Source organism: Dermacentor silvarum, chromosome 7, assembly GCF_013339745.2.
Source record: "Dermacentor silvarum isolate Dsil-2018 chromosome 7, BIME_Dsil_1.4, whole genome shotgun sequence".
Taxonomy (NCBI): Eukaryota; Metazoa; Arthropoda; class Arachnida; order Ixodida; family Ixodidae; genus Dermacentor; species Dermacentor silvarum.
In genome coordinates, this window is record NC_051160.1 from 42,014,090 (window position 1) to 42,157,646 (window position 143,557).

The window sequence follows — 143,557 nt, forward strand, 5'->3', positions numbered from 1 at the left end:
CAAAAATATAATCGGAAATAAAAAAGAAGAAAGCAGCCAATTAACATCAACATATATCAACAATCAGTTGGAACGATGATGATGATGATGAGATGATACTCGGCTATGACACGTAGCCAAACAGCGAATAGGCCACGAATCAGGTGGCGGCAGGCAACGTTAGACAAATGATTACGCTAAGGAGAGACAAGAAAAATGCAAAAGGAAAGACAACCAGAAGGAACAAAAAACAAGAATAGTGCGTAATTGGGAAAGTTAGACTAAATGAGAGAATGTGGCATTCAAGAACGAAATATAAAACCCTGCATTATAAAAAATCATTTCGATATGTTAACTTTAGTGGAATGATCAGTAAACAGAAAAGAGAACGACTAGGAAAATAGCGATTAACACGGAATGTTGCTTTTTTTTTAACACCACATCTCATAGCACATGCCCACGATCGGCGATCGGACAAGAATCATGTGGATAAAGTGGACCATAAGCATTTGATTTCACTTAAAAATTGCGCGGAAAGGATAAATTCAATGTTGGAATGACGACGCATAGAAAACCGGTGCATGAAAGTCCTCCCCGAAGGTACTACTGATTATTTTTTCGATCCTTGAAAAGGCTGATAGATTCACTACATTGGTCATTGGCTACGTACGGCTCCCAAAAGAAACACTGTAGCTAATTGCTTTTGGATTTTAGGAATTATATTTCACAGAAAAAAATGAATGAGATTATAGACAAAAATATGTGATCACAATTATAGTCTTACTTTCAGATGCGTGCGGAATGCCTAACTGTTTCTTGCCTGTTTCAAGACATCTTTATCATGTTCTTTATCATCTACTTCCGCTCTGGACAATATACCTGCTCCTGGCTATGACGTCATCCACGTTGCCTGCCGATTGCCTACCGATACATAGCGCCGACCATTGCCTACCTCAAGCCTGATAATTCTGGCAGGCCCGTGGTTGTATTGTTCCTGAGCCTTTTATTGTCACACAGGTAAACTACCGAAGCCGCAAATTGTTGCCACAAATTGAAGTGGCCCGACGAAGAAATAGCAAGCAGTGTATATATCAGGGGCGTAGCCAGGGGGGAGGGCTGATGGGGCTTCAGCCCCCCCCTCCCCCGAATTTTTTTTCGTGCTGGCATGCACCGCCGACCAAAACAACCACCGGCGCCGGAAATCATTCTGGATTTTGTCTACAATGTATTTTTCACTCTCGAAAAGACATTTTGGCACGAACATTGCCAACTCGGGCTGGATTTCATCGCAACGCCCAAGCGCCTGGAGTCACATAACGCAAGGAGCCCCATCCGAGCAAACTTTCAAGGGCTTTTCGATAGCGAGCGGGCGCGTTGCGGCAACTCGCAGCGGCCGCGAAATCTACGGAGCGCATGGATTTCAATTCCGAAACTTTATGGGTATAAAGTTCTCATAAACTTTCGACGCGAAAGGTGCACTGACATTTCTAAAGACGAGCTTTAGACTTTCAATTCTGGAACTTTATGGGTTTAATGTTCTTATATAGTTCGGCCAACATGCGCGCACTGGCGCCCTCGTGTCCAAGCCGTTCGAAAAATGGAAGCACGCGCTCGCAATCTTCCACACATAGGAAAATACTAAATATCACCGTGACTGCCAGCTGGCAGCTGATAATTTTCTCAAAACATTTTCAGGAAGCGCGCCCAATGTGATCGATCAGCTGGACCAGGGCAGGCAAAGTAAAATAAGAGAAATCAAGAAAGTTAACGGCCTATTATTGAGGCAGTTCTTGCTTGCGGGCGACAAGGTCTGGCTCTCCGTGGCCATAGGGACAGTGGTCCTATGGATTTAAGCAAGGCCCCTGTTGAAAATGGTGGTATTTTAAGAGCACTTCTTTGCATGCGAGCTGATTGTGGAGATACATATCTGAAGGACCATTTGGAAAGTTGCCCCAGTAATGCCTCGTATTTAAGCCCAGATGTACAAAACCAACTTATAGAAATTTGTGGTGAAATTATAAAAAAAGCCTAGATGCAAAAGTAACCGCTGAAGGCTGCGTCTCCATACTTGCTGACGAAACGACGAATACTGCTGTAATCGAACAGCTTACTACTTTGTGCAAAGTACCTAAACAAGGATGCCAACGACATCAAAGGAGTGTTTTTAGTAGCAACGGAATAGATGCCCTCTCTCATTGCGAAGGCAGGTTCTATGTAAATGTGTACAAACTGCTGCAGACTCTAGTCACCCGTCCAGTGACCACCGCCAGCGCAGAGAGAATATTTTTTAACATGAGATTACTAAAAAAGTACTTGCGCTCTACAATGTCTGAGGAACGCATGCATGGTTAGGCTGGCACTTCTATACGCCCACAGAGACGTTGGTATCAACGTGTCCGAAGTCATTGACCGCTTCGCTAAACTTCCCCGCCAAGTGAAGTAATTGTCCTTTGGATAGCGAAGCAGCAAAAATCAATGCAAGTAAAAAGCTCTGTTCCTTCACGTCCATAAACTCGTAATTATGAAAACGTATGACTGTTCATTAGCTTTTAAAACTGCAGAAATTTTCGCCGTTTATTCTTACAGTTAGCATCATGATAAAAATTACGAGGACATCAATAACCAATATTGACCTACCTTGCTCATTGTAAGCCCGGCCCACGCGGTGTTTCCCAACAAACACACTCGGATGTTGGGTAGTTCAACTTGCCGCATCATCTGTGGCTTTCGTTTGGCCTTTTCTTTCCTTTATTGCTATATACCTGCTTTTACATTTTTTTTTAACCGAAGCAATTTCCTCCTTTAATTTTGGGTACAGAATATTTGTTGCCGCTCTGCAGGCACTTAAATTACACATTTTCGTACTGATTTCTGCATTATTCCTCTATTATCTACCCATATGATGCTGTCGCGACCGCCGCATGGCCCAAGTACACATCACGATTTCTGCGATCGCAGTTTTGTTCTTGCCTGGATCGTCTGTCTTTCTATGCGTAAAGTTTCCTATCTGTGACTGCGCAACATGTTTATTTGTCTTGTTTGACGCATTATATACAGTGACGTTTGCTTAAATACGTAGATTTATTGGAGACTTATACGTATACTTAAATATCTTGGTGCCAGGTTTTGAGTATATGTACAATCAGTGAACTTTGTTTCCAGCAGTTTTTTGCCCTTTATCAAGTTTTATCTTCGCATTTGGATATTCCATTCTATCTTCGCATTTCTAATGTCCCCAGCTGCTGGGGCCGCCAGGGACCTTCTCCGTCGGCGTCGCCGCCGATGGGAGGCGGCCCTGAAAAGTTGGGAGCTGGAAGACCACCTCTGGGCCGTCCGGAAAGCCGAAGATGCCGCCCGAGTCCAAGGACTTCGCGCCGACACCTGAGGCCACTAAAAGCAAAGTGCCCGCTCTTTAAATAAAGTTTATTTCTTCTTCTAATGTATATTTTGCAGAACTCCTGCTTTTTATATGTACTCACTGTTACGACTATAATCTCAGTGTAATTACAATACACGACCGGCAACAGCTGCTCCTGCGCAATCTATTGCAACGAAGGACCGCGTCATTGAGGTTTTTTTCCCTGGCACGTGTACAAAAATGTAAACAAGGTTCATGAATGACAAAGATTCATCAAAATAACTGTCCTCAACTTGAGCTTTTCATGGCCTTTACGTTTTTTCATATCACCTGCATGCACTGCTTTGCTGGTTTCGAACTGATATATTTCTGAAGTTCGTGTGATATTTTCTTTACTTGTTAAATAGACAAAAAAAACGCGGAAGCATTGATATCAATTATTTCTGCAACAATTTTTGGGACATAGGAACATATCCTTTTATGAAAAAATACATATTTTACTTGACAGTGCGTAGCGTTTAATAATTCGTTGGCAGCATCTAATATACACTGGCATTGGCAATGACAGTGCAGTTATTATTCATGTATTTGACCCCTCGACAAATACCCCCCCCCCCGAACAAAATTGCTGGCTACGCCACTGGTATATATATATATATATATATATATATATATATATATATATAATTACGAGTTTATGAACCTGAAGGAACAGAGCTTTTTACTTGCATTGATTTTTGCTGCATCGGCTTCTTGTTTCCAAAAAGGAACATTGTGTATTCTTCCTACGGCGAAAGTGAATGGGAAGTTGGATGTCGAGATGGTTTTACCCAGGTTGTAGATGGGGAGATATACCGTAGTTGCAAGTAAATAGTGTCACCACACATATAAGGCGACGGGAGACTTTTATTCTTTGCGAAAACGAAAAAAAAATATGTATTATGCTTACACGTGTCACGCACCCGAATGTAATGTGATGCACATTCTTAAACTGCAAATCTGAAGAAAATAGACAGAAAGAAGGAAAGAAAGAAACAAGGGAAGAAAGGAAGAAACAAAGACACGTTATATTCGTGCAAATACGGTATATTATTTAATGGCTCCTGAAAAAAATTCAGAGCCCTCCCACTACTGTGAAGATAGAAGCCAGCGAAGCTGTGACTGTGGTGGGTCTGCTATAGTGAATATTGCTATATTGAACTTATATAATATCATGATTGACTATATTGAGCGTCTTCGGCATGTTCGTCAAGCAGCAAGGATACCGGCGTCTTGTCTTCGCCCGGTGCGATGACCAAGTAGTACGTTTGCAGCACCAAGTCCGCCCCATCGTCATAGACTAGCGTATGAGCCACAGCGTTCATAGCCGTGGCACACTGCACGGCATCGTCAGGATCCTGGAAGATGTGTTTAAACGAGCGGCCGTCCCATAGCGAGTCCAAAGGGCAACTGCTGATAACAGCGCTAGCGTGATCTCTCTACGTCACGAGACAAAGGGGCACAACGATTGGTGGGACGTGCCGCCGCCGAGTATCGCGACACTTGTGAAAGAGGCATCGGCGGTGGCGAGGGGTATAAAAATGGGCCATCCATCATTTGTTATGACACCTGTGCAAAGGCACAACTGGCGGGGAACCGCCACGCACATGTAGCCAAACCACCACGCACATGGAACCAAGGAAATGCTGATGATCATAGTTTTTTTTTCTACACGCGGACACGATCCTGGGGAACCTAGTCCTTAACAGCTTCGCTGTAGTATGTTTACCTCGCTATAGGCTTGTTAGTCCAGGCGGCAAAGGCAATGCATGAAACAACCCAGTCATACATACTATACAGTATAGTTCACACGCACACAACGTACACGAGTAACACGCGCAAGCACGGAGGGCAACAGGTAACTATGTAGAGAGCCTGGTTCAGGCCTGTGCATCAGCAGAAGACTAGAAACGCTTCGGTGCGCACGGCGCACTAGCAACGCTACACGAAAGGTCCGAGCAAATACGTTGCAGCTCGAAGTTGTGCCAGGTAAATATATAGGAACACGTAAGAAAAAAATCCGGGTAGGTTGCACTAGTGGCGCAAGGTTAAAGACACAGCGGAGCTGATCGGTTCCTAGCTGGTCCTGGCTATACAAAGTGCTGCTAAGTTATACGAAGTAATGCCAAGTGATGCTAAGTTATACGAAGTATATAAGAATTTCCTCGTCGTCCGTGGCATCGGGGAACGCCTCGCGAAGCACTTGCAGTCCGAGCACACTAAGGGAAGTGGGCGGTGCGCAGCAGACGACACGCCGGGATGACGTTACGGCGCATGCGCAATAGCGCGCAGCTGGTAGGAGGTCGGCCCAGCCGCCGCCAGAGGCGCCTGCTGCAGTCACGGACACCGCGAGCGTTCGGCGCTAATGCGGGGAAAGGGAGAAGCGCGGATGCTGTCGGCAGCACCTTTGCGCGTTGCCTCGTTGGTGCTGCTACAATTTGTTTCTCTCTCTCGCTCTCATTTTCTCTTTCTTTCTCCCGAGCATAGCGCGCGACGCTCCGCGAGGTGGTTGCTAGGCAACGCAGTGGCAGGCGGCACACATTACGGCCGGCTTAAACAGCTCCGCTGTTAAAAATTATTCCTGCATAATAGTACTTTTACCATCTACGATACCCCAAAAATTCACTCTTTCCGGAACGAGATGGTTGGTATAAGCCTGAAAAGACGAAGCAGAACATTGTGCAGAAATATCGACCACGATTGTGAATGTCAGCTAATAGTCCGAACGAAGGAGCGAGCGAACGATCGAACGAATGAAGGAGCGTGCGAACGAATGAAGGAGCGTGCGAATGAATGAACAAACGAAGGTGCGAGCGAGCGACCGCTTTCTTTTTTTCTTTTTTTTTTCCCCGAATCCGACCGCCGACGTCCGACCGACCACCGACCAGCCACGAAAACGGCCGGACGAGCCAAAGAAGGCTATTCGCTTTAATACAAATGGCGACGCCGCTTTTAAGTTCCCGCACCAGCTCTCCGTTACTTCATAGATTTCGGCGACCTCTGCGTTTGGGCTTAGGTAATGTTCCACCGGTAAATATGGACTCCATTGTACAATAAAGACGTCAAAGACTGAAGTTAGCAAGTTTCGAGAACGCTTTCTGAGCGACAACGGCCCAAATACAAAACAAAACGAAATGACTTTAATATCCGTGACGTCAGGTTGGTGCACTATCGCTGGAGTTCCGGGATAAAATTTGAAAAGTGGAACTTTGATAGTCATTTTCACTTCAAATAACCTATTGCCGGAAAAATTTACGAAAACAAGACTTTGGAAAACATTATTTACCAGACACACTGATTTAGTGTGTCTCTCGAGTGTCCATCAACACGTTCACGTAGCCCGTATTGGGCGCCAGAAAGCTGTATCGGGAGTTTTTCATGTAACTCTACAATTTTTCTCACTGACACTTTTCACATAATTACAATATTTGATAAGTTGACTAATCAGCTAAGACTAATTATATAATTAGGCGGAATGCAAAAAATAATACCTCCAAGCGACGGCAAACAACATTACTTTGGTCCTGTCAAGCTACGTGGCATTTGCATATTTTTAAATCTTAATTGGTGCACGATAGTTGGGACACCCTGTATAGTGCAATTGACAGTGGTCTGCTCCGGACTACTGTCGGTTGCACTTCGCTCTTCCAAGTGGCAGGACGTGCGTCGAGTGAGCTCCTGAACATAACACTTTTCAATGTAGCGAACGCGGTTTAAATCGTGGATCTGGGACCACAAAGAGGTGCGATTTCCCGCTAAATCGCCACGGAACTGTTGTGTTTTGTGCAACTGTTGGCCGGCGCGCCGCCGCGACGAACGAAAGCTCACGGCGAACTCTCGGGCACAGCCGCGCTGGGACTCTAGCGCTGTGACGGCCTGTTCCACGAGAGAGTTATACCTAGCCCTGACATCCCGTCCCGCAGTTCTCGAGGTTGCCGCCAGTGGTACGGTACGCCGACTTCGTCCAGCCGACTGCTGCTACGGCGTCGCTGACCGATGCACTTGTGCATCGGTCAGAGGTAGTGGGTCCGCCTGTTTTTGCGAGCATTTCTGACTGAACGCGCTTTGTGCCCGATTTTTTTTTTAAGGCGAAAGCCTGAGATCTCAGTGTTCAAGGTCGTGTTGTGAGGTACAGAAAGTCACGTGACCCAAGGAAGGCTAGAAGCGAAGCAAAGCATGTCCAGCCGTGTATAAGAGAGGATTAATGATTAGCAAAGTTAATTAATGATTGATTAGTGATTGGATTAAGGCGGATTAAGGTCGATTAAGGTGTTTTGAGGAGTATTAAGGTGTGTTAGGGTGGATTAAGGTGGGTGAAGGAGGATTAAGGTGGATTAAGGAAGATTTGGGTGATTAAAGTGTATTAAGGAGGATTAGGGTGGATTAAGGTGAATTCAGGTCGATTAAGGTGGATTCGTGAGGATTAAGGTGAATTACAGTAGGCTTTAGAAGGCTTTCGCCTTTGCGTCTCTTATGCGATAGCTAAGTACACTCGGGATTTTTTTTTTCACTGCTGTTGTGTAGTGCGCGCAGTCACTATCTAAAACATACTCCTGCGCGCGGTTAGCGATCGCCTCCATCTACGCCTTGTTCCATGGCTTGCTCGACGTAAAACCAATGTCCTTCTTTTACCGTTCCCCGAAGCATCACAACAATCCCCTTATCCGTTTTACGGTCCAGATGTGGCACTCTCCGACATCTTTATGTACCTCGCGGTAAAAAGCGACATTACTCTAACATGAAACAAGGTGTAGTTAGCACATTGGAGGAGATTTTGAAGTAGGTGTCAAAAGATGGCTTGACTCACGTTGTCTAGGTTTGGTAGAAACGGCAGAACGCGTGCATTTCACTTACTGGGAAGCACTTAAAGGGATAAAAACTACCGATGAATAATTTTCAGAAATAAAGATTTCAGAGAATCTCAGAGATTTCAGAGTCTCAGCCTTCATTGAACATGCACCCCACGTACTTGGCTGGCATCTTCATGGGCAGCATTATCTGCAAATCGCATAAAAAAATGTTACAGTGCCCGTTTAAGCACACCGCACACGTCATTACCCACCGACTCAGCGTCACCACTGTAACATTGAATCAGGACTGAAAAAGATACATAACCTGTACAGCACAGCCACTTCTAAAATATGTCTTGCAGTATATGCGTCAAAAAACCCTGTGTTTTTATTACTAAACAGTATATGGAAGCATTCGTCTCTCAAAAAGCGCTTAAAGACATATCGACAGCTTGAAGATGTGTGAGACAGTAGACATCCGAGAAACTTATTACGCGTTTCTTTCTCCTGCTTCACTTGTCCAACATGGACAGGCCAAAGTCGCAAGAATGGCTACACTCTGTCGCGCGGTTGATCGAAACAGAGCCGCAACACAGAAGAGATCAACACTCTCACAATGCGTGGCTAAGCCTGTCGCTATAGTATAATATATACATGTATATAGAGTCAGTTATAAACGCCGTACGGTCCCTATGCGCGCCAGTACAAATAATCCCTCTCATTCCATGACTCGTTCAGCGGTGGACCGAATACGAGAATGTCCGTAAACGCTTTGTGCGAGGGGGCGTTGGTGTCGTGTTGTTGGGCGTTGGTGTCATGCTCGCTGCTGCTGCTGCTGTCATCGTCGCCGTCACCACCGGTCGCTTCATCGTCATAGACGTCTTTGCCTGGCGTCGTTTCCGCGAGACGAGAAGAGGTCGGGGATGTTTTCGGGGCGGAGGTCAGCGTTGAAATCGCTCCGCGATTCGCGGTTTCGCGAATGTTCCTCCGCGGAAATCGCGACCTCGTTCTGGCGGGTGGGCGACGCTGTTTCGACAGCGTCGGTTTCTTCGCGCTTCGTCGCCGAAGTGTGCGCTGCGCTCCACGACGCTTCGACGTCGCCCTGAGGGAGCGACGTTCACTCGTTGTCGCCGGCGTGGACGTCAGTCCCTCGTCGCCGTCGTCCCCGGTTACTTGCACGTCGCCCTCGACGTCAGTGTCGATTTGGAGCTTCGCAGACCTGTTCGCACGACAAAAGAAATAGTAATATATAGGCCACGTGTGTGTATACTATGTACGGGGTGATCATGGTTAAGCTTTGCGATGTTTTTTTTTTTTTTTTTTTATCGCCTGTGGCAGGAGCATACTTCTTATTCCTGAGCTGGATTATTCGAAGAGGTGGACATTACTATTAAGTAATTAGCAAAAATTCACGTTATTAACTTCATAATTACTTTACTGAACACATTGCAATTGGCGAATTGTAGCCGGTGAACTTGCAAGATGAGTCCAGGTGTCAACACCTGTTTTCTGTTAACAAAAAAATTTAACTAATTAGTACTAATTGCTCTATTTATAGGAATACATAATATAGTGGAGGCTGCTCCAGAAGGTTGCTAACAAAATACGGCTGGTTTTAACCGCACCGCATCCTTCGTCTTAAAAAAAAAAGCATGGTCCATGTAAGCTCGAGAATTAAGCCGGTATATGCTGCCGGCATTGAGGGAGTGCATGATTAAAGAAAGAAGTTTGCTCAAGGTCGCGTAGTTTGTGGCTTTCTCCACTTCTGCGAGTTTTTCCTATTGATAATACACTCATTCGAAATGAATAAAAGTCACCTCTCCTGGGACGCATAACGTGCGTCGTAACATTTCAGAAACAGAGACGATAAGTGTTCGGGGTTCGTGTCCAAACTGTCGTTCTCGTAAGCATCCGGAGCGAATTGCCCCTGGATAGGGTTATCCAAGCTGATACCACCACCTTTTCGTGAATGTCGGTCCCCCAGCTTTTGTGACCAGGGGCCATAAACTATTTCGTAACGACTGTTTCATTTGTCATAATTTCTGCCCTTCGCCACTGGCTCACCCAAAGCCGCCTACGCTTTGCAATGGTGAATGATGTATATAGCGAATATTAAGTCTATGATTAATATAAAAACGTGAATATGATCGGATAGACAATAGTTCTTAATAAATGCGACCCCTGGCCGCCGAGGCGACCGTGAATCGATCGTCGACTCGAAGCGCGGAAACGTTGGTCGAGACGTCCATTGTTCGGCAACTGTCGATCACTTCAAGTCTACACCTTGCGGTGATCGAACCCGTTGCCTTGACAGAACACTCAGCAATGGTGCTTTCTCCTGGCAGCACGTGACGCACTATACCCTTTCCCCGGACCCCCTTATCGTCTACAAGCACTGCCACTTACTCTAAAGCAAGACTGCATCGGCGTCAAGCAGCTACGACCAACTGCACAAACGGTCATCGGCGACACTGAAACCTGAAGCAACGTAGGCGGGGTGGCTGCTGAGTTGGCTTCCCTGCTGAGCAACGGAGTGTCGCGTGAAAGCGCTCATCGCATGTCCGCGGCTAACCCCATTCTTAGTATCGCAGTTTATATCCGATCCCTTTGGAAGCGGAGTTGTCATTCGCCTGACGCTTTCACTGCGACACTATAAATGTTCAGTAAAGAAGCCAACTGAACAGCCACGCCGCCTACGTATTTACGCGTAAATAAAGCGACCAGGAATATGACTACGCTGAGGAGCTTTCGGTCACTCGGAAATAAAGAAGAAAGACACATACATGTTACGATTATCCCGCGAAGTAATGCCGCAGATAAACAGAAAACGACGCATAAAGGCAGATAGGGCGTGCACTTTATCCGACGCCTAGGACGTGTACTTTATCCATCGTTACGGCGAACTACCATCTCAAAATACAGTGAAGGGACCAATGCATACACAATTTAGTCGTCACTATCGACGAGAACGGCGTCGTCCTCCATGCCAGTAAGGTTATTGGACAGGCTGAACTTCAGAAGTGCCCGTAAGTCAATCGAACACGGACTGTGCGTTTTCGAACAGGGCTCCGTACGCTGTAGTGATCGCGGTGGGGCCTAGTGGATTAACTCTCTGCAGTTTGAAGCGCAAGAAGTAATAAAGAAGAAAAAAAACGCGTTATATTCTTGTCATGAAACCGTATACAGCGCGAGGTGTTCTAAAGCCGGAAATATATAAAGAAAAAAAATAAGTCGGGTTAAATTCGTGCAAATGCAGTATGTCGTGCCGGTTTCAATGCGGCCAATGGCCGTTCGCTGTTCACTTATGCCAGAACAGTCTTGTCTTTAGAGTGCGCAGTTTATTAGATAAAATAGGGTCGGAAGAAAGGGGGTAGTGCGTCACCTGCTGAGAGGAGAAAAAATACCATTGCTGAGTGTCCAAACAAAACAGAGCTTCACAAGAAAGTTGACACTTGAAGTGATCAACAGCTGCGGAACAAGGAATGTCTATAGGCTATATAGAGCTAACATTTCAACATGGACTTGTCTTTGTCTGGGCCTTGAGGCCTTGTCAGGGTTGTCAGGGCATGTTTTCGTCGCCCAAACTTCGGCTCCAAACCTAGACATCCCTTATTAGAAAACTGCTGTTCACTGCTGAGTGTCACGCTTATCTGCGCATAGAAAACATGTTGCGCAGTTATATTTTGTCAAACGCTGCTTCCAGTGTGGTGCACTTCATGTGCAATCGAGAAGCGTTATTTGCGCCTCGTTATAACAGCAGCAGTTGACGATAAAAACGGAGGTATAATTTAGTATACGAAAGGCAGAGACGTTGGTCTGAGCTATGCTATGTTCCGCTACTCTACACGTGGGAAGAAGGAACGCAGACGTAGAATAATGATGAAGTTGTGATAATGAAGACAGTATGAAGGGATATAAAGCACCGTAGATTCATTTGGCACTTCGTTCGCCCGGCTTGCGCGCGTGCGAGGAATCGTCATTCCCACATAACGAACTTTATAGCTCCAGCGAGTTCTCGTTCTAGGAACGGCCGCACATATTGCCACTGAATTCTTATTTGAATTCTGACAAGGTGCGTCAAGGTAACAGCCATTGCAACGTGGATCTCATGTTTTCGGTTTTAAACAGCGGCAGGGCGATTTCCAGAACACATATCTGCGTACGCATTCCTTTACGTGGTGATTCCAGGATAAAAGTTGATTCTGGGGGTTACGTGCGTGCTAGAACCAGGATTTGATTATGAGGCACGCCTTAGGCAGGAGCTCCAGTATAATTTTGGCCATATATGGTTATTTAACGTGCACGACCGTTTTTGGATTCCGTCCCCCATGGGAATGCCGCTGCGCGGGCCGGAATGGAACCCACGGCCTCGAGCTCGGCACACCACTGGCCTACCGCGGTAAGCGATTCCAGGGTAAGAGGTCAAGGAATGACCACTAGGAACGAAGCCATTCTGGTTCACTTTCATTTCCGACTGAACTGAGCACATTTCCATTACCGCTCTATTCCATTCCATTCGTGCAGAATTGGCCACCATTTCATTTCCATTCGATCTCGACTAAAGTAAGCACATTTCCTCTGTCGTTCATTTTATGCTCACGCTTTGAACACCCTTCCCCTCTCCCCTTCCTATTCCACATAATAGGCCTTCGATCCATCCCCCAATAAATACATTTTATCATCATCATCATGCTCACGCGACTGTCATTCAATTACCATTAGATTCCGACTAAAATAAGCTACATTCGATTTCCATTTCGTTTATGCACAATTGGCCGCTATTTCATTTCAGGCTTCAAAAAAAAACTGATTTGCTTCCGGAGTCGTTCCCATTCCGGAATGGCAGCTCAGCAACCATGCTTTCGACCTCGAGCTGGGCTACTTATATAAAGTACATTCGATTCGCCTTGCGTTTCGTGAACTACAAAAAAAAAATAGTTCCAGTTCCAGCTCGCGCAGAACCGACCCAGCACCACCTGCACTGTCCCTGCAGTACCTCTCCGAGGAGTGCAAGGAACGCTGTGAACTTGTCCTGCACGAAGCCTGCACTGTGTGCAACGAATGGCATCGAAGTGCAGACGCCTCCATGTTTAACTCGCCAAACGAATAGCGAAATGGAACATGTGAGTGCAAGTGATATATGAGCAAAACCTATAACAGTAAAGTTATACCGCGATTTAACGAACTTGACGGGATCTCAGAAGTATTTCGTTCAATTTACAATTTCGGTAAATGAAAAAAATCGTTATAAACACTCACGCGAAAACATTACATTTATTCAAGAACACAGAAAAAAAGATTGTACTTTTCGCCTGGCTATGCAATTATCGCACTTATCGTTGGCATCACGTGAGCCCGTTAACCCTTCAATGACAGCGCAGAGAAATACCTGAACAAATGTTCATTTTGTAAGTAAATGTGCAAAACACATCGAGAATAAACCCAATCAACGAAAAGAAATAAATATTTTGCGGAAACATCTTTCACTAATCAGGGGTGGAAACACCAGGCAGAAAACATGGATGGGCTTCACCCCAAGACACCTATAGCTTCGTTTTGAGTTTGTACAGACAACGTTCATCATATGTGAACCATATATGTGTACATTTTATTCGCTTTCAAAAGAAAGCGAGTCATGTGTTGAACTTCTGCCTCGTCCTGTGTTCCCGCTCCAAACCAACAGCTGATGTTGGCTGCCGGTCATTCAGTGTTCGTACGGAGACACTTAGCAAGAAACTTCGTACTCAATACCGAAACTAAGCAATACAAAAGTATGGTATGTTGCCTGTAGGCATCATTCGCCAATAAAGGGCTAAGCTCGTGTTGTGTTCCATCATAGAAGCGGCAATGTTTCTCGGCCAGTGCCGCGTTCATCCCCTCAACTGAAATCCGGCACTTTTGCCCACATTTTAGCCCCATTTTCTCCACAAGAGTTCGTTATATTGGGTGAGACCTCGACCTCACTTATTTGTTCCGTGGTTCTCAACGCGTTAGGCTATTCGCGTAAGGCTCTATGAATATACGGCGGAGAATCGAAATCAGTTTCACTAAATCGAAAATTTCGTAAAATCAGGTTTCCTTAAATCGAGGTTTGATTGCAGTAGCCCACGGAGCGTATTGACGATTTTCTTTTGAATTCATGCACACCGCCATCTTGAACAGCCCAACATGTGCACAGTAACATCACATTTATTGCACAGTGACGTCGCATTAACATATTCACGAAACACTGAACGAATCGCTACAACCAGTACGACGCGAATGAATCGACTGCAGTGCCAGGCATTTGGTTGTTATACGGATGGAAAACGGCAGCGTGAACAGCGCAAAACGACCGCACCGAAATCCTTCCGTAAAAACTTGAGAGACGCTTAAGCTTCGTCTTTAAAAAGAGAATGCAATAGCATTCAGCGGTCCCTGACTGCTTCTCACGCTTCCCGGCAACTGCAGCTTATGCAAGCGTAATCTTTACCGGGAAACGCTTGCGGTGAACTCTACGCACAAAGACGACCTTTCAGGTTCTTTTTTTTATTTCCTCCGCACGGCCGGCGCCGACGCTGCCACGGATGCGAGCGCCACCTGGTGGTGCTGCAAGAAGCCGAGTGGAGTGCGCGCCGCGCTGTGATTGGTAAAACATTTTCGCTCACGGTCAATGCCGGCGACGCCCTGCCTTCTGCATAACGGGGCCCTCAAAGCTTTCGCTTTAATATGTTCCATACTCACGCCATGGTTTCGTTGGTACCGTTGGCGACCAGCGGAGGATCGTGGTTCTTGGAGTCGTCGTTCGCCGGCAGCAGAATGTGCACGACGACGGCGGCCGATAGTACGACCAGGAAGACGACCAGGGCGGCGGCAGCCATGGCGCCAAGTCTCTTGGCCGACTCCCAGCCTGCGGGTGGCGGACGAGGCAGGTCGCGCGTCTTGAAGTCCTCCAACACCAGGTAGCCGTTCTCAACGCCGTACCTGCAAGCACATTCGAACGTGCGCGGTGGAGCATACCATATGGAGTTTCCTACAAAGATTAATTACTATAGAGGAAACTATGGAGTTATAGTATCTACAGGAGCCCCCCCCCTACAGGTACGGAGCTTCATCCAGCGGGGGGGTGATGGGCAGCGCGTGGAATCTGCCTACACTTCGTCGAACCTGACATGAAACAGCTTGGTATAGCTTCGCAAATTGATCATTTTCAACAACATATATTGCGTTGGAAGTGCAAAAATTCACAATGATTACGCGTGTGCAAAGAGGCTAACGTTGTCTTTGTTGTGTTTAGGAAAGTGTGGGTTCGCAAAAAAAATTCTGAACGATAAAGTGTAATAAATGACGTTGCAGGTAATTTAGAAGCCTGGCGGGGACACGATCTTGTAACCACTTGTCAAGTAGATCGATCTTACGTGAAACCGACAGGTTCGAGTCGATTCGAAATGCTATAGGTTACCGAATCGACTCGGTCGTGTCGGTTTCAGTTAGGTAGACAAGAGAAACGTTGTAGTGCAACGCGACCTGCGAGGCTTCACATGCTCAAAGGTTAGGCCATGCTAAGCCCAGCGGCAACATGTAACGACCTGTCAAGAATGGAATGGGCGAGGTTTGACAACATTCTTATCTTTTTCCATTCTTTTTGCCATTCGTCCTTAGTTGGCAGACAGCACACGTACGTTATCGCTGTTATCGGCCACTCACTGCGACGAGTGATAAGGTATTACCAGAATCGAAGGAAAAGAATAATTAAATACTAAGGCCCTCTTTATAGGCGTTGGTTACCTCTATTACCATCAATAGCAGCAACGGCAGCCTAATTTAAATATACTCTGCAGGACGAAGGCCTCTCCCATCGATCTCCAAAGCATCCGAGGCGGAATTCATAAAGTTCTTCGGCCCGCATTAAAAAAATTATGTCATGCTAGATTTGCTCGTAAGAGTGAATTCCAGTCACCCCAGATGCTAGATAAATCACTACCAAAGGCGGCGGGCTCCCTTTGCTAGTAATTTATCCAGAATGACATGGCATGACATAGCATAACATGGCATGACATAGCATAGCATGGCATGGCATGGCCATGCCATGCTCTACCATGCCATAATATGTCATGCCTTTCTTTCGTAAGTGCTCCATGCACAGCATAGCATGGAGCACTTACGAAAGAAAAGCTTTGTGAATTCGGCCATTCTTTCCTTCTTACGTGCTCTTTTGCCATTGGCCTGAAGCCTTTCCTAATGATAAGTCCAGCACGAGGATTGGCTGGAATTGGTACTTACGAACAATTCTAACGTAATAGCAATTTTCGAGTACGGGTCCGCGTTAAAAAAAATTCTTACGTCAAAATTTTCACTTATGCAGATGCCAACCGATTATGGTGTCGGACATATTATTTATCGGAGGGTGCAGCCAATGGTAAACAGCACTTGCATACTAAAAACATTTAATTGGTCCCCTGGGCCAGTAACCACGAAAACTTATGCTAGAATTTTTCGTAAGAAAAAAAATTGAGTCAGTCCCGATGTTGGACATATTAAGAAAGGCGGTTGGTCATTGGCACAGAGCACTAACAGACGAAAAGCTTCTTGTGAATTCAACCCCTGGTTACCCACGTAGGAGGCATTCGAGCAGTAAAATTTTCGAACCAATTGCAAATATCAAAGGAATTAAGGAAACGCTTTGAACTCGATTACTGAATATTTTGTTTTTGATTTTGTCAATACGGTGGAACAATAGAATAATTTATTTTGGCCAAAAATGCAAGCAACGTGTAAAAGCGCGCTTTTTTTTTTCTTCATTACACTGCAAAATGACACACCTCCACAAGATTCGAGCGTAAGCGAGCCACTGATTTATCACGAAGCGCTATTTACGCCTGGATCTCAATGCAATTCAATTGAATTTCACTATATTTTAGGCCTTAACTTGACTTGTTGAGGCCTACAAGTTGACAAGTTAAGGACCGCACAAAGAGCGATGGAACGAAAAATGTTAGGCTTAACGTTAAGAGCCAGGAAGAGAGCGGTGTGGATCAGAGAACAAACGGGGATAGCCGATATTCTGGTTGACACGAAGCGGAAGAAATGGAGCTGGGCAGGCCATGTAATGCGTAGGATGGATAACCGGTGGACCGTTACGGTTACAGAATGGATACCAAGAGAAGGGAAGCGCAGCCGAGGACGACAGAAAACTAAGTGGGGTGAGGAAGTTAGGAAAATTTGCAAGCGCAAGTTGGAATCAGCTAACGCAAGAAAGGGGTAATTGGAGATCACAGGGAGAGGCCTTCGTCTTGCAGTGGACATAAATATACGCTGATTATGATGATGAATTCAAAGACCTCTAACATATCTGACGAAAGTAATGTTTTTCCTCTTCCTCTACTCCTCTCATCCTTTCCGATGCGCCAACTTTCACGTGATCATTTCTTTAAGCCGCCACACGAATGTGACGAATTAGCAATTGCGCACGTTGCGAGGTTTTCACCTATTCCGATGTCATTGACGTGAAAAAGCTAATGACACTTGTCGCCCGTTGTCACGAGCTTGTTTTTAAAAACAAGATGCAGCGAAGCGTGCATCCGCTGTCAGCGACGTTCTGAAATTTCGCTTCCAACTTTGACAACATGTATACAGTCGGGGACAAACGTTGGTGAACCGCGCGCGTGACGCGAAAGCGCTAGAATTTCGACGATATCAGCGGCCACAACGAGAAACTGAGCGATGCACTGAACGTCGATTAAAGGAACGTCTCAATTGACCATTATTTAATTAAGTTTTGCAGCAAACAAAGGCCCGCTGAGTGTATGACTCTATGACTTTGTGAATCTGTTGACTTTATGATATGCCCATCACCACGATTGGCTAGCACCTGCTCTTGCGAACTATTCTTGTGTAAGAACATTTTCGGGAATGAGGGACCAAGGCCCGTACTCACAAAAGGTTCGTACGCTAGAAGTGTTTGTCAAACGCTGCCAATGACAGAGAGAACTCACGAACGAATAAATTTGTGATTGACAAAGTTTTTCCGTTCGTAAGTACACTGACCGAGAGCCTTCGCTTTAGCAGGAGGTTCGGCATCAGGACTGGCTGGAGTTTTTCTCTTGCGAACTATTCTAAAGTGTTTCTTTTCAAATACGTGGCCAGGCCCGCATACACAAAAACACTCTTACGCAAGGATAGTTCGCACGAGAAATGTTCACTCAATCCAATCCGCATTTACAAATACATCCATAAGAGCATTTTGGCAAAGACCACTTACAAACTGAAAGCTTTCTTGATTCGAGCGACCGAATTCATAAAGCCTTTAGTTTCTTAGGTTTTGTTCTACATAAGCGCTGTAACAAAAAAATGGGCGCTTTTTTATATTATTTTTTTTTTCATTGTCCGCCACGGTGGCCAGTCGTACCCTCGGACACAATATCAACAGCAGGACGCCATAGCCACTGCAGCCACCGCGACGGATTAGGAGAAGAAAAAATAAATTGTACACGGTACCTGGGCAAGATGGTGCCTTCCTGAGGCTTCGGAGGCTCGAAGAACTCGTTGATGCGCTCGGGTACAACCGACATGCTCGATCGGATGTACCCTGATGAAGCCTGCTGCAAAGGAGAGAGGAGGATTGGGAAACTGGCGTTATACGAAGAGCCGAGGCAGTTTCCCAAATGCTGACAGAGTCTTAAATGAAGAATTCATTCATTTATTCCATTCGTGCATTAGTTCGTTCTTTTCTGAATAAAAGAAAGAATGGCCTGTGCCCGAGTTCGTCAGGTGCGCATTTGAAAATGAATTCCAACGGAGAGAGAGAGAGAAAAAAAAACAAGTTTATGTAATGACGCGGTGATATTTTCAGGGTATCTCAGTCCAGGTCCCCGCTGGCAAATTTTATCAAAGCCGACTCAATGAAGTCCGCCATGTACAAGTGGTCTTCCGATGTGGTGGCTTGAGTCAGTCTCCCGGTGATGATGATTTGTAGGGTTTATTGGCAAATCTGGGGAAAGGAGGGGGGGGGGGGGGGGTAGAGTGACTTATGGCAGTGGGAGAAGAAGACGCATGACACGCCGGGTGCACAAGCAGCAGATCGAGCGCGTAATGCACGCCGTTAATCCGTTTCTCAACATAATAAAGTACAACGGGAAATGCAACCTTCACACGGCTAGTGTATTATATTCAGAAGGAACTGTCGCCTTGACATTCGGAGGGAACAATTCTCCCTTTAATCCTTTAAACTGTGCGCTCTGCTCTATACAGGGCGTTTTTTTTTTTCTTTTTAGCTAACAGGACCCGTATTCTAAAAAAAAATGTCTTAGGTTAGAAGAATTATTCGTACGACGAAATGCCAACCAAACTTGATGCTTTACATATTGTCACAGTCTGTAATGTGGAAAGAAGAGGACATGGCTGGTGGCCTGGGAGACGACGAAGAAGATTTTGGGTTTCGCTTCTCTATACGCAGCCATTAAAACCCATCTGCAAATGCAAGTACGCTTCTTCCTTCCCGTAACAATATTATTATAGCGAAGGTGTCCGGCCAGTGGCACAGGGCACTCACGAACCAAAACATCTGTGAATTCGACCCATGAATTTTTCGAAAATCGCTGCGGCGTATAGATCAAATCTCCACAATGAAATGGATTACTCAAATAGGCGGACATTACTTGCACAAAGATCGAAACTACTTCATTGACAGACTGACTAAATTTCACTTATCAGCCTTTTAATGCAATTAGCATTGTTTGCCTACTTCAGGCGTTGTGAGCCTATCTATCTATCTATCTATCTATCTATCTATCTATCTATCTATCTATCTATCTATCTATCTATCTATCTGGCCTCTTGCGTTGACCCAGTGGCCTTGGTTGTCTACCACCCTGACCCACAATATGCATGTGCTCGTGATGCCATCGCGGTCGTCCGGTTGTCGTCATTCTAACTTTGTCATCCGACTCTCGTCATGCCATCGTTCGTCACACTGTCATCGTCATAGCCTGGTCCTCGTGCCGTCATCATCACGCTGTCACTTTACTGTCATCATCACTTCAGAAATGCTATCTATTTACTTCATGGCGTCGTCGTCATGATACCGCCTTGTCGTTCAATCGACGTTATTCCTTCTTAGTCATTTTATCGTAACGATGCAGTCGTCATTCAATCGCGATTATGCCGCCGTTCTGCATGTCATCGTAGTCATTGCATTGTCGTCAGGCAGTATGATCCATCCATGTTCATACCGTCGTGGTCACGGCATCGGGGTAATGCCATCGTTGTAGCAAAGTGGGCCGACACCAAGGGCAGTGTATGTCGCACGTAGCCATGCAAAGCAACGGAAGTTTCAGAAAGACTACACTGCAAATTTTAACTAAACGGGACGTCAGCAATACTTTGTGATTATAGCGAAATTGATTGAATGTTAATCCCACCACCTTCGACGGTCGTCGTAAGATGCGTTCTGCCGTAATTTTTTACCTTATTATCTTAAGGCACATATTGCATTTACATTGCGAACGTGCGGTAAAAAATGCACTGTTGTCCCATTAATTTTTTAAATAAAACGCGTCTTTAAGCGTTGAAGCAGAAATATAACTGGAACGGCAATGTATTCCGTCGCACATTCTCGGGGCGTGCATCTCTTGATGCGGATATGCCTTGAGAACTCACTGGCTACAGTTTGTAAATTGTAATACGTGCCGTAAAGCATTTGGTTCAGAAGTTAATTAGCTAAATTTTGGTAAATAATGATAACGCATTTCAACTTGTCGTGCAAATAATGTCCTCCACTTGGAGTATAATCCAGCGTAAGGAGTAGAATTGTACTGGATGCGACAAGCGATTTTTTTTTTTTTAAGTTAGGTGTAACTTGCTTTCGCAAGTAAAATTTTGCGAGATTACACACTTCGGAGGCACAAATGACACACAAGCGGATTCGGACAACTGGTTTCACGAACCACTGCACATACTAAGTATAAGAAGTGAAAATGAGCTCCCGACTTGCCCTTTAGCGGGAATGCGTCCAGAGGGACCCGTTGAGGAGCTCTTCAGCGACGGCGTCGCTTGAAACCGCGAGAAAATACCGCGACACGTTGGTAGCAGAGCCCACTGAAGGAACGATCATGTGAGAGCCAACTTCTTCTACTTCTTCTACTCAAACTTTTAAGGCTATTGCGCATACCCACGGCGGGGTCTTGATGGCGACGACGATGTCCGCAGACAATGGCACAAACTCGCCACGGGTACAGTGTACTAGAAAATACTTCTAGTACACTGTACCATGGGTGTGCTGGTACTAGGAGGGGGAAAATGTATCCTGTACAAAGAAAATGAATCATCAGTAAAAGAAAAGCAGCTCGTCCTGTTCTGACGAGCGTTAGTCAAGTCGCTGATGTCTGCTGCCATGCAAAAGCAAAGGAAAGTGGGGAAACAAATAGGGAATTTAAGAAAGGCAATCTCACACATACATGGGGCCTAACGCTAATTCTAGAAATCATGTTTTTTTTTAGATCTTGAATTTAACAATTTTAGAATGGAGAAATGATTTGTGAGGTATGTCGAAAAGCTTCATTAACGTAAGAAAATTTTGACAATGTATTTCGACAATATATTTTGTATTTTGACAATGTATTTTGACCATAGACAGCCCGGCAAGCGTTCCCATGACGTTAATACTGTACCGAATCTCCAAGAGAGAGTACAATACGACTACATAAAAACTCAACCCGGGGAATATACGAAACAGTCGTTTTCCTTGAGTGCAGAACCAGCAGCTAAATTTTACAAGAATGGGGATCAGTCGGTTCTGAGTCATTTCAAATATAGCAAGCAGGAGATAGCGCCATACCATACAAGCTTCCGATTGGTCAATATTTTTTCAATGTCACCTTCTTCGGCTCAGATGTTTCAGGTTCATCGAGCGGTCTTCTACTTATGATATTCTGTCACGCAGCTCGTTAGTGAGTAAGCCTTGCTCTGGCGAGTGGCTCTTCTAGTCTACTCCCGTCTTGTCTAGTCGCTGAAGTCTGCTGCTTATTTCAACAAGTTAATTAGTAATCGTAGGGGTGACGAACGGCTAATTCTGGCTTCCGCCACTGCTATAGGCAGCGCGATTGGCAAAAATATTTTGTCTAGAGTTTATTGATCCGCAATATGAAACAGTGGTCGGCAGAAATACCTAGTACAGAACGTTTCTCTGGTGAAACCACCGTAACTAATATGAGATTGTTCGGTCGCCCACGGGAATTTATGCACGCGTGTATGAAAGAGACGCGTGTTTTCGCGAAATACGCGAAGCCTGTAACAATAAACGCATGTCGAAGCACCGCATTCTATGCATACAATGGCTACCAAAATGGCGTGTTGCCGCACCGTCGCTGTATCTGCGAGCCAGCCGAGAGAATCCGCCATCTGTAACGCCCCAAAAACGGAACCAGATTCCATAGCGCTCGCATGCATCTACGCAGTCGTATGTCGCCGAGCGACCTGAGTCACAGCGTGCTTTAGTCACGACATAACGTGGCTGAAAAAGGACAAGCGGTAAATGAGTGACAACATCTAGTAAGAGGAACCGACGGTGGCGACACGTAGTGGAGGATCCTGTTCGCGTGGCTCCCAAAGTTGTTTTTTTTCTGCACTCTGTAGAGCCGCCCCGTAATGACGCCCACACACAAAGACCTTCACGCGTGGGTGAACAAAGTGAAAGCATCCAGGCGTCGAAAGCATATATACGCCGACGGGATCGTGCAGAATACGAAAGGGCGGAAACGTTCTCCCACAGCGTGCTTCCTGTGGTGCGTCACAGCACCGTGCCGAGTAAACCTTTTGCCGACCTGGTCCCAGAGCAGTGCAAAATACGGGAGCCGAGCGGTTTCGTGCCCAAAAACAACCGTGCCAGGCCATCTCTTTGTCGTTGTCGTCTGCATACACCTTCGGACCTTTCGTTGTCGTCCGCTGAATACGCCGTAGACCTAATACATTTGGTCTGCCATTTGAAGAATCGTTAGTTTTCTTGCCGACACGGCTCTTGGACATTTATAAGGTCGCAGACATGGCCATGATTGCGGCTGGTCTGGTGATCCTCCTAGGCTGCTTCGTTGCGGGAACGACCAGTGAGCAGACGGAAGGTACGTGAGTGCTTCTTCGAAGTTCTCTGCCATGATATACTCGCCGACGTTTTCTTTCTGTGGCTCTCATTACAACGTGTCATGAATTCACGGTCTGCAACATTCACGGTGTATAAAATTCCCGCTTTCACTCATCTGAACGTACTGCATCGCGAAGGGCGTACTACGAAATGCCTGTGTCGCATCTCCTTTATTTATTTATTTTTTTTATTGGAGGGGGGGGGGGGGGCTCTTCCTCTTTTGGTTTTGAGATAAGTGAATGAGATCACGTAGATAGGGACAAAACGACAGCTTTTCATATATATTCTAAAAGAAAGAAAAGCAGGAACAAGAAGTCTAAAATATATTGGAAACAAAATGGCTACGTGTAGCACTTAACTGGGCCGAAACCTTGTTTAAGGGGAGTTTTCAAGTAGTGAAGACTAAAAATATATTAAAGATTTCCCTGAAGTTCACATAATGGAAGTCACATTCATGTTAAATAATTTCGTGCTGAGGGATCCTTAGGCGAAGTCTGGGTAGGTGATTCTCACACGGGATCATTAGGAAGGGTTGTACATTAAGTTCACAGAACACAGAAAAGGTAGTGATCTATTTTCGTAATGGTCGTAGCAGGTGAAGCGAACGATCTTCGTGCGACCGGCTTCGATTTCGTTCGCAATGTGGCGTCACGTGCATATTGTTCTGACTGCAGACAGCAGGTCTCTTGAATTTGCCGTCCAGGAGGTATTCTGCAAGTGTCCACGTATAGTGGACATGTCCATGTCATGTCCATTTCGTCTGCGCTGATATGCTGATTGGCTGGAGGCGCCTGTCTCCCTCTGAGGCGTATGTTCTAGTTGCCGATATTCTAGTTGACATTAGGAAGGACCCGCCGTGGTGGCGTAGTGGCTTTGGTGTTGCGCTGCTAAGCCCGAGGTCGCGGGATCAAATGTTGCGCGGCGGCAGCATTTCGATGGGGGCGAAATGCAAAAACGCCCGCGTACCGTGCATTGGGTGCACGGTGAAGTACCCCAGGTGGTCAAAATTAATACGGAGTCCCCCACTACGGCGTGCCTCACAATTATATCGTGGTTTTGGCACGTAAAACCCCCAGGATTTAGTTTAATTAACATTAAGAGGGAAAAAATTGAGCTGAGCAGGTAATGTAATGCGGACTATTAGAGTTACAGAATATTATGGCGGACTATTAGAGTTACAGAATAAGTGCTAAGGTAAAGAAAGAGCAGTCGAGGACGCCAGACAATTAGGTAGTTCGATGAAATTAGGAAATTTGCAGGCACAAGTTGGAATCGACTAGCGCAAGACAGGGGTAATTGGAGATCGCTGGGAGACGCCTTCGTCCTGCAGTGGACATAAAAATATGCTGCTGATGGTGATGGTGTAACCAGACCAAAAAGCCGTTCTTTTCTTCTTTTTTTTTGCCTACTTGCTTGCTCGGTTAAATATAAATACCACATTTAGATGCGGAAGGCAGCCATCTTCATGTCTGGATATAGTAACCGTATCTTCGTGTTTCTTTAAAAAAAAAACGATTTTCTTTGCTTAAACACAGATACGAGGGCGTAACATCGTGTGGTAGGTGGCACCGGTAGAATGCAGTGATTGTACACTTTTCTTTTCAACGACACGGGTAAGCTCCCAGACAGAATTTGGTAGTTTCTGCCGTATGCACTCAAACAGATTTTTACTGTTTTTGTAAATTTCCATCTCATGGTCAGGGTCCCCGTGTGAGTAACTGACCCAGATAAACTCTACAGGCTGACTGGCGATCATGAATTCTTGTTTCCTTGCCATGCTGTTGAACATTACCTTTGTCTTCTGCATATTAATCTTCACCTACACGGGTGTTTTCGAAATACGAAAACACCCGTGTACTTAGATTTAGGTGCACGTTAAAGAACCCCAGGTGGTCCAAATTTCCGGAGTCCCCCACTACGGCGTGCCTCATAATCAGAACTGGTTTTGGCACGTAAAACCCCACAATTTAATTTAATCTTCACCTACACTCTTGCATTTTTAAGGTTATGGTACACAGGGGGTATACGGGAAGTTATTTCAACGTAACCGATGGTGCTCACGTACGTTCCAGAATGTACACCACTACTTGCGTCGTATGCACGCAATCTAAATAGATAAGATTCTTTCACTACGTAGAATCGGCGATAACATTCAGCGAAGTTCTAATACATGTAGGCGCGTGTCGCGCCTAGCGATAACTTCGTAACAGTTCTAAACAGTTCTAGCCTGTGAAGAACGGTCACCGGAAAAAGATAGACAATGCACCAATATGCAGCCACCTTGAGTACGTTCATAATATTTCATTTCATTTCCTTAAAAGCCCATTGCGGGGTATTACATAAAGGGTTTACACAAAATGCACATATGTAAATAAGAGAGAAAACATAATGATAAGAAGGGCAGAGACATCGGTCAGTACTGCATTCGCCTAGCTGCAAAATTGGTGACCACTTAAGAATGCTGTGACAAATACATCGCCGTTCGTTTCAAACATAATTTGAATAGGTGCGCCACCAAATTACGTACGGTCATTCCCATGACTTCACGGCGGAAGCGCACTTCTTTTCGGTGTTGGCGTCCCTAGGGAAATACGTTTTGAAGGGTGGAAGTGCAGTGGACAAGTGTTGCAGTGCGGTTTTGTGGGTGGACCTTGTACTCAATCAGCTTGTCATCGAGTATATATATTCTGCGCTAGAGAAAGGGTACATCTAGGGAAAGAAAGATGAACAAAATGGCCGACCACGAGTACAGAGGGAAGGGGCGAAGCTGTATATCGCTAGCCGATTCGTCCGTCTGTCGCCTGTACGCAGAAACTATCATCATCAGCAATGGCTCGAGCGTCGTCGTCGTCGTCTTCCACAGATGGCTCCGTTGCCGCTCATCATTCCAGCGCAGAATTTCACTTCTCTTCTGTCGTCGTTTACGGGGCCACGTTTACGGGGGTATTAGCCAAGGGGGATTAGCTTAAGGGGATATGATCGAGCCATGATGCGACAACGGGCATACCGTCAGTGACGTCGTTTTCTCCATCGCAGCCGAACGTGTATGTAACCTCATTAAGAAACACAAAGACGTACGTAACCAATAACTGAGAAAGACTTTAATGTACCGTTACACTGTAGTACCCTCGGGATTAACCCACTGATGAAGAGCGGGGCCGCGCGTTTCAGCTTCGCTGGTTAACCATCTGTACGGAGTGCTAGGGCGGTGATTTTAATGGAGAGGTCTGCTCAAAGTCGACAGACAGACAGACGGACAGATGAACTTTATTTGCGTCCTGGGAAGAGGGTTCCTAGGAACCCGCTGAGGGCATCGCCCGCGAAGGGGTCGGGAACGATCGCTTCACAGGCTCCCTGGACTGCCCGGAGTTGGTGCGCAAGGTCTGAGCTTGCGATGCACTGGAAAAAGTCCGTCTCGTTGACGTGATGCTTCCTTGTGGAGACGCGTAAGCGGGGGCACCGCCACATCAAATGAGGAAAGGTTGCGAGTTGATTACATGCCAAGCAGTTAGGTGAAGTTGTCCGTGTACATGGTCATGGTGGCCGGCGACGGGAAGGATTCAGTCTGGAGGAGTCGGAGAGCTATCTCCTGCCTCTATGCGGATCCGTGAAGGATTTAATGTCTAGTCTGCAATGCGAAGTTATGTCGTGAAAGGTGGTCAACGGGTCCCTGTCGGCGCCACCGCCACTTCCCTCCCCCGCAGTGGGCGGGGGGCTCGTTTGCCCGGAGCGGTGAATGAGTCTTCGCGCCCGAGCGTGAGCCAGTTCGTTGGGGTTGGCGATGCCGTCGACGGACGCACCCATGTGGGCGGGAAACCACGTCAACTCGCGAGAAAATACTTTGTTGTGAGTGAGAATGCTGTGAGCAGCCAAATAGATTTGATTGGCGTCGAACGACCTGACGGCCGTCATAGAATCAGAAAAGATGAGTAATGGATCTCAAGCCGTTAACGCCAGAGAGATGGCGACTTGTTCGGCTACCCCGATGGACTTGGTCCTTACCGAGGCGGCACTAACGGTGCGGCCGCTCATGTCTACCACGGCGGCCACGTAATGGATCTCAAGCCGTTAACGCCAGAGAGATGGCGACTTGTTCGGCTACCCCGATGGACTTGGTCCTTACCGAGGCGGCACTAACGGTGCGGCCGCTCATGTCTACCACGGCGGCCACGAAGCTATTTGGTCCCGAACGAGATGCGTCTACGAAAAGCGCGTTTTCTCTTCTGCTGTTTAGCTGAGAGAGGTAGGCTTTAGCCCGCGCTCTCCTTCTACCCTGATTATGTACTGGATTCGTGTTTCGTGGAAGTGGATGAACCGTGATCGTCGACCTTACGGTGTCTGGCAATGGAACTGCTCTCTCCTTAGTCAGGGGAGAGGTGATGCCTGCTCTTTGTTCAGAATCGCCTTGCCGGCTCCAGTGCTCGAAAGCCTGGAAATCTGGGCAGTGTGCTGCGCTTCCATTAATTCGTCGAGCTTATTGTGCACGCCCAACGCCTCGAGCTTTGTGGTACTCGTTCTAGAAGGGAGCCCTAAGACCTTTTTGACAGTCTGTCTAATAAGGACTTCGAGTTTGGCCTTTTCGGCAGCGCTCCAGACGTGCATGGAGGCGACGTAATTGACATCGCTTAGAAGGAAGGCATGGAATAGCCGGAGGAGGCTGTCCTCCTGTCTGTCTGAAAAACTTTAATGTACAGGGAGGAAGCTTGAGGTGGCCCGGAGGGGGCCACCTCTCACACTGACTAGGTGGGCTCCGCATTACAGGAGCCCATTGGCGGCCGCCGCGGCTTGTGTTCGGTCGACCAGGGCCTTCTGACTTGCCAGGTCGGAGCAGCCGAGCAGGGCTGCCTCCCAGTCCTCTCGGGTGGGGTTTGGTTTTGGGGTGATGTTCGGGGTTGATTGGCATGCCCACACCATGTGGAAGATGTCCGAAGACTTCTCCGCACAGTTCTGGCATTTTCCTGTACAGGCAGGATCAAAGTGCTTTAAAACTGCCTGGCACAGTCCTCCTTGATGCCTCCTCTTCTGCCCGAGATCCGTTGAATGAGCCGAACGGTGGCAGCGGTGTGCTGTTGCAGCTTCTGTATCGTAGCTGCATTCCTGCCGTTCTCCGAGATAAGCATGCCTAGCACGCGTATGGTGTCTTTGCGGGGGATTTCCGCGCCGTTCTTAGTGATCAAGTGTATCTCGATCTCCGCGGTCGGTCTCCACCCTTTAGGACGTCGCCCCATGCGGATGGGTTGGTAGACCAGGAGCTCGGACTTGTTGCCTGATAGTGTGAGTTCCATACGAGAAAGGTGTTTCTTGACCGTACGTACGGCTTCTTGGAGCGTACTCTCAGCGTGGCACACCGAGCCGCCCCGGGACCAAACGGTTATGTTGTCGGCATAGACGGCGGAGCCGATGTCGCTGTTGTTATCGAGCTCTCTAGCGACAGCGGTCATACCGATGTTAAAGAGAAGGGGCGAAATCACTGCCCCTTGCGGGGTACCAGTGTTGCCTAGTTGGAACTTGTCTGATTCCAACTCCCCTAGCCTGATGGTAGCCGTTCTGCCTGACAGGAACTGCCTAACGAAGTCAAAGAAACGCCTATACCGAGACCAAGCTCGGAGATGGCTTCCAGGATGAGATCGTGAAGTATGGTATCGAACGCCTTTTTTAGACCCAGAGCCAAAATGACTATTGGATCTCTGGTGGAGGCGTCGGTGACCTGCGATTTGATTAAAAGCATGGTGTCTTGTGTTGATAAGTGTGGGCGAAAGCCTACCATGTTGGGTGGGAAGAGTTCGTTGCGCTCTATGTGCTTAGAGACCCTATCGTTTATGACATGTTGGAAAATTTTGCCGACACACGATGTGAGTGAGATCGGTCTAAGATTCTCTGTCGTGCACTTCGTACCAGGTTTGGCTATCAGTATGACGGTGGCGTCTTTCCATTCTTGTGGATACGAGCCGTTCTTTCAATGTTTGTTAAAAAGATCGGTCAGGAAGGTGACCGACTTGTCGTCAAGGTTTCTGAGCATGCGGTTCGTGACGCGGTCAGCGCCCGGCGCCGAGGTGCTATTGAGTTTGTGAAGTGCAGACCTGACTTCCCATTCCGATATGTCGCAGTCCAGTTCGCCGGAATCACTTCCGGCGTAGCCGCGCGGCAGCGTGGATGAGATGGTGTCAGGCGGCAGATGAATTGCGGCGAGATCGTTCATGACCCAATCTTTGCTACGGTGAGCAAGTCTCTCGATGGCCGATCTCTGGGCGGCGCGGGTGTCGGTGGGTTTCAGAAGGTGTTTGAGCAAGTTCCACTTGCCGCCCACCCTCATCTGCCCGTCGACTTTGTCACACGTTTCGACCCAGTGTTTCTGTTCTAACACATTGGAGTACGAGGCAATTTCTGCATTGATCTTGGCGATGCGTTTCCTTAGTGACCTGTTGAGTTTGTCCTTTACCCACCGTTCTTTGAGAGCCATTTTAGCCTCAAACATGTGCGCTAAGTGACTGTCCATGGTTGGGAAATCTTCCGTCTCTGTCTCCTTAGTGGAGGCAGAGACATCGGAGAAGAGGGTTTCTATCCACTCGCCATAGTCGTTGGGAGGGGCTTTGTCTCTCCTGCTGGATCTAAAGAGATTCCAATCAACTATGCGCTGAATTCTGGTGGTTTTGCATTGAGCATGCAGTGTCATTTCAATGATAATATGATCGGACCCCAGATCTTCCCCCATCGGACCCCAGATCTTCGCCATGATGACTTGCCGTCATAGGCGACCAGAGAGAGGTCTGGGTTCGACGGTCTCGTTACCGAGTTGCTCACAGTCGACAGAGACAAAAAAAAAAAAAAAAATCGGGGTAGCGTGCACTAGTGGCGCAAGGCTTAAGACACAGCGGAGCTGATCAGTTCCTAGCTGGTCATGGCTATGCGAACCGATGTTAAGTTATACGAAGTAATGTCGAGTGATATGCTAAGTTATACGAAGTGTATAACCTCGTGGTCCGTGGCATCGGGAAACGCCTCGCGAATCCCGCCTCGCCAAGAAAGTTAACTTTGTTTTCCTTACTTCTCTCGCTCTCTGTCTGTCTCTCTCTGCACCTCCTCTCCTCCTATGCTCTGCTTTCACTCTCTCCCATCTGACGCTCTCCAAGCTTGACGATGTTGCGCACGACAACGAGACCGCTCCGTTGTAAAAATAACTGTGTTATTGACTCAGAAATCCGCGCTGGACCCGCGTCAGCCCGAGTCTCTTACAGGTTGTTTTGAACAAAGAGCACTGAAGCATGCATCCGCAGTGGTGTGCGTTTTCAAGCTTCTCTTCCAGCTTTGACGAAAACAAAGCGGCGCACAGCCTCTGTCAAAAGAAACAAAGTCACTAGTTGCATGAACGCGGCTTACTCCGGGAATTCTTGTTGGCCTCCCCGTCGCATATCCGTATCCTGCTCAAAAGCTCGCCAGAAGGACGGTGAACTCTCATTACGCACCCTCAGAAGCTGACGCGGCATGAAGAAACGACTATACTATTCAGCAACTCTTTTCATTTTTATTGCGATAGCAATTATATGGACACTCTAAAGCGGATTTCTGCCGTAGGCGTCGTCGTCGCCGTGAGGTTCTGTATGACGTTAACGGCGATGAAATCGTCGCCGCGCTCCGGACGCTGTATGTGCGAGTGAAAGGGAGCGAGGGACGCGCGCTTTCAGCGAACGTGCGTCGAGCGAACACACGTCGCAGAGCAAATGCGCGTTCTGCGCCGTGCTCCCTGAAGCTCCTGAAGGGCTGCAGAATTAAGCGCCTCTTTCCTACTTAACAATCACCATATATAGAGCGCAAACGCGACTTCTATCGCGCGAAAGGCCGTGGGGGGACGGGAGGGAGGGAGGGAGGGGGGGGGGGGGGCGACGTTTAGCTGCGGCACCAAATGCGTATTTATATAAAAACGCCGCGCGCGTTCGGTGCGAACGCGGGCAAAACGCCGACGGCGTCGACAACAGTTCTGCGCGTTGCTGGTGCTGCTGCATGTCCAAGTTAATACAGCTGATAAAAATACTATCCTTACTCCGTATAGCTATCTACTAATTTGCTATCGCAATTGATGCTCGGCCTTTCGGGTGAAACTGCGACAATCTTTTTTTTCTTACAAAAGATACTAATAAATTTTAATTCTGAGGATTTGCGCGCCAAAACCACGATCTGATTATAAGGCACGTCACCGTGGGAGACTCCGAATTAGCTTTGACCACCTGGGGTTCTTTAATGCGCACGTAAATCTACAATTGTTGCGTTTCGCCCCCATTGGAATGAGGTCACTACGGATGGGATTGAACCTGCGACCTCGACATCAGCAGTGCAACGCTGTAAACACTAGGCTACCACGACAGGTTTGATTTCCTCAGTGGCTTCGTTTAGGGCAGATACTGATTACCTGTATTTACTGCAACACTTTGTTTGCTTGGCTTGTTGTCTATTTTTGTTTGTTTGTTTGTTCGTTAAGGTTTTTTTTTTTCTTTATTTTTTTACAGCGATAGGCTGTTATGGGCTCACTCGCCTATTATATATTTGTTTTTTTCCTGTTATCCGGTGGCGCGCCAGTCCCCGTCGGTTATACAGTCGTAGGAATCCCAAAGTGATTTTAGAAAAAGATTTGAAAATAAAGCAGTAAAGGCAGAATAAAAAAAAAAAAAGCATTGCACCGCGAGGATTCTCTGCGCCCGGGGCTGCTTCGCATCAATTTCGCTTCTACTCAGCGGGTCAACTGGGACGCGTTACATATGGTTTTTACAGGAATAAGAGTATAATGCACACACGCGCGCGCACAATAAAACGCAAAAAAAAAAATTGTTTTTGAAGTGCTAACACGTCTACGCACTCACGCCACTGCACGCACGCCGCACTAATTTTCATATTGCCGTTGGTGGGTCACCACGTGCTCAGGCAATAAAGAATGGACGCGGTGCGTTCTGGAGAAAATTTGCAAAAATTTTGACGAGTTGCACATGTAGGTAAAGGGGCCAGGACACCGAACAGAAACACTTGATCACTTCACACTGATAATTAAAGTACTCCCTCTGCATTAAAATATTCGAGTTTTCTTTCTATCTTCCTTTCTGTCCCCTGTTCACAAGTGCTTCCTTAACACTGCACGTAGTACGTATACGTCGCACTGCGGTTTACGTCCTACCAAGACCCATCTTCCGCCCCCAAAAGTGGGACTCCAACTCTAGAGGGATATGGCTAAATGTGCTGCAGCCTCATAGCCCTAACACCAGAGGACACTGAGGAAAGTAAAGCTTTCTCGCATTATAAAGAAAGCTCAAACCCAGAGAAAGTTAAAACCACTTACACTTATCGGTGCCCATTCCAGCTTCCTCAACGTGCCCCCCGCCCGACCCAAAGTGCGACTGCGCGCCCACTAAAGACGACAACGGATGCCTGGTCTGCATGTGTCACGAACGCATACCACCGGCACAATGCCCAAAGGTGAGACTATCATGACGGAGTTTTGTAGACTGTATTACTATACAAGCTGCTTTTTTTTAGCTGCACCAATTTTTTAAAGTTGCCTGTGGCAGATAGCCCAATTCTATCCCTTTATCTAAATAACTCGATGAGGCGGCCTTTCATCATACGAGAAATAGAAATGCTTAATTGAATAAATACACAATTACGGTAATTAAATTTTAAATTAATTACTTTAGGGCCCATATTTCCATCTACGAATTGTAGCTAGTGAGTATGCAAAGCAAACTGACTTGAAACGACTTCTCAGGACAACACCAGTACGTTTCGGAATATTAATTGTCAGTGTCCGACGAAGTGCATTGGCGCTCCAGTTGGTTACTTTTGTGCTTCAATGCATGAACCAGCGTGGTATTGCTTTCTTTTTTTTTAGTTAGGGCCACAACAGGGCATTTTTACTGCAAGTTTGACGTCACATACCTCGAAACCCGTCAAAAAAGCCCCGTCAGGCAGAATGGCCTTTAGCTTGGCTTCGTTTTTCTTTATGTCTACAGAAATAAATAAACCGTTCATTCATTCAAACCAGCGACATCCTCAGAATTCGTCCCCAGTCGATATGCCATGCATATTCACTAGCTACAATTCGTAAAGTTTGATACATGTGACGTAAAGTAATTACATAGTTCATTAGCGTAATTATGTTAATTATTCAATTCAGCATTTCGATTTTTCGTAGAAGTAATGTCCGCCTCATCGAGTAATTTAGATCAAGGGGTAGAATTCTGGCTATCTGCCACAGGAGAGTTTTAAAAGTTTGGTGCAGCTAAAAACAAACAAAGGAACATCCTACATATTGCATATAGGCAGCATGCACCCGGCCGGAAGTCGCTGCGACGACATTATAATTTATCGCCCCGGTGTCACCGATACCATCGACTAGGGATGTGAAAACCATGATCGAAACGACATTCCAAACAACGACCCATGCTCATTCGAGTGTTAACGCACTGAACTTTGTCAAGCTGAAGCTCAGAATGTTTGCGCTTCGGATTTCGATCGCGAAACATACCAAGTTATGCGGAGCATGCGCGCTTCGGCAGCTTGAGATCTCGAACATTCTTGTCGGGCTTACAGTGTATGCGCATCGAGTTCCTCCCGTTTTGCCATCTGGCACTGCTGTAGCAGTGGAAAACTTTAACGCAAGGTACCTATATATATATATATACACCGTCAAGTGCACGTGCAATATCCACCACACAAGCATTGAAGTCGGATAAGTGAAGCACAAACTATATATAGGCTTGGCCGACATGAGGCCTCATCAATTGATCCCCAGCGTCATCTCACGTTCAGAAATGATAACGCAGCAGACATCTGGAACTGATTTGAAAATTTCATTTGAGCATTCATTAAAGCCGCTATATCGAGCGATGCAGTTTATAAATTATACCAGGTTTGACGTGCGCAGTCAACTTCGATCTGTGCCGCTGTAAGGTGAGACATTAAAGAGTTATTAATTTTAAATATCTTGTGACACATTTGGGCATGCGAATATTTGATTACTTGATCATGCTTTATATAAAGTATGAGGGCCGCCATATGGCGGGTGATTCGAGATTAATTGTAACCACCTGTTGTTCTTTAATGTGGCTCCATACAGAGAGCAAAGCAAGTCGGCTTCGACTGTTATAACAAATTATTTCAACACTCTATTTTCATTCATTTAGAGGAAAAAGTTGTTTCTTAACGAAGAAGCTGAAAGTGAATTTCGCACAGAAACATGGGTGCTGGCACAGCAATGCGTTTACATGAACAAGACAGTAGCGCCGGGATCGATCAGGTCAGAAGTCAGGCTCAGACAGCCCAATTCGACAGCGTTCATGAACTCGTAACTGACCGGTCGAGAACCTTGCGACACCGCTGACCCGATGCCACCGACCTCGCGAACCGTCCGAGTTTCGATCTCTATGTGCGCTTCAAATGGCTGGGTCAACTTGGCTCGTGCAATCGGGCTGGCTCAGCCGGACACGACGCTCGATCAGCCCGACCGCGGCCATACCGCTTACATGAGCACGACAGGCAAATCTAAACCCGCCAATGCAGAGGACTCGACCCGTTTTCGTCGGGTCCATGTAAACGCCCCGAGTGATACGTAACTCGACGTATTTCAATATATAATGTCTTCTACTTAGGTCATTATAGTGCAGGAAAAAAATGTCGAAATCGGTTGACTATTTGGTTCCTTTAGATGGCAATGTTGTCCTCATTTGCCATTAAATGATTACAACTATAGAGCAGTGATGTTCCATACCTTGCAGAAGAATTCCCATTCCTATGCACGAAAATTCCCTATTTGCAACAATTTTCCCTGCATTACTCTAAAAAAGATTCCCGTAAATTTCCCTGCACATACGCACGCACGCACACACACACAAACACACACACACACACATCAAACACACATCCATATATACATGTCTATGATCAAAAACACAACTTTTTTTTTTCAGGATCTCGGCCGGACAGCAATGTGAGAACTCGATTGCTAATGTGGCACTTTCTAATGTCCGTTCCCGACATATCTTCCGCGTAGACAGAGCTCTACAATGTGCTACTGCTGGCTCGCAGCTTTTTAGCGATTCTGAGTCAGTCACCTTAACTAATATTGACGCAACAAACTGTAGTTCACGTTTTGTACCAAAACAGCACACCAGTTTTTCAACAACAAAGCCTATTAGAACATGAAGCTGACCGATTCCAAATTTGGTTCGTGCACTGAAGAGGGTGTGTGCTGTGTTTGTCACAATGACGGCTTCCTCAAAGGCATAATTCTAATATTCACATCATCAATTTTAAAATTCCCTGCAATATCGCACAAAGATTCCCTCTTCCCTTTCGTCCAAAATTGTGGCCGAAAATTTCCTAAAAAAGGGAATACTTCTTGCACGGAACATCACTGCTATAGAGCCGCACTGAGGCGTACATTACGGCGAGCCTCTGAACTTCACGGAAGTTTTGCCCACTCATCATTCGTTTTAATGCTATAGCGTTAAGGGCCCCATGTCGCAGAAACTCTGTTACGCGGAAACTCAAACACAAACCCCTTTTTCAGAATGTCTACCATTCGTACAGCGGCGCACCCTGATCGGTATTCCTGGCAAAAACACTATCTAGATGGCGCTCACCTCCTCGGCAGCAGAGCGCCGAGGCGTAGGTGCAGAAAAAAGCTGCAGTTGCCGGGAAGCTTGACAAACAGTCGGGTATCTTTGAATGCTATCGCATTCCACTCTTAAAGGCGAAGCTTAAGCGTCCTGCAAATTTTGTGCATCTGTTCATGCTTATCAAGCTTCCTCTTGTGGTAACTGTGGCCATTTATGCTATCGCAGAAGTCTAATTTACTTACACTTATTAACTTACTATTATTCTTTAGCGTCCTTTTATATGCATCGAAATCTTAAAGAACCACTAAAGAGAAACGCTGAATCATTTTAGACTGAAAGAGTATATTCTCAGAGAATTTCATTTTCGTTCATTTCGAGGCAATATGTCGATTGCTAGAAATCAAAAATGAAAGCTAAAGTCCCATTTTTTTTATTTCGTGCCGAAACTCCAGTGCCGGTATACGTCAGCGTCACCTCACTGATATCACAATATCTACTCGCGTTCAGGCCGTTGTGTCGCAGTCGAATTTCTCGAAAGTTACGAAGTTCACTCGTTTGGCTCCTTTAGAATGAAGTATAGTCCCCCCAAAATTAATTAGGCCCAAGTAGATGCCGTCTAAATCTGTGATGTCACAGCGAGCTGGTGCACCTGTCTTTGGTTTTCGCGCCTTTTCTGACTTGCTAAGCCTTTCTCACGATAAGAGCGTTTTTTTTTTTTGTTGCTTTCCTTTTATTTTGTATTGTGGGAGTGTATAATTTACTACAAAAGCTCGAATAATTCTAATACATGGTAAGAGAGAAATCATTTTTCTCGGCAACCACTACACCGATGTTGATCAGATTTGTGGCATTTAAAAAAAAACATTAAACTCTAATGACTGTACGTAGCAGATTTTTCATTTAGGCGGTCCTTTCTTTTACAAAAATTGTTAAAAATTGCAAGAAAGAAGATCACGTAGCAAGTTTTCAATTCTGTAACTCAGTAATAAATAAAGATGTCACAGTTCCATAACCTGCACCTGTAAGACACCTAAAGCGAACTACATTGATGTATTATACAACGGCCGCACGATAAGAACGGGCGTTTTGATTGAGCGGCCACGATTATAACTTAAACACCGTTCTAAAATATACCACTAATTTATGAGTAGGGCTACTGCGAACCCTCATAAACATTGTAACAATTTCATGTAAGCTGTAAATTCATATCAATTCGCGTAAGCTGCAAATTCACTCATATGCGCCCAGAAGCATTGAAGGTCCCTGCTGGTGGCAAAAATCTAGTTCACTTGAACTGAAGATAATAATTCAGTGCGCATTTTTTCCTGTTCCAGGTAAAATGTCCAATCCAGGTTGATAACAAGGAATGTTCCGTGGAGATACAAGAAGGGTGCCGAGTCTGCAACTGTACTCCAGTCGATGCATCCGCCCAAAGTAGCCGGACCGAGCCAAGTTATGCAGCCATACACGTCTGACTTTGAAAACAAAGCATGCTGATGTTTTGAACAATGTCTACAGATATTCTGCCGATATTTTTGTACCAAGAAACGAGTGACACCTGCAGGTCTCCTTATTCTTTTTTTCTTCTGTTCTCCCTTCAAAGATAAATTGGAGCAGGATTACAGAGTTAAAGACACCCAATTCGGTATCAGTCAGCTTTCAGATAATCAGCTAGAAGAGTAAGGAGGAAACTCTCACCACCTGATTTAGCGCTGCTATTGTGCTTCACGTAAGCATATTTGCTATTTCTGCTTTGTAGGTTGTTTTGAAATAAGCCCACACCATAAGCAAAATAGAAAGGCAATAGCACCGAGGGGACCCGCACTATTAAGGACAAATAAAATGCGAATAGGAGAGTAGTAAATAGAACAAATTTTTTAGAAGTAAACGCTTGAATTTGTGATTTCACACTGCTATGTACCCAGTCACCAGGATACGCCCCAACCTATGTATATGATCCTGAATCACACTTAAATTACACGGATCAGCCATGAAAGGAATGAAAGTATGGAGGAAAAAAAATAGGAAGGAGCATCACGTGATAAAATTGAAGCCAGGAAATGTTGGCCCTGCACGTGATCTCATCAAGGTAGGTTTTAGTGCGTTTTACCGCCGCACTCGGCTCACACTGTTTAAGACAACGGGTGCAACAGCTATACGATGCAACACTAGCTCGTTCCAATAATGACAATAAACGTACAAGTTGCAATAAACAACCGAAGCTAGCACACTGGGAGGAAATGTGCACAGAGCTGTTGGCAAAGTACCCAAACAAGTATGCATCGATAAAAACCTACCAGGAGCCAAGCACAGTGGGCTGACTCTGTTGAGCAGAGGGTCATGTGTTAGGCCTACTTTTGTAGGCATGGATGAGAGAAAAAGTGAAGGGGAATGTTTATGCAGTGTCGGCTCGTGAACGCTGGTTGAATGAAATCATTCTCCCTCCAGGTTTCCTTCCTCCAAAAGTGAAAGAGTGCGCTCTAGTAACTCAACTTCGCAGGGTTCCTATGAAAATCCATTGGTGGAATTGGTGGCTTTTTAGGTGGCAGAGATAATAAAATGCTACCTGCACTATCACCCTCTTGCTGTGCTTTTGCTCTAGTTTTCTTATGTGGACCATATGTACTCATAAGTATTGTTACCATTGCATTCTTCACATTGATAGTGGCTTAAAATGAGCATAGTGTAAAAGTGTAGACGTTTGCAACCTTGGTGCTATCAAGACTTTGAATGTTGCTGTCTCTAGCTCAGAACAGCATTGGTATTATTCGAACACTGTGCAGAGAATAGTGAAAAGAAGTCATAGTGCTGTCATAATTTCATTACATTGCATTATGCATCGTGTCAATTAGGAGAACACATGCAAATAACTTCTTTGATGACAGAGACAGGTACTTTCCAAAATAATGCAGGTTATTATGCACTAATTTTACCTTCAGTTGCCATTCATTCTGCAAAGCCGCAAAGGAACACATGAAGAAAGGCAGACTTAGGCCTAGTTCCTACAAAGCGGAATATAGACAGTTGGTGGCATCAGCTAAAAAGCTTGCTTAAGAATACCTATGCCAGCTTAAATACCACATAACTATAAGGCTCATCATCCATTGAAAGCATTACAATGCCAATGGTGATTGGCGACAGTGCTTATAGGCACCAATCCAAATTTCTAACAATTTTATATGTGGTATGCAAGAACAAGTGACCCTAAGTACAATATTATATAAACCCACAACACAAGACCTCAGCATGAGCAACGAAGTACAAATGCAGCTTTACCTCAATTCAGTTTATTAGCACAACAGAAATCTGAGCCAGTGAGCAGCAAGCTACTACATATATATGCTTCCCTGTTTTGAGTAGCTCATATGTAAGGCACCCAACCTGTATAAATATATGCACTTACAAATACATCATACAAATGACTACCTGTTAAAAATGCTCTGGCCCTATGTGAGAAACGACATTCACAACACAAGTAGGACCACATTCTCTAAGACAAAACCTCTGAAGGTTGAGAAGAGAGCAAGAGTGTTGACTGACAATTATACTCACTAGTCTCAAAACACATCCATACTAACTCGCTCTGTTGTCTTTCCTTGTTAGCTCAAATTCTTATTGTAGTGTAGAAGAAATGTGGGGAGAGATGCAGCACAGTTAACTGTCTCCCACAAGAGGACACCTTAAAAGAACTGCACTAGGGAGAGGAAAACAAAAAGGGGGGCAAGATGTGTCATACCTAAATCTGACTGGAAGATGCCGGCAATATTGGGTGCACCCAGGAAGCACAGACTTGAGTCTTTCTTTCAGGAAGCAAAGCAAAAGTCAACGCACTCTGTTTCGTACACAGCACACAACGCTATTAAGGCTGGTCAGACTTCCCGCACTGTTTGCATCCACGAACAAAAAGTAGTGCGTCACATATGAAGATGCACCATGCAATTCGATGTAAAATTATGTCTCATACTTTTACACCTCTAAATATGACCTATTCATTATATGAGGGGCATTGGAGATTTAAATCTATGTACCGCCAAACAAGCAGAGTAACATGTTTCTGCAACCAGCCTTCACAGCGCATCGCTTGCGCCCGCGACCAAAACGTGGTACGTCGCTTACTAGAAGCACAAATAAGCGCAAGTAATATGTGATTTGACGTAAACTTGTGTCCACAAGTTGTAGTTGTAATACATGAAATAGTTACTTCGTAGGAAATGTTGCAGATCAAGAACAACTGCATTGCAAAATGCATAGAGTGAGACTTCTGTGGCTGCACTACTTGCATAGCTTCCATGCCGTTTCCTGCTATGTATGAAACAGAGTATAGCTTGTGCTTAGCTATGAACCCTGAGGGGTGAAGTATTTCCAGGAAGGACAAGCAAGGCAAGTGTTGGGTGCAATATACAGTTAAACCTCGACATAATGAACATCAATATAATGAAGTATTGAACCTTTCATAACTTCTCCATGTAGAACACCATGTATTTTGAACCTCAATACAATGAACTGCGTGTATGCATCAATTTCAATATAACGAAATTTCCCTGCCGACCCGATGTCATACCGAGGCTATGAACAGATGGCCACGCATGCAGGTGGGCAAATGGTTTAATTACATGCGGCTGCTTCCGAATGCACCTCTCAAATCGCGAGCGGCCACCAACGTGGACCTTTTCGTCATCATGTTCAGTATTGAGTCTAAATGCGATAACATCCTGTCGTGCCCCACACTGTATGCTGTGGGTTCAAGGGTGAGCAAGAGAGGGTGGCTTGATGCACGCCGTCTTCACGAATGAGCAAGGGGAGGGTAGGTGAGCCTGCGCCTCCACCTCTAGAACAGCCATGGCTGCGTATGGCTGAGCGCATATGCAACCCGCGCGCCCTATCTTGAAGGTAACCTGCGCCAGGTGCAAACGCTGGGTGACCCAAAATGGCCGTGCCTTCATGTGCGCCATCTTTCCACGCGCTTAGTGCTGGCGGTCGCGTAATCTCGAGTTTCGGAGATGTGTTGAAGCATTCGCTCCACTCTACCTGTCCTTTTCATGATAGTGTCGTCCCACTGCGAGCACCACTATCAGCTGCGGTGGAGCTTCACAAACTTAGTTTTGTACCACCGATCGACGCGGCATGAAATTGTATCTTTGGTCACCAACTCTCAAGTTCCAATAAATGATTTTTTTTCTCAATGAAATTTGTTGTTTTGTTCGGTTGCCCGATAATTCGGAAAATTTTATTTTACGGCCCCTTCTGTGTAAGAAAACTTTGCCGGCAACCACACTTATTAGCATAAAATGGCGAATTTCAGTAGAAACAAATTTTGATATAACAAAGTAAAGTGCCAATTTTACCAACTTCATTATATTGAGGTTTAAATACCTTGCTTATATTTTCTCTGGCACTGGAGAGGGCTGGACATTCACTTGATAAATAAATGTTCTAGCGTTTCACAAGCACCACAGTGAAAACAGCTTGGGCAGGGAGCTCCACAAAGCCTGCCGAGCTCAAGCACTTTGTTTGGCAGGCCAAGGGGTGAGGAGGAAGGCACGCTGCTTTCTGCTGCAACTGGCCTCAGCTAGAGGGCGCAGTAGACATCCAGCAGCTACAAGGTTGGTGCCGGGCAAGCCCATGCCAAATGTAATGAGCCACATCGAAGGTGTGCACATAGAATGTGAATGGGATAGACGGTTTAGTGAAAGACAGTGACTCAGATGAGATAAGAACATGAGCGTAGGTCAACAACTAAACTTTTGTCACTACGTAGTCTCAAGACAGATTCATACTGAACTGCCTTGCCTCTGCTATTTTGCTTAGATTAGTGTGAGATAACAGATAATGACACGGACAAGATGGGAACCAACAGCTAAAGTTGCTTGTCTCGAGAAGGATTCACACAAACTTGCCTAGCTATACCTTTGCATTAACTTAAATTACTCAACATTCCACCAGGATCTTTCACTACGTGAAAAGAAGCACTTGACCAGATAGCCCTTCGGCAACACCCCCTTCTGGGACCACGAACTCGGAGACATCATGCTTTGGCGTGAAATGCGCTAGGTTATCATTGCTTTTCAGAAGCAACTCCAGTTCCCACAAACCGACATGCCTGCTCTTTCCCTGACTGGCATAAACAAACACACTGGCCTCTGGGCTCTCAGCTAGCTGGGCGAGTTCCAATAAAGCTTCTTCGGGGATGATGTTACGGATATGGAAAATCTTCGAGCACTTCGAGTCCATGTCTGTAATGTCCTCCAGTGTGCCTTCAATACAAGATGATTGTAGAACCATGCAGATTCCTGCAATAGGAAATACAAACAAAACAAAAAGGCACTAGAATGTGCTCATCTTGAAGCTTGTGGCTATAAAAAAAATGTGGTATAGCAAGGGTACAAGGCCTTGCTACAAGGCAAGAGCAGGAAAAATAGGATGAAAAGAAAAGCCTAACTACAAAGAAACTTGTGCTAGCTGGCAGCTCACAGCGAAGCAGCAATGCCGCAAAAGATGCCAAAGTAGAAAAGACAAGCATGCACAAAAACAAAAAAAGGGGCAGCACCTGCTAAAAATCTATGTGGAGTCTTTATCAAAAGTATACGGGCTATGTTGCTTCCAACTGCGAGGCTGATTACAGGCTGTTCCTGAACAGAGTTCCTGTTTTATGCCTAAGGTTCCAACACTTGGAAAATGAAAACTTTCTTGCTCACAATCCAGGGGTCTGGAGTGTCAGGATCAAGTGGCACATGAACTGCACCATACAGCCGAACGACATGTACGGTGAAGGTGCAGAATAGCCCGTATACTTTTGACAAAGGCCACGGAAATACTTGTGATGAACATTGATCAATGTCGCAGCCAACAGGTAGCAAGTGTTTTTTTTTTTTTTTTAAGCGAGGCCTGCGCGGATGAAACTAGTTGTACGTTGTTCGTAACCTTCTAAAGAAGACAGTATTTCTTGTTTCTATTAACCGAGTTATTAGTAGTGATTACTAAGCTAACTTATTAATTAATAAAATGCCACAATATTAATAAAATGTTTGTAGAGAAGATTTTGAAAACGTCAGCTTCATCTTTTTGCGACATGCTAACTTTTGCATAGCTCTTCTTGCCCTATTGAAAAAAGCTTCTGTGATGAGTAAGCAGCAGGCCGTAGAAGCTTTTCAACCATTTTGCAAGCTTTCTTTTATGAACAGAAGAAGATACATGCAAACAGTAACACGCCATAACAACTGAAGGTGGTGTCTTCAAATGTGCTCTATAAACAATGTATCGACATTGTGGCCATAAGGCTAACGGTAAGAAGTACAATAAATCAGTAATAATTACTCAATTAATAAGAAGACAAAGAATACTAGAAGCTTCTTCAAAAGGTTATTGATATCACACAGTTAGTTTCATCCGAGCAAAAGGCCTAGCTTCCTTTATTTTTATTTTTTTCTTGTTAACTAGGACACCCAATGTACACACAGAAAAGTATCATCAACTGCAGAAGAAATAATACAGGCAATGTAAGAAAAAAATGTGAATGGCCGTCACTGCAATTTTCCAGTTCTGTCTACACTATGACTTGACTGCACTGTGTATAAAATCTTGCAACCACAACATTTAGCCGTTCAAATAATGCTCTTGTCTGTGTTCCTCACAGCAACGAACTGCTTGGAACAGAATGAGAAAAAAAATATTTGATTAATTATTAGATTGATAAATATTCAGTTATGTGGAATGTGTGGTTGCTGGCTGAAGTGTTACTATTAAGGAAGGAAAAGGATAAGCATAAACATTTTACTTGCATTTTTCAGCACCATACCATAAGAATCCCTAACCAGACGTATTTGCTTGCATCAGAGGCAAATCAATGTGCACAGGTTGCACATAAAAAAATAGTACTGTTACGCTAAAGCTACGGCAAGGACGGACGAAGAGGAAAACGAAGTGCGCTTGTCTTTGGAGTGGCTCGGTGTCGGCGCGGCAACCCTTTTCCCCTTTTCATCGATTCATCTTTAAATAAACGCACCCCATTGTGACAGTATCAATAACTAATATACAATAAATTACATTATTCATTACCATGAAGGACAGCCCAGTGTGCCGTGTGTCCATGTTTCAGGCAGGGTTCAAAATTGCCGTCAGAATCGTACCTGTAAGCTGTCGTTAAGAAACCCAAGTGTATGACACATTGACATAGCAGAAATGTTTCAAAATTTATACATTCACTGAACTCGCACATGACATACGAGTTCTCATCACAAAAAAAAAAAGTAAAAAGCGGGTAAATAATGCCTGCGAATAGACATGTGAAGCTCGGTACACTTTGTAGAACAGAGCATTTTGAATCTTTGTGCTCCATTTTTTGGCCCAAGAGCAGTTTAAACATTCTCGTTAACTGCACCTACAAGGTGTAAGAAGCGCACATATCATTCATGACCTCCCTAATTCATAAGCACAATTTGCTGCACCATGCTTTTGCAGAGGTTGCTGCCGTTGTAGTCATCATTTAAATGACAGGGTGAGAACTGCGCATGCCAGTCTTTGGTTGTCATATTCAACTTCATCGCGGAAACTGCGTCAACATTTCCCATCTCTCAAAATGCACTGACTGCTTTAGAACAGGTAATGAAGTAGGTAAATGAACAGTCATGGTGAAATGGCGGTGCTCACAATAACGAAACGGTAACTCTAAAAAATTAAGCATTCTATTAGAAAGGTACAAATATGCACTCCAGTAGCAACGAAAAAAAAGGGGGGGAACAAATTCGCTAGCAGCGAACATGTATGTCAGAAAAGCTAGACCCACTTTCTTTGCAAGTTCTGCCGAAATATATATATATTTTTTTTTTCTGAGTGAAATGAGCATGTCAATTATGCATCCATTTTCCTGAATACGAAATAAGTTTTGAATATCTTTCCACTGTGGACTGAGGTCAACTGGTCTATCCTTCTTGGTGTGCAGTCGCATTCCTGGTGTAACATGTTCCATGGTAATTTGTTTGCAACTTCTTGCGTTATTACCGGTGTGCCCATGAATGTGCATATAGGATAAAACACTTCGCTGCAAAAGGTGCACAACTTGGCTAGTTTATTGGATGTGATTTGTCCTTTCTGACAGCAAAGCGTAAATTTTCATTGTTAGAGAAACATGGAACTTGGGAGCTCCATAAGATAGGCATGGACATAGAGTTTTCTATTTCTACATGAATCGTATGAAAGCTTCAGTTCCGAAAGGAACACCCCCAGTTGGAAGTCAGCACCACGATCATTTCTTTCGATCTTTTGCCTAAGTTCATCTTCACATTACTAGTTTGAGTTTATTAGAGGTGGCAAATTTTCTCTGTTGCTCTTGCTTTCTGTCTTCACTAGAGTCAAGAAACAACAACAAAAAGTGGTTTCTGTTCCATCGCTCCCTAGAACAACCTTACCCTTGCTAAGAAACGTCACTTTATCAACTTCAATTGGAGACTGAAAGCACTTCGTAATGAGTTAAAGTAGTACTGACATGACATTTTCAGCAAGTCATTTTTTTTTTGCATTAAAGGAAGGTAAAGAAACCCTCTAAACTTAAGAAAAAATACTGGGATCCCTAAAAAATTTACTACAATTGAGCCTCATTATGATTAAGTCACATCTGACAACCAAAATTTTCTATGAGCCCGTATTTGTTACATGCCGACATCGAGAAACATTTTATATTTACTTTGAAATATCAAATAATTCGTTATATCCGATAATTCATTATATCCGTGTTCGTTATAGCGACCCGTTTAACTATATTACTGCAAACCAGTTTCGGCACCCAGGAGAAGGATGGGTCAAGACATTGTGACACACTGGCTTGCTCCTTTCTTACATTGCAGCTGCGAAATGCAAGTGCAGGCAGAAGAGATGCGGGCAACATTCTTGTTTATGTTTTTATGAGCAACATAATTACACCAGCTTTGCTGCTATGCGACGTAGCAAATTTGCTCCATGGCATGACAATGCGATAATGTTAAAGATACAAAGCCTTACATTTCGAGGCTAGCTTCAGTATCAAATTCAAATATCTTATAAGCGTTTCCCAATTTTTAAATCTTTTTACATCATCCTTTTACATGAAAAAAGTGTGTGGTATGCATTCTACAACTTTTAAACTATGTGTCAGTCCTTTTTTGAGCTCAGAAATGATGTACAAGCATTATTAGCAGCGACAACTTAGCAGAGTTGAGAAAAACAGGAAGAGCTTTACATAGACGCCATGTTGGAGAACACAAGAACTCATCGACTTGCAGTGTTTTGGCAATACAAATAATGTAGACGCATAAACTGAGGTTTAAGGTAGTGCACGTAAAGGATACGGTATTAGTGATGGCTTCCCCTCGAGCAAGTGTCTGACAAGTTCTCTTTGCCGATGCTCGCTGCGCACAATCTTAGAGGAAGGATTTTTCAGACACGTCTCGGCCAAAGTCTTCATGTTTTGAACTGCAAACAATACAGAGAGAAGGCAAGTGTGCTGAAACTCACAGTTACGATGGCATATGATAGTGCACTCACTGCCCAGGACATTTTACCTTTGCAAACAGAAGAGGTAAGCTTTATTGTTGCACAGCTGACATTCTCACTTATTTTAACAAAAAGAAGGAATGTTCAGCCAATGATGTAATCCATAGAACGGATAACCAATAGTCTATTTGAGCAATAGAATGGGTGAAGATTCAAGCATCCCCTGTGGGGGCTGGCTTAGTAACACTGTTCCCTGTCTCGTCTCCTCTCGGCACACTGCAATTTAGCATGCTACCTTCCTTGCAGTGGCAGCCCAGCTGTGCTCGCTTGTCAAATGAATTTTATGCTGAAAGCCCACAGATGATATGAATCGCTTTCACTGGTGCGATGCAATGAGCTTTCGCACATTGCCGTAACACCAGGACTTGAACCAGCTTGTTTGTGGGAGCATATGACGGCACGTGCTCGGAGCAAGCACTCGAGCATTGAAGCACGTGATGGCCAGAGTGTTGCACGAGCAATGGTGGAAGGGATTAGAAGCGGCCACGTCGGCAGAGGCAAATGGAGCTGAGAGGAAAAGCAGGGAAGACGCGTTGGCCTAGTTGGGCATCAACACCCAAAGGGACTTTCATGCATACACCGGTCTGTGAGACCCTCCTATCCAGTAGGCAAACACTGTCTCATTTGGCGCAGTGACGTCAGGTTCTGGGGCAATGCCACCAAGCCGCGAGAGCACAGTGCCATGCTAATGAACGCTTAGTAGAGACATTTTACATAATCCGTGTGTGCCCCAGTGCTGTGTACAACTTGTATTTTGTCCTCTTTATGCTTGATTATAAGTTTCTGCGCCATGTTTGTAGCCGTTTCTTTTTCTTGTTGCTCTCGGAGGCGCCTTTGACTCGTACTCCCCAAACCTCATCTGCCTGCTCCCCAAACCTAATCATAACAACTGGCACTGAAAAGACAGTCTCGTACGCTCAAGACTCGCCCAGCCTTCCCACAGAAGCTATATGGCAGGACAGCTTGCTGCAACTTCGAACAGAAGCATCTCGGTGTTGCCACATGATTAGCATCAGGGTCCACTCATCACACACGACAAAAACTTCAATTAGTTAATGTAGTGCATCTTCACTGTGATTCAACATCAGGCAAACATGTTAGCACGGCTAACAAGCAAGAAAGCTCACCAGATCAAGATGTAACACACGTTGTGTTAGCGCAGGAAGTTTAAGAGCTAGGTAGTTTTTGCCTACACAATGCAGCATCGGCAGAGCACTACTGTGCCAGTTACACTTTCTTTTCATATAAAACTGAACAGTGGCTAACACTTGAATCTTTCAAGTTGAACAACCTGAAAACATCTCTCCTTTTTTGGTGAACTGAAGCGACTTGGCCTTTTCGTAAAGATCGTCGACACTCACTGGATGATCCCGGAGTAGCTGTGAGGCCATGCTAAGTGCTACTAGTCCACATCTGAAAAAGTAGACAAAAATTGCGTCACAGTTAGCGTAGGTTAGATCCCACAAAGAAAAAGTAAAGATGTGAGTCGTCTGAAGTGATGTCGGAGATATTTTGCAAACATCACTACATGCAAAATGCCTGTTGGGTGTTACATTGCTCGAGCAGCATGAGTCGTGTCCAGCTTTGGCTTTATGTGTGGATGCGCTGTCTGAAAGCCAGGATCAAATTTGCAAACAGTTCAAACACCCGGCCATTATTGTCCTCCATCCCGCGGTTGTCCGCGGATTGCGCCTGGAAGAATTTCACTGAGCAGGTAACGGAAGCGCACCATCGAAGCTTCATGCACCGTGCCAGTTGACGACTCTGCCGTGTGACGACTCTATTATGACGATCCCGAAAAAAAGGTGTGGGGTTAAACCGTTCCCTTACTGTGGTCCGTCTTGAAGAACGGGTCTTAACGGTGACATCCTGGACACGACGATCGCCTCTTCAGAGCCGGCCGTTATGCGATGAAGTTGCCCTTCAAGCACGCCGAGGACGGCAGTATGTGGTTTGACATCACCGGCGTTGCCCTCACCGCTTCGCCTGTACACTGATAGCGAAGGCGGTGGCGGTGGTGGCGGAGGTGGAATAGTTATTTGAGGTGTTTGCATGGCGGTGGCCGTACAGCAATAACCGAAATAACGCAACGGAAACTTCAGGCTGCTTCAGAGGTTACCGAAAATGAGAACGCATGCTGAAACTGTTGAGTTTCGGTTTCTTGAGTGTGGAAATGTTTATGGCGATGGCAACTCCATAGTGCTATGGAGTTGCTCCATGCCAGAGCTTCTATCAGCTCATTACTAAACAAACGCAATCGCCTATATTTCGCTGTTTATTACTTTTGTAGTTTATTGCCTTTCTGCTTTTTTATTTTGATAGTAAAGGAGAGGTAAAATAACACATACACACGTTTCGTTGAATACACCAAAACTTCAGAAGTCAAGCCAAGCCAGTGCCATGCCGCGTAAACACGAATCGTGAACTTGAGCGCCGTCGTTACCGTCGTTACCAACGTGCGGTGCCAGCTTTAGCGAGTGTCAGATTTTGAAAAACCTCGGCTAAGAATGGATCGCTAAGTAGGTCCGCCCACTTTATAGCAAAGCGACAGCGTATTCCGCTTCACCGGCTCAAGTGATCCCGTGCTGTGTCACTTGCTTTCCTACGCGTTCAGGGACCGAGCTCCATGGCGAAAGCTGCGACGGTGACAAAACTTCGGCGCGTCACGAAAAAAGACCCCGATCCTAATCCGCTCTTCACGAAATGGCTTCAGGAGTGGAAGGAGGCCGCCGTTGTCAGCAACAGCAAACTCCAGCACGTCTACGGCAGGGTAAGGTTTGCTACAACTTCGGTTTTTAGCGAAACCCATCGGCATGCCATCCAGCCCACCACCTTTTTTTGGTCGCCCAAATGTAGTAGTTCCTGTTCGCAGATCACTCGTGCATGCGTATATTATTACAAAATGCAAGAAGCGTCTAACCAGAATTGACTGTCACGGTGCCCAGTAGATCTCTAATCGTTCGCTATAGCTACTGCAGCTATTGCCACTAACCGATGAGATCATTTCTACGATCGAATGAGTGGGGCTGCTGAACATTGATTAAGGTAAAAATCAGCCTGAATAAACAGTTGGCAGGTTGCTAGCGGTTTTGCGATAGCTTGCTCTGCTTCTCTAAATAGAATTCGCATAGCAAATGCCTGCGTGGAACGCGTGCGTGGTCCTCCCTACTTTCTAGTTGAGCGACCCACCTATTACAGTGGGCCCGCAACCATTGCGACATTTAAAACCCCCAGACCTTTCGCTAGCAACGCAGGTAAAAGGACATCTGTGCATTCTAGTCGTGCCCAACTAAACCGTTATCAGATTACAACTGATGGCGGATGTCTCTGCAAATCATGACCCTCTTGTTAAGTTGGTAGAAGGAGTCGTCCTCAAAACACGCAAACACCACATAGCCTTCACAGTGATTGGTGTGGTGACGTTGCACCACGGAAAGGAAATGTGCACGAATTACGACACTCATTGAGATATGTATATTGTTGAGAAATGTATATCGTAGAGGGTTGACGGTAAGAATTCGTCTAGGTGGCAATCCCCCACTGTCTCTCCGTGCGTCTCAGGGCCCTCTTGCTGGTTTCTCTGCATATAACAACATAACAATGCTTGCATTCCCTGAGAAACGGTGATGTCGTCTCCACACGCATGAATTTTACGTTGATTACACACAACACGCTGCTTCTTGATAGTCAGTGATGGTAAAAAATGCAGCGGAAAGTGCCCCTCACAAGGTGCATGTGTATGCAAGCCAGCCAGTCTCCTTATTTTTTGTATCCATGTCTCCCAATCTCGCCTGTTCTCAGGCTCTCTCCTGCTGTGAAACTCCCATACCCACCAACTCTTTCTACGATTTTAGGGAAAAGATGTGTCTGGAAAAAAAAGTCCAAGTGGGTTTGAAACATGAGGTGGTGCAAGATTGCAAAAAAAGTGCATACAAAAAAGAGAAAACTTAGACGGGACCTGCTTTGCCCTTTTGTGGCAGCAAATGACGCCAGGAATTGGAAGTTAAGGTTACTGTATATGCTCCCGCAGGAGCCATACAGTAACTCTTCAGACGTTGAGGACTGCACAAAGACAGCGGTGTGGATTGGAGAGCAAATTCCAGCACGTCTATGTCAGAGTAAGGTTTGCTACAACTTCTGTGTTTAGCGAAGCCCATTGGCATGCCATCAAGCCCACCACCTTTTTTTGGTCGCCCAAATGTTGTTATATGCAGAGAAACCAGCAAGAGGGCCCTCAGACGCACAGAGCCACAGTGGGGGTATTGCCACTTAGACGGATTTTTACTGTCAACCCTCTACGATATACATTTCTCAACGAGTTTCGTAATTCGTGCTTTGTGCAGATTTCCTTTCCATGGTAAACAGCTTTGCTGTTAAGAAATGTAGCTGGGCAGGCCATGTGATTCATAGGAATGATAACCAATGGACCATTAGAATTACAGAATGGGTACCAAGAGAAGGGAAGTGCAGTCGAGGACAGCAGAAAACTAGGTGGGGGTGATAGGAAATTTCAGCCGTAAAATGGTGTCAGCTGGTGCAAGACAGGGGTAATTGGAGATCGGTGGGAGAGGCCTTTGTCCTGCAGTGGGCATAAACATTTTGAGGATGATGATACAATAACTCTGCTGCAAGCATAGCCTTCCATACACTTTTCAATGCCTGTGCAATGGCCTTGGACCACCCATCCCAACATCCTTTCTTCTTCACCTCTCCCACGCTCCCACAAGGAGCACTAAAGGTAAATCATAAATCATTGTTAAAATTTTAATAAAGTGCACATGTATCTCACAAAAGGTATGTGCTCAGGGCAAACTAAAAAAAAACAAAAAAAAACAGAGCGTGCTGTGACATCTCCCCTTCCTCAGTGTTAAGTCAGCAGAACTTACAAGTATTACAGTTCAAAGGTTGCCAGGTGTGAACTCCTCACTTTCGAAAAAAAGTGTCATCCCAAGTTTCTCCTGCATTCTTGACTTGTCATTGACTATATTGCAACTAATTCACACTCAACTGGCCACAAGAGAGTATTCCCTTCCCCAACAGTGACAGAGCTGTGGGACTATGCTTGTATAGCACTCGTGTCATTCATGAAAGCAACACATTCAGGCTCCTAGTTGTGACGTTTTCAGACATTACTTTGCAAACTAACCTTGTTTCATTTTTTCTTGCAGCTTTCATGTCATTAATTCTTTTTTTAATGGCGTACCATTTACTCTTTTTCTCTCTCTTCTGGGCATGAGCGATTTGCCCAACATTGAAAATTGTGCTGCTATCATTCCTTATTTTAAAAAAGAAATAATAATTCTACGGTATATTGTGCAATGTATCATATTCCACAAAATTTATTCAGCTCATTTTACAGTAGTGTTTACAGTGCAGTGTTTTGCTCTCATTCTGAATTCTGGTTTTCTTGGCATAATTTCAAAAAGACGGGTGCCTTACATGCATATGCTTGTAGATTACTTGCAGTTTGCCAAGGATTACTTGTATTTGCAAAAAAAAATTAATGGTCATTCCACCTGCAGGCATTGAAATCGCTCAAGAAGTACCCCCTGGTGCTGAAGACCGGCAAAGAGGCGAAGATATTGGAGTACTTTGGTAAGCAGTGTATTTCACATCTAATAATTTTAACAAAATGTCTCGCCTCCGCTTCTGCTGCAGCAAGTTTCTGAAATTGTCACAGGAACTAAAAATTTTTTTTTCTTTACTTTTACAGTTTGAGTGGCTGTTTTACGGATTAACACAAGTTTTGCAAGAGTCAAGTGACTACTTCTGCGTCACTCTAGTTGCCACTATGAAGCTATTTAAATGTTAATGGCATGATCTCTTTTGACCTGTGACAAGAAACAGTGTTGTCCGAAGACCCCCAAATGCTTAATTCTGTCTAATTACTCCTAAATCTTTGTAGTGTTTCTGATATGAAGGAAACATTTTGCCTTGACCTTTCAATGTGTCAAAGTATTTCTCACCTGTGCACATTTCCCAGCACATACCACAATAATTATAGCATATGACACCTTCTTTTCAGTACAGCCACTTAGACCTCACCTTGCATCAAGCATCTTTTGAATGTCACTAGACCAAAGTGCTCAGCTAAGCAGCATTCTGGGTCTTTATGTGCCAAGAGCAAGTGAGAATTGGAAACATCTGCCAACCTCCATTATTTCCTTTACTTACCTTCCTGTGTTTAAATCAGTGTTGCTCAAGAATTTGTGTTCTATTGAATAATGTTAGCGCTATTTCTTACACTTATCCGCTCCTTACTGTATCACCGAACGGCACTGAGATAAAATAAAATGAAAGAAAAAAAGTACGAAAAAAAAGTAAGACAAAGTGCGAAATAGAGCAAATGCACACTCTACGTAGTTTCAACCGAATTAACAAAGGAATCCTGTGACAGCTAGCGGGCTACGTAACAAACTGAAGAAGACTGCATAGAAAGCAGGCAGTTCAAAACACACCAACAGAAATGTCTGCTTTGTGTAACGTGCTCTGCAACCATCTCTCTGTTAAGCCAGTCTAAAAGCTAGTCTGTTAGCATTGTCATGGTCAATGTGTCTTCCTTTCTGTGTGTGTCCCATTTGTGGCAAATATTTCCTTCAGCTAATACCAACTACGCCAAGAAGCAGTCCTCCTGAAGTTAGTGTAAGCTGAGAACAGCCTCATCCATTCTCCCCAGGCGACAAGCTGTGCAACATGCTCGACAAAAAGCTGGAAGAGCATCGGCGAGAGAACCCCGACTGGTGTCCGGCCTCTGACTCCGTGCCAATGGTGCTGGACCTGACGGACAACGATGACGACTCGCAGGCGTCGGTTAGCCAGGACGACGCGAGCGGCGCAACAACCTCCGGTGGTGGAGGACAGGTGCCTGTGGGCAAAGCAAAACGCAAGAAAGCCGGCGACGCTGGGCCGACCGCCAAGAAAAGGGGGCCGCGACGGTACATTCCGCTGCCGCGGAGTGGGGCACACGCAATACTCATGATTCTGGGCCAGAGAAGACTGCAGCTCAAGGTGAAATGGACACCTTCTGCATAATTAACAAGTTATACCTGTTCTATATCTTTACAGAGCAACTGCTTTTTCAGTGCAGCACAGACATTGCAGCAACTAAATTCATCATCTACACAAAATGTTGCAGTGATTGCATTGGCATAGCCCTAAGTACAAAAGCTTAAACAATAAGTGCATGGCTAGTGTTCTCGTACATTTCTAATTTTTGGCTATTGCAACATGATTCAGTAAAACGACAAATGATTCGTGTCATTGACATAAACATTTCTTCTTTCTTTGGTAGCAGCCACATTGAAATCGCAGTGGGGTTGCTGGCGATACCGGAAGAGGAAACTGAGTGCGTGCCGGCATTTTCACATACAGTGGAATCTTGTTGATATGATTCTGCATAATTTGTTTTTTGGGATAATACGTTTTTTTCTCATATACCATTTCTTTTATAACGATTATGTTCGGAGAATACGATTTTCGGATGATACGTTTTACTTTCCGGTTCCTGTGAAGATCGTATCAACGAGATTCCGCTTTATAATGGGAAGCTGCCTTTGTGGGTGCCTACTGTTCGATCGTGCATGCCTCGCGCCTTTTCTTGTTCACATGGGATCTAGCGGCCAGAAAACGTGTCACATTATCACAGTTTGGCGATTCACTGAACGTTGGTGCTGGAAGATATCATTCCGGGAACGTGTTAACTGGTAAAAGAGAAACGCAATTGTATTTGCTCATTTATTGTGTTCTCAGTCGCAACCGTTAGTGCCGATGAAATCATACGAAAGAGGATCGTACCAACAAGGTTCTACTGTAGTAGTAAAAACTTTATTGAAGGGATGGCCTCAAGGCCTGCAAGGAGATGGGGGAAAATAATGTCACACTCATCTATTCAAAGCGGGAAGATCAAACCGGCATCCCAGATGTAAGAGAGGAAAGTGTGATATAAGGTGCCTTTCAGCCATGTCTGTAGGCCGGGTTCATTTTGCACAAACTGTGCTGCATTTCCACCTGTGAACCAATTGAACATGTATAAACTTGCAAGAACCACCTGGCACCTGCTTTAGGGATGAACTAATAGATCATGATCTACTAAGATGCTCTCTATGATCTGCGGCACTTTTTCTCGTAGATTTGTCATAGTCATTAATTACAACGGTGTCATGGCGCACATGCTTTGCGCAGGCTACTTGGGCTGGGGCAAGCAGCCACGATTGGATGAGCAAATCCGACCTCATTGTCGCAGCACAGCCTCTCTGCGATGCATCCTTCACGCAGGTGAGCGCGCACAGGCTGCCGGCTGACGTTGTCAACGTGACCCTGCATGCATGCGGAACGCCACTCCCGAGTAATGCGTCACGTGACTTTTCAGAACAGTCGGGCACTGCCATGCCTGCCAACTCTCACGAATTTTCCATAAAGTTTACTCATTCGGGCTTGCTCTACAATTTTACTAATATTTTCATCAAGTATTATGAAAAGTAAATTTCGTCCGCGAGAAAGTTTTTTTTTTTTTTTTTTAGGTCCTTGACCATACCCTTAAAAGTTATCTGACTGTCAAAGGACACCAGAGGAGTACCGGCTTAGGCCGAGTTTATTCAGCCAAGTTCCTGAGGCAAGCGAAACTGACAACAGTAAAGTCACTGAAGAAGTACAACTGTGGTCGAAAATGTTGCTTGGCACTTCGTGCTGTTTCCAAGTTTTCTGCTCCTTGCGTGTAAAGGTAAAGCATTGTTCAAACATGCGTGTGTATCCTACAAAATGTGTTTTCTGAAATATTTGTTTAAATGCGGGCTATTCTCTGTCCACCATTCCGATGCTGTGTCTGCTAAATATTTTACGAATTTTAATGTTCACTGGTTGACAGGTCTGCTCTGATGCCTGGCTATTACTGCTTACTGTTGCATCACCTATGCATAACAAAACTATCTGTAGAACGACAATTTTGAGCTCAACAGCGAAATAAGATCTCGGCATGCACTGTATGCAAAGCAAACAGTGTTTTCAATCAGCACCCTTCCTTTTTTTTTCATTCAGGATAGCCACCTCAAGTATATTTTAGCAGGGGATGTGTGATCACAAGTTCCATGTTGTCGCTCAGTGATGGTGCGCTTATTCCCCCATCTCACAGAAAAGTAACCGGGCACGCCCAGAGTTTGAAGCCGAATTTTGGAACTGCTATAATATGCTGACAACTGTCGGGGGGACCTCCTAACAAGACATGAAAAGGGGGTTAGTAGGATCGTGGCAAACAGTGAGTCATGTCATATATTATACAATTTCTATATCATCGGAAATAAACGGTAAGAGAGAAAAAAATCTTTTAAAAATATCACAAGTATAATCACACAGTTAAAAAGAAAGAAAAAAATGAATAAATCATTAAAGATAACTCACAGAAATTCAAACGAGGATAAATTGCACAAAAAGCTAACAACGAGAAGTATCAATTTGTAGGCAAAATTCAGTGACTCGGTAATTTGAACAGTACATTGCATAATAGTAAATCAGAACAACATCTAATTATTTCTATGTTCGTTAAATTATACTATGCGTCAGATAAAGTGTTCATGAAGTGCACCTTCGTTCTACGCTTGAATGATAATAATGTAGATGACTTCATATCAGATGGTATTGAATTCCAAACAGAAATGCCTAAAAACGCGACGGTAAATTTCCCATAATTAGTTGACAATATGTGACTAGTATGGTAAGGTTGGTGGTAAGAGAGTGCGGATCTCAGAAGTGATATACTGAGAATGTGCCCCTGTTTTCGTAGATTGCGAACTTCCACCCCTCTTGACAGACAGTCCATTTACATTTCGCAGCCCCTGCCGGATACCCACTACACGGCTTGGAGCTGCATGGCAACCCTGATCAAGAAAGGGCTTGTAACCAAGCAAGGTTGTCCGGCAAGGTGAGGAGAATGTGCTCTTCGATGTTTGCTTGAGAGCATCTGGACACCCTTCGAGAATTCACAGACACCAGTGTTACAAGTATAAGTTCAGAATGCAGCTTCAGTTTCTCATGCTTGCTATTGCCATGAGATGTAATTTCGTTGTCTTTATCGCAAGATTTCTTGGGTTTTTTTTGTTTTTATTTTTTTGTTCATCGCATGTTATGTCACACAAATCTGAATGCCAGTAAAGCCAGAGAAACAAAACGAAAACTACTATACTATTTAGTATTCACTCATGGGAGGCCTGCACCTCCCTCCACTTTGGAGAACAAAAGTTTGCGGAAGGAAAAACATTTCACTGAGCGTGAAGTGCATACCCACTTGCTAGTTAATTTTTGCAGGTCGTTACTGTTGACGGGACTAGTTACTGTTTTGCCAACAATGCTTCATTATGACTATATCACAGTGTAGATCCAACATGCATCAGCAGTATCGGCTGTGCTGCGGCACATTGTTTAGCTGCATTGGGCTTTTCGTCACATTCCGTTGGTGATGACGGGGAAGCACCTGACGGCGGTTACCACCACCGCTGCTTTGCTGCTGCCCTTGACGAGGGACGCATCCACGTATAGGACTGCAGAGGCCAGTCATGTCTGCACACACAGTACCGAAATTTTGATTTTATGGATAATGACGATTCCGCATGCTGCAGCTTTCAATCTTCAGGTGGTTGCACCGTCATCGAGAGGTTTAAAGTTACAAGAATCTCAAACAGTATAGACGTCACGGAGGAAGACTAGTTTTGGGAGGGCACCATTGAGGCCAGCATTGAGTCCAGCTTGTTGAATTACGGGGGCAGGGGAAGCAACTAGGACGACTAAATAAAAATGTTCATAGTCGGCCGCCAGTCGTTGTGTTAGTACAGTTAAACCTCAATATAACAAGGTCGGTAAAATCGGCACTTCACTTCGTTACTGTATATCGAAATTTACTTATATTGAAATACGACCTTTTATACGAGCAGCAGCGGTCTGGTTATTTTTTGCTCCATGTAACCCAATGCAGCAAACAATTGATGTTGTGCGACCGCTTCCATTTCTGCTGAGCGAAAGTGCGTTGTGAAACTTCGCTCCATGTAGCCTGGCCTTAAACAGCACTTCTTTTAAAACACAAAGGCCCTAAAAAAGCCATTGTAAGGCAGGACACGCATGCCAATAATTTACTGAAACCAAACCACGCTTGATGGCGACGACATTACAGTCGTGAAATTGTGCTGTTGTCCATGAGCAGATTTCTCACCGGTCGGTTGTCACCATATGGTAGTCATCTCCGACGACCTGCTACCATGCAAGTGCTGTAGTTGCCTTCGCAGCACTCTTTGCATGTTCAGTTTGATTCAAAGACAAGCAAAGGGTCACCGTGCATGTTTGCACCAAGCAGACCTGTGCTGATTTCCCACTTTTCACATTGCAATAAGTGGAGTTCATTGCCACTCCAATTTGAATAATCTATCTAATACCCCACTAACACAGGCAAACTTAGTGCCACTTTGAGTAAGTGCACTTTGCTGCACTTAGTGACACTTTCTCGGCGTGCTGCTACACGACAACGGAAAGTGTCATTTAAAAATGATGGGCAGTGTCAATGGGCAAATTATATGTTTCTTATTTTGGGTAATATTTAGCAAAATAACACTGTGTTACAGTTCAGAAGGAGCAGTGCTTGGTGGGAATTTTGGCTTCAATAGGGTAATTTATTGCTACCACATTAGCATGACCTGGCCAGGACACGAGAGTCAAAGGTAAACATCTGGCAGATATCTGCCTGGTTGAGGAGAACTGAATTAAAGAGAAGGAAAACTCCAACCGAAATTTATTTTAAGACCCGGCATTTCGGAGGCCGACCAGGCTCCAAAATTTATTTTAAGACCCGACATTTTGGAGCCCGGTCGGCCTCCGAAATGCTGGGTTTTTAAATAAATTTTTACTGCAGTTTTTCTTCTCTTTAAGACAACAGAGCATTGCATCCAAGAGAAGCAGAGGAAAAATGGCACTCTTCATTGCAGATAAACATGGTTAGGCATAACATTTGAAATCACACAAGATTGAGTTTTAAATTTAGTTCCAACCTGCATTGGGTACTTTTTTTTTTTGTTACTCGCTTCGATGCAGCTAAGTTAGTTCAGCAGACACACTCACTTTCAAGTGCATTCCACAATGAGTGTCACTAAATCTTTCCGCATGGCAGTTTATAAATGACACTACAATGGCAAAGTTCACTTGCTCATTGTCACACTAAATTTACGTACCCGACAGAAGCATAAAATGCACACACTGCTGTCGAGACCACGGGAAACTTCGACTAAAGCGATGTTCTGAATAAAACAATATCATTATTAGTGAGTTAGTTATTTCATTATACAGTAGAACCCCGCTGTTACGTTTTTCACGGGACCGTAAAAAAAAAACGTAAGAGCCGGGAAACGCAAGAGCCAGGAAACAGGAAAAATTGAGAAATGGGAGTAGTGTTGAACTGCACACAATATTATTTTAATTCTTACGTGCGCCAAAAAGTAGTTTCGCCCGACAGCCGAAGTATCCATTGGGATGAGCTATACAAAGTAAGAATAGTAGTTTTATCGTCTGTATAAACTTGTAAACATTCGGTTATTAACTAATTAACAAACATGGTGTCATCGCCCACAGGCAAACATGAACACATCACACTCGATGAGCGCGGACACGCGCAGTTAAAGCGCCGCTGCAGAAGCGAGCGAAGTGACCTTCGTGCTGTTGTCTATCGCTTCAACCCAAACTGAGCGCCGAGAACACGCAGCACGCACAAAGCCACGAGCCGCCGACGCACCTACACTGCGTAGAATCTGCCCCCACGCAGATCGCTTTCAAGATACGGCCCGCGGGACCACGCGCGCGCCGCCGCGCAGTATGATATCAGAGCACAACGCTGCCCGCTACCCCCCCCCCCCCCCCCCCCTCGCTCGCTCCATCGCTGGTGCCTCGAGCGCAACGGAAGGAGGCGCACTTCGTCCCTGCTTTTCTTTCGCGCGCGAGACGCGGTCGTCGGCTCCCCTCGCACGATTTCACTCGCACATACAGCATGCGGCGCGCGGCGACGTATGCTGTATGTGCGAGTGAAAGCGCGCGCGCCGTATGCTGTATATGCGAGTGAAAGCGTGCGAGGGGAGCCGACGATTGCGTCTCGCGCGCGAAAGAAAGCATACGGCGTGCGGCGACGGCGTTATCGCCCTTGGACTTTATACGGAACATCTATGAGCCAAAACCAATTTTAGGGCCGCAACGCGTCATAGACATCATCTTTAGATAGCAAAAGCGGATATCAAAGGCCATACTTTTGCTGGCGGAAACCGAAAATACGTAATAAATGTCGCCCCCAGCACTTTGGGCGGCCAATGCCATCGTCAAGCAACCAAGCCAAGCGACGTGAAAAGTCAAAATGGCCGCTCGGGTCGGCGCGGTGTGGCAGTTCGCAACGTATGATGCGGGAACGGTCCCACAGTTGCGACGTAACAGCGGGGTTACCAATGCATTGGGTTCTATGGGAGCTGTGCCGGGACCGGCCGAAAACGACGTAACAGCCGGGAAAACGCAGCACCCGGGAACGTAACAGCGGGGTTCTACTGTACTAAACGTTAGTTGGAAGTATAGTGCTTGCATTTGTCTTGCGCCTTATGTGTTTATCTTCTTGCATGGGTGATGCTCACTAATGGAATACCAGCCAGCCTGGTCCTACACATTGCCTAAGCTACTAAGTATATATGGGAGTTGTTCCTTTTGTAGGTTCAGCCTCACAGACGAGGGCGAGGAGCTGGCCTGCCGCCTCATAGCCCCAGGTACACCTCCCGGATCGGCAGCTGTGCTGTCGGCATCGCAGGCCCTGAATGGCGAGGGAATGTTCACGTCGTCTTTGTCAGACGAGGAGGTGTCAAATGGCTTCCCTGTTGTGACGCTACCTCCCCCTCCGCCTCTGGATTCCCTACGCATCGTTCTGCTCGTCGACTCCAGCGAAACCACCGCTATGTGAGAATGGCAAACAATGTTATGGGTCGGTCTTGAAAGGAGTTTCCACTCCTTTGCGGCAACCGTTTCAGCAAAAACTTTAACCGTGTAGTGCCCAATGTATCGTCGCGTGCTACCTCGAGTTTGTTAGAACCAAACCTCGTTATAACGAAATAATGGATATAACGAAGTAGGTGAAATTTAGCTCGATATCTCCAAAGAGATTCATATTGCAGTATATGCAATAATAGATATAACGAAGTAATGGATATAACGATGTAAAACTGACTCTCCCCCTTCTACTTCGTTATAACGATGTTTCACTGTACCTCCAAATTCTAAGTTAAGCCTATTCTGATGGTGTAAACTGGTGTAAACTTGCAGTTGTGGATAGTTCAACAAACCAATTACAAATTAATTAAGTTTTTATACAATTATGTCATAATAATTTGGTCGTTCTAATAACAATTCATTATTTCTTTTACAGTTGTTCCTTTATGGCTAAAATTTTCTTAATGTGGAATATGGGCATCACAGAGTTAAAGGAATATTGGCATTACATTTTAAACTTGACATTGTTTTTACGTTAAATGAAGGCACAAATCCTCTAAACACTAGAAAAAAGTACTGACAGGCTTTAGAGTGCCCCAAATATTTCACCTTAAGAATTAATACAACTTTTTTTTATTAACCAGTTCTGATTTCGATATACAGGAGTGGAAGGTGTCATGACACCATGATACACTGGCTCGCTACATTCCTGCGACTGCTACAGCTGCCACATAAGAGCGCATGCGAAAAGAAAAGCACACAGCACTCCTGTTTATTTTTTTTTAATGAGCAACATCATTGTACCTAGCCTTATTGCTATACATGACATGGGCAAATTTCGTTCCTTGTTTGTACATCATGATAGTGTCTATGACGCCAGGTCTTGTGCTTTAAAAGACCCATCTTAACGTCAAGTTAAAATGCTTCATAACTGTTGCTCAACCTCCTTGGCTTGCTAAGTGTCATCCTTTTACATGTCATAAGTTTGTGGTAGAGTCTCTACAACTTTGAAAATATCTGTCAGTACTTTTCTAATTCTTTGTTGTCACATACAGTATATTATTTCTCTTAGGCCATTGGCTGAAGTTGTGGTTAGCCTGTACACCTCCTTGCCTTCAGGTTCTTGTTTTGATTGATGGTGATAGCGTTAATGTGGCCACACTATCTTCTGAGAACTTTTGTCTTAAACATTATCGTAACGTTAGCTTTCTTTGGGCTCAGGGACAGTGCAATGCTTGAATGGCTGGCTTTGTCCATCCAGAGGGCTTTCTCGAAGATTGCAGGGGCCAGGTTGTGTAACGATTCTTGCTCATCTTTCATTATTTCTGCCCCTTGCCATTGGCTGGCATGATGCCGTGCCTTCGTTATTGCCATTAGCGGCCACTTGCTGCGACGGGCAATAAGCAACGCATAGTAACGAAGGAAAAGAATCCACAGACTAAGGAGCTTTTTTTGTAGCTTGGAGTGTTTACCTTTAAGCAATGGTCGGGTGACTTGGCTTACATTGTCCATACAGATATTGTGAGTTTCATGTTGCTATTCACTGTAATTGAGTTTTAAGGGGATCAAAAAGCCACATAATTTTTCCCCATTGTTTTTGTGGTGACTGTGATTATGTGGGCACTCCAAACACACACGTGGTATCAGCATGTTGTTCTGGATGTGTGTTTGTGTGTGTGCACGTGTGTGTATGTAGTATATATGATGGCATAACTACAAGTACGGGAAAAAATTTGTATATCAATGAGAGTGGTTCTCTTGTCTCGGCACTTGGAGAGTGCACTCTGGTATGCCCATACGTGACAGCACTTGAACGCCTCAGCCATTAACCACTAGAGCTATTCAGTCAGTGTCCCAGCAGCATATCTCAGCAGATTAATCAGTCAATCACACAAATTTTATTTGCTCCATAAATAAGACCACAAAATGTTACTGCAAGAAGAAGTGGCCAGAGAAAAAAATATTTGCAAGAACCATCAGCGATATTTGTCATTGTAAGCAAATAGCCTGAACAAGCGAACGAGAGAGAGAGAACGAGCATTTTCTTCACCGAGTCCAATCACCGAGTCCAACCACGAAAACGGCCGAAGAGCCATATAAAGCTATTCGCTTTAAAAGTTACACCTGCACAGCTTGACTAAGCTCTATAGCCACCCGCACAACAGCAATGACATGACAGTTTGCATTATAGTCCAGTTATGCAAACGTATAAACACTTATGAAAACAATCATACTGTACCATTATTCATACATGTAGTTACAAAAACAGTTACACAGTATTGCATTGCATTGCATATGGCAATCTACAATTACACTTATGAGCAGTTGCAGAAACAGTTAAGCAAACATCAAATAAGCTTTTGTTACTATTGGCCAGAACGTCAACATCTTTCACGTCTAGCTCATTTAGTGTGGCTTCCAGTGCACATCTAAGTCTTTATTTCCCAAAGTAGGAAAGAAACACTTCAATACGCACTGGCACAGATCAATGGGGAAGCTATTGCTTCAGTTTCACGATCATCTGCTAATCGCTTCTGCTTAAGTAATTTTTTTTTTTTTTTTGCTGCAGTTCGCAGGAGCGGTTCTTGCGTGAATTGCGGGCACTGGACATCCCGCATGAAGTTCGAAGACTCAATGTGGGGGACTTTGCTTGGGTGTGCCGGTCGGAGGGCGGCGTACATGGACGGCGTGAGTGGGTAGTTGGCCCTCTAGTGGAAAGGAAGCGAACCGACGACCTGGCAAAGAGTATCATGGATGGCCGCTTCCACGAGCAGAAGGTGAAGGCAAAAAATAAGAAACGCAGCCGTGCCTGCCCTAGATCTATCAAGCCCTTAGTGTCAGCTCTCAGTGCAACATGCATATAGCAGGTTATTGAACCAGCGCTATACCGAAAAACAAGAAGAATTGGGTGAACCGTAACATTATGATATTTTTCGCTCTAGAATTAAATAAAAAATGCAGAATAATGGTTTTCAGTTCACATTAGCCAACTTCTCGTTGGCCAATGTGTGGAACGCGTGCATGATTCGTGGATGCATGATTCATACACGTCGTATCTTCGGTCAGTCGTTCGATTTGTCAGTGGTCCCCCTTTCTGTTTGGCGATGCTGATGAAGCTGGACTCTATTCATATGCCCTGCGGGGGAATGCAGCCAAAAGCATGCGTTCCTAACGTTTAGCACAGCAAAAGAGCAACTACAACAATGCAGCAGAGCATAGCCAATACCGTTGAAGTGTGCTGTATCCGCACTGCGCGATCCAGCAGGACATGGTGGTGATGATAATTTCATTGTCGGCAGGACAGTAACTAGGGCTATCTGGTGGGCTTGTTAACAAAAGTAGGTGTGTGCTTGTCACTTTGTGAAACTTTCTTTTCCCAAATTTTGCTCTCCAATGTGGGGTTGTCGGCCTTTCATAAGTAAATTTTGTATTTTTGTGTCAGATGTGACTTTGTTATAACAAGATTCTACTGTATTCTGTCTTTTGCCCCCTCCTGTTTGGGCCTTTAGGCCTAAGGTGTTCAATAAATGAATAGATATAAATCTGCTATGTCCAGGTGCGACTCGTGGCATCTGGCATCAAGCCTCTGGTCTACCTCATTGAGGAAACAGGCGGGAAGTCCACGTCCTGCATCTCCGACGCCGCCATGGAGCAAGGCATTCTTAACACACAGGTGCAGACTGCGTTCTGGGTTCTCTCATTTAAAAAGCCTCTCCACTTGTCAGTACTTCAGCCAAGTCACTCCGAGCATGAGCCATAACATGAAAATTTCTATTTAATTATTTATTTTTTTTACTTCCTTATTTCAAGTGCACTCAAGACCCAAAGGCATTGCAGAGAGGAGTGGTCATATGAAACAAAGTATATACTGTCACATATATTGATGGTTGAGAAGACGCCAGACGAAACTTCCGATACATGCAGGCGCGTCCTGCGCTGAGCGATAACATTTAATATTTGTTAGCCAGTGAATAGCGGTCACCCGAGAAACATAAACAAGTACACATGTCAATACATAGTCAGTAAAAGCGAGCAAAAGGCGTGTTCCACGGCAGTTTCGAAGTTTTTTAAGTCAGTGCTGTGAGCAATGAAGGCGGAAAAGTGGTTCTAGTCTATGCGTGTCCTAGGGATACGAGAGTGGCTGAACAGATTCATGCAGCAGGCTGATACTTCACCTTTTGAACTATGGTCTGACCTATGTGAAATATATGTTGGGCGAAAGAAAATTATGTCTTTCAAAACTGGCCTATACTAATTGTGTATTCTACGAAAAAAGGCAGAGGCGAGAACACTTATGACATGCCAAAAGTCGAGTAAACTTAAAGTTCTTTTATGTATTTGATGCTGGCATGATGTGAATAATTAGGTAGTAAGAATGAAACAAGCCACGCGATTTCGAATGCTTTCGTCTGCGTGGCCTAGTGTGATTTGACTGGAGTCCCAGATAGGGGAGGCATATTCTTAGAGCAAACCAGGGTTTTGGTACTGTGGTAGTTTATACTGAAGCAGGAGTAGTGCTGAAGTTTAAACACAAGTAACCAAGCATGTGGTTACAGCCGCATGCAGTACCTCGGATACCCCCATTGTTCTCACTCAGGCATGCGGTTAGTGTTTTTAACGGACATTATAAGAGACATAAATCAGTTTATAGCACTAGTGTTCTTTCAACGCATTTCTGTTGAGCTGCTTCCATGCTATAGAGGCTGTCATAGGCTCGAGCTGTTTCTCGCAGTTGTCAGTTTGCACTTGAACCTCCAAATACAAATTCACTGCCCAGTGAGTAGCATATGCTGTGCTTATAGCTACCGCGGATTCGCACTTCAAGTAACTCATCCAGATCAACACCTCATTATGCTACAAACACAAGCTCAGTAGATTTCTTCGGGTCTATTTATTTGCTTGAGATGAAGATGCATCCAAAAACGCCATGATTCCAGCATTGAAAAAAGGCGGCTGGCACCACTGCAGCCGCCTAACTCTGCACTGCCACTTTAAAACCTAGGGAAGCCATAATTGTGGTGTGTTTTCCCCAACCGTGTTCACAAAAAATTAGTTTTCTAGGAAGCTGGTGCCATCTAGTAGTAGCGCAGCATTCACTCCAAGATCATAAAGTGACTGCCATTTATCTGTGGCACTCAGTAGACAAATGCAATATCTCTGGACGAGTGAGACTCGTCACCAGCACAGAAAGGGTTAACCAACTTGACTTGCTGCATTTGGGAAAAACATCCGGCGCCTAAAGGGTTAAAGGGACACTTACGAGAAATACAGTCGAACCCGGATGTATCGAACCAACCCACATATGACGAATTATGGTGTATAACGAACAGCTGTAATATCCCCTCGAAAATTTTTAAATAAAATTTTTATTTTGGATATCGAATTACCTATATATCGAACTTTTTTGTGATCCCCTTCGGATTCGATATATCCGGGTTCGACTGTACTAAATAATTTTAGCCTCATAAGGTATTGTATCAAAACTTTATTTTTGCTAATCTCGCGGTAATGGGCTGGTGATATATATATAACCAAGAAAAAAGTTTAAAGATTCAGTTTCTGAATTTCACGCCTAATCCCCATGGGGGTATGTAAGTGTGTTGTGACGGATTTAAAAGCATTTTTTCGTACTTGGGTCGTTGCGACTCGGTAAATGTTCTCGAAAATTCAGTCTTTGCAGTCGATCTTTACTGATAAAAAAAACTAACCAGGCCCGAGCAGACGTTGCCAAAATCCATGATGTCACGCTGAGCTAGTGCGGGAATTTCCGTGTGGTGTCGCCACTGGTCTGGTTGTTGTGTCTTTTTTGACTTGCAAAGCCTCTTCTTACGTAAAAGTGTTTTTTATTATTATTATTATTGCGATAGCAATTATATGGACACTCCAAGCGGATTTCTGCCGTCGGCGTCGCCGTCGCTGGTGAGGTTCCATATAGAGTCCAACGGCGATGAAATCGTCGCTGCGCGCCGTATGCTGCATGTGCGTGAGGGACGCGCACTTTCACGGGGAGCGAACGCACGGCGGAGAGCAAACGCGACATCTTCCGTCGCCTAAAAGGCCGTGGGGGAAGGGAGGGGAGGCGGTATTAGCTGCGGCACCAAATGCGTATTTATATAAAAACGTTGCGAGGCGAGCGGGTGGTAAAGACTTCTGACGCTGCTCGACGAGTGTTCCGTTCTGATCTCGTCGAAAACCTCCGAGCCGCCCCCAGAGGCACCGGCAACAGTCACCAACGCCGCCATTCGGTGCGAAAGCGGGAAAACTTCTCGACAACAGCTCTGCGCATTGCTGGTGCTGCTGCATGTCCAAGTTTATACAGCTGATAAATCTACTATCCTTACTCCGTATAGCTCTCTACTAATTTGCTATCGCAATTGATGCTTCGCCATTCGGGTGAAACTGCGACGTATTTTTTTATTGTTATGGAACGGCTAGTTACTAATACAGCTGAAATATTTTTTCTCTTTAGTGTCCCTTTAATGCGAGACAGCCGTCACTAAAATGTCCTCTGCGTTACGTGCTTTCCTCAGGTGTCGGATGGTTTCCTGATCAAGTGGACGCGTGACCCCAGAGACACAGCTTGCTTCCTGGGCATCACCACTTGCCACCTGCAGACCAAGAAGGCCTCGGCTGCATCGTCAGCCGAATTCCTCGAAGGGAAGCCCACCTGGGAGGACTTCAATGCAGGGGGTGTAAAGAGCCGAGTAAGCGAAGTCCATTCGGGAGTGTTGAGCCCTGATTTGGGCAAACTCTTTGCACGTTTTGAAAGCTTCTTCATCTTATGCTGATCCCTTATTCCCTTCAGCTGCTCTGTCCACACGTCAATATAGCGCGTGAAAAGCGAAAGCACTGATGAAAATTATTAATTTTGAAAATGTGTCGCATACAGCTTAAAACTTCTGATTGGACGTGTGCTGCAAGTTTAAATAATAAGTGTACTAAAGTGATTTAGTAAAATGAATAGTCTAGGTCGATTTATATGCATGCTCGCCTGTCTCTCTAAGCCTCTCTTTCATTCACTTTTTTTTTTCTCTTGCTTTGCTTCTGCCTGCAGGGACTTCAAGTACGTGAGATGCTGGCCCTAAACCTCCTTCAAGTCAAGGGTTTGTCGCTCGACAAGGTGATGCCACTAGTGGAAAAGTACCCAACACCTATAAGGTCAGTTGCTGCATGTTTCCGAGTCTCATGCTGCACCCAACATAGTAATGACAGATGCTGCAGTAGTCATGCGCACCTCTTAGCACACCAAATGCACAAACACATAAACAGGGGAAAAAAAGATGTTGCCACACTTCCCTTGCTTTGTACGCAATGGGTTGCAGTTTCTTCTTCAGCTGTTGCAACCTAGCAGTTACTCCAGCTGAAGCAAAACTGAAGAAATCGTGTCGCACTGAGGGTGTTGACACCATCTGGTGGTAGAGAATGTCACCATTATGCCAGTATACTACTATGACCTCCGAGATCAAGTTCTGCGACAAGCCAATCTTAGAGGCCGTGCAGATACCAAAACTCAGCACAACGATGAGCAGAGCACAAGAGTCATCGTTCCATGTCGGCACAGCTTCGAGTGCAGTAGGGCCCACAAAAAAGAGGGGGAAGGCATTCGTGGTGTCGGTGATGGGGGAAGCAGCCGACTGGCAATAACTCCATTTATGCTATTTGCATTGTGAATTTTTTGTTAGAAAAGATTTGCAAAGAGATCTTCTTTAATAACTGATACATTCCACAAATTTCTTGAAATGTTGTCAAAGCACCTTTCAAAACATTTTTGGGTGTGTCTGTTAGCTGCCTGTGTGATGTTTGCCTGCCATGTTCTTACAAGCAGTGGCCTGACTGATCTTCCTAAAAGCTCGCATCTTGCCATAGCACCATCTTGTGGCAGCAACTTGTACCGCTCTTCTAATTGTGCCACTTTAGTAGTCGAACCCACTTATAATGATACCAGTTCTAACAATATATTGATATACGTATTGTTATACAGATATAACAATGAGCAGCCAATGCATCGCCAACTTTTGTGTTTTCTATGGTAAAGTAAACCACTTACTACAATGCTCCCATGCTGCACTATCGGTTATAGTCGAACCCAATTATAACGATCCCGTATATAACGATTTATCGGTTATAACAACCACATTTCAATGCACCCTACCTTTACCCTGCAACCCTGCCTATTGAAACTGCTTCCAAATATAACGGAACGTTTCTTAAATCGCCGTACTGTTACAACGGACGCTTCGAACCCGGTCACGGTAAAAAGAGGGTACACGTGAAGTACCAGAGCACGGAACAACGGCGCATGCCCCCTGCGTGCACAACGGCGCACACCCCGCTCTATTCCAATCACAACGATGATACGGCCTTCAAGATGAGCGAGCGATCGCCGCATTCAGATTTTGGAAGCCGCGAGGAAGGTCACTTACTTTCAAGGCACACATACATACATACATACATACATACAGTATAGCGCGCACTGGCGCGTGCGCTGGTGCGATGTCAGATGCCAGTACGGTAGCACTTGCCGCACCATGTGCATTATGCCTATTTCAACGATTTGGAACGACCATCTATGTCCTTTCGCCATGGGAAGAATGGCCACACAAGCATTCCTGTCGATATTCACGCGGCCAGAGTCGGCAAGAAGGCTGCACCACGCGCTGCCACCACGCACAATGTTGCAAAGGATCGACAGTTACTACGCCGTTGACAGGAGATGACGGTTCGGCACCGCTTCGCTTACGCGTTGTTGATTGCTGATGACGGTTCGCTGTGACATTCTACCTTTCGAACATCACATCTTTTTCACCCGAAGCAACATAGATAACGTAATTTTATGGCACTTGTGTGGCTGGCGCGCAGTCATAATGCCGAGATCGTGATGTCCGAAACCTTCACAGAATAGCGGCATGCCGCAGTAGTTTCTGAAGCTTACGCTTCTGGCCAATTAGAACACTTTGCTCTCTTTTGTGGATACAGTCATGTCCCACTGGTATGTAGTAAATATGTCATAAGCTCTGAAATAAAAAATGGTGGTTGTGCTTGTAGTTCTGATATGACAGGTGATCGGAACCGGGCACCATTTTTAAAGAGCTATACGACACCGCATTTCGTTCTTTAGTTGGATGTTCATAACAGAAGTTTGCAGCTAAGTGCAAGAACGCGCCGGCGACAATAATGACACTGAAAATCTTGTTTTCGGACATAAGTGCTGCTGAATTGTAACTGCTCACACCAGCTTCAGTGCGGTTAACTTTTGAGGATACTTAAGGGCAAATTCATATATAACCAACTATTTTCTTAAATTTTTGCGCGCACACAAACAGGGACGAAGAAAAGGAGACACAAGGACAAGCGCTCGTCCTTGTGTCTCCTTTTCTTCGTCCCTGTTTGTTTGCGCGCAAAAATTTAAGAAAATGAATCTGTTCCAACTAGGCCGACTCGCAGTTATGCTTAACCAACTATATACTGATATAACGACCGCTTTTAATGGAACTATCAAATTCGTTTTTCGAAAGGAAAAAGATAGCAAGATCCTCAAAAAAGAACATGCGAGCCACTTTGCCACACCCTCATTTGTGCCGTGCACCCCGCAAAGCAGTGCTTTGTCGCATTGCATCGCTGGCCTCACGCGCCTCTCTCCAGTCTCTTTTCCACCCTTTTGCCGACGTCGGAGGGGTAAGGGAAACTTGAGATTGAATTGTTATAGCCAATAATGTGGCATGGGAACATTGTAGTGCATAAATATTGCATAATGCCACTTAAATAATTGGGTAGTTGTGAGGGTTAGTGTCCTAGTGTCCGACTGTGTTGTGGTTTTTTACCTTTTTATCCAGGTTGTTTGAAGCATTCGAGAGAGCTGCCTCCGATCCTCGCGGCAAGACTGCATTCATGAAGGACTGTGGGTAAGGCAGTCACTCGTATTGTTGCTCTGCTGTAGCTTGACTTCGTTACTAGGGTACTTACACTTGCAAGTTTACTGTAGTCATTTGAAACACTAATTTAGTGACCTTAAAATTTGGTTCTGTTACTTTGTTTGCATCTTTGGCATCATTAAAAGTGTGTGACATCAGTATGGGCGAACAATATTGAATTTTTCGACGCATTTTATTGTTTCAGGGTTCGTACACCTCCTTAAAATCCTTGAAAGCCCATGAATTTGGAAAAAAAAATAGATTCAAGGGCCCTTAAAGCTCCTTAAAAATGAATGCGCTCCTTGATTTCTTTGAAAACTATGGTTGGGGGCGACTTCTAAACATTTAAAGTAACAAACTCGGCATCGGTACGATACCATGGGAAATGATCCTTTATATATTCTGCTTGTGAGAGTTTCACTAAGCAATTGCAGTCTGGCAGGTCCACACAGCCACTAGAGTAGACTAGTTCAAAAAATCGCCTTTGCCATCGTTGGGCTAGAAGAAGCCAGGTCAAGTGACCAAACCGTGCCACCTTTCTTTTTTTTTTTTTTCCTTGCTAGTTGGTTTACTTATTCTTTAGGCCTTGGCTCTACAAATGCCTGAAGGAAAGAAAGTAGGTTTCAGCCATTTGGCTTTAATGGCACGAGTATCTGTGAGTGCAGCCTGGCACTACTAACCCTCATTGAGCGAAGTGTGTGATGTTCCAAAAAAAGGCAATTAGCATTGTTACGATGAAAAAGTCGACTTGGAAAAGCCACTTGAACAGTTTGAAGCGTGTGTTCAATGCAGTGACTGCTTAGCTGTAAGGAATTGCAACTAAGGAGGAGATCTGAATATTTTTCATTTTATGTGTATGACTTAGTTTGTTTCAGGCTCCTTAATAGCCTTCAGGAACGTGGAAATTCTTGAATTGACCTTGAATTTTGCATCGGATGTTCTGTGCGAATCCTGTTGTTTCCACAAATGTCAACTCCATGCCTGAACTCTGAGCACCATCCCATTGAGAACTTCATCTGTATAAATCACTACCATCGAAATAATAATAGCTTAATAAGAACCCATTACACAGCAACATGCTAGCGCCTCCTGAAAGCACCCATACATCTGTCTTTCACCACTTCGTTCTTGGTTTGTAAACTTGGTTTGTAAACTTGTAGACACCGCCCTGCGAAAGGTTAGATGCACGACTGACCTGACGCACAAAAGAAAGTTCCCAGGACCTAACAGAATAGTCAAAGGGCCCAGCAAAACATTCTATGATGCAAGTGCATCGAATGACAACATGGAAATGGCAGAAAAGCACTAAGAAGTGAAGAACATGCTGGCAAACATTCTCAGGGCTAGCTCTAGCACATATGCACAAACGCCCAAGAAAGTGAATGAGAGGAAAGCTGCCAGTGTAGCTCATTTGGTAGAGCATCGCATCCGCCCTGAGGAGGTTGTGAGTTCAGCTCCCACCAAGTTCTCTTTTCTTCCACTTTCATTTTCCGTTCTTATTTCTGCCTTTAATTTGAAAAAAAAATACAGTTAATTTCCATTGTGCTTTCCTTGGATTCATGTGGCTGTCACAATAAAAATTTAAAAAATTGAGCCCCTTGGTTTCCCTACTTTTTCTTGCACAAATAGGCAGAGTAACACAAAACTTCTGTGGCACTTATAAGCTGATTGTAGGTAATCAATAAACACTTATCTGTTTTGAAAAATAATTAATCATTGTTATACCAATTTAATTCTCTCATTTAGGTTTAGTTTTAACACCAAGGAACTGTAGTGTATGACAACTGTAGTCTGGTCTTTTAGTGGGGGGAAACAAGAAGTCAGTGGCATAGTGAAGACTGAATTACTTTACTGATAATGATTAAGTACATCAAGGATTAACATAATTATAGAATACAACTAAACAAGTCTATAATTGGGTCACTCACACTAAATTTATTTCACTGCAAGTTCAGTACAATATAGCTTTAAACACTAGACCTGATGACTGGTTTGGGGCAGCGGAGGTTTAGATGAAACAGTGGAATTAAGAAATTTCCAGGGCGTAATGTGGAGTAGGCTGATAATGAAGGTGATCATGATAGCTTGTTTATTTTGGTCACGCGTTGTTGCTTGACTCGACTTTTCACTTGCTTGCTTGACTTGACTTTTCTACGCAGGATCACTGGCAAAGCCTTGCATGAGAAGCTGTTGGCGTTGTATGGAAGTGCTCTGCCATTGCAATGAAGGAAGGACTGTGCATCACAGTGGTCGCTGAAGAAAAATATAGAGAAGATTATATATTTATATATCATGAGACTAGGCAATGTCTCCTAACTGCCGCTCCTCCCATTGTCAGCAGAAGCACATCAGCATCAAATTGACAACTGAGCAGAATTCTCGTCTCAATTCTGACTCCTGCACTGTGTTGTCGTTTTCAGGAGAAATGCCCAAAATAAATCTTTTGGTTCGCTAAAGTTCGGATGACTGTCTGTCTGTCTGACTGTGTGTGTGTGTGTGTGTGTGTGTGTGTGTGTGTGTGTGTGTGTGTGTGTGTGTGTGTGTGTGTGTGTGTGTTCGCGTGTGTATGTGTGTACATGGGAGCCAAGTCATTAAGCACCTAAAAAGTATGGAGTAGTACTTGATTGTGAAGAAGACATCGTACTCGCTTGTTGTTTGGTTGTCCACTTCTAAGTATGGCACATATATACTTATGCAAATTGTCACCTACCTGTGAATGTTAATTTGGTTACAAAAGTGAAACCCAAACAACTGCAGTTCTCACTGTATGCATTCTTATATATAAAATAATAATTACAATGAAAGCACACACAGTTGTGTGTGTGCTTTCAAGAGATGGCCATGAATGCGCGGTATTTTTATTACTAAGGTATGTTTTATTGCTTTTCACCCATCTTGAGAAGGTAGGAAGCTTTAAAAGAATAAAATTCTAGTGCGAAAATTCGCGTTGTGCATTAGTGGGGACGGTTTGGACAAGTTTGTGTTTCAGAACGTTTATTTGAATTAACGTCCGCCTGTCTCCTGTTTGTCTTGTTTACTTCACTCACTCTGATTAGCGCTAATTGAAGAAAAATGTAATTAGTGGATCGTTGCTTGAGAAAAGAGAAAGATCGACTTCAGCCACTGATTGCAACTGTAATAATCATGCAAGCAAGTGGGTGAAACCGCTCGAACGCTCCGCCACACACAACACGCAATTTCTGCATGCTTTCCGAAACCGAAACCAAATAAACCTTAACAAAACAATATTTGACTAATTTTAGACATAATGACAGAGATTGCCTTAACTATCTCATTTACAAACACTCATTAAACTGTAATATGATTTTTTCAAGGCTGTCGCTTTCACAACAAAAGTATTTTCAAACAAGTTAGTACCGCTTATCCAACACGGGGTGGCGGGACGCTCGCTTCAGACAACTCCACGCAGCATTTCGGTGGATGCCGTGGACAGCTGTTTACTCGGTTTGTGAGCCGTTTATTTCGGAAGGCGGGCACAGGGCCTCGACACCGGCACCATGGTTTTAGCCGACTTGGGCCGCAAGATCACCAACGCGTTGCGGTCCTTAAGCAATGCGACCATCATCAACAAAGAGGTGGGTGACTTCCTCCGACCATCGTCGACGATGTCTCCGCTCCAAGGCCTACTTCGACGTCGTGCCGGCCTGTAAAAAGAAACGTCGCTCTTCGTGTGTCGATCTCGGATTCGTGTTGTGTAACCCACGTCGGGCTGTGTTTGAAGAACACCATGTAAACATGTGTACGCGTGTGTCTCGCGTAGCTGCAGCGCACATCAAAAGTTGGGCGACCGCTGATGTCTGGTCCATGCCGCTGATTCTCTTGCGTCTGCATCGCGCGTGTGACAGCTGGCCCGATCTAAAGAAGCAAAGGATCTTTGCCGGCCGGTGGTTAGATACAAAAGCGTAGGCACAGGCCAGGTTGCAGCGTTTGCTTCGGAAACAATGCCGCTAGTCAAAACAGAGAACGTTATCCCTGGGGCCTTGGACGTTAATAACGGCGCTGATCGTACGCGATAAAAGAGACAATTACAGCCCGGAAGTTGGTCAGGGAAAGTTAACCCGAGTATTAGAATGTGACTGTGAACGCAGTTCGCGTTTGCTCGGGAATGATTGACGTGTTTCAACCTGTGTGCGCCAAAAGGGGTCAAGTTTGCTAATTTGCATATGCTCGTCGCGTGTTTGCACTTCGCAATCACGGTCGCCGTGGCTGGTGGCGTTGTAATGTGTTGGTTTCGCTTTGCAGGTTCTAGATTCTATGCTAAAGGAGATATGCACGGCGCTTCTAGAAGCTGATATCAATATCAAGCTCGTTAAGCAGCTCAGAGAAAATGTCAGGTGAGTTCAGAAACATGCTCAGCGTCATACCCACACCGTATCTTGTTCTCGTTTTTCAATACTTTTTTCTTGCATCCATTCCAAGACACTCAAAATGGTATTTCAGGTTGATATTATGTCGCTGTTGTAATGTGTTTTGACATATTATTGCTAGGATCTCATAGGTGACCTCATTCTTCTTGCTTTCATCACAAAACACGTTGCCTGTGTCAAGTATCAGCATGTTTAACGTTGTGTAGCTCACAACATGTCCTTTGCTCTTATCACATCATGCCAGTGAACTACGATGTTGTGAAAATGCAATGCGTACTTTTAGAAACACATCAGTCAAAACTTGACATTGTCAAGAGCTGAAGCGCAATTATTAAAATGTTTCCTCAGACATTTCATCAAGTTTGGTGCAGGTGCTTGCTTTGCAAAAATTCTTCTGTTTTTCCTTGAAAAGGTTTCACGACTCCGGTTGTGAGCCTTCCGTTGCACATAAATTGAAAATTTCCATGTGCAGCGTTTATTACGTTGCATCTTTGAAACTTCACTTAATTGTTCCGCCCGAGGCTTTATTATTTAATATAAATGTACAGTGTGGCCCTCACTTAAAGGGAACACATAAGTGTATTTAAAGCAAATACGAATTTCTGGCAAGTGTACGATTGCCTAGGTTTGCAGCAGATAGATGCATTATGGCTGGTGGCACTGGCACCTTTCTATGCACTTGCACAATGTATTGACATAGCTTAACTGGCGCTTACAGCTGGCACACCAACTGTGTGGAAGATGCACATAAAAGTGCTGCCTTTATCATTTGACTGCACTGTACTTCAATTTTGCTGTCATTGCAGTCTTTCTAGTTATGCATTCCAGACTGTTCTTGCATTGCCTGTAATTACCTCTAGTATTCTGAATGCATTTTCTAGTGGCAAATTTTTAAGTAGAACTGAGTACGGGCATTCTGAAAAAGCTGGCTTTGTATTTGAATTCAATACCATTTATTGCTGTTGTTTCTAAAAAGAATGACATCCGTCTTTAAGAAATATTGCATGCAGATTGAAATTACACATCTGCAACCAGCCTGAAGAGGAAATGTCAATGGTTAGGCGGCTGCAAGACGTTCTAGGGGGGAAAAATATTAAACTCTGTTCTTTTATTCAGTCTACAAAGCCTGCAGTGCTTATCCTATGGAATCATGGCTGCTGGAATGACGTGTATTTGTGGCTGATCTGGATTGACAACGTTCAAAGTGGCCTTGCAGAATTTTTTTTTTCCGTGTATGATCTGATAACCATAATTGTCCTATATATATGTTTTGCCAGAGACGAATATTCAAGAAAGTTTTGAGGTTCAAGTTCTCGACAAACAAAAAAAAAAACATTCGACTTGTTCTTGAGATTTTCAAAAATTCCTGCCTCCTTAAAAGATCACTGATAAAGCTCCATTGGAGCTTTATTTGACGCTTTATTAGACGGCTTGGAGTAAGCTCTCTGAACCCCAGAAAATCTGGTACTGTCTCAGTGCCCAAAATGTTTTACTAAAGTACAGTATTTCCTGGTACCAATACCAGTTTCAGTATTGGTACCCAGGAGGTACCAATACTGATTATGACATCACCATGACTCCATTCCTGCGATTGATATTGCTTACACCTGCCATTGTAGGCAGAATAAATGCATACAGTGCTCTCGTTTATTTTTCACGAGCAACATATCATACTTAGCCTTATTGCTACAAAGCAAAATTTTACAGCAACGCTGTTGAGGGGAGTTTCGCAGCCGTTTTCGTGCGGTGTGGCGTACTTGGTATCAAATGTTAAGAAAAAAACAGCCAGAGTCCCGAATTATTGCTTTGTGACATAATTATCAGTGATTACAAAATAAAGGTTGCCATGCGTAAATACCTCATTCGAATAGACAACTTATTTGCATAAAAGTACAAAGGCTACACGAAGGTACCCACAAAGTGGCTCACATAAAACATGCACACATAATGTCTGCTCGCAGGCTTCTCTAAAGCGCAACAATCTGTTAACGGAATGGTAAAATATATTTAACGGATTCCTTGATTTACATCATTTTCCTCGATTTAACCACTCAGTATATGCCACTCGGTTCTTGGCCAATCCCCGAGAATGAGCATGCCCCGCTACATAGAATTCCTACATGCAACACGAAGCTACAATGTCTGCTCACGGATATCACTAAATTGCATCGTTCTATTAGACTGGTTAATTGTGTTTCAGAAATTCTTTGACTTTAATTTCTTTGATTTAGCCGTCAGTATGTGGCACCACTGGGGGGTGCGCCCGTTCATGGCCGATTCTGCAAAATGGGTACGACCCAACTGTGACACAAGAGGTACAGAATCCCTAAAGTGTACTTGACACGTGTTGTACTATTCTGCGCACGCACCTGTCATCATGAAATTGTACGCAGTGGTCAATAACTGAGACTCATTTCATTAACCGCCTTACTTAAGCTTTGCTTCGCATAGGTTCTAAAATGTGCGTTGGATCTGCATCAGTTTGAAGTGTTTCCCAACGTTCACACTTGCTAAGTGTCCTCCTTTTATGTGCAAGAAGCACGTGGTAGACCTTCTAGAACTTGAAAAATAGGTGTCACAGGCTCCTTGAATTCCATAGTACTACTCTGAGCCTCTTTCTATTTGCCCTTTGTCTTGCCCTGACATTTGCTAAAGAAAATGAAGGTGACTGCAGGTAATTATAGAAAGTTGCAGCAGATGTTTCCACGCTCCTGCAGATCTGTCATCGACATCGATGAGATGGCAGGCCGGGTTGAACAAGCGGCGGATGATCCAGTCTGCCGTGTTCAAGGAGCTCATCAGGGCAAGTTCGCTCAAAATAATTTGTTCTTGCAATAGTTGGTTGCTACTTGCGGGAAGCCATTTCAGTGCAGATAAAACAGACGCAATACTGCGGTGTTCGGTCTCGTGTTCTTTGTGCCTGTTTTATTTGCACTGAAATGGCTTCCCCAATTTCACTCAGCCTGTGTCTGCATTGTGCTATGATGAAGTCAATGCATGAGCATGGATAAGTAACTCATTCGGCACCCGCTGCACCGATTTTGATGAGGTTTCTAGTGACTGCAGCAAGTAGTCGTTTTGTTTAGATCACCCATATCTTTTTGCAAACTTTTTTTTTAATATTTCAAATGAAAAAAAAAAGGACAAAACCTCTAGTACCAAGTTGTCAATTTTAACTCGGCAATAAAAAATAGTATTGCAATTCCGTAAACAACACCATTGAGACATCTAAAGCAGACAAAGTTGATGTATTATGCACCGCTCTGAAACATACCACTAATTTGGGAGTACCACTGCTGCAAAACCCTCGTAAACATTGTAACAATGTCACTTGAGCTGTGGATTCGTATATAAAAATGTTCCGCTTATGATACATTCCAACAGATGCAATCGACAGAAATGCGGTTGTGCAGAGTTACAGATTTGTACACTTCGTGCAGTCAATTTCTTTTTAGACTGCATATTTTAGGCAATTATTTTTTTTAAAGCATGAAGTCCTAAATCAAACTCTGCTTTTCAACCCCTTCTTTTCTCAAAATCAATCCCTGCTCAAAATCAAGCCCTGCTTTTCTAAAATGGCATCAGATATCACGACTGTGTGTTGCCTAGAAAAGCAGCTTTGATGCACCCGGACGGCTCGCTAATAACATCTTTGGTATGTCTTTAGAAGTAGGGACAAATGAATTTAGGATAAAATAGGGGTGAGGCATTTCGTCTAGCCTAAGTCGCATGAGGAATTTCACCCGGGCAAGTTGCTGGCGATTTATGTCACTACATAAGTCACTAATATAGTCACGAGAACTCTAATAAGGAAAAGTTGTCACTAAGGTAACATTTAGTGACTTTCTCACTATGTTACCAACACTCTCTTGTGTGGTAGATGACAACTTTTATGGTGATCAGGTATCATACTTCATAATGATTCATTTCATTTCTTATTCTTTTTGTCCTTCATCAATGGCTCAGATGCCATCACGTCACTTATCTCAGAGTTAGCCTGGTGGCATGGCGAATGATACAAAGAGAAGAACAGTAACTAAAATGGATTTAGTAGAATATGTTCCACAGTCAATAGTGACGGGTATGTGGGATACATTTTATCTGTGTGATGCAAGCATTTCCTCACAAGCATTATTTAAGCGTGGCCATATCTTGTTGGCAGTTGGTGGACCCCAGTGTCAAGGCATGGCAGCCGACAAAAGGCAAAAACAACGTCATCATGTTCGTCGGCCTCCAAGGCAGTGGCAAGACCACGACGTGCACAAAGGTTTGTGTTTGTCGCCTCATTAATTCCACTCGCATGCGCCGTAGAACATCTCTTTTTACTTAGAGCATGTGCTGGTACACGTGAAGAAAATTAATGGAGGCACCAAAGAATGGGACATCAGCAGGCCACACACATATGAGCATGACTAGCAGCCATAATGTTAATTTGTAGTGAAGAACTAGATGTATGCAAGGACATCTGCATGTCTGTGCGGTTCACTTGCAATGGTACCTCATGTAGCGGGCCGATTGTTATGCAATAGGCTTTATCCTCTATATCGTATAATACGGACCACTTTTAAAGGGAACACTTAATTAGAACTGAACCGAAGATAACTTCTGCGTTCATTCCTACTTTTTGTGAAAATAAGTGGCTGATGGTAAAAGTAGCACAAGCATCCATTGATAGATTAGCATTCTGCAGGCAATCGTGCAAAATGTGCATATGTTATCAGCACTTTATGTTATCAATGTTTTACTTGCTATGGGAGTCTGCAGCAAGGAATTTCTTGCGGCCATTACGCTAATTAAGGGACACTAACTGTATTAGTAAATCACCCTTCTTCAATACCTAAAAGCCACTCTTATTGTAGACGAGGCTTCATAAGCCAGAAAAGACGGCAAAAACAAAAGACAGGGGGCGACACTGCCTTGAAGTTCTCATACCAGCTCACTGTGACATCATTGATGTTGGACCTCGGTAACATTTTGACTGGTAAAGATGGATTACATTGTATTCTAAAGTAGCCATAGACTCAACTTAGCAAGTTTTTAAAACTTCTGCTGTGACACAATAGCCGAAACACGAAAAAAAATCGTTTGAAATTTGCGACCTCACACTGACATGCCGTCGATGGAATTTTGGCGTGAAATTTTAAGGAACACAACTGGTGGCCTTCATTTTCTGTTCTGGTATCAACCTCTTACTTACAAAATTAACTAGAAAAGAGTTCTGAAAAAAAAAATTCGTGATCATTCGAAACTGATTTAGTGGTTCTCTTTAGCGTCCTTTAAAAGTGCGCCTCGTTACTTGCTTCAAGTTACTGCATTTTTGGTGGCACAAACGTTATTCAATGTTTCCAACACGCAGCAAGCTCGACGACTTCTTTCGTGTCTTCATTGGTCTGTAGACTCCTCGCCTCTAACGGTGCATCTCTTGTTCTCATTACCTGCCATGGTAGCTTAGTGGCTGCAGTGTTTCACTGCTGAGCTCGGGGTCATGGCTTCGATCCCAGCCATGGTGGCCGCATTCCTATCGAGACAAAATGCAAAAATGCTTGTGTACTTAAATTTAGGTGCATCTTAAAGAAACCCCAGGTGGCCAAAGTTGATACGGAGGCCCCACCACGGAGGGCCTCGTAATCGTATCAAGGTTTTGGCACATAATTTTTTTTAATCATTGTGGCAAGTAAGCCAAGACACTTAGGGGTCCCTTCTGTCCGCAGCTGGCCTATTACTACCTGAAGAAAGGCTGGAAGACGTGCTTGGTCTGTGCCGACACTTTCCGAGCCGGTGCGTTCGACCAGTTGAAACAGAATGCGACCAAGGCGAGGATACCCTTTTACGGAAGGTGAGCAGGTGTTTGTTTATAGTGCAGACGTATGCACTGTACACATTTATATGCAACTCATGCCATAACATATTGGAGTGGTCTTCTAGATAATGTTGCCAACATGCGCATTCCGGACTCCATCAAATAGAAACTGCGCATAATGTTTTCGGAGTTTTGCTTCACTTATTTAACGTTGAAATAATTCTGAATAGCCATTGTGTAACTGCAGCGGCACATTGATTCTTGTTTGTATAATGTAGTGTTTTGGTTTCATTACAGCATTGTAATTTATCCCTTATGGGCTACTGTCTCCATTTTTGTCTAAATCAAAATTATTTCTGCATAGCTAGTGTATGCTTCTTACATTTTGTTTTTGTTCATAATCGCTGTGGTTAACTGGTACTATTGTAAACTTATCAACGTATGCTCAGTTTTCTTAAATTCCCTTGTATATTAGCCCACTCACTAAATGTTCTATGTGGCAAGTGTGAGGTATCTGAATAAATAAAGAAATAAATGCATTCGTGCAGTGAGAATTTGTCAAAAAAAAAAAAGGCTTCCCAAGGTTGTCAGGAAAGGTGGCAAGCACGTCTTGTTTTTTTAAGCAGACATTCATTTATTTGCCGTATTTGCACGTTTCTAATGTGCCCCCAAATCTAACATGCACACAATGTTCGCTGGTTTAAAATAAGAAAATGAAAGTACACCTCATGTGTACTTCACAAGATTTTATGTGCCTCTGCATTGTACCTGCCGAAGTATGCGCCCGAGAGTGTTCCTGGCACTGTACACAGATACTGAGCTTAGCACAGTGCCAAAAACACTGGCGACTGTGTGCGCTGACGTATCTGTGCTGAGTCGCATGATATCTTGCGAAAGTGATAGTACCTCTGAATACCATTGACCGTCAATCGCAGCGTGAACCCATAGCTGCCTTCGCAAAAAAATGGTCTCTGTTGCCGTCATGGGCTGGCAATGTCGCTGCGTCTGACAGCTCTAACGGTATGCTGTTGCCAGCACCACGACCATAGTTTCAGTTTCGTATCTGATTGTAATGTGCATGACAATTTTTGGACCCATTTTCTCAGGAAAATATCTGTGCGTTAGATTCGTGTAAATATGATACTGTTTCATGTCTGGTCTGCACCCAAGAAATTTAGTTCCAAATTTAAGAAAACAAAGTGTCCCTTACGCAAGATTATGTGCTAATTTACAGCATCGCTTGTGTTTGTTTGTCTATGTGCAAAATTCATCCTCATCTTTGTCCATATTTGCCACAAGACATGGCATACTCCTCTTGGGCAGACACAGCAACTAGGCCTCATGCTACATCACCTTCTGAATGAATCATTGGGCCATTCAGCATCTCTATGACAAATTGACGTTCACGAGTGCGGTACCTTCCCTGTAAAAACAAAAAGGAAGGAGACACTGCTTGTTCTCCAAAGCTCCACGTCTTGTACTTTTAACTGAATAGTAACTCACACAAAATTTGTGACAAGCATTTTGTTCTGTCCTTGCAGTTACACAGAGGTCGATCCGGTGGTGATAGCTCAGGAAGGCGTGGAGAAGTTCAAGAACGAGGGTTTCGAAATCATCGTCGTCGACACGAGCGGGAGGCACAAGCAGGAAGACTCGCTATTCGAGGAGATGTTGCAAGTGTCCAACGCCACCGTGAGTGCTTTTCCCGTCTGTCATTCCAGCCCGTTCCCTTGCGCCCTTCTTTCTCCTTGCTTTCATTTTGGGCTGGACATGCTTACCCTCGGCTACCGGGGTTTTCTTATCAATGTGAAGGTTTGTACAGTAAAACCTCGTTAATTTGACCCTCGTTAATTCGGAAAATCGGTTAATTTGGACACGTCCTTTGGTCCAGGCTGGCGTATGCATTATTTAATGCAATGAAACTCTCATTAATTCGGACATATGTGAAAAATGATCGTTGTTGAAGAGCAAAACCATGTACGCAGTGCCAATATGACACATCTTTCACTTGCCGTACTTATGGTTTTTCTGATAAGTGGGGTGTGCACAGCAAGCCTTCATGACTGTGCATGCAGCATTTGTTCTGCGTCTGCCTGTCACATAAAAATATGCTGTTCCTCTCTCTCTGTTCTCGTAGAAACCCGACAACATCATCTTCGTAATGGACGCATCGATTGGTCAAGCCTGTGAGGCGCAGGTGAGCCCTCAACTGAGTTGAATTTTTCATTGTTGCTCAACTAGGGTGATGCGTCTTCATACTGTGCCTGCAGTCAAATAAGAAAAAAAAAGCAATGCATCAAAGCCGAAACCTAACCAGGGAGACCAGAAAACAACTGCAGGGGGAATCATCTGCGGTGACCCTGGAAGATGCATGCACCTTGTTCTAACAAGAGAACTACAGTGCACTTATAACACTTATAACGTAACCGCTTTTAGCGCGGGACCGGTTATAGCGTGGGTTTTTTTGACCACCGATATATCTCCCATAGAACTCAATGTATAGGTGGACCGTTTATTGCGTAGGTGCGCGAAGCAGAATACCGGTTATAGCGCGGTTCTTTAAGCGCGCGACCATGAAATCGGCACACGGAGCACGGCCTTTTCTAGAAGGCGTTGAGCACGACCCGCACGGTTGCCGGGTGCGCAAACGCGGAGGAGTGGGAGCGCGGGCGCACGCATGGAGACCAGCGACGAAAAGTGAAACAGAAAGTCGTAGTTTCCTCCGAAAGGCGAAGCAAATTTACTATTAGAGTATACGGAGTAAGGATAGTAGTTTTATCGCCTGCATAAACTTGGCCACATCTGCTTACTAACTGAATTAACTAGCATGGTGTCAACGCACACAAGCAAACATAAATAGATCGCACTCGACGACCGCAGACAAGCACTCTCAAAACGCAGGCGTGAGCAAACGCGGTAGGAGCAGCGACCGAAGGTTCGTGTGGTCTATCGCTTCGACGGAAACTGAGCGGCGAAAGCACAGCGCATACAAAGGTCAGAGCCGTGTGGAGATCAGTGGTGGAGATCGCTTTCAAGATACGATGCGCGTGACACCCCTCAGCCGCACAAAGTACGCAGTGGCTTGCAGAGAAAGCTGAGCACCCTCCCTCCCGCGCTGCCTTCGCGCTTTCCGCCTTTCGTGTGGGAGATGGAGTCGCCAGTTCCCCTTGCGCCCGGTCGCAAGATACTCATTGAGTGCCGCAGCTAAACGTCGCCTCGCTTCCCTCCCTCCCATCCCCCCACGGCCTTCTGCACGAACTCCCGGACTTACGTTATAAGCGGTCAATACTGTAGTAGAGACATACTGAGACAGTGTGTTCAACTACAATGCATTTTGAACACTCTGGTATCATAAGGCTCTTCTCGGCATTAAAAAAGCTTAAGGAGGGACACGGCTACGAAGCAAATTGTTGATTTCATTGACTTTATGTTAAGGTTTAACTGTACTACAACACGTAGAAATTGTTCGCTCGAAGGCAGGGATTGGGAGTTTAGATGTCTATCCTCATAATTTCATTTGTGGAGAAGCTACACGACTCTCGGTCATGCCGTATTGGTGCACATGACCATAGTGCCAGGCAGAACATACAATACCAATTTCGATCACCTCTGTACCATCCGAAAACATTGCCTCCTTCTAATGCCCCTTGCCTAACTCGTCTGCTTAGAATTCTGGGGCAGTATTCCTGAATGATCACTTGTGAGGATACTTCCACTTAGCGAGATTCCACGGTACTTGCATTGGAGGTGTCAGCGTCTACAGGCGACGGCATTCCTGACACTGTGCTAGGACAGCCTGCTTGCCTCATTGCCTAGAATACTGTCGCTCGTAAATGCCAATGTGCCTGGCGTTACAGTAAATGCGACACCTCTCAAAAGGGAAACTACCCCAGGATGGGATCATCCAAAAATACTGCCCCTGCAGGTTGGGACAGCTTGCATGCCTAAAAAAAAAAAAAAAAACTGAGAACACACTTTATCTCTCCTCTCTCTCTCTCTTTTTTGAGTTATTAAGCTAGTAGCAGCTTTCAGCCAATGTCCTGTGTCATTGCAGGCACGTGCCTTCAAAGAGAAAGTGGACGTTGGGGCTGTCATCGTCACAAAGCTTGATGGCCATGCGAAAGGTGGAGGAGCTCTCAGCGCGTGAGTCCATCGTCAGCAATACTACTTGCTTTCTTTCTAAGCTGTGAGCAGAAGACTGTTGATTGCAAGTAGTGCTGGATATATAGACCAGCCGTCCAGTTCATATACAAACCAGAGACCTGTAGATTAGCAATACTGTTCGACTTAAATAGAATATAATGTGGACTGTGCGCGAGCGGGCACAATTTTTTTTTTTTTTATTTATATCACTTGTGAATGTGTGCCTGATCTTGTTATAGTATACTATACTTAGCAGACTTGTGCCAATGCAGAATTTAGTGCACGAGGTAAGCTCAGCCACCAGACAACTAAGCTCTGCGGGAAAGACGGTCTCTCAGTGATAGGGGGCACTGGTTTGCAAATGGCAAAGGCGCGACTTAGCGCAGTGGCAGGGAATGAAGAAAATTGCCTCGAGTCCAAATGCAATAAGAATGCTATTTGAGGGTGTGTATAAGTCTAATAGGCTCAAGGTTGGCAGGTATGCAGGGGTGTGCATATGTAAGTTGCAGATGCTCATTGCATTTTGTGTGTGCACTGTTTGGAGTTGCTGTTTTGTAGTGTGAAAAAGGGTTTTGCATGCACCATGCACTAAAACTGTGTCACTTATTACTGCTCTCCAGGGTGGCAGCAACGCATAGTCCAATCATCTTCATAGGTACCGGGGAACACATAGACGACTTTGAGCCCTTCAAGGTCAAGCCTTTCATCAGCAAACTCTTAGGTGAGCTACAAATTGCAAGATTTGTTCCTGTGTTTTCAGTTTCCTCTAGTTACAGCAAAACAATGTGCTGCCGATCATACAGAACCTTTATCAACACTTCTTTTATGTGCCAGGTAAAAAAGAAAAAAGTTTTGCTTTCCTTAATCTGACATTTTACTTTTGTTTAGAGGGCCTTATGTTCAGGCGAGTGTAACAAAACTATATGGCAGTACTTTTGTCTCCTGCAGTCTCAACCATGTTCAGATTTGATGTCATCATGCGAGTGCAAGTTTTTGTAACATGTAACGCTTGGCATTGTATTCAATATGTCCCATCTGTTCAGTATGAAGTGTAGCACCATCTTAGCATTCAAGAGCATATGCTGACCTTACAATGTTGTCACGCTTTAACACATACAGAATGGCTCAGAATTGGAGCATTGAGCTGAACCAAGCTATTGAGCTAGTGACATAGCATACTTAGGGATAATTTTTCAATTTCACACTTCTTAAACAAGGTTTTCCTGCTTGATCTTAGTAGACGATACTCGGTGATTTGCCATCAATTTACAATAAACTTAACTGAACGATTCCTTCTAAAGAGAAAAGGTTGGCATTGTCTGGCTACTTTGACATTAGGCACATTGGTGATTGTATTTACAAAATATAGGTTACAAAAAGAAAATTGTGAATCCATTATGCACCTTTCAGCAATGAAACAAACTATCCAGTGCAGACTACTGTGTATTGTAAATTCATTGCTGACAAGAAACTATAGACACATAAATCAGATTGTTTAGATGACTGACAACTGTGCTTGCGGCTATCATTGTGCTTTGTGTGTATTGTTTCGTTGGTGCATGTTCATTGAAGGGTTGAATTTTTAACTAGTAGCACTTTTGGCAGTTCCGTTCTTCACCATCAGTACAACGTGGCAGTAATTTATGAAAGAGCCCATGTTGAGTATACCAACTTTCAGCATAACATCTATGCTGTGCTTTATCATAATTACGTAAAGTATTTGCAATTTTTGCAGCTTTCTGCTTATTAGGCATCAAGTTGGTTTCTGATTTTGATGTCCCAAGATTATGAAATCAAATAGGACCTCTTAAGGACTTGAATCGCAGCACCTAAACTTTTCTTTATGAGATTTAGCCACTCTATAATGCTGACGGCCACTCCTTTTCATATAATACAAAACAATAACAGAAAGATATTGTACGCGTGAGATAAGAATAAAAAATCTAGAGCAGAATTTGCTAAAAAGAGCCAAGGAAGTTCACATACAGTCCTAGACACACAAGAACATAGAGAAACTAAAGGTGAGAACAAGTTGCACCGCATGCAATGCTGGGTTCCGACATATACAGTAGACTTTTGTTCATTTAACTCTGGTTCATTTGACTGAATGTACTGACCCGCACCTGTGCATTTTTATGGGCTCAAAATTTTGTATTTCAATCCTAATATTTACATTCACCAGGTAATCCGAACTTGACCAGTGAACATGCACTTAAAGCGTCGATCAAAATGGCGTCCTCTTGCCTGTGCTTCAGTCGGCTGCCCAGCGGATTATGATGGCTACAATGATGTCATTTCATGGTGGTGCTAGCGTAGTCTCATTTTTTCATTTCAGCGGCTCCTAACAAAATCCTCGAATCTAAGCCGACTCTGGTGTTTCATGATGCATGATTCTAAAAAAAAAAAAAAAAAGACTATCGACTTAAATTCGAATATATACGGTATGCTGCGCTGAGTTTGATGCCTCAAAATTTTAATTTAAGCATGAGAAAGTAACGCATAGCCTATAGTAGCGTTTTTGGTGGGCTGGATTGAGTTTTCAGTTGTGGACAATTCTGCAAACAAATTTCTAATAACAATAATTGAACTCTAACTTAAACAACATTTCGTAATTTTTTTTGTACAAATGCACTCTCCATGGCCAGAAATAAAAGTGCACAAGTTGTACTAATATTCCTTGATGTTGAACCAATGTTGGGCATTGCAGGGTTAAAGAGCCTCAAGTGGTTGATGTTATTCCGAAGCCCACACTGTGGCATATCTCATAGCTGGTGTGTTGCTTTGGGACATTAAACTTTATGATTTGATTTGGCTAAGAACCAAGTCGGTTTTAGGTCTTGAGAATGTGAGCATCTGAAATCAAATAGTACCTGTCTCGACCTTGACTCAACAGCGCTGGACAAACGAGGAAGCTCGGTGGTTCTGTGAAGGCGAAGCAGGGTTGTGGGTGTGGTCGCGGATGTTCCACGATTCTCATCTCTCCGCGCAGGCATGGGTGACATTGAGGGCCTCATCGACAAGGTCAATGAGCTGAAGCTCGATGACAACGAGGAACTAATTGAGAAGCTCAAGCATGGCGAGTTCACACTGCGTGACATGTACGAGCAGTTCCAGAACATCATGAAGATGGGACCCTTCAGCCAGATCATGGTGAGCACTTCATTGTTCAGGCTTTTGTATTCTCCAGCCTTTTTTGTGTCCGTGAATGGCCTTTGAGACGGGATATCAACATTCTTTGTGTTTGTTTTGATGCTGTCTTGCTGTTATTGGCGGTGTTATAGATGGTGTCCAGATTGCAGCCCTTTAGCAATTACTCCCTCGTAGTGTGTGGGGGGGGGGGTAGGGGGTTGTAAAAAGGACACCGACAAGAAAGAGTGACACCGCAGCATTGTTTTCTTGCAGACTGCATCCCTGTGGTGTAGCTCGTTCTTGTCGGTGTCTTTATTTCACTGTTTTCATTCCAGGCATGTAAACCGACTCGCCCAAATATACACTTTAGTTCCTCGAAGTGATAAAAGCCGGAGCGATATTGGCGTAGGAATGGAAAAAAAAAAGTAAATATAGGAATGTGTCTGTGTTAAGCAATGGCTTGCTTGCAGTAGTGATACGCGTTGGGATGTGATATGCAAGCATTGCGTTTTCCGAGCACTGTCCACCCCCAGAACACCGAGACAAGGTCCTGCATGTACATCCGGTTTGCATGGCCTCCGAATTGCAACAATACGCTGCCGCCAAAGCGCAGTGCACCACAGTCTCAAAGGCCACGCTTACGGCATACTGCGATGTTGACAATCATCCTCAGGCATGCCACATGCACTGCACGTGAACTGAAATGTTATTCTGTTAAACTGAATTTAAAGTTCAAAGGTGGAGACAGTCAATTCTAGAAGAGCCAGCTCCTGGTACACCTGATAGGCTGATACCCATATACCCATTCTGCTGATACCCATTCGTATCAGCTTATCAGAGCTTCATTATGAGACACCAGGTGTCAAGAATCAATGGGCAACAAGGTGTGCAGTGTATTCTAAACACCACGGATTGTCGTTAGGGCTATAGTTCCACCATGATTTCTTCCTTTTGTGGAACCATTACTGGGGCAGGATGGCCAAGGCGTTTCTCAGTTCCTGTTTACAGAGAGCCAGTATAGTTGTGGCTTCTGTGCAGGGCATGATTCCAGGCTTCAGCAGCGACTTCATGACAAAAGGCAATGAGCAGGAGTCCATGGGAAGGCTAAAAAAGCTTATGACCATCATGGACAGCATGAACGACCAAGGTACAGACTGAGACTCTTCTTTCCGTAACCTCCCCGTGCCTTGGAGGCCTTATGAATTGCCATGAGTTACCGTATTGACTCGGTTTTAGCTAGCACATTTTTGTGGGAGGGGGGGGGGGGGGGCAATTAACAAACAAAAGCAGACTTGACTGAAAGTGAGCAATGAGATTCTGGGACGAGCTAAAATCAGATGAAAAATTGATGAAAAAAAGCATCATCACTTGATATGTGACATGGATGTATGGTTATGATGTGGAAACCAAGCGTCGGTCATCACAGTGGACGAGACACTTTTCACAGTGACCCAAGAAGGCATGACAAGTTCTGTCCAGTGTGAAGGTCTCGCTCATGTTTTTTTTTTTTTTTTTTTTGTGTGTGTGTGTGTATGCAGAAGGTGTCATTCATCATGAATTTCTTCTACAAGGAAAGGCTGTAAATAAGGGATACTATCTGGATGCTTTGACAAGTGTTCGTGAAACATTCAGAAGGGAAAGACCCAATGTTTAGGAGGAACAGCGCTGGATGTTCAATCATGATAATGCGCATGCCCACACACCACTGCGCATAATAGAGGTGTAGGCCAAGAACTTGACACCACTTGTTCCCCAGACTCTGCATTCATCTGACTACAGCGAAGGCGATAAACCTGAATAGCTGATGAATAAATGCAAGCAACTGATTTTTACAAAGCTTGAGAACGTTCCCGGTAAACCTCGTACATTGCATTAACTGGACATGTTAAACTATATTTAGCACACAAATCAGTTCAGTACAATGCGGTTTTAGTGTAATCAACCACTTAGCAACAGTATCTGCAAGGTTTCACCATTTTGCAACATACGGCGACCGTAATTTTGGATAGAAAATACTTTGGGTATAGGTACCTAATGGACCTTTTTGTTGCATTTGCAGGGTCTACTGTAACGAGCGGGAACTGTACAGGGTACTAAAACGAAACGAAATAATTTGCCTTTCCACGTGTTCCGGCCTTGCTCGTGCTTTGCAAGCTTCATGCGCAAGCATTTTGTTTGTGCCATTCTCTTCGTTCTGCCTCCAGAGCTGGATCACCGGGAAGGGGCCAAGCTGTTCTCACGGCAGACGGGTCGGGTCACAAGGGTCGCCCGGGGCGCCGGTGTCACCACTCGCGAGGTGCAGGAGCTCCTCGCGCAGTACACCAAGTTTGCCGCCATGGTGAAGAAGATGGGCGGCATCAAGGGCCTCTTCAAGGGTGAGCCACCGTTGCTACTGGTTTTTTGCAAATACAGTTTCCTAGAGAGTTACGTAAAACAGGGCTTCTCAAACTTCTGGCCTTTGGGAACCCCACCAGCTTTCTCGGAGTGTCGTGAAACCTTTCTCTCTGCTCATACACAGACTCTCTATTAGGGCTCATTAAAGCATACAGAGAATGAAGGGAGGGAGGGGGGGGTCGCATCTTTTCTTGATTTGCCAGTGCGTTGGTGAGACATAATTATGCCAACGCGGCACCGCTGCCGCGTTTGCGTGTGACCTCCGTTTTCGGCGTATTATCTTTAATCACGAAAGCCATCGCTCTTGGTAAGGAACTCGTGATGATACATAGAAAAGCAATTTTTTTTGCCTGTGCTGCTCTGTCCACCGTAATGCAGTGCGGTGCAACCATGCAGCTATCACTCAAGTACAGTAGAACCTCGCTGATATGTTCCCACTTAATACGATTTCCCGGCTCCTACGTTCGCAATCACGAAAAATAAACATAACCCCATAGAAGAATGTGTTAATACGTTCTGGTTAATACGTTCCCGGAAAATACGATTATTCGGCAGCAACATTCAGCATTGCGGCAAACTGCGGTCGTATGATACGTTCTGCAACAAAAAATTATCATTCAGGTGTGCAGAAAGGCCGCTCTCGTGTGCTTGTGAAGCGCCAAATGGCAGACAGCCGCCGCACGGCTTCTCTGCAGTGCTCAATCCCCCCCCTCCGCGACTTCTCTGCATTGCTCGTTCGTCCGAAGTGACAAAGCGCGGCAGCAGCGGCCAGCGAATTGACCTTTGCGCTACCTCGCACCTCGCTTCAACGCGAACTACTAAGCGGCGAAAACAGGCGGACGCCGCGTGCGCGGCGCTACAACTTGTCGAGATCGTAGCGGAGGTGGTGACGGACGAGGCGCCTGAAGACGGCGGCGAGAACGAAGGCTTGCGCCCACCGGCTACTTTCGCCGAAGCCCTTGCTGGCCTGGAAGCCTTACAAAGCTTCTTTCACACGAAAGACAATGAAAATGCGGACTAGGGTGTGACGCACCAGCAGAAAATACAGTCGAATCTCGATAATTCGAACTCGAAGGGGCCGAAAAATTTGTTTGAATTAAAAGGACTTATTTTTGACGTATTTGTGCACCATAGCGCTACGTACGAACGGTGCGAGTCGTGAAATACTCGCGACGCGCAAGCACATAGCAAGCAAGGGCCACGGAACTGCCCACGCCGACCAACGCTCTCATCTCGATAGTGCCTCTTCCTCTTCACAACCACAATCTCTCTCTCTCTCGCATCCCGATAACAGCAGTGAACGAAACTTCAGGGAGCTTCAGGTTAATGCAGCATTGATACTGTAGTCTACGGTTTATATGTAGTTACTGCTAAGCATGGCTGTAACACGGATCTTGCACATCTCGGTTGCAGGCGGCGACATGGCAAAGAATGTGAACCAGGCCCAGATGAACAAGCTGAACCAGCAGATGGCAAAGATGATGGATCCACGGGTCTTGCATCAAATGGGTCAGTTGTTCAATCGTGGCTTTCTCCCTGCAACATTTGCAACATTGTGCAGCATTCGTTAGCCAATCTGTTGTCACTTACCCATTCTTTGTTGTGTCAAACTCGTCCCTGTGGTTCAGTGGCTATGGTATTCTTGGGCCCAAGGTCACAGATTCAACCTGCAGCTGCAATGGCATCCGCTTTCTGGTCGGAGCGAAATGCAAAAGGGGTCAGATACCCAGGCATTCAAAATTAATCTGGAACCCTCTACTAAGAGTACGTCTCGCATAGCTCCTGTGCTGTTCCTTTGGGACATTAAACCGCACAAATCGGTCAACCAATCTTGATTTGCTCATAATTTTTGTCCAATATAAATTAGCACGAAAGTTACATCAAGGATGACAAAGGAAGTGACAAACACGGACGGGCATAACATTTGTTGCTTGTTTGCTTCATTGTCCCCGCATTTTTCAAACTGCGCTTTTTGAAGCTAACAGCAGTGCCGACCAGTTTTTAGTTAGTAGTAATGTATGCAAAATGCTGTGTTTAAATATGTGTAAGGTGTCAAAATGGCTGTCGTGATGAAATCACTTGCAACAGCAAAGTGCTCACATGCAGTAGTATAGTGTTGAAAGTTTGGTGAATTGCTGTTGGTTCATTCTTGGAACAGCGCGAAAAGACTGGACGTGATAAAGGAAAAGATGAAACAGTGCTAACTATCAACTGAATTTTCATTGAGGGAAGGAAACTGCATCTAGGGCAATACATAACATAACATTGATGGCAATAAACAACTGCACAAAGCACCAACAAAAACAGGCACAGCACTGCAGCTTCAAGGCTTTGATACTTCTAGAAGCATTATTTCTTCCTTTGACAGGGTGACACTTGGCTGGCTTACACAGGGCTGAGCTTCTTTGTCAATATGATAGGCTTCAATGATTTTCCTCGCATTTTGATCACAACGCTTGCACAATACTATCATATTTATTCAAATATCAGGTGATATTGTGTCAACGGTGTGAAAACACTCGTCACACCAATCCTACTGCTTTCTTTTGTGCAGGTGGCTTCTCCGGTCTGCAGAACATGATGCGGCAACTCCAAGGTGCTGCTAGTGGGAACGCTAACAACCTCATGAACATGGGAAAATGAGCTGCCATGACCCCGGTGTATGACAGCCCCTTTTATATAAGAAACGCGGCAAGCATGTGAGATCAACATCGAGAAGCCCCGGAACGCGGTGCAGCCACGCCCACGTCGCCTGTTGCCCGCTCGCAAACGATTTTTTGTGCCACCCCAGCCCCCTCCTTTCTTATTTTCCCCTCTCGCTCTCTTCAAATTGTGCCACTTCACAAAAACTGTGTCGCAACAGATATATCCGAACTTTAGAGACTCTTGTGCATAGTCGAGCCCATTCACAGTTCTTCACAAACGTTTTTGCAGTGTCACGTTCTCTCAGCACGGTTGTGTCACTGTTTAGATGGTCATCACAGGCGAGAAACATGTTTGTACCTTTGCGCTTTCCAATCGCTCGCACGGCGTGGTCTAGGACAAACGTTGCAATCAGTTCGCAAATGCGCACGTTCTTTCTCCTTTTCTTTGTTTCCTTTCTTGCGCAACTCGCGAGTGCCACGGGAACAGATATACAGTTTCGCTGAGTGCATGCAGGATGATGCCATGGAACATTGTACAGCGTGACGACCGCATTTGCCGCTGCCGCAGTGTTGATGACACTGCAAATTGTGTCTTGCAACTATGAACCGTAGTACACTGTCAAGGGAACACATTTTTCTCGAATGAAGCGGCCGCGTCGTACGTCTCAAGCTAGGGTGCCTCTTTTCAGGGTGGACGACTGAATGATTGTGTAAGCGACATTGATGTCAGTATTGTTGTCCTACCAAGCTTGCTTTTTTTTTTAAGAGGAATTGGTGTTGAAATTCTTTTTTTTTTCTGTTCCTTTTATTACTGCATTCATTTTTTGTTGCCCAAAGCATGTTATGTGCTCACAATGCCTGCAGTGAAACGTAGTACCGTTAAACATTATGTTCATGATGTGGTGCAACTATTACAATTTTTTTTGGTTCGCATCGCTAGTTTAAATTCTCAGAGCTTTTTACCTCATGTCGCTCTTTCTGTACGGTTGGTGAACGGGAAGGACCTTTTGTACAGGATCGTGTTTTTGACACATGTGTATGGAATGTACGGCAAATGGCAAACTTGTTCTTGTTTTGCTTTCTAAATGTACAGAATACATTTGAAGTTTCGACGTGACGACAATGCATTTCTTGATACAAAAAAAGAACATTAAAGGCTTCTGAATGAAGCTGTACTCTTTGTGCTGGCCATTTTCTTGGATGGCATGTGAATATTGAAAACACGGGGCTAGTAAGAAAACTTGGGACTTGGCAGTCAGACCAATTTCAACACTTTTCATTTGCTCTTGACTAGAACGATGGATATTCTTAGCTACACCTTTGAAACCGGTGATGGCTGATGCTACCGAGTTCATAATTTTTGCCTTTCATGTGTGCTCAATGGAGGCCCTTAAGACCTGCAATTTATGTGTCAGGTTTCTTTTTAAATGGTGATCTGTAATCGCGAGCATCAGCACTGAGTCACTTGCTCAGTGATGATGCAGGAGACAATGCAGTTTTTCTCACTGATTACAAGACATATTTCGCACAAGCAAAGAAGCAGAAGTAATCTATTTTATAATTAGAGCACTTACCGGGAGCAGTGAAAATATATATCACAGCACTGAGTCCAATGCGCAGCAGTGCATCACTACATGCACTTATATACAGGGTGTTTCAGCAAACACTTTCAAAAATTCTTACAGGTTGCCTGTGGCAGATAGCCCAATTCTAGTTCATGAGCTGGTCTACTCGAAGAGGCAGACATTATTTGCACAAGAAATTGAAATGCATAATTGAATAATTAACAAAAATTTACAAATGAAGTTTTAACTAATTACCTGATGGCCCATATTGCAATTTACAAATTGTAGCCGTGGAGTTCACAAGGCGGTTCCACTTGGAACGAATTTTCGGGATGACACCAGTTTCGAGATATTAATTCCCGAACTTTGCAGAGAAATGCATTGGCATTCCAGTTAGTTTCTTAACAAAACGTCGCTTTATGCATTGAAGCCCAAAATTAACTGGAATGCCAATGCATTTCTCAGTGAAACTTTAGAAACTTTATTGGAATGGTAAAGATATTAAGGAGGGGTGGTCGGAGCCTCTCAGTCCAGGGCCCCACTGGCCTCTGCCGCCTGCCTGACCTGGCTAATTAAAGACTTTTGTCTTGCCAGGTCGGAGCGGGCGAGCTGTGCCTCCCACTGCTCCATTGTGGTACTGGTATTTGGTCTATGAGGGTGCTTAGCACACTCCCAGGTTACATGTATTAGGATAGGTATGCCACCGCACCAAGGACATTTGGCCCTATAACGAGTGGGATACATGGCGTTCAGCAATTTTAAATGGGGGAATACCCCAGTCTGTATTTTGTGCCAATCGGCGGCCTCTTCCCCGCTAAGTTGTGGGTGAGGCAGCGGGTATTTTCTGCGGACTCCGCGCTGATGAGCAAGCATGTCTTTGGCATTTAAATTGGTGGAATTTTGTGAGGGATAGTGCGAGTGGTTGTGATTAGAAGAGGACGCCGTCGCTCGGTTAGTAAACCCTCGAGCTAACGCGTTAGCCTTTTCGTTCCCCTGTACCCCCGCGTGGCCCGGGCACCAGAGTAAGCGATGACGGTGATTGAAGGATTTGGATATTATCGCGAGGCTAGCTGCAGTGACGTGCCCGTTAAGAAACATGCGACTCGTCTCCTGTGAGTCCGTTACAACGACCGAGTCCCTTTGCGAACGCTCCGCGTGAGCAGTGGCGATCGCACTTGCTCCCCACCCAAACATTCTTCGCACCTCATCATGCCACGGCACCAAAATTTTTTGGTCACACTTCACAGTCGTGGCCCAATCATGGCACGCCACCGGCACCTTTGGATTGCCACGAGGCCGTCGCTCGTTGGACCACTCACACATGGCCCAATCGTGATGGGACCCATTGCCACACTTCGTCGTCGTCAATTTTTTTCTTCTTCGTCCATGTGCCTGCACACACTCGTTTCAGCACTTTTTCTTCACTCACCACAATTCACCGCACACACTTAACTACATCATGGTAAAGCGTTAAACCTGATAGAAATTTATTGCCCTACAAACTAATGCATTTTAATCTGTTTAGTACTACCTTTACTCCACCAATACTATGTACAGCCATCTTACTAATCTCCACCGCAGATCCATAAACCTTTCCTCAACTATCCTTAAAGCCCAAGACCTTGATCAGGATGACGACGTCATACTTTACATCTGGATGGAGATTTGCGACCCTATGTTAGCCTATATTATACAGTGAAACCTGGATATAACGAAATTGACAAATTTCCGAAAAACTTCGTTATAAAGAGGATTTCGTTATATGCACGTTCGGCATGAAAATTCGAAAAAGAAATGCTTACCGTATTTACCCGATTCTAACGCGCCCTCAATTGTAACGCGCACCCGTTTTCCGTTTTCGTCGAAGCACTCATCCTTGGAATGTCACACCAGGTACTGGATGCGTGGACGCGTGTCGTTTCGCGCAAGCGCGAGGCATCGGAAACGGAGAGCGAGCATCACGATGGCGTCGTATAGTGTTACAGTAGAACCCCGCTGTTACGTTCCCGGGTGCTGCGTTTTACCGGCTGTTACATCGCTTTCGGCCGGTCCCGGCATAGCTCCCATAGAGCACAATGCATTGGTAACCCCGCTGTTGCGTCGCAACTGCGGGACCGTTCCCGCATCATACGTTGCGAACTGCCACTCCGCGCCGGCCCGAGCGGGCATTTTGACTTTTCATGTCGCTTGGCTTGGTGGCTTGACGATAGCATTGGCCGCCCAAAGTGCCGGGGGCGACGATATGATGTACTTTCCGTTTCCGCCAGCAAAAGTATGGCCCTTGAGATCCGTATTTGCTATCTAAAGATGGTGTCTATGACGCGTTGTGGCCCTAAAATAGGTTTTGGCTCATAGATGTTCCGTATAAAGTCCAAGGGCGATAACGCAGCCGCCGGGTGCCGTATGCTGTATGGGAGAGTGAAAACGCGAGAGGGGAGCCGACGACCGCGTCTAAATCTCGCGCGCGCAAGAAAGAAAAGCAGGGAGGAAGCGCGCCTTCCGTTGCGCTCGAGGCACCGGCGTGGGATAGCTGGCGACGTTGTACTGTCACGGCCGCTCGATTTTAAAAAAGCTGTCCAGCGGCCGTGGTACTGTACTCTGGCATCAACTGCCTACTGCGCGGCGGCGCGCGGTAGCGCGGGCCGTATCTTGAAAGCGATCTGCGTTGGGGCAGAGTCTAGACAGTGTAGCTGCGTCGGCGGCTCGAAGCTTTGTGTGTGCTGTGTGTTCTCGGCGCTCAGTTTGCGTTGAAGCGACGAGCGGCTGGATCAGGTTTGAATGAAGGGAGGGGGAAAGGTCACACCCGCGGCGGCAAGATCGCCGGGTCGAGGGATGCAGGCCCGCCTCGCACACGTGCGCTCGCTTCGCATTCCGTCGTTGCGGAGAAGGTGCTTCCGGTTGCTGCTCGCGAAAAAATGACAAAATTTGGGGCGAAATCTCTAGGTTGTCGGCGGGGAAAATTCGTTATTTCGAGGGGGTCTCGCGCTGGCACTTCGTTACGTAGAGGTCTCAAATACATGTGCTTCTATGGAGTAACGGCGGGGAATAGAAAAACTTCGTTATATCCAGGAATTCGTTATATGGAGGTTCATTATAAGCAGGTTTAACTGTAGTGTTTTTGAATGCCTGCATTCTTTAAAATTCACTGGACAGCTTTCACAACCTTGAAGCAAAATTTAGCAGCTTTGAGCTATGCGACACGCTCGAAAAATATTTGGCAACTCTGGTGAAGATTTATTCGCCACAGCGACACTGTTGTGCCGAACTTGCTACATTGGCACCTAGAACTCATTTCCGACACCTACAATTACCGCTTTAGCGTCGTAGATTGTCAATGCATGTGTTAAGGTGTAGCATTAAGGGCCGTGTCACAGAAAAGCTGGTGTGGGCGGTGCTGTCCGTTAGAGGAAATTATGTTTATGTACTATACACTTAAACCTGGATATAACGAAATTGACAAATTCCCGGAAAACTTCGTTATCAAGAGGAATTCGTTGTATGCAGGTTCGGCACGAAAATTCGAAAAAGAAACGCTTACCGTTTTTACTCGATTCTAACGCGCCCTCGATTGTAACGAGCACCCGTTTTCCGTTTTCGTCGAATCACTCACCCTTGGAATGTCACAACAGGTACTGCATGCGTGGACGCATGTCGTTTCGCACAAGCGCTAGGCATCGGAAACGAAGAGCGAGCATCACGATGGCGTCGTATAGTGTTGCAGTAGAACCCCGCTTTTGCGTTCCCGGGTGCTGCGTTTTCCCGGCTGTTACGTCGTTTACGGCCGGTCCCGACACAGCTCCCATAGAACCCAATGCATTGGTAACCCCGTTGTTGCGTCGCAACTGCGAGACCGTTCCCGCATCATACGTTGCGAACTGCCACCCCGCGCCGGCCCGAGCGGCCATTTTGACTTTTCATGTCGATGTCGCTTGGCTTGGTGGCTTGACGATGGCATTGGCCGCCCAAAGTGCCGGGGGCGACCACTATGACGTATTTTCGGTTTCCGCCAGCAAAAGTATGGCCTTTGAGATCCGTATTTGCTATCTAAAGATGGTGTCTATGACGCGTTGTGGCCTTAAAATTGGTTTGGCTCATATATGTTCCGTATAAAGTCCAAGGGCGATAACGCAGTCGCCGCGCGCCGTATGCGCTGCAAACCTTGTATGCTGTATGTGCGAGTGAAAACGTGCGAGGGCAGCCGACGACCGCGTCTAAATCTGGTGCGCGCAAGAAAGAAAAGCCGGGAGGAAGCGCGCCTTCCGTTGCGCTCGAGGCACCGGCGAGGGGGGAGGAATAGCGGGCGGCGTTGTACTCTACTTTGGCATCAACTGCGTACTGCGTGCGGCGCGCGGTCGCGCGGGCCGTATCTTGAAAGCGATCTGCGTTGGGGGCAGAGTCTACTCAGTGTAGGAAGTTTGTATGGGTGTTCTGTGACCACACGAACAAGCGGACAAGTGTTATACGGGAGAGCAACAAGGGGCGGTTGCGAATTTTTTCCGCGTGCGGTTTGCGGTTGTTGACTCTTTGGAAGAACGCTTGTCATGTCCAAGGTGAATTCTGAGCATAGTTTGATCACCGCTAGAGAAACTCATGTGACAGACAACTATAATTACAAATTCTGTATTGCAGCCGGTTCTCCTGTGCAGCTTTCTCGGCTCCCGCTCATGTCGCGTTCGCATCGGTCAGCTTTACGTTGCTGCATGCAGTGGCCTCGAAGCGTTTTTTTTTTTCTACGTCCAGGCAATACAGCTTTGTGGGTTTTACGAAATGAAGAGAGCAAACTATGTGATTACACTAAAAGAAAATATTTATGTCAATATCATACTGGTTTCTAGAAACTTGGTCAGAAGTGTTTCTAATTAACTATGTTCATGTCACGCCATCTGAACCGCAGCATGTACGGCGGCACTGAAGTTAAATGTACAACCTGCTATTTATCTGTGACCTATATACAGGGTGTCCCAGCTAAAAGTAACCAAGGTTTTAAGAACGACGGAGTCCGCTAGCGGGCTGGAACAAACTCAGTGGTGTTGGATCGCGCGACCTATATAGTCTGCGGTATTTTTTCGTTTTGCAAAGTCAATTAATTGCTATAAACTAATTACCTAACTCATTAAATATTGGCTTCAGCAAAAAACGTTTAATATGAAAGTTGTTGATAACATTTAAAAACAGCCGACTGAAGTTTTGCCACTAAGTATTGTGAAGCACTAACTGATGGAACTGAAATAGTGGCACTATCACGAACCTGTTTTTGTATTTCGCGGGCTTTCTTTAAAGGCAATTACAAGAAGCTTCATCAATGGCACTTAGTTGCAAACACTTCAGTCGGCCATTTTTAAATGTGATCTACAACTTTCTCATTGGCACTTCCTTGTTGAAGCCAATATTTAAAAAAAGTTAGGCAATTAGTTATACTAATTGACTTTGTAAAACGATAAAGATACAGCAGACTAGGCTGCGCGGTTCTCAACACCACTGAGTTGGTTTAAGCCCCCTAGCACAAAAAGTATATGATCACGTACACAGTACATGATTTTTTAATGGACATGTGACTTATTTTTTTTTCAGTAGATATCTGAAACTTTCACATCATCTGGATTACTCGAAGAAGCCGACTTTGTGTACTTGGTTTACTGTCACATTAGCTAATAACAAATTCATTATAAAAATAATTATTCACTGTGGAATTGAATCCGAGGCCGAGCCGAGTTATGAAGACACAAAACGCATCTCCAAAACGCATTAGGCAGGCCAAGTCCCTATTTGACCTGCTGAGGATTCGAGCGCCATCTGGATAACATTTTCGCAAGTAGCCTGTCCGAGCGCGCCGCTGTTGGTATGGTAGAAATGCTGACAAAAGGGTTTGTGTTTCAGTTTTCTCGTAACAGAATTATGTTTTCTCGTACATTCAAATAACAGTCCGACGCCGCCATGTCTGTAGGTTGTGGTTAAGTCGTACTTTACCATTTTTCTGACGGATTTCACTGTGAGAAATTCAATTTTAGTTCACCAAAATCTTGCACCACGTGGAGGGCCTGCGCGGTCGGGGTGGTTCGGAATGATTTTCTCCTGCACTAACACCTTGCGCCACGCGGAGGGCCTGCGCGGTCGGTGTGGTTTAGGATGATTTTCTCCGCCACGGACGCCGACATCCACGCCGGCACCGACGCCGTATTTTCTGCGACACGGGGCCCTTAACACATCGCGTTAAAAAAGCGCTTGTGTTGTGCCTACGCCTTCTTTCGTCTCCGTTTTCAGTGCGCCGTGGTTATTAGCCATGAGCCACTACCAAATTGCCCAGTTTTCTATCCTCTACAGTTACGAAGTCGTACTCATATTTAGAAGATATCCCGTGTTTATATAAACACCACTTTCAGAAATACGTCCTGAAATACTTGGTGAAATGCGCTGATGTTCTACGTGGTTAACCTAACGCTTTCGCCACAGATCTTGAGAGTGTATATATTTCTCGAAATTGATGGATTTCTATTTAATGGATGCGACTTCAGTCATCATTGCACTCGGCTTCAATTATGCAATTGGGTAATATATGTCGTGTATAATCTTGCAAAGTTATCGAACTTTAATGGTTAATTATACTGAGTTCGTCATTGAGTATTGTCTTGAAGTAATTCAGCTTGCATGACAGAATTGCACTATCTGTAAAAAATATAAAAATTAGAAAAAAAACAAGTCAATAATATTGTTTTCAGTAAAACGAACAGAAGTAAGAGAGATCACCAGTTGGTATATAGGTAAACATCTTTCGGCGAGTGTATAACGTCTGCATGTTGACCGACATATGTTTATCACAGTCTTACAAGTGAAGAAGATTGACTTCGAATATCGTCCAGTGGAGTTGAAACCGAATGGCGAGCAGGTAACCTTTATTTTTAAGTTATGACAATACAATGATCGATATATACTGCATGATTGTCGTGGTTCTGGAGCTAAACGCACAAACAAGATTTGCTTACTTCTGTGTATAAAAAAGCACGCATGCTTTCACAAACTAACGTTTATCTGTGGAAAGAAAACAAAGGTATTGGATAAGCACATCAAGAATGAAACCTTCCCAGACTTTCGCCACTGAGTTTCCGTTGAAGCGATAGACCGCACGAGCCTTTGCTCGCTTCTGCTGGCGCGCTTGCTCACGCCAGCGTATTGACAACGATTGTGCGCGGATTGAGTGTGATCTATTCATGTTTGCTTGTGCGCACTGACACCATGCTTGTTAATTCAGTTAGTAAGAGAATGGGTGCAACTTTATACAGCCGATAAAACTGCTATCCTTACTCCGTATAGCTCGCTACTAATTTGCTATCGCAATTGATGCTTCGCCTATCGTGCGGAGCTGCGTCTCCCCCCCCCCCCCCCCCCCCCTGTTGTACGTGACTGAGTGGCATTGGGGTTCTGCTGCTTATCTGGAGGTGGCAGGTTCGATTCCCATCCACAGTGGCTGCATTTTGATGGGGGCAAAAAGCGTTTGTGTTCTTATATTTAGGTGCACGTGGTGCATCCTGGTGGTTAAAATTAATCTGTTGGCCTCTCATTTAGGATTTCTCATAACCTAATTTGTTTCGTGATCGATGTCGGGCACCACAGTTTACTTTTCACTATTTTTAACAATTTTTTTCTTGAATATATGTCCTCTGAAAGTGCTGAAGTACACAAACATTCAAGGTTAACAGTAAAACAATCCTCTTACATTTTGCTATTGCTTTGTTTAATCTGCATCAATATACTTTCCTTAAAAAAATCTTGCAGCCCTGGAAGCCATCTTTGCGGAGTCAGCTGGCAGATACTGCTTCGTAAATGAGGTGACCTTTGCGGATGCCTGCCTCGCACCTCAAGTGTTCAACGCATACCGCTTTGGCGTTGGCGTAACGCCCTTCACAACGGTGCGGCGAATATACGAAGCGCTTCAGCAGCACCCACTTGTCAAGAAGGCCGATCCGTCGTTTCAGCCAGACTAGTTCGGTTCGGTCACGGTCTCATCTTGACCGTGACCGAACCTGTCATACCGGCTGCTGACGCTGCAGCGTCAGCAGCGAATGCAGAAACAGTACATTCTTCCAGAGGTGACAGTTCGGCGAGTGAAATTCCTTGAGGAAGAATATGGGTCGAAGTATAAAAGTTGACGACTGGAAGCAACATTCTGTTGTTGGCAACAACCACGTATGGTGTGAGGAAGTGCGATGGTGCGCGAGAGAATCAGATCTGTGAGGGGAGCGATCAGATAGTCACCATCAGGGACTGGGGGAAATGGATATTAATGATTAACTTATTATTCGGAGCAGCGAATGCAACTGTGTGGCCTTCAGGAATTAGGAAGCTAGCTCAGCCTGCTTTTCTATCATTAGAACGATCATGCGAACGAAAACCTGACTGACGGTTTGTGTACGGCGCCGATGAAAGAGGAAAGGAAGCGGCGGGAGCGCAGTGCTCTGGAATGCCCGGCACAGCTGCCCTGCACAGTTTGCAGCTAGGCCGCATGCGCTCGGCCCACGAGGCCATTCCCTGACGCTAGGCGCTCGGCCATAGAACGGACACGTGTCGCGCGTTCCGATAGTCGCGTTACTGGCTACGGTTGTGTTCTGTGTGCTATTAAACTATAACTAATGCTAACGCATTACTGTAGCATGAATCCCATTGATCGCATTTTGTTCTTTTTTTTAATTTAGTGCAGTTGAAATTAATCCTGGGGTATATTCCGGTAGTGTAGAAGTGAGGTACGTGGGGAAACCACAGAACACCCATACAAACCGCCAGCAGGAGAAACCGCCAACAGGAGAAAGGGAGAATTAAATGGGAGGGAGGCCTACAAGAGCATCTACCCAGGGTCCTCATTTTTCTTAATCTGGCCCTGGCAATTATTCTCGACAGTCTCCGAAATAAAATGCTTTATTCATTCATTCATGCGACTGCAATAGCATTTTCATCCTTGCTCTGTGAAAATGTCTATGTAGTCAGCTGGTATATGAGAGGGCGGATATAATGTTTACCATACGATGCCTATATAGATGCGCACGGGCTGTGGCGCGCGCATTGATGCACCCTAGTTTAGCAATGAAAAACATGCAAAGAGGTCGGTCTGAAGCACATTCGTCCAGCCATGCTAATCTGCACTGCGGAAAGGGGAAAAAATGGAAAGAAAGAAGCCGGCATATGTGGATCTGTTGATGAGGACTAAAGAAAGAGTTGCAGCACTGTACAGGCACATGGTAAACAGCCCAAATCCGAACTTGTGCTACTTAGAAGACCCTGCTAAGTAGATTAAATCATATATACTTGCTGACCTTCTGCAGTTGGTGCATACTTTAAATGAAGTGCAAAGGCGGATGCAGTAAGAAGCATAAGTTGGCTACTAGCTAGCTTGATATGCAACCTAGCTGACAAACTGTAATCAGCTAGCCTTGAGTCAAGCTATAGTTTACGCCTTTACGATGGCCATCACTCAATTGATGCCTCCAAGCCATATGCTTATAGCCATTGTGGAGACGTTTAATTATAAATAACATCTGAAAAAATTCGAAGCCATCAGCAAGGGGCGTACGCAGGGCAGCCTCAAGGAGGGACTTCACCAAAAACGTACAGTGAACGGGATAGGGGGTTCAATGCACGCTCAAATTTGTCAGCGCAGAAGTGCTGGCTTGCCATGGAAGGTTGTGTGTCGGGGGGGGGGGGGGGGGGGGGGATGAGAGGGGGCAGTAAACGACCCCCCCCCCCCCCCTCTCTAAATCTGCCATTGGCCATTGCGTGCCCGACTGGACTGGCTCAGTCATCGGGTCAGTTGATAGGAACAACACTGCTCACCCTCCTGAGCTATGGAGTGCTAGAGGTGCTACAGGAGCCTCCATGCACGGCATACTTCAGCGACAGATTTCGTTATCAGGCTTCCAAATATTTGACCAAATTATTACGTTCAAAACAATTTAGGGCCGATAAATAACATTTATACGAGCTTTAATTATTTTTAGGATACTTGTGTGCCAGATAATTTGGCGTCACGTCCGAATGAAGTCACACCACGATCATAAGCATGATCACACTCCTATCTAAACATGACGAGCATTCGTCACAAAGATCATTACTGCGGTGTAGTCCATGTTTTGTGAGCTTCTGGCTGCAAAAATGCTTGATCAGAATCAACTAACGCAAATAGAAAGAAATGTTGCGTTGATAGGGTATATCAAACGCCTTGTAGCTTAATGCATATACATATGCACATACATTTGCCAATTCACGCGCACCTCAAAATGTAGTGCGCGGAAACCGATTCAGCGCAGATTTTTTATGCATGTTTTGAAGCGCCTGCGGTCCGGAGCTTCAAATCTGGCGCCACATCGATTTTGTAGCGATGCCTTATGACTTATTCTATACTAGTCTTATCATCCACCGCTCACGGCCGGCTGATCCCGTTGATAACACGAGCGGACCGTCGCTCTGACCAGGGACAAAGCGCGAAAAGGCATTATTACCGGAAAGGCATCGCTACAAAATACCGGCCCTGACTTGCGGCTCACAAAACGTGTCCTCCGGGATTGCACTGACGGGCTTGTGCTATCTCGAAGGCCTTAACGACTGCAAATAGTGTTTTTGTGAGCAACAACAGATGGCACTACAGCAGCAAGCGATAAACAAAACGAAAACCATCGCTGTGCACAGCGTCAACCGAGTCCACACAAGCAGACGGCAAGTGCTTGGCGAGCGAAGTAGCGCTGTTGTAGTTAGCTGCGAACTTTTTCTGCGTGCACTTTGCGGCTGTTCGCTCGTCTGAAAAGCACCCACCATGTCGAAGGTGAGTTTAAAGTGCACATTGATCAATGTTTCAGAGGATGAAGCGACCAATAACTAATGACAGACTGTGTATTACAGCCGGTTCTCCTGTCCAGCTTTATTAGTTCCTGCGCCTGGCGCGTTCGCATCGGTGAGTTTTACGTTGGCTCTGATTGCTGTAGTGGCCTCGAAGCGTTTCCTGTACGGCGGCGTGAGGCCGCATTGCGCGTGTCACGCACTGAAAAGAGCCAATGGTGTCAACTGCAATGAAGTTTGCCTCGATGTATTCGTCAGAACAGTGCTATAGATTGGCAAACTCGGCCCAACAACCAGTCAGAAGTGTTTCTTATAAACTGTCGTTCGTGCCTCGTCGTAGGCGTGGCATCACACCGTGGGCGCGCCACTTTTACTGCGGCGCCAAAGTTTAATCTTGGAGATGTGCATATATAATTAATAACGACTCTTAATTGAATTATATACATTATAATGTTTGTTGCAGTCTTGGAAGTGAAGAAGATTGACTTCGAATATCGGGCAGTGGACTTGAAGCCCAACGGTGAGCAGGTATGTGAATTCACATCCTGCGAACAAAATGCGCGCGGGCTGAAAAATGTACGTGCTACACCAGTTTAATTCCGGGAAGCTTTGTAGGGAGACCTATAGCCCTCTCTAGATGTACGAGGTAAATTTAGAGATTTGTTGTTTACAAAAGAAAGCGGATCGCCATATAAACAAATATGATAGAGATAATTGCATCTGTACAATAATAAAGAATATAATCGAGTACTTGCACTTTACCACAGAAAATTTAAAATTTATTTATTGCCTCACGAGCAGCTGGAGTACATACTTGATCATTGACAAAAGGTATTGGTCTTTCAAAAAATGGCTGGAGGTCAATATGTGCAGAAGAGACAATCACCGATTGCCCATAGCCCTGCCACGAACTGGTTCACATGCTCATGAACTTTAGTCGGCGCCATCTTCTTACACCCTGCTCTCAAATGACTGTTTTTAGCAGTTTTGAATGATTAAATGCTCTTGAGAATGTACCTTGAGATAAGAAACAAACACTTTTGTGGCTACGTATATCTCGCTGTTTATGGACCCAAGCTATATATATCTTTGGGCACTTGAACAGGCAAGTTTATCACTGGAGGTTTTTCTCCAAGCCACGTAGGGCATATCTGCTCGATGTGGACAGTGATGTTATCATGCAAGCCTAACGTCTGTTGGTTGTGGAGGGTGGCTTGACAGTCACAATTTTTCACAAGCAGGAGCAGCTGTGCTTTGCACTTTGTCACCTGTGTGAAAGGCACCCAATGCGAGGGCAAGAAGTTTCCTTTAAAAAAAGAAATGAGGACACAATGCTAACAGCAATTGCTTCTGACAAAAAGACCCTGATTCTTTTTATTGTTTTTGGCAAAAGTGATGCCACGTTGACAACTCCATATCAGGTCTATAGCTCCCTTTTCAAATGTCACATTTATTTCTCATTCATGTCTAAGTGGTGTCACAGTGGAAAGCTGATGTTTTCTACAGTACTAATAGGCAAGTAGAGGTCTTTCTGTTGCTTGCAAACTGTAGTTTGCAGCAGCCTTGTTCACTAAATGCACCCACTAAGTTTAGCGGCTGGCTGTGCTTGACTTGCGATACAATTTGTCACTCCCTAAATTTGCACAGTTAGGCAAAGTGCACACAAGGTGTTGAACGCAGAAGCTGCTGACATAGACCTTGACTCTTTTATTTGGGCAAAGGAGAAAATGCACACTTTAGAATTGAATGCTGTGCAGAACGATTCCTTAATTATCATTCTTTCTGCAACAAATATGTGAGCCAGAGAGTGGGTCTCCAAGTTTTCTGGGTGTGCAGTGAAGCCTCTCACACTACATGGCCCTCACAAAAGAAAAGTCTGTATAGAATAATATATATATAAGTTTTGCTGCGTCTACATTGCTGTCTCAAATTTCTGACGTTTGACTCATCAGTGCTCTTGTTATTGTTTTCTTTTTCTTCTTTTTGTTCCGTACGTTCTTACACACCTGTAAGAACGTATGTACCTTTGTAAGAGGTTTGACTGTGAAAATATGCTTTATTGTGGCACCTCTGGTTATACAGTGTCATACACTTCTGTGAAAGAAACATGCCTAATTCGGGAAACTCATTGTAAAAGAATGCAGGGTTGGCAACAGAGTCAGGATTACTGCAGCTAAAGAATGCTTTGGCTCAATGTTAACAAGCCTTGTAGAAAGTTAAAAAGAATGCCAATTTTGTTTCATAGAACAATGTATGCATGCCTGGTGAAAGTTGGGAGAAATAGTTTGACTGAATCCAGAATGGTTAGGAAAAGTCCTGGCAGAAGAAGGTATAGTGCTCACAGGAAGTAAAATGAAAGGGAAAACTGTCATCCACTTCAATGTAGCATGAAGCTGTAAAGGAAACCCATACAGATTTGTGAGCAAGAAAATCTTTGTAGCTTTAGAAGAATTTGGCTGTTTTTGGAATCGAAGCCACTGCCGGGACTAACATCTTTTTGGAGCGACTGCTCTACCATTCGAGAAGAAACCAAATTATGAGAACAAAATGTTATCTCGGCTCCCTGTTAAAAAAAAAAAAAACGAAGTCAAATTGCTTTGCTATTATAGTGCTGCGATTGGATTGCCCATCTACCATAAATAACCTCGCAGATAAGAAAGGTTCTGGGATGATAACTCATTTACTGCTTACCTGGGAAAGTATTATTGGTGCAACGAACTAGCAGATACAATGAAATATGTAAAGCTAAAATGGGGGGGGGTTTCTTGCCAATATTAGCGTGTAATGAATATGTATATGCTTATAGCAGGTATTGGACATAATGAAGATATCTTCCAAGAGATGTCGCATAGCTAGAAATGGAGCCAGTGTGTAGCCTGCTTCATCAGCATCATCATCAGCCTATTTATGTCCACTGCAGGATGAAGGCCTCTCCCTGTGATCTCCAGTTACCCCTGTCTTGCGCTAGCCGATTCCAACTTGCGCTTGCAAATTTCCTAACTTCATCACCCCACCTGCTTAAGCTCTTCTAAATGCTACACTTTTTAGAAGCTGGATGCTATCCCAATAATGATCGCACGTTTCGGTCTCTTTCAGCAAACTGCGAAATTCAAAACGGCAAACCCAATGGGCCAAGTTCCTGTTTTGCTTGCCGACGGAAAGCCCATCAGCCAATCGGTAATGCTGCACATGTTGTCACACTTTGTTGCTGGAGCCATGCATAGTTAAGCAAACTTTCACTTCATAATGAGATCCAGTGGGTTCACACGATGAACTCGAGCGGTGAAGAAAGTTTAGGCAAGAAATCGGACAGACGGGAATGAGGCGACTAAATTCTGCATGTCTGATTTTCTCCCTAAGCCTTTTCACCACTATAAATCGTGGTACATTACTTGGCCAACAACTAGCCCAACTTTTAGACTTAATTAAACTAATTGGTTGTTCAGCTAATACTGCTGTGTGGCCAAACCATTTGTGTTGCATAACTAAGGCCTAGCATCATTATCAAATCAAGTCACATCTTGCTTTCTAATTTTGTTGTTTATATTGCATTTTATGCGGCCAACATCATCAGGCTGTCTGTAATATGCTGTACTACAAGTTTCAGCCTTCATGTCCTGCAGTGCTGGTGAAATCTATGCAGTTGTCTCACAAAAGCAATAATTGTTTATTGTAACCGCGAAGGCCAGGACTTTTGTATTCTGTGCTAAATTTGAGGCTCCTGGGACTTGGGGGGCTAAGAAAATATATCTGATAAGGCAGGTGTTAAGCTGAAGATACGTTAGGCAAGAAATTCTTGGGACAACGTGACAAAAAAGGCTTTGCATGTTGGCGAAATGCTAGTGTGGAATGATAGAGACTGACCATTGCCAGTGCCAGGAGGTGCGAAAGTGTAGCAAGGTTGACATGCAGCAAAGTCTAACAAATATTTTTGTCCTACCATATTGTGATTTACAACAAGAAAGGTGCTGCATATTTGCCTAATGCAACTACCAATACAGATAGATCTACTGTCAACAGTTAGGGCTTTAAATAAACCTAGAACCACAACAAAAATGAAAGCGCCTTTATGTTTATGACAATGCAACAGAAAACAAACGAGAATAAGGTGCAAATGAGCTGTCAGGAATTATAAAAAGGAAATCTGGTTTATTTATTGTTATCCATTAGAAAGCAAAAGCTGGGACATTTGGCCATCCCAACTGGTTCAGGTCAGGACATGGGACATTTGTACAAAAGTCGGAACTGTCCAAGAAAATTTGGCACAGTTGGAAAGCCTAGTTGAGTCGAGATACAGTGAACACCTTCATTGCACAAAATGTGTGACTATATCAGAAGTGTGTTGTAGTGGGACTTGCCTTCAAAAATGCCGATACATTACTCATCAAGGCGCAGAAACGATGCTCTATTTCCAGGAAAGACGCGCACAACATGCCAATTTAGCTCTGTTAAGTAGCTCCTACATGACTATCGTGCTCTACAAGTCTGTCAAGCTGTCGGCGCAGTTGCAGATAAAGCCCCTAACCTATAGAAAATGCTTGGAGGAGCGATTAAGTTTAAGGCAGACGATGTCAAGACCACTGGGGGCCGATCACCGGCTTGTCGAGACATTGCCACATTACGATTCATTCAATTTGTTCTGACCAAACTGAGCAGGGAACCAGGCCATTATAATGGGAGGGTTCTCTCAAAGACTCATTGCCAAACGTTTTGGTTGAGAAAGTGTTCATAAGCCGAAACTTCTTCACTGGAAGTGGGATCGTTATATGTGGGCTTGATCACTTTCACACCACACAATGTCAAGCCTTCTATATGATCAATGTGCCTTGGATGACAATTTAAAGCTTTGCTCCAAACTAAGAACATTGAAGTTGTCAACCTTTTGCAGCTATTTTCTTTGGACCACATTCGAAATACGGATGGCAAGCTGTAGCTGTGAAGCCAACTTCATTTTTGCTGTATAAAAAAATTTTCCAGCAATGTTTTTTCAATGAAAAACATTCATTTGATTATATTTAGATGGCAACTAAGGAGCCAGAGTTTCTAACTTGCGAAACTTATGAAAGGACCATCAATGAGATCGGCTAAATTAGTGCCTGGTTCACGCATATCTTGTGTCATTGGACAGTTAGCACAGTGGCAGAGATTAAATGACAGCAAAGCACAAATTTATTTATGGTGTGTAAGACGTTAGTAGCAGGGATTTACAGGTGAAGCTGCCACGTCTTGCGACTGCATTGGGACCTTCTGCGTAAACTATTGCAGAAATAAGTGACCAAGCAGAGGTGACGGAAAAATGGCAATGTGAAAAGCAAAAGTATCGACAAGATTTTACAAAGATTAAAGAATAATTGAGACAAAAACTGTATTTGAGGAGAACATTTCAAGTAATACTCTCGCTATATGAATAAAAATGAGCCTTGGAAGAATACTTCACGATTGTAAATAACTTATATAGTGATGCCCTCTGTGGTGTCTCATATAAGGTGTGTTACATAAGTTATCAACGTGTCGTGTGCAGGTGGCCATTATGGAGTACTTGGAGGAGAAATATCCTGAAACAAGGATGCTACCTACAGACCCCTACCAGAGGGCCAAGGTGAATGCCTTTTAAGAAACGTATGAGATGATCGTAACAGCATGGGCGCTGTTCTGTTGTTTACAAAGGCAGGCATTCAAACTAATATTTGTAGATATTGTGGGACTATTTCGCTAGTTAGGCATGGTTTGCCCCCAAATAAGATAGTTTTGGTTAGTAATAACAGCATTCCATACAAGTCGCAGGGCAATAAAAAAATGTTATTTATTTTTCTTGTTGTTGTTCAGTTCATTCTCCTAGATGCACCTGCCTCGTTTACTGAAATTGTATTACTGCTAAAAGGTGTTGCATTCTTTTGGTGCGGTGTTCATGGTTATTACTGCTTTACAGGTCAAAGCGGTGGTGCATAAGCAGAAACTTATGTATTGTGTCGCTTGACAACTGCAGTGATTACTGTGTTAAGTCACGCCATCAGCCTCATACAGAAATTCGAACGCATTTCACCGTAGATTTAAAATGTGAATGAACGATATTGGTGGCTGACACAAGTATGTTCACAATTGGCGCTTGAATGTTTTGGGTTTGCATTGGGTTGGCTGTTAGTGAGTACAGTTATTCCAGTTCCCACGCCAAGTGATCTGATGGTGTAATTTTTCTATTCGTGTAGTAAATAATATAGAATCAAAGAAATCCGTAGATGCCATTGTTCTTTGCTGAGTGGCAACCAATGCAGCCGGAATAGTTCGCAACCCCACCACACACCGTATCTGCTGATGCGGGCCACACGGTGCAGCAAAGAGTTTCCACTTTCTGTAGTTATTGCTGCAGCGAAACACTGCACAGTGGTTCCCCCATGACCTTGTACGAGCTGACATTGTACAACTATTTCACAGTACGGGCTAAAATATATCCAAATTGCTTTAGACCACGCATTGGTAGCACATTCAAGCATCACAGCGTTGGCGCACACAAGCCAGAAAGGAGGGCAGGCTTGCCACATGCTAATTTGCCAGACATTACCTTCTCACCTGATGAAAGGGTCCATACGCCGATGCCATTATCTAGCCGGTCATAGCACTTGTGCAGGGTACTTAACCCTTTCTGTTGCGGGCGTTTCGGAGGTGATGCACCTCCAGTGTGGGGTTTGTTTTCTCGGATATTATAAAACGAACACGACTGCTTATTTTTAGTTATGCAGAAAGGCAAAAATGGCACTGATAATGCCAAATGCTCAGTGGGGATGGTTCTCGCATTCCTATCTCACATCGGTGACATGGCAGGACCGAAACGCAAAAACGTACTGGTACGTCAGTGGCACTAAAAGGGTTAACAATCTAAAACAACTAATGTATGAAACCTACCATCTGCTTGTGTTTAGAAATTAGCTGAGCTCTTTCTCAGTAAGGGAGGGGTACAGACTTGCACGCCCCCCAACTTTAGCTATATTTTCCTGCCTTAACTATCATATGTGGGAAACAATAAATGTGCTTATGCAATATGAATCATCATATACTAGGGAGTAACCGTATGTTTTGGAAGCAACCGTATAAAATTGTTGGATATAAGTAAACTGCTGTAATGTTCAGCTTCGTCTCTTTGACTGGGTTCTTCACACTCCAAGTTTTAGCATTGTGGTATGAATGATTCCAAACTTATCCACCCTTGCAATATGGTGCCCGAGTAATCACTTATAAAGGTTTGTTCTCAATCACTTCACATTTCAGTTTTGTGCCTATAGTAAATGTTTTAAACATCCTGCCATTTGTCCAAGCCACAAAATGTATAAAGTGCAGCAATGGCTGTAAAAGCAGCTGCAATAAACAGCACTTTAAACCCCAAAAATGGACAGATTAAGCGAGCTCTTTTGTGGCACAAATACAGTTTACGTAGCAATCAGAAACTGAGCACTCCAGAGTGTATCTCTGCGTGCATTTGGGATGATTCATGCGGAGAGCGGTCTGTCGTACAGTATGCTATCTACTCGCACATGCATTGAAACTGCAAGGAAAAAAAAAAACTAACAAACAAAAAAGAAAACTGCAGCGAGACAGGGCTCAAATCTGTGGATCAAGCACAGTTGGCTGATCGGAGACAGCAGGTGTTTGTACAGGAAATGCAGTGAGGTTGCCAGAGAGAGCGGATATTCTTCTAAAAATATGTACCTAATCTGACGCTATACAGAGCCCACTCGGCCAGCTGCTATCCTCCTATTCCACTTTCAGTTCGTTTTCCTTTTTTAAAATTTTTTCCCCACTGAAAAACCATCGGCAAAGATGCTGTACTACAGTTCAAACTTGTAACAGCACAAAAGAACTGCATGCAGAAAAAACACAAACAACAAAGTGCTTTGTTGTTGTTTGTGTTCTTGTGGTGTCTCGTTATTTCGCTGTGTTTCGACTCCGATATTTGCAAGCTAGCCTGCGTCACTTCTCTGTACTGCAGGTATCTGCTGCACTTTAGAAGTGGCGCAGCATGAAAAATCGCTAGTTGGAACAGATTTGTGAGGCACTGTGAAACAGACAACATGCAGCCACAGGAAATCTAAAGGGACTTGCAAGCTTGGATATGCCTGATGAAATAATCAGTTGATTGAGCAATCGTACAACCAAACATTCATTATAATGCTGAGAAATAGCTGTCACGTCCGTGCACTAGTGCACTCGAATACTAGGTCGACACATGAAGAAGGCAAGTGTTGCGTAGAAAAGAATATGAAATAACAGAAAGCTTCAAACAAGGGAGAAAGAGAGGTTGTGGCGGCAAATTTATAGTGAAATGTGACTGTTAATTGACGTTACAATGGAGGACAAGAAGTGAATTCTGAAATATGCTGATACGAGTATTATACTTAATGCGTGTTTTCTGAATACTGCTAATAAATAAGAGTTGTGCCTTGCTAAGCTGGTTGGTTCATATTCATAGAAAAGATTAAGGGGTGACATGGGGGTTAAAGCTGTATTTTTTATTTTTAGACCAAATTTGGTCAGTAAAACGGCAGGCTTGTTTAGTTGCTTATCTGTTTCTAAAAAATGAAATTTTTTTTTCTGCAGCTTCATTATATTGCGAGATATATAAAAAATTGCCTGTCTTGTTTTGAGTACAATTGACAAATAACCACTGCAAAATAACCTACATATGGCACATGAATAAATACCAGAAAGCATAAGGCACACAATGATGGAAGTATTTTTATGACTGGATCATTATTTCTTATTTTATAGTGCATTGTAGTCCAGTGTTCTGAACATGTATATGCAGTATTCAAACAAAAGAAACATTTTAAGAAACTTTTATGATGAAAATGTTTTAAGTCTGCTCCCGATGATGTATGTTCCAAACATTTAGCTTCAGGCTGCAATATAATTATTGTATCTACAATAGGTAACAAAATATTATGGTAACAGATTTGCCGGATATGCAAAGTAAGTATTTTTACAAAATGAAAAAAAGCAAACAAATGTTCCATCTAATGAAGAAGAGTCAGAAATGTGTACACGTCCACACACACACGAAGTTTTAGCAGGCTCCATGAGCATGGACAAAAATGGTGGGACGCAAGGCTCTGGAACGCGAGCACTGTGTCACTTATTAAGTGCAATTTTAGCATTTACACACGCGAAAGATCACCTACCATATATGTTTTTATAGGGACTGGGGTTAGGTCCACTACAACAATGCATGAGCGAGTGAAAGACCTGAAAACCGTTCGGACCGGCAGGAGCCATCCATTTCATCTTCCATTTTCTTCTAACCTCGCAGCACGAGACACGCGCCATATATAAAAGGCGGCCAAGGAAAATGACGATGGCTACTAGAGGGCTCCCCCCCTTTTAGGAGAAAAGCAACGGTGCCCAAGAAACACCCTTTGATGCTGGGCGATCGGGTATATCTGTTGTTTCAGAGGTTGGTAATGTCGTTGATAACGAATGATGATGACGAGGTCGCTAGGTAGGCTTGTTTGACCCTGTTCATCGCCACGACTTCTTCACGTCCATTAAAGTTGATGGTAACAGTTTTTTCTGTCCGCTTGAGTACCTTGAAGTGACCGTCATAGGGCGGCGTAAGAGATGGTTGGATGCCTTTACGCTGTACGAAAACGTGGCTCGCTGTAGACATGGCTTTGCTGACAAAAACTATACTTGAAGATGCAACCCTACTAGGGAAAGGATGCAAGCTTGCAAACAGGAAGCGGAGCTGCTGAACACAGCTGTCTGGTTTGGGTGTGGCAACGGTAGCTGGTGCGAAAAATTCGCCGGGCAACCACAACGTTGTGCCATACACCAGCTCCGCAGGTGTGCAGCCGAGGTCTTCCTTGAAAGAGGAGTGCGTGCCTAGCAGGACGAGAGGAAGGTCTTCAGCCCAAGAAGAGCGAGCCTGGTGGGCCATCAGGGCAGCTTTAAGTCGACAGTAAAGGCGTTCAACCATTCCATTTTTCAGTAGTATGGATATGGCGGACGCTAAGCAGGCATGTGAGTTCGCGGAGGAGATCGCATTTGAACTCTCAGCCGCGATCGGTCGTAACAACGCTGGGGCATCCGAAGCGCGAGATCCAGCCACTAACAAACGCGAAAGCCAGTGTAAGTGCCGTTATATTGGTGAGAGGAAATGCTTCAGGGCTAGCTGGTATAACGGTCTGCTCAAGTATGTAGCGAGCACCTTGGGATGGTGGTAGCAGGCCAACGATGTCGATGTGAATGTGATCGAACCGGGCGTCAGGTGGACGAAAGGAGTGAATTGGCGACTTTGTGTTTCGTGTAATCTTGGAGAGTTGACAGTGGAGGCATTCTTGAGCCCCGCGGCGCACGTCAGAGTTCACACTCAGCCACACAAAGTGGGAAGTAATGAGACGATGGGTGACACGAACTCCGGGATGACTTGCGCTGTGTAGCTTGTCATATACTTGATGGCGGAGTCTGAATGGATCGAATGGGGGCGTTCGACCCCTTGAAACGTCGCAAGTGATAGTGCCTGAAGAAAATGAAAGGGGCACGTCGCACAGCGCTAATGACATAGCAGAGGACCGGAGGTCCTGAAGCTCGACGCCTGGACGCTACGCCGTGGCAATTTCTTCGAAGTCAACTGTGGCCATGGGTATTGGGTCGATACAGGGGAAGGCGTCTGTGAATGTGTTGACCGTCGCTTCAGTGTATTGTATGTCCTCAGTGAACTGGGAGAGAAAATTGAGGTGCCGTATCTCTGGTGTGGTATAAGTGTTGTGATTATGGCGAAAAGCAAACATCAAAGGCTTGTGATCCGTGAGGATGTGAAAGCTTTTTCCTTCTAGCAGATGTTGAAAATTTCGAACGCCCAAGTATACTGCTAGCAGCTTGCGACCGAAGTTGCTGTAGTGCATTTCTGTAGGCTTCAGCTTCAGGGACAAAAACCCGAGTGGGCACCAGGAGTTGCGCTGCAACTGTTGTAAAACGGCACCGACAGCTGCACTAGATGCATAGGTGATAAGATGCACTGGTGCAACTTGTGGAGGATGCACCAGCAGGGTGGCTTCTGCCAATGCGTTTTTGGCAGCTTGCAAGGACGCTTCGGTGTTAGACGTCCAGGACAGTGTAGTAGACGGAGCTTTAGTGGTCTTGAGAAGCTCAGTCATTGGTATAATAATTCGGGCGATGTTGGGAAGTAATCGGCAGTGGAAGTTGAGCAGCCTCAGGAACTCGCGGAACTTTCACAGTGACGTTGGGCAAGGGAACCCGCGCAAGGCTTGAACTTTCCTTTTCAACAGTCTGATTCCTTTGAGAGTCACGCGGGGTCCGAGGAACTCAAGGTTGTGGACACCAAAAGACACACTTTGCAGGGTTGATGAGAATGCTGTGATCCTGGAGCTGAGAAAATACAGGCGCAAATGGTTGCTATGCTGTTCGGGGGCAATACTAGCCACCAAGAGGTCACTGAGGTAGGCAAAGATGAAGGGGGGTGACCTCATTGATAAACCTCTGGAACGTCTGAGCAGCATTTCTCAGCCCGAACAGCATGCGGACGTACTCAAAAAGCCCAAATGGTGTCGCAATTGCAGTCTTTGGAATGTCCGCTGGCTCGACAGGGATTTGATGGTAGGCCTTCACAAAATCTATCTTGCTGAATATTACTGTTCCAGCTAGGTTGGCTGCGAAGTCATGAATGTGAGGTAGTAGATAGTGATCAGGGATGGTGCAGATGTTGAGCACACGGTAGTCGCCGTGCTAGTGTGCACAGAGTGCACGCAGCTTGCAGCACGAGGCACAAGACGCACGCCAGAGTGCGCAATATATAAAAGGCGGCCGAGGAAGATGACCTTGGCTGCTAGATTTTAAAATTGATATTACGGCTGAAATACCGACATACGAAATACGAAACTTTTTCAGATAAAGAGACCAATACAAAAAGTCGCAGGCCTGCGCAACACACGCAGCACAGTCACAGCGTAAGCTGGTGGAGCGGCTCAAGAGTAGCTCCAATTTGGGCACCACGCACAACAGGGTCTTCGCGGCAGTCTGTTCACCTCGTTTTGACGAGAACGATCTGAACTGTCCGCCCGGCGTCGACGGCGAGCTGCGGCTTGTAATGTTTCTCTGCACAGCAGTCTGCTGAGCCCGATCAAGCCTTACAGCTGCAACTTGCATGTCGGGCACGCTGTGTTTGCAGGCACCTTAACTAGATGGCGCCACCATACCGGCGGAGGCTTGGCAGCTCTGGCAGCTCCGTATCGCGTTGATTGCACGCCTCGTCTGAATTGCATCTTGTCATCTGCGCCTGCGCACACTGCGTTTGCAGCCACCTTACCTAGATGGCGCCACCATACTGGCAGAGTCTCAGGTCGTCTGCCCCGGCGCGCTTGCCTTATAGGGCATTTTCCGCTGTCTGATAGCAATCGCTTGCATGGCTCAGTATCTGGCTCCCACGCAGCGGGTGTGGGTTCGATCCTGGTGGGAATCGGGTACTTTTTTCGCATTTCCGGCGATAGCGGTTATGGCGGCGGCATCATCGCGAACCGAAACGGCTATGGGAATGAGTTTACGCTGTAATAGATGTATATTCTGAAAATGCCATTTTATATAAATTGATTTTTTTATTATTTCTCGGCCAAATTATGCCTGTCGCCCTTTAATGAATGTAAAATGAAGACTGTGACAAGGGTTTTAAACACGTGGAGAAGACAAACGCTCTTGTTGCTCCTTAGTGTTTCTTTTTTCTTTGTGTTTATAACCCTGTCATCGTCTTCCATTAATCTTTTCTGTGTATACCCCCTTAAAGCTCTGTTTGCACAGTTTTGGCCGCCAAGATGCTGCATGAAAAGCACTGATGAAAATAGTGATATTTAAAACATCTTGAAGCGCTTCCAATTAGATCTATGCCGCATGTTTGAATAAAACGTGTTAAGTGCTTTAGTAGAGCAACTTGGAAGGTACTCATCTGGTTGTTTGTTCTTGGTGTCAGTATGTTGTCATGTGCAGCGTGTTCACTTCTTTCATTGTTTTATTGCGATAGCAATTATATGGACACTCCAAAGCAGATTTCTGCCGTAGTCGCCGTGAGGTTCCGTATGACGTCAACGGCGATGAAATCGTCGCCGCGCTCCGGACGCTGTATGTGCCAGTGAAAGGGCGCGAGGGACGCTCGCTTTCACAGGGAGCGAACGCACGTCGGCGAGCAAACGCGCATTCTGCGCCGTGCTCCCTTGCAGAATTAAGCGTCTCTTTCCTTCTTTCCATATATACAGAGCAAACGCAACTTTTTCCGTCGCGCGAAAGGCTGTGGGGGGGACAGGAGGGAGGGAGGGAGGGAGGGAGGGAGGGAGGGAGGGAGGGAGGGAGGGAGGGAGGGAGGGAGGGAGGGAGGAGAGGTTTAGCTGCGGCACCAAATACGTATTTATATAAAAACGCCGCGCGCGTTCGGTGCGAACGCGGGCAAAACGCTGACGGCATCGACAAACGTTCTGTGCGTTGCTGGTGCTGCTGCATGTCCAAGTTTATACCGCTGGCAAAACTACTATCCTTACTCCGTATAGCTCTCTACTAATTTGCTATCGCAATTGGTGCTTCGCCTTTGGGTGAAACTGCGACAAATTTTTCCAAAATGTCTTGCATCAGGAATATTTTTCAAGTAGCTCAATATGGGCTTTCTGGGTATGCTAGACATGAAAGAGTAGACATTCTCATATGTTACGTTTCCGTTGAGAGTTCTCGCATAGAGTTCACATTCTTTAAACTAAACAAAATTTGCTGAGCTGAAAATTCCTAATTTGTTCAGAAGCTGTATGCTTTTCATGAATTTAGAGAAGCAAGAAATGTGGAGAAACTAAATTTTCACTAGACAGAATTAATTGGCGCCTGAAGGGGTTAATAGAGTGTTAGTGATGTCATGGTTTAATGATATTGCATGTATTAGGTGGACAACAGTGATAAAAATAGTTTTTTTTTTTTTTTCACAGTAAAGCAGTGTGGGAGGCTAAGGGAAGCTGGGATGGACACCTCATAAACTGTAATTTGGCAGATATGAAAAGGCACTATTTAGTATGTTTCATTTAGGATGTGACATGCAGTATAGGCTGGGAGACATCAAAAAAGAAACATGTAAGCAGAATTCAGGCACTAAGTCTAGCAGCTGTGCCGCTCTGTGAGCATGAAGTCGCGTGTTTGATACTCAGCTTTCTCAACCAAATTGTTGTAGAGGCATAATGCGGATACGTGCTTGTAAACTGTGATTTAGTTCTATGAGCTTTAAAAGAACACTAAAGAGAAATAGATATTTGAGGTGTATTTGTAAATTATGCGTGTACTATACCATAAAAGCCACTCTTACCGTGAGAGGAAGTTTATAACCCAGGATGGACGCAAGTTGAAGTTACCGCACCAGCTTACTGTGACGTCATGGATTTTCACGACATTTGTGCGTGCCCTGTTAATTTTTTATCCGTCAAGATTGACTACTTTGTATTCTAAAAGAGCTAAACACTGCGAAGAAATTTTTTTTTTTTCGTAGCATCATTGGCCTCGCAACTTTTGCTTGCGACTGTACACATTGTTCATCGTGTTTGTACGCTGCTTTCATAACAAGCACGACAAATTAGCAACCTTCGTCAGTGTTGTAGCGCACGTGGTGTGCCTCAGTTAAGTGGTAGTGCTCGTACTTTCTCTGCAGTGTCGAGAGGTTGTGGAGCTCCTTGTTTCGGGAGTCCAGCCCCTGCAGAGCATCGGCCTGATCCCTCTTCTCGGCAAAATGGAATGGAAGAAGTGGGCCGATCGCACCATCACGCGTGGCTTCGCAGGTGAGTGAGAAAAACTGTAAGTAGACTGGGAAAGCTGGGATCAGTGGGCAGATATTATACCAGTGCGCACCATGTCTTGACAACTTGACGACTGGCGTGACAATGGCGATATCCCCTTCAGGTGGAAATAAATTTTCGTCAGTGCTTTTGCTTTTGATGTGCCCTTTATGTGCACAGCAACTAAGGAGGATATGCTTGCAGGTGAAATGCCAAACCTTGCGCGGATCGCGGTAACAAGAGTCCACTTTCTTGCATTCACCAAAACAAGCATCATCAGCATCCTCAGAGCCCATTCATATAGCTAGTTGTTCTGTGCTTCCAGCGAAGGTGATAGTAGCTGCATTGTTAGCTCTGTCAGAGAAAGTGCTGGTATATTTGCAGAAATGTGCATCCCGTGCTCAAGTGAGGAGGGTTGAATGATTGATAAAGTATAATTAAGTGGTGTCATGGCTAGTGCTTTCCTTAGGCTGCGATTTCGTTTTACACATTTTTCTGTCTAAAATGTTTTTACCATCTGTGTTGCTCCTCTGCATCAATTTGCTTTTCTGCTGGGAACACGATGCCATATAAGGAAACTGCAATACTAGTGTCTTGGAAGAATTTGTTACGTCAGAAGTTATGTGGTCTGAAAGCTGGCCACACTGCCTCTACCAGGTTGACATTGATTTATGGCCCGCTCTGGCATTGGCCGTCGATCTCCTGATTTAAAGGAATGTGACTGCAGACGTCATCATCCTCTATTCTGGCAAGATATTTCTTGACGAATATATTGTGCACAAACTACAAGCCATTTTCTTTAGTGTGTAGCAGATGGCATTAATGAGCATGTGTGTATATTATCCTCAACAATCTGCATCGCATGGTTAACCAAGATTGACTCCGAACGTGTAGGTAACGGGACTGTGTTTTACTCGAAGTATCACTGCCACAGAGCCACTCGCTACAGCTTCTCAGTCATATAGGGTTAGCTAAACATTGCGAAAGTCGGCTAACTTGTACAGAGTGATTCACTGTTAAGTGGAACACTTGAATACAGAGCAGGTCCGATTTTCCTGTCTCGCAAGAATACATCACCTAGATTTGCAGCAGTATAACTTGTGGTTGGTAGCTCTGACTCCTTTCGACACCTGTGCGGTGCACTGACATTGCTTCCACAGATTACTTGCAGCTAGAGAATTGGCAAAGTGAGTGCTGAATGGTTGAGTGTTCCGTTTAACAGCGGACTGCAGTGTGCATGGTGACTGGGCCACGGAATACAAGATGTGAGATGCTTGTATCAGACCCTAAGCGTGACAAAGTCAAACCTACTGACTGGGTCAGTCGCAATGCACTCTAGGTGTGTCCTATACATACTATATGATGAGCAAAACGAGAACAAGGTGAAAGCAGGAGCCAACGCTTTGACAAGTCCTACGTGTCGAAACGTTGGCTCCTGCTTTCACCTTGTTCTCGTTTTGCTCATCGTCTTGAATTTCCATCTTCTGCCTTCCCCATGTTTTCTCTGCATACTATATGCCATGGAAGTGCATGCAATAAGACAATTCATCTTCTGCAGTTTTACTTCATCACCTCCACACCAACAGGCTGAACATCTTCGCAACAGTACTGTCATGTTCACAATAATACCAGTCCCAATAGCATCGAATGCAGTAACAAAGTACAAAAGGACAGTAGGAAGGATGAGAACTTGAAATGGAATCATTGCACCAAACCTGCTGGAGTACTTCAAAAACAATTTAGGAAGCTTGCCCTGCAGCATAGATGTTTATTTAAATAAAACCTTGGAGGCCTTCCTTATGGAGAAAACAGTGGTAGCAAAGCAAACTTGTCGTCCTTGAGCCAACAACCATGGCTGTCTGATCCAGCCGTACTCGGCAGCCAGGGCACCTGTATGAGCTGGCAGCAGTTGTGATGAGATCTCAGGCTCTTCTGACTAATTTTTTATTGCGATAGCACTTATATGGACACTCAAGGCGCATTTCTTCCGTAGTCGTCGTGATGTTCTGTATCAAATCTAAGGGCGATAATATCGTCGCCACATGACATATGCTATATGTGCGAGTGAAAGCATGCGAGGATGAGTCAAACGATGGTGACTTAATCGCTCGCAAGGGACGAAAGCGGGACAAAGCGTGCCGTCTTCCATCGTGCGCAAGGCACCGGGGGGAGAGGAGGAAGGGTGGGGGCGTTCTACTTCAGTGGCAGCTGCGTATGGCAGGGCCACGTAGACCCTATCTTGAAAGCGATCTGCGATGGGGACAGAGTGCGCCGAGAGCTGATAGCTTCGTCTGCGCTGTGCTCTCACCGCTTTGTTCGCATTGAAGCAAGAGGCAGCACAAAGGTCAATTCGCTCGCTGCTTTTACCGCGCTTTCTTACTCCAGCGTTTTGACAGCGAGTGTGCACTGTCATCGAATGAGATGTGCACATGTTTGCTTTTGTGCGTGTGACACCATGCTTGTTAATTTAGTTAGTATTGTAAGTTTATGCGACCCACGAAACACAGGAGGAGATAAAAATTTTCAATGAGGGGTTTACATCTTGAAACTGCACAGTGGGTAATGAGGTAATCCTTACTTCGTAACCCTTACTTCGGGTAATCTGTACTTCGTATAGCTGTCTACGAATTTGCTATTGTAATGATGCTTTGCCTTTTGGGTGAAACTGTGGGTTTCTTTCATTGCGATAGCAATTATATGGAAACTTCAAGTGGATGTCTGTCGTCGCCGCGTGCCGTATGAAAGCGCGCGAGGGACGCGTGCTTTCGCGGAGAGCGAACGCACGGTGGAGAGCAAACGCGATCGTCGCTCGAAAGGCCATGGGGGATGGGAGGAAGGAAGGAAGGGAGAGGGGGGGCGATGTTGTGCTGCGGCACCAACGGCGCAAGGGGAACTGGTGACTCAGTCTCGCACGCGAAAGGAGGAATGGCAGCGCGGGAGGTAGGAGGGCGGCTTCTACTCTGCCCACAACTGCGTACTTGTATTTTGCTTGGCTGTGGCAGTCGCCCGCACCATATCTTGAAAGCGATCTGCAGGCGGCTCATAGCTTTGTATGCGCTGTGCGTTCGCTGCTCAGTTTTCGTTGAAGGGATAGACTGCACGAATATTCGCTCGCTGCTGCTGCTACGCTTGCTCACGCCAGCGTTTTGACAGTGGTTGTCTGGGGTCGTCGAGTAGGATCTATTGATGTTTGCTTGTGTGCGCTGACACCTTTCTTGTTAATTCAGTTAGTAAGTGAATGTGTCTAAGTTTATACAGCCGATAAAACTACTATCCTTACACAGTATAGCTCTCTAATAATTTGCTATTGCAATTGATGCTTCACCTTTCGGGTGAAACTGCGACTTTTTTTGTAACCCTCTGTAAAGGTTCAGTGGCTATGGGGTTCTGCTGCTTATCTGGAGGTTGTAGGTTCAATTCCCACCCACAGTGGCTGCATTTTAATAGGGGTGAAATGCAAAACCACTTCTGTACTTACACTGAGGTGCACGAGTTATCCCAGGTGGTCGAAATTGATCTTGGTTTTCCTGCACAATTCATATTACCATGGTGATTCACATGATGTCTCCTTGAAGAACACTTGGCAAGCGCTCTTGCATAAAGGCGGCATCAATATAAAAATAATTTTTGCAGGGCAACATAGACGCATCTAGTCACACGTTTTTCCTACAAATTAATTGAATCGCTGTTGACCGTTGTTTTATTATGACCAGCAACTTCTTTAAGCTACCGACCTGCATATCAGAGTGTAAGTCAATGCAATTATATTTTGTTGATTGCCGCAGGTTAGTCAATAAAAGTGGGGAAACTAGAGACTAGCTGAATCTCAGACGTGTGCGACTCAGTACGCATTCTTTTCTTACAAAGCTCAAGGATGAAGTGCCAGAAGGTCACCTACAAAATCGCGTCTTGATGCTTTTCATAAGACATCTCCCTCAACAACAGAAGTACAAAAATACTGCGAGACCTCCTGAACAAAAACGTAATTTATTCAATGCGGTATTTGATTGCACAAGAGAACAGCGCACTTTCTTGATGGGTTTATACAAACAAACCTAGAACGACTACATGTCTGTGATGCGAGCAGGAGGTTGCAGACGGAGACAAACATGGTCGCCCGAACACTGCCTTTATTCTTTGTCTTCCTCTTTCACAACTCTTACACTGCACCATCCTTGTGCGTTTCATCACATGTCCTCCTCTCTGAGCGCAGCTTGAACAGAAGAGAAGTTGTGCCTATCGAATGCCGCGCAATGCACGCGCTGAACAAGTGGCACTGTGTGTTGTGCAGCATTGACAAGCAACGAGCGCCTGTGCTCCTTTTGTGTGACTGCTTGTGGATTCACCAGCACTGAGTCGCGCCTCTTTCTGAGGTACTCTTTAACTTGACATTTGAATTCGTAGAAAACTTCAATTGTACTTAAATAGTATGGCGGCAGCCACTTGATGGAATGGTTCGAGCTGACCAGATTTGCCTGTTCTGCGCGCTTGTGAGTGGGAGCGTTGTTGACAGTAACAGCTAATTGTTGAGTCACATAATTTGGTCAGTAGTGACTCATGTGACGTCATCACGGTTTTTACCCAACCATGCACTCTCCTAACCTGCTGACATGCTCATCATCACCCAGTCAAATGTCGTGATCACTAGTGACTCACGTGACGTCATCACGGTTTTTACCCAACCGTGCACTCTCCTAACCTGCTGACATGCATATCAAATGAAATGGTTTTCAAAGTGTAACAACCTGCTCACTATCACCCAGTCAAATGTCGTGATCACTAGTGACTGACGTGATGTCATCACGGTTTTTACCCAATCATGCACTCTCCTAACCTGCCGACATGCACATAAAACGAAATGGCTTTCAAAGCATAACAACCGGCTCACTATCACTCAATCAAATGACGTGATCACTGGTGACTCACGTGATGTCATCACTGTTTTTAAAAAACCCAACCATACACTCTTCTATCCTGCCGACATGCACATCAAACGAAAAGGTTTTCAAAGGGTAACAGCCCTGCTCACTATCGCTCAGTCCCATTACGTGACCATTAATGACTCCGGTGACGTCACCACAGTCGCACCCGAGCATCAACTCCCTCTACCTGCTGGCATGCATATCAAACAAAATGATTTTCAAAAGGCTGGTACGAGGGGCGCCTGAAAAATTTGTGGCCTGACCCGGACGTAGTGACCGTGGGTCAAACTTTCGCAGTCATTTCTCGACATACTCTTCCTTGAGGGCCACACATCTACGCCATCAGTCTTGGAGTTTCATAAATCTACTTTGGTAGAAGATTTCGTCCGGCTCCTCCAAAAAGTATTTTACGGCGTTCATGATGGCTTCATCAGAAGGAAAATTACTTCCAACAAGGTGCTTTTTCTTCTATGGGAATAGGTGGTAGTCCGAGGGAGCAAAATCAGGGGAATAGGGCGGGTTCTGAAGCATTTGGAAACCACAGGAGTGAATTGCAGCCATCGCAACAGCCGATGTGTGAGCTGGCGCATTGTCCTGGTGAACAGCACCCCTTTCCGGAGCATTCCTCACCGTTTTTCCTTAATTGCCAACCTTAGACGACGAATCTGAGCTGCGTAGTATTCCCTGTTGATGGTTTGACCTTTCGGGAGGAATTCCAGCAGAATGACACCCTTGCAATCTCAGAACATTGATGTCATAACCTTACCAGCGGATGGAACCACCTTTGCCGTTTTGGGGCGGAGGGAGGTGGGATGTTTCCACTGTTTCGAGTCTCCTTTTGACTCAGGACGAAAGTGATGCACCCAAGTTTCATCCATTGTAACGAATTTCTGCAGAAAAAGATTAATATCAGCTTCAGACAGATATAGGTTTTCTGCAGAGTGGAGTTATCTCGGGCGTTTATTCTCTAATGTCAAAATTTTGGGCACCCATAAGGCCGAAACTTTGTGCATGTTCAGGAACTGTGTTAGGATATGGCCAAGCCTCTCCACTGATATGCCCACACATTCTGCAATGTGCTGCTGTGTGACACGTCGATCAGCCATTACAATGTCCTGCCCTTTTTGGACATTTTTATCTGTGCATGCTGTTGAGGGATGACCAATGCGTGCAGCATCAATTGATGTCTGGTCTCGCTTGAAATTGGCAACCTACTTTTCAACATAGCTTAAGAAGGAGCAATGTCCCCTAATATCTCCAGAATGTCCTTGTGAATTTCTTGTGGTGCCAGTCCTTTTCTTCAAAAGGTATTTAATGACTGCTCGCTTTGCGAATTTCTCCCTTTTCATATTTCAGCTTTGCGACCTTGCTTTAAACCGCTGTACATGTAACCAAAAAATCAAAGTAAATCGAGATTGCTCATGCGACCATTCAAATAACTGAATAACATATTGCATTGCAAAGCAAGACCACGCGAAAAAGATTTTACGGGTGGGCTGCGAACTTTTTAGGCACCCCTCGTAGCTGTTCAGAATCGCTCAGTAACATGACGTCATCAGTAGTGACTCATGCGACGTCACCACGGTCGTACCCGAGTATCTGCGGTAGTCAAAGAAAAACAGGGGTAGTTAGCAGACGGCGCTTCCCAGTGCCTCCGTAATAGTGGAGGTCTGACCTTTTGTTTTGTGCTCCTGATGTTACTGCTGTGCTTGTGGTTTACCTGAGCTGACCACCATGGAAGAAGGGCCTCCTGCAGACGAACAGGCGAGCGCCGCATGAAAACGGGGTCCTCCGTTTAAGAATCGAAATGAGCCACAAACGAAAAACAGCCGGGTGTCTGACGTCAACTGAGCAAGAATCGTTGATGCCTCTAGGCGCGGCGGAAATTTGAAACGATTCGCCGAGACGCTCGGCCTAAACGTAAAAACTGCAAGGTCAATTGCCGCAACAGACCGTGAAGTGTCTCTAAAAACGGGGGGGCTCGGTCAGAAAGTTTGGTGCCGACGTTGTCGCCGTCATAACAAGAACTGTCGACGAGAATCCAACGTTGATGCTGAAACAGATAAAGCGGACTGTTGAACAAGAAATGACTGGTCTCACAATCAGCACCACTTCCATTGACTGCCTCCTCGATGCACACACCTACTCTGTAAAGCTAGCGACCTAGAGGCTGGTGGACCGCAACCGCTCCGACGTGAAGAGCGAACGAAAAGAGTATGCGCAATGATTGCAGACCAATGGGGCCCGGATTTGCCACTTTTACATCGATGAAACAAATTACAATATATGGTGTTCAAGAAAATTCGGCCAGCAGAAAAGGGCACGGCAGCGCTCCAGATGACGACTTCGACGAAAGGGACGAACATCAACATCATTGCCTGCGTGTCGGCTAATGGCGTGCTGTACTGGCGCATTGTAAAAAGGGTCCATTGGATCGTGTTCAATGAGTTTCTCCCTGACGTGTCTGCCCAGGTTGACTCTCAGGAGCCGGAAACAGAGGCCGTCTTCATTTTCGACAACGCTCCCGCTCATAAGCGCGCAGAACAGGCAAATCTCGTCAGCTCGAACCATTCCATCAAGCGGCTGCCACCATACAGTCCTTGTTTAAATACAATTGAAGTTTTCTCCAAATTCAAATTTCAAGTTAAAGAGTACCTCAGAGAGAGGCTCGACTCAGTGCTCGTGACTCCACAAGGAGTCACACAAGAGGAGCACAGGCGCTCGTTGCTTGTGAATGCTGCACAACACGCAGTGCCACTTGTTCAGCGCATGCATTGCGCGACATTCGATAGGCACAACTTCTCTTGTTCAAGCTGCGCTCAGAGAGGAGGACATGTGACGAAATGCACAAGAATGGTGCAGTGTAAGAGTGGTGAAAGAGGAAGATGAAGAATAAAGGCAGTGTTCGGGCGAACATGTTTGTCTCCGTCCGCAACCTCCTGCTCGCGTCACAGACATGTAGTCGTTCTAGGTTTGTTTGTATAAACCCACCAAGAAAGTGCCCTGTTCTCTTGTGCAATCAAATACCGCATTGAATAAATTACATGTTTTTGTTCAGGAGATCTCGCCGTATTTTTGTACTTCTGTTGTTGAGGGAGATGTCTTATGAAATGCATCAAGACGCGATTTTGTAGGTGACCTTCTGGCACTTCATCCTTAAGCTTTGCAAGAAAAGAATGAGTACTGAGTCGCACACGTCTGAGATTCAGCTAGTCTCTAGTTTCCCACTTATATTTGACTAAATTGCGGCAATCAACAAAATATCATTGCATTGACTTACACTCTGATATGCAGGTCGGTAGCCTAAAGAAGTTGCTGGTCATAATAGAACAACGGTCAACGGCGCTTCAATTCATTTGTAGGAAATAAGTAGGACTAAATGTGTCTATGTTGCCTTGAAAAAATTATTTTTATATTGATGCTGCCTTTATGCGAGAGTGCTTGCCAAGTATTCTTCAAGGAGACGTCATGTGAATCACCATGGTAATATGGATTGTGCCTGTAAGTTCGCCACTCCTCTAGCCGAATTCTTAGTGCAAGCGGCCCGGAGCAGGGCACCATATGTAACTGACCGCGCATTCAATCACTACAATCTACGCTTCGTGCCTGGCATTTGCCTTTGTGTCATGACACCGCACCAACACCAAGTACCTTTCCCCCATCACCCTCCTTGCGTTTTAATCAAGCACCATCACATAGGCCGTGTTCAGCGCTGCATGGGACACAACGAGGGGGGGGGGGGGGGGGCGCTGTATGGTCATTTCATTGTATATGCATGTCAGCAGGTGAGGAGAGTGGATGCTCAGGTACGACCGTGGTGACGTCGCATGAGTAACTACTGATGACGTCATGTTACTCAGTGATTTTGACCAGCTACCTGCCTTTTGAAAACCATTTCGTTTGATATGCATGTCGGCAGGTTAGGTAAAAACTGTGATGACGTCACGTGAGTCACTAGTGATCACAACATTTGACTGGGTGATAGTGAGCAGGTTGTTAACCTTTGAAAGCCATTTCGTTTGATATGCTAGTCGGAGGGTTAGGAGGGCGCAGCTTGGGAGTGACGGTGGTGACGTTGAGTGAGTCACTAGTGACCTAATTATGTGACTCAACAATTAGCTGTCACTCTCAGAACCATTTCGTTTTATATGTATGTCGGGAGTAGAGGAGTGCATGCTAAAGTACAAGCTTAGTGAGCTATCATGAGTCACTCAGTGATCATGTCAAGTGGCTGAGTAATGGTGAGGAAGTTTTCACCCTTGTAATCCATTTCGATCGATATGCATGATGATAGGGAAGGAAATCGCTTGTCATAATACAATACAAGTAGCGCTATATGCGTCACGATGGTTACTTATGTGAGTCACTCTTGCCACTCGGAAACGCGACTTGAAAAGGAGAAAATGAGTGATATACTACACTTAAGTGTTTGTGAAGCAGCCATGATGACACTGGTAACGTGGAAACTGTGCTACCTTAGTGCTGACACCAATACAGTGATGACATCAATAAAAAGACGGCATTTGTACGCCTGTTACAACGTCCTTTGCAACAATTATTCGTTCGTCAATTAATTGTCTAGAGGAGTAAATTGAATGGCACCGGGATTAAAATGAGTGGCACTTGGACTAAAATAGCTGGCGCAAGGACTAAAACAGTTGGCACGTGGATTAATTTGGATGACGCTGGGATTAAATGTGGTGGCGCCTGGATTAAATTACTGGCACTTGGATTAAAAGTGCTGGCGCTCAAATTAATGTGTGACTGGCACCTGGATTATTTACAGTTGTGCTTGGATAAAATTATGCAGGGAAGACCTGTAGTTTCTGGAATTTCTCTTCTCTGTAGGTGTTCAAATTCAAATTTGCAAATAAGCAAATTTCCTAAATTTTGCTGCTGGCTTATTTAGCATACTCTCTGTGTCAACCATTATTTCATAAAAACTTGCAGCCCTGGAAGCCATCTTTGCGGAGACAGCCGGCAGATACTGCTTTGGAGATGAGGTGACATTTGCAGATGCCTGCCTCGTACCTCAAGTGTGCAATGCATACCGGTTCGGTGTTGACGTAACACCCTTCCCAACGGTGCGGCGGATATACGAAGAGCTTCAGCAGCACCCGCTTGTCAAGAAGGCTGATCCGTCGTGCCAGCCAGACACCCCTCCAACGGGTGTGCCCAACACAGTCAACCTTTTCAAGGGCCCTGGGGACCAATAACAGTAGTAGTCATGTTGAAGTCTATATTTTGGTGAAATTAAACTAGCATTTTTAAGATGTTTCTTGCATTCTTAGTTGTGGACACTTTGCCTTCATATAACAAGCGCAAAATTGTTTTGTGGACCCAGATTGTGAGAGAAAATATGGAAGGGATCAAAACTGAGCTGGAATGAACCTTCAAGGTATGCGAGGTGCTAGCAGAACAGGTGTCTGATTTCATAAATTGGATATCTCAGTTCTGAAAATGGTGATGGGTATCCTTCACCGAGTGCAGCAATTCAAGCATTGGTCGTTTTCTGGCCTAGCCAGGAAACTTCTATCATGATAGACAGGCCGCCACAGCGTCCTCTAATTCTCAAAGCTGCTGCATGTGGCATCACAATATATGGAAACTACGGATAATCTTTTTTTTTTTTTTTCAGAAGCTCGGTTGGTGCTGTCATGCATTGTACACTGGACTGGGGCATATATATATATCTGCCAGTTGCACTGAAACTAGCAGGTGTTTAAGGTTTTCTGCTCGTGTTTGCTGCAATACAGGAAGCAGGTACTATTTGTGGCTATGGTGTTTGCTACAAAAATTACTATAAAGGGGAAGCCTGGCACTAGATTCATTCGGCTATTATGGGAATTATAGGTAGTGAATGGATTTGTCTTATCATCGTGCTTGTGGCTTCAGGTGTTCTTGTGACATTACTTCTTTAGCTTTGTCTTCTTATATTTCCAAACAGTCAGTTTTCTAAGCATGGCAATGTGACAAGTCTCTGCACACATGTGCAATCATGGTGAACTTTCGCATTCGTAATGCAGTAGTTTGTAAAAAATTATCAATGTGCATAGTCACAAAGTTGTTTGAAGTCCGAAAGATGAATTCTTGGCAAATCCATGCTCTGCATCCAATCACTTTCCTGTTGTTTGAACCACCAGTTTCCGAATACACCACAGTTGAACCCAGATATATCGAACCTGAAGGGGATCCCAAAAAAGTTCGATATACAGTCAAACCTGGATATAACGAAGTTGTACTAGCAGCGAAAAACTTTGTTATACCGAGAATTTCGTTATAACAAAGTTTCGTTAATTCAGTAGAACTAAGATGGGGAAATAAAAATAGTTCGTTACATCGTGAATTTCGTTAAATCGAGGTTCGTTATATTGAGGTTTGACTATAGGTAATTAGATATATAAAATAAAAATTCTATACAAAAATTTTCAAGGAGGCTTTACTGCTGTTTGTTATACACAATAATCTGTTTTATGTGGGTTTGATATATCAGGGTTTGACGGTAGTGCCAGAGTTTCCCCCAAGTAATTTTTGTGGGACACTTTACGTCAACAGTGCCACAAAGAGGTTCAATTGTAAGTGGGCAAAAATGTCGGAATAGACAAGAAAGGGCAGAGATGTCCAGCTGTAACATATCGAAGGGAGTTCAGGAAAGGAGTTGTAAGAAAGGTGTGCAAATTGTGTTGATGGTGACTACAAAAAAAAAAAGACATTGCACTGTGGGGTACCGTGCACGAGTCTTGAGGTTCAAGGACTTTCATTGGACACCAGATTTGTACTCTGCCCCATTCCCTTATTTCTGCGAGACATTTTTGGATTGCTTGCTTCTTTGCGCTTGGCGCCGTGCCGTTCTTTATTCATTCCATCTTCGTCGTCATTATGTTGTGTCCTGAAGGCACCAGACGCAGCAGCCGAAGGCAATCGAGAGGCTGAGAGCCTAGCATAGAGGTCCAAAAATTTCGCGCAGGAACTTATTGCTCATTTGTGCTCTGCAACACATATTCCAACCTGCCGCGGTGGCTCAGTAAGCTAAGGCGTTGCGCTGCTGAGCACGAGGTCACGGGATCGAATTCCGGCCGCAGCGTGGCCGCATTTCGATGGAGGCGAAATGCAAAAACACTCATTTGCTTGCGTTGTAGTGCACCTTAAAGAACCCCAGGTGGTCGAAATTAATCCAGAGCCCTCCACTACGGCGTGCCTCATAATCGGAACTGGTTTTGGCACTTAAAACACCTGAAATAAGATGAAGAAACACATATTTGAAATGTGTGCCGGGCTGTGAACGTGAATGTGGCGCGTGCAGTAAGTGCGCGCACGCGTTCACGAGAGTTCGAGAAAATTTCCTTTTCAGCAGATGCCGTCTAATGATCGTGGAGGCTGCAATATCTCGCAGTTTCGATGCACACGGAAGACATTGTTTTGCTACTATGGAGACGATATGAGTAGGAGGCAGCGCTTTCGGTTTTGGCGAATTCTCACCATCGGCTTCGTCGTGAGTTTCCACGTATTAAGTCCAAGTGCGTTGCGACTGCGCCCCCATGCCGTACGCTATGTGTGTGACTTAAAGCCTGTGAGGGTGAGCGGAGAATGATTGGGGCTTTATGCACGCCGTCTTCTCGTGTGTTCCGAAGGAGGTGAGAGGTGAGCACGTGGCAACAGGATCAAGCGCGTGCAAGAGGTGGGGGGAGGGAGGGGGGACGTAAATTCGCATTTTCCCCTTCTACCTGGCCGTGACTGCGCATGGCGCTACATTACCTTGTCGTAACTGTCCTGTGAGTCTTAAACTCGCAGGGTGGTTACGATGTGTGTAACATAAGTGTTTAAGCGTCAGGCAGTAGCGCAGGCTAGGGGTTCTTGCTCCTGCTTTCGAGCTCGCCGAGTGCTTCCTCAATGACATTCCAGTGTAAAAGGTGTTTTATAGCGCCCTAGTTTACACTACTGTGCTCCTCTCCAATGATCGACTGCTCACTGGCTTTCTCAGCATACATTGGCGCAGACGGGCGCGCAAGGATGCGCTGCTGCCGTTGTGATACCATCATCGTCATACAGTCGTCTTGCATTCGTTGTCATAAACGGTCCTTGCGATGCCGTCGTCATCATTCTATCGTCATCTAGGGTACACATCATGGCGATGACGAGAATTCACCTGGAGTGTCCGTACAATAGCTATTGCAATGAAACCAAAAGTGCTGAATCCTACTAATATAGTGTGTCGCTGCATTGCATGAATGCTGATCGCATTACTGCCGACAGTCATTGCGACATAGGTTCTGCCATACTTTTGTTGCACTTTGACAGTCCTAATGCTAAGGCATAAAATAAATTAATGCGGAAGCCATCACATGATGACTGTCGATGGTAATGGGAGCATTTAAGCAATGTAGTGACACACTGTATTGCTGAAATCACGTTTGTAGAAAAAGAATAAACTTACGCAGACTAGGACTGCGTGAAAAGAAAAAGATGTGAAGGAGCAAGAACAAATGGCCCCGTGTCTGGCTTCTCGCATTGGCTCATAGTTTTTATATATTTGTGGTGCCGAAAACCCCATGCGGAACGCTTAGTTTCTTCGCACGACTCGAGGGAACTTCTACTCAACCAACTTGCGTGGTGGGTGGAGAGTAACGACGACAGACTGAAGAACGCTTCGCCGAGCATCGCCTTGGAAGCCGGACGCCTGCCTACACGCAGCTCAAGAGAGTCAATGATGGACCGCCTCAAGACCAAGCGGACAGCTCGACGTGCTCAGAACACCAAGCTGCTACACGAGGCTCGAGTGCTCCATAACGATTCAAACGCAGACATCGCCAAGCTCACAGTTATTCTCAACTGCCTGAGTTCCAGTAATCTAGAACTTTCAAGTAGTAATGCCGCTATTGAAGAGCACATTCCCGACAACGAGCTTGAAGCAGAATATAGCGCGGCAGCAGATTATGACGATCAGGCCATAGGCATGCTGGCCGAATTGCGTTGTCAGATCGCCGCTTTGGAAAGACCTGCAAGTGAGCCACTGCAACACACAGTTTCTCTTCAACCCAATCCGGTGGTAACTAACACAGCAACATCGCATTCGGGATTACGATTGCCTAAGCTCAACCTTCCCACTTTGAGAGGAAATGTTCACCAATGGATGGGATTTTGGGAACATTTTCAGAAAACTGTTCATCTCAACGAGACACTATCGCACACGACTAAGTTCTATTACTTGCGGAATTATCTTGCAGGAGAGGCGGCAGCATCGATCGCTGGTTTACCAACCACAGAATCTTGTTATGCAGACGCCATCGAGCTCCTTAAGGAAAGGTTCGGTGACCGAAAAAAGATCGAACAGTATCACTTGGCAGCCCTGCAAAACCTTCCACACGTTCAGGTGTACATAACGAGGTCACCAGTCAAGGTCTTGTCAAGTAAAGCTCACGTGTTCGTTGTGCCACTGGAGACATGCAGCCAGCATGTGTGACCAGAACTACAAGAAGCAAGAGAGTACAGCGAGATCCACTGACAGCATTTGTGTTGTCAAACGCAATACTCCGAAGCAGTGGCGCACCGACGGGGGGGGGGAGTTTCGGGGGTTGTAACCCCCCCCTGAGGCCGACTTAACCCCCCTCTTTTGTTTAACCCCTTTTCGTTCTTTGCGCATTTGAGTACTGCAACTAAGATGTAAGACGCGCAATCGTCTGCACACTCACAAAAAGCGTGTTTTTTGACAATCTCCCGTGAAGAAACTGAAATTAGTGCTATTTAGATGGTATTGGCAAACTGTCAACGCCCCCCTGGCAGAGATCCTGGGTACGCTACTGCTCCGAAGTAACAAGTCTCCGTGCACGATTTATAGGACCGACAATGGAGTATATGTGCAAACTTTCCGCGCTTGGGCCGGTCGCGACGCTAACTCTAGATATGTCAGAGGTATCTTGGATGGTGGCAGCCAACACTCTTTTATCAAAGAAGATCTTGCAATACTGTTACGACTGAAGATCGTTGGCGAAACAAGAATTGCTTTCAACACGTTTGGAGGTGGGACTACGTCAAGTGCTGAAAAGCGTAAAATCGTGGAAGTCCCGTTGCGTAGCCAGCACAGCGCTGAAGTCTGCACGGTGCAAGCAATCATGGTGCCATTTATCTGTCATGATGTTTCGGCTTCATCCATCGACAACAACTTTGCGAGACAGCTGCGACTTAAAGGCAAATTTCTTACAGATGAACGGTATTTTATTGGAGCAGACTCCGAAGCCGGACTTTGTTTACTCATCGGATCAGATCATCTATGGCAGGTGTTGACCGGAGAACTTGAACGCAGCACAGATATCCAAGGATTAGTCGCAATAAATTCCACCTTTGGATGGGCACTCCAAGGCCCAAGTAGAGACAAAGCATCCATTGAACGCGACACGAACTTGATGGTCTGCGCGCTACAAGTGGGGCGTCTTGCTGACGACGAAGAAACCTCGCAGATTTTGCAGTAATTTTGGCAACTTGAAGCAATGGGTATCACTGATGAAACCAATTCAATCACGTACAAGTCTCTGGAGTGGTTTCACGAGACGATCAGCAAATGTAATGGCATATATATTGTTGCAGTACCGTGAAAAGAAGAGCGCAAACATTTACTTGGAGATAACCGCGATATAGCTCTTAATCACCTACATAAGCTGGTTAAAAGGCTGTCACTACATGACGGACAGCTGCAGCGATACGACATGGTCATAAGGCAATATCCGTTGCTCGGGCATGCGGAGTTAGTGCCTGAAAAGATTCCTAACGGAAGAGCTGTCTACTATATGCCTCATAGAGAAGTGATCAGAGAAGAATCACTGAATATGAAGCTCAGGGTAGTGTTTGACGCGTCGTCCCATGCACAAGGTCTACCATCGCTTAATGAATGCCTGGACAAAGGGGAAAATCTGAATACAGAACTGTTACAGGTCCTGATACGCTTTTGTTGGCACCCCATAGCCTGTAGCTCGTACATTGAGAAGGTGATTCTGCAAATCGAGATACAGGAGCCTGATCGAGATGCGTTCCGCTTTCTTTGGTTCGATACAGTCCCCTGTAGCCAGAGCAATAACATCGTAGAATGGCGTATGACTCGGGTGCCCTTTGGGTTGACATCAAGTCCATTTCTGCTAATGGCGACTATTCATCATCACTTGGACACCGTATCTGATGCAGACAAGCCATTAGCCTCCATCCTGAAGAAAGCCTTCTATGTCGATGATCTGCTCGTTGGTGCGGACACTTTCGAAGAAGGTTTAGACATCTACAAGAGGTCGAAGACAATCATGAATGACGCCGGCATGAACTTCCGTAAGTGGAAAACGAATGACAAACGACTACAAGAGGTGTTTGATCGCAACGAAGAACAAGTAGAAGGTGCACAAAAAAACGTCCGTTTAAGTATGCACTGGAACGCAGTGAATGACCTCTTCGAATTCTCGGCAAATCCCTTATTCCGATATATGAACCAAGCTCAAGGCGACATAAAACGCACTCTACTAAAAACTGCTTCTAGAATCTTCAATCCCCTTGGCATAGTCTCCCCGTTTACTGTGACCGCAAAGCTGCTGTTTCAGTGCTTATGGGTCTTAAAGAGCCCATGGTACGAAGAGCTGCCTGAAGAGATAAAATATCAGTGGAAAGAATGGTGTGTAGACGCCATCCAACTCTCTTCTGTGACGATTCCACGATGTGTAAGAGCTGGCCTGGAGGCAGAAATAGACACTGCAGAGCTTCACATCTTCTCTGACGCCAGTATGAAAGCATATGGAGCTTGTGCTTATTTGAGGGGAGTGGACATCCATGGCAATACAGTCACGTTGCTCGCAGCAGCCAACTCGCACATAGCACTGATAAAAGTGCTAACACTGCCTAAACTAGAGCTCATGGCAGCAGTAGTAGGAGCAAGGCTAATGAAATATATCCAGTCGTCATGGGATTCAAGGTTTCTGCTCTGTGTCATGTGGTCTGACTCCATGATCGCATTGAGCTGGATACGTGGGTAACAAAATAAGTTAGACCAATTTGCAAAAAATAGAGTGAGAGAGATAATAGACGCTACTGGCCTGGAGCCATGGCGTTACTGTCCAGGCGACCACAATCCATCTGACTTACTGACTCGGGGAATATCTGCAAGAGCCTTGCGGGAGAGCAGCAGTTGGTGGAATGGTCCCAAATGGCTGGAACAGCCAAGGTTAGCATGGTCTGAAGAATCGGACACAATTCCTAAACCTTGCCAGGACTTCGAGCCAGCGTATGACCCGCCAAGCGTTCTTCTCCAAGCACAACGTAATGCGGACACGCTAATTGATATAACAAAGTTCAGCGATCTGCAAAACCTTCTGTGTGCCACAGCTTGGCTCTTCCGATTTGTGAATCGAAGTCGAAGAATGCCAGCAGCAACTGTGAAAACAATATCAGCAGAAGAGCTCATCAACGCCGAAACGTTTTCGGTTTGTCGTGTTCAACGAGAGGCTTTCCTTGTAGACAAACAACAGCTTTTGCGCGAAAATGCCGCTCCTAAACACTCCGTCTTAAAGGATGTTCACCCTTTCATTGACCAGAGTAAACAACTTCGACTCAGAAGTCGACTTGAACGAATGGACACGACGTACGAGGAGAAGCATCCCATTATTTTACCGGGACACCACCACTTCACGAAGTTGGTAATCATCGAAGCGCACTGTAGATCAGCGCATGGAGGTATTGCGAGTACCATGGTACAGGTTCGCCAGTGTTTCTGGATTATTCGTGCTCGGCAGGAAACCAAACGAGTTATTAATGCCTGCTTTCTGTGTGAGAGATATGTATAGCGCGAATGCAGCAAAAGTGCGTTAAGCTCCCCTGACAATCGATCGGCTTGTTTCTTCGAGACCATTTGAAGTAGTTGGACTAGACTTTGCAGGACCACTCCATATAAAGCAGACTGCCACCGCCTGCAAAGGATACATTCTGCTACTCACCTATGCCACCGCCCGAGCAGTACACCTAGAATTGACGAGCGGGCTCTCAGCAGAAGCATTCCTCCTAGCGTTCTGTAGATTTCTAGCTTGCAGAGGAGTGCCGCAGACACTATATTCGGACAACGCATTGGCCTTCAAAACGACATCATGGAACCTAAGAGATATATAGGATGTTATGAGAAGCTCCCCTTTTGCATCCTTCTTAGCCAAACATCATGGCCAGTGGAAGTTGATTGTGCCAGGAGCGCCCTGGTGGGGAGGTTGATGGGCGAGGTTGATCCGCTCCATCAAAACTTCTCTGTGGAAAGTACTTGGAAAGAGCTACCTGAATAGAGAAGAGACTGAGACAGTACTGCTTGAAGTGGAAGCAGTGATCAATTCACGACCCTTGACCTACACGTATACTGACGTGATGGAACCTTCAGGAATATGCCCAGCCCATTTTCTTGTCGGACGGTCATTGATGGCGGTTCCAGGAACACGCAGCTCGGAGTATGAAACGCGGTGCACGCAAGCAACAACAGACGATCTGACCAAGAAGTGGCGGTATCATCAGAAACTGCTTGACCACCTATGGGTATGATGGAGAAAAGAGCACCTCCTCGAGTTGCGCTCAGCGGCATCGCTACCCATCGGGTGCCAACAATGACCTAAAAGTAGATAACGTAGTTCTCGTCGAACAGCCCGACATTTCAAGATGTATTTGGCCCCTTGGGCGCATAGTCGAAGTTTATCCTGGCCAAGATGGTGTAGTGCGGGCCTGTAGGATCAAGACACAAAATGGCAAGTTCGTACGGAGACCTGCACACAAACTCTACAAACTCGAGTTGGCCCACAACTCCTTTGAGCGGGAGGATGTAGAAAAAGAAGAATAAAGTACGCAGGCTAGGACTGCGTCAAAAGAAAAAGAAGTGAAGGAGCAAGAACAAATTTAACATATTAATGAGCTCCATTCCAGCCAATCAGGACGTGCAAGTTTACGTTTATGCAGATGATATTGCATTCTTCGCGGCCGATAACGACATATATTCTTTATACCAAAAATTGCAGGGATGCTTGAGTATGCTTGAAGTATGGCTTCAATCAATTTGCATGACATTAAATGTAAGTAAAAGCGCAATATTGGTGTTCCCACTAACGGATCCGGTTTCAGTCTCTATAGTTAACAATCAAGAACCAATTCCCCAGGTTGAATCTCTTAAATATTTAGGTATCATTTATGATGGAAAACTCAACTGGAGTCCACATATAGAAAATGTAGCATCTAAGGCACAGCGTGCTTTAGGTTTACTACGTAGACTGAGCAACCGAAAGTACGGGCTACGCAGGGACGCTCTCATAATGATATACAAAATGTACATGCGTCCAATATTGGAATTCGGCTGTGTAATATTCTCAGGAAGCCCTGCTTATAAAACTAAGCCTCTGGTTCTTTTGGAGCGTGAAGCCCTGCACCTGTGCCTGGGACTCCCTAGGTTTGTAGCAAACAATGTTCTTTATCAGGAAGCGCGCCTACCAACATTGCCCTGCAGATTCCGCATCTTAACGATACAAACATTTCTAAAATTTTACAGTTTTCCAATTAGACGATCCGAGTATGTATTTATAAACGATCCGAATTCCTTCTTTCTAGCTCATTGGCCATGTTTTCACACTCCCCAGATTATTTTTGTACAAAAACAATTAGACAGTTTAAATGTAAAAATACGAGACGTTATTCCATCATATGACTCAAATCAGAATTTAAATATTGAATTCGATGAAATTTTCCCACAGAACCCTAAGTTTCATTCAGTCAGGTTATTAAATAATATATTGCAAGATTACCTTGCCCAAGTACACACAATTAACATAATAGCCACTGACGCTTCTGTGAACGGCGATAAGGTGGGCGTAGGCATTTTCTCGATGTCGCTTGGCTGGTCATTCTCCTTGAGACTGCCAGATTTTACTCCCGTATTTGAAGCTGAGCTCTTAGCAATGATTCTTGCACTGCGTAAACTCCCTTTAAATGAATCCAGCGCGGTTATTATAACAGATTCCCTTACTGTCTGTACTGCGCTTACAGCTTCAACTAATTCACCAGCTCTAAAGACGTTTCTAACATTAGTTCCCCCCCAGCTGAATCTTGTAAAATTATTATGGGTACCAGGACACTGCGGATTACATTTTAATGAAATGGCCGATTCATTAGCACAAGCATCCCTGAATGGACGAATAATATCGGTCCTTCCAGTGGTGGCACAAATAACCGCGATCAGATATCGGAATTTTTCAATTCGTAGAGATATAATTGAAACAATAACGTCATGGACTGAATTTCAGCACAAAATTTCCGTGGAATATACATTGGTGTCCATCAAGACAATCGGAAGTAATAATCACAAAATTACGCTGCCGTGTCCCACCATTAAACCTATATTTACACAGGGCTGGTCTGGCGATATCGCCACTGTGTCCATTCTGTCTAGAAATATAAACCGTAGAACACTACTTTTTAATATGCCGTCGGTATAAATTACAAAGGAAAAGACTTCTTGAAATTCCGCTTGCTAAATTAGGGGTAAATTTAACATCAGAAATAGTACTCTCTTTCGGTGCCTCGGTATTCGACTTTAGCCACAGGGACGTGTTTGATGCCGTGTGTACTTTTATTCAATTAACAAAACGAATCAAATTTTAAATCCATACTTTTACAATTAGAGATATAGCATACATTTATATTATAAAAAGTGCGGTATAGGAAAATTATTCTGTCTGTTCTGATTACTAAATTGCACTGTAACAGTAGTTTCAAAAACCGTATATAAAAGTTCAGGTGCCCAATTCTTGGCCAATCCCCCGGGGTGGGTACGAGCCATATGCTGAGGGTATCATCATCATCATCAGAACAAATGGGGCTCCGTGTTTGGCTTCTCTCGTCGGCTCGTAGTTTTTCTATAACGTTTACTTAAAACCTGTAGTGGTCATTCGGAGATTTTCGTTGTCTCGGCTACATGTGACGAACACTGCCTCCGGTATCGGTCCACTTTGCTTCGGATGACTAAGAATGATGATGACAGAACGACTGCCATACCAACACGAAGACGGTATGATAATGAATGCATGACGAAGACTGCATTATGGCATGAAAACAGCATGAAAATGGCATAAGGACAATCGATTGGCGACGAGTGTATGTCGACAATGGCGTGATGATAAGTCTCACGAAACCTGTGTGGTGATGGTGGCGTGACAACAACGGCATGACGAGAGTCGGTTGACGAAGCTGGAGTGACGACGCGGGAATGACCACGATAGCATCACGACGATGGTGTGAGGACGATGTTATGACACGAATCGAATCACAAAGCTGGAAAGACGACGATGGAATGAGCACGGTGGCATTGTGACCACGAGCACATACCTAGTGGCACAAGTTGTTTACCAGCTTGTGCCACTGGTAAACATATGTGCTCGTGATGCCATCATGCTCATTCCATCATCGTCCTTTCAGCTTTGTGGTCAGACTTTTGTCATACTGTCGTCATCATACAGTCATGATGCTGTCATGGTCATTTTCTTGTCTTCACTCCGGCTTCACCAGACGTTGTCGTCGTCGTCACACCATCATCGCCATACAGGTACCACCATGGTTGGTACCCCGAATGTACCTTTTACTCTGCTTGTGTTGTTCAATGTGGTAATAAAAAAAATAGTGATCGTGGCCTAGTGGTTAGAGCAACGGGCTGCTGTGCTGCACGGCAGAGGTTCAATTCCACCATCGGTCACACATTTCCTTTTGATTAAAGCGAGGGGAGACAGGCACCTGTCTACCTACCAACCGCAAAGTGCCAAATATGAGGCAAAGAGTGCTTCGCATTATTACGGGCAGTCCTTGTGCAGCTGAGTTTGACGAAGCTCGCACAGTCTCATTCCACAAATTGAAGTCTCTGTTGCAGTTAATGACAGAGCACATCATTCCTCAACTCTTACACATTTGAAAATAGCACTAAGCGAATCTAAGCGGAACGTTGCCTGAGCAGTGGCTGATGCCTCCTTGCTTTCAATTTGAAAGGCGTTCAATGGCAGCGAGCCTGTGGCGGTCCCTGGTGTGTGGTGCCCAGCCCGCTCAATGTAAGAGGTCTAGAAACCGGTGGATGTCTGGTGGTGGGGACTGAACCGGTAGCACGGAGCTACCTGACTGTAGCTCCGTGCTGCAGTTGGGTGCATGACAACTTTTCCTTTCATGAACCTTCCTCCATCTTGCGGGCTTCCGCAGAACTGATTTGCCAGAAGATATAATTATATGTAATTTATTCAAGAGATCACAAATCGCACACAAACAGCTTGAACAAATGCCAAACACAACGTCACCGAGTTTTACATAATGAAAAAAAAAAAGCGAACTAAACTAGTCCGTGTGCCCAGTGTAATGATCTGATGGTCAACTGCTGTCAACTACAGCTTGTAATGGGCCTCCAAATCGCACAGCTCTTGTATCCTCGCTCCGGCGCACCCGGGCTCCGGGAATGTCCACTCAATCTTCGTCAACCTTCGAAGCACACCAATAAGGCCCATGCACGCGATGTGTGGACGCTCGACTGCAGCCCGAGCCACCGCCCTTATCTCAGCGCCATAGGCTTCCATCGTGTCGCTGTGCCGTCCCTCGCAGTAGAGCTGGAGAACGCGCTGCTTCGTCACGTGGTCCTCGATCAGGTTTAGTATGTACAGCGACAACACGGTATCCAACTCGAACAGCGCGCCGCGCCTGCCGTCAGGCCCATCGACCATGGGAAATCGATGAGTTCCGGTTGCTGGGGGTGGTGCTTTTATTTCGTACATCGGGGTTCGAATCGGCGGCGTGCCGAACATTTCGACGGCGCAGTGTCCCTCACTCGGCGAATTCTTGGACGCGACCACAACAAAAGCGCCATCACCGGCAGGCTGCACGCACATGTTCACAGGTGCACCCATCGTCCCGGGGCTACCAGAGAATGCAGAATTAGTGCTGGCTGCGCCGGATTGAACACTCTCTTGAAGCGGGCAACTTAATTCCGGTGCTCTGACTTTCGCGGGAACGCTGCGATCACTGTTCGGTTGATACGATGTTGTGAACGAATTAGGAGACTGCGACCAGCCGGCGGCAATAACGTCCGTTGTTGATTGAGTAGACGCACCAGGAAGGCCAGTCCGATGGTTATCCTTTGTCGAGTCGTTGCAGAGAACAGGTGAGTCGCGAAGAGTGGCATTCGCTGCGACCTCTCCTGGCCCGTCTTCTCCACTGTTTTCCTCAAAAGTGGGCAAGTCATCGGAAACTTCAGTCGCACCGCTCGAAGCTCGATGCTGTGCTGGTTCGTCACCAGAACGGCCAGCCACATCGTCCATCTCACTCTCTCCTTTACTACAGCAGATGGGCAGATCGTACTCGTAAACTTCGGTTGTGTCACTATTCATCTGTGAGTCGCAACAATTCACTATCGGTTGCTCAAGCTCCTCGCTGACTGTGCCCTCTTTCTCCGATTCGGCAGACGGGAGAGAAAGCTTAAGTTCAGTCACAATACTTGTACAGGTGCTTTGTGACTCTTCGTCTGATTTCGAGTCTCTAACAAAGTGCAAACCATTCACGGAAGTTTCGGGATTGTACGCGGAAATGCCAGAACGTTTGGCACCTTCAGAAGCAACGTCAAGAGCGTTTTCTGTGCCGACCTCTTCGAAGGCGGCG

At 45.0% G+C, this 143,557-nt stretch overlaps 7 protein-coding genes and 1 long non-coding RNA gene across 9 annotated transcripts in view; 5 read left to right on the forward strand and 3 right to left on the reverse strand.

Moving 5' to 3' along the window:
- Positions 1 to 8,544: 8,544 nt before the first annotated feature.
- LOC119458815 (uncharacterized) lies at positions 8,545 to 18,740 on the reverse strand. Its single transcript, XM_037720676.2, has 3 exons — positions 18,643 to 18,740; positions 14,890 to 15,129; positions 8,545 to 9,385 (listed from the first exon to the last, which is right to left on the reverse strand). The coding sequence occupies exons 1-3, from the start codon at positions 18,714 to 18,716 to the stop codon at positions 8,857 to 8,859; spliced, it is 843 nt and encodes a 280-aa protein (XP_037576604.2). The 5' UTR covers positions 18,717 to 18,740; the 3' UTR covers positions 8,545 to 8,856.
- Positions 18,741 to 22,898: 4,158 nt separating this feature from the next.
- Positions 22,899 to 38,417, forward strand: LOC119457942 (uncharacterized). The gene is made up of 3 exons (XM_037719716.2): positions 22,899 to 23,258; positions 32,622 to 32,737; positions 37,212 to 38,417. The coding sequence occupies exons 1-3, from the start codon at positions 23,183 to 23,185 to the stop codon at positions 37,350 to 37,352; spliced, it is 333 nt and encodes a 110-aa protein (XP_037575644.1). The 5' UTR covers positions 22,899 to 23,182; the 3' UTR covers positions 37,353 to 38,417.
- A 731-nt stretch (positions 38,418 to 39,148) lies between these two features.
- Positions 39,149 to 48,579, reverse strand: LOC119457943 (UPF0692 protein C19orf54 homolog). Its single transcript, XM_037719717.2, has 5 exons — positions 48,232 to 48,579; positions 47,693 to 47,814; positions 46,197 to 46,320; positions 43,933 to 44,003; positions 39,149 to 42,167 (listed from the first exon to the last, which is right to left on the reverse strand). Exons 1-5 carry the CDS (start codon positions 48,453 to 48,455, stop codon positions 41,830 to 41,832), a joined length of 879 nt encoding a protein of 292 aa, XP_037575645.1. The 5' UTR covers positions 48,456 to 48,579; the 3' UTR covers positions 39,149 to 41,829.
- A 211-nt stretch (positions 48,580 to 48,790) lies between these two features.
- Positions 48,791 to 72,745, forward strand: LOC119457944 (crossover junction endonuclease MUS81-like). 2 transcript variants are annotated; one of them, XM_037719718.2, is made up of 12 exons: positions 48,791 to 49,171; positions 51,924 to 51,996; positions 53,078 to 53,409; positions 54,583 to 54,675; positions 56,226 to 56,314; positions 60,115 to 60,354; positions 62,954 to 63,161; positions 63,941 to 64,057; positions 66,915 to 67,088; positions 67,439 to 67,542; positions 70,218 to 70,286; positions 72,455 to 72,745. In XM_037719718.2, exons 1-12 carry the CDS (start codon positions 49,028 to 49,030, stop codon positions 72,519 to 72,521), a joined length of 1,710 nt encoding a protein of 569 aa, XP_037575646.1. In that variant the 5' UTR covers positions 48,791 to 49,027; the 3' UTR covers positions 72,522 to 72,745. The 2 variants fall into 2 exon arrangements, with proteins under 2 accessions (XP_037575646.1, XP_049526532.1); XM_049670575.1 differs by lacking the exon at positions 48,791 to 49,171 and adding an exon at positions 49,235 to 49,446.
- Positions 72,746 to 73,702: 957 nt separating this feature from the next.
- Positions 73,703 to 93,969, forward strand: LOC119457945 (signal recognition particle 54 kDa protein-like). The gene is given in 15 exon segments (XM_037719720.2): positions 73,703 to 73,891; positions 74,559 to 74,650; positions 77,401 to 77,428; positions 77,430 to 77,486; positions 78,846 to 78,950; positions 80,395 to 80,519; positions 82,025 to 82,175; positions 82,621 to 82,680; positions 84,538 to 84,626; positions 85,247 to 85,347; positions 87,616 to 87,776; positions 88,794 to 88,902; positions 89,960 to 90,130; positions 91,563 to 91,658; positions 92,704 to 93,969. Coding segments are annotated over 15 exon segments (1,512 nt in total). The 5' UTR covers positions 73,703 to 73,813; the 3' UTR covers positions 92,793 to 93,969.
- Positions 93,970 to 98,794: 4,825 nt separating this feature from the next.
- LOC119459490 (uncharacterized) lies at positions 98,795 to 101,247 on the forward strand. The gene is made up of 3 exons (XR_005193635.2): positions 98,795 to 98,909; positions 98,989 to 99,040; positions 101,178 to 101,247. It is a non-coding gene; the product is annotated as an uncharacterized LOC119459490 (long non-coding RNA).
- Positions 101,248 to 105,004: 3,757 nt separating this feature from the next.
- Positions 105,005 to 130,167, forward strand: LOC119457946 (maleylacetoacetate isomerase). Its single transcript, XM_037719721.2, has 7 exons — positions 105,005 to 105,163; positions 105,241 to 105,292; positions 105,641 to 105,705; positions 108,274 to 108,354; positions 110,699 to 110,776; positions 119,849 to 119,975; positions 129,845 to 130,167. Exons 1-7 carry the CDS (start codon positions 105,155 to 105,157, stop codon positions 130,108 to 130,110), a joined length of 678 nt encoding a protein of 225 aa, XP_037575649.1. The 5' UTR covers positions 105,005 to 105,154; the 3' UTR covers positions 130,111 to 130,167.
- A 12,006-nt stretch (positions 130,168 to 142,173) lies between these two features.
- Positions 142,174 to 143,557, reverse strand: part of LOC125946719 (uncharacterized) — a 13,720-nt gene continuing 12,336 nt past the window's right edge. Inside the window, exon 2 of the mRNA XM_049670576.1 lies at positions 142,174 to 142,387. Within this exon, the coding sequence (XP_049526533.1) occupies positions 142,294 to 142,387 (94 nt within the window). The 3' untranslated portion in view covers positions 142,174 to 142,293. The remainder of the gene's footprint in view (positions 142,388 to 143,557) is intronic.

Bases quoted from the DNA above. Each gene is read 5' to 3' on its own strand.
- LOC119458815 (XM_037720676.2), bottom strand. From the start codon at position 18,716: ATGTCGGTTGTACCCGAGCGCATCAACGAGTTCTTCGAGCCTCCGAAG. The intron at 15,130-18,642 runs GTACCGTGTACA...ATGTGCTTGCAG, and splicing joins GAAGGCACCATCTTGCCCAG to GTACGGCGTTGAGAACGGCT. The intron at 9,386-14,889 runs GTGAGTATGGAA...TCGTGCGAACAG, and splicing joins GGTACCAACGAAACCATGGC to GTCTGCGAAGCTCCAAATCG.
- LOC119457942 (XM_037719716.2), top strand. From the start codon at position 23,183: ATGGCCATGATTGCGGCTGGTCTGGTGATCCTCCTAGGCTGCTTCGTT. The intron at 23,259-32,621 runs GTACGTGAGTGC...TGCCCATTCCAG, and splicing joins GACCAGTGAGCAGACGGAAG to CTTCCTCAACGTGCCCCCCG. The intron at 32,738-37,211 runs GTGAGACTATCA...TTCCTGTTCCAG, and splicing joins CACCGGCACAATGCCCAAAG to GTAAAATGTCCAATCCAGGT.
- LOC119457943 (XM_037719717.2), bottom strand. From the start codon at position 48,455: ATGCAAACACCTCAAATAACTATTCCACCTCCGCCACCACCGCCACCG. The intron at 44,004-46,196 runs GTATCCTTTACG...GACAGCTTACAG, and splicing joins GGGAAGCCATCACTAATACC to GTACGATTCTGACGGCAATT. The intron at 42,168-43,932 runs GTAATGAATAAT...TTCCTATTGCAG, and splicing joins ACACTGGGCTGTCCTTCATG to GAATCTGCATGGTTCTACAA.
- LOC119457944 (XM_037719718.2), top strand. From the start codon at position 49,028: ATGGCGAAAGCTGCGACGGTGACAAAACTTCGGCGCGTCACGAAAAAA. The intron at 51,997-53,077 runs GTAAGCAGTGTA...CATTCTCCCCAG, and splicing joins GAAGATATTGGAGTACTTTG to GCGACAAGCTGTGCAACATG. The intron at 60,355-62,953 runs GTGAGAATGGCA...TTTTTGCTGCAG, and splicing joins TCCAGCGAAACCACCGCTAT to TTCGCAGGAGCGGTTCTTGC.
- LOC119457946 (XM_037719721.2), top strand. The intron at 105,293-105,640 runs GTGAGTTTTACG...TGTTTGTTGCAG, and splicing joins CGCCTGGCGCGTTCGCATCG to TCTTGGAAGTGAAGAAGATT. The intron at 110,777-119,848 runs GTGAATGCCTTT...CTTTCTCTGCAG, and splicing joins ACCCCTACCAGAGGGCCAAG to TGTCGAGAGGTTGTGGAGCT.